This window comes from Esox lucius, chromosome 14, assembly GCF_011004845.1.
Source record: "Esox lucius isolate fEsoLuc1 chromosome 14, fEsoLuc1.pri, whole genome shotgun sequence".
NCBI lineage: Eukaryota > Metazoa > Chordata > Actinopteri > Esociformes > Esocidae > Esox > Esox lucius.
The window spans coordinates 20,651,231-20,772,450 of record NC_047582.1 but is presented as its reverse complement, the minus strand read 5'-3'; the positions used below and the strand labels follow the sequence as shown (position 1 = coordinate 20,772,450).

The following is a 121,220-nucleotide window of genomic DNA, read 5'->3' as shown; positions in this document are numbered from 1 at the left end:
AATAATAGGATAATACTTGTATAAAAATAAAGGGAAATCATTTGACAAAAATTATAGGTACACTTCTGAGAGAGGTAAAGGAACACACCACATTTAGGCTATATGTAGAACTCTAGTGGAGTGGCAAAATCTTCCAGTTAAATCCATTTTGATTTCATATTGTAACAATAAAATGTGGAAAGGTAAAAGGGGCTGAGTACTTTTGAGAACCATTGTACTTTTAACATATTTTGTACCAAACAACATGTAATGCTTTGTTTTATATTATAGGAAGTTGAAGTCCCCTGTTAGATTCTGTACATTTTTGATCCATGAACAAAATAAATGCGACCGGAAGTCAGGGGAGAGCCATCTTTATTCAGCATGAGGCTACGATTTTAACCTTCCATCTCTCTTATTTTTCTCTCCAATGATTACAAAGTGGACACAGTATTTATGCCCAGCACATCCCCTTCAATATCTGGCTGTCTTCCAATCACATACGTGTATTCTATATCCTAACCTCACATGGCCTAATAGTGTCCCCTCTTAAGTTTTTTGGCTCCACAGCTTATCAGGTTGTGTGGGGCCCCTCAGTAGTAGATACCAACTGCTTGTGATACGGTACCTCATATAGCACAAGATAACAAACCACTTCTTCTAACAAGAAAATAAAACTAAAATACATGCATATCATCAGGTAAAGACAGGTTTCCTCACAATGGTATGTGCCAACCTACGGTCCATGGGTCTATTCATAAAGTATGACAGTCAGATGGAAAACTCCTATCAGGAGGTATGGACAGGGTGTGTGGGACCCATCAGAAATGGGTCATCACATTTCCTACCTAGTGTCCTTCGTACAGAGAACATTAATACTCTCAGTCATTGTGTCTCAGCTACTTTTCATGCCTTTTCATGCCCAATATCTATCACCCCATTGAAGCAAAAAAACAGCACATACAAATAAATTCTTTCACACCTTTTATTTCTGCAGCGCCTTTCAAACCAAAAAGATACATCACACACAGACATTGAAATAGTGTGTATATTTTTACCACTTTACAAGCTTATGTACAACAGTCAGAGACATAGCTCTGACAACAGTCTAGAATTTATAATAGGGAAGGTTAGTATTTCGAATACCATTCTTTGGATCGTTGGGTGGGGAAATTGTGTCCATGCGTTGTTATACACATTTACAACCATAACTTAATTTACTATCTTTATTTACAAGTGATAGTAAGGTAATTATGCAAATCAGCAGTATTGTACAAACGTTCTGGTATACTGCAAAAGCATAAAAGCAAAACGGTTAACCTCAAGCTGTATGGCAAAATCTTTCTTTGAATGATTTTCATTATGCAAATGGATGTTTATCTTTAATGTCAATTAAGCATTTGAATGCACATCAAACATTTACTTCATGGGCCTTTTCAAACTGCCTTACATTTGTGTTTCTTATTCAGCAATAGGATGGATGATCAAAAGAAACTAGACAAAAAAAGTGGCACATTCGTAAAAAGGTCTAACATTGCCTACCAGCCACTTATTAAACATTTCCCACTTAATACCTACTGATCAGGAGGAATCAAACTGTGTGTCAAGAGGCATATTGAGATCATTAATCTGGAATGTCTCATAGAAACACTTCATTTAAAATTCTGAGTAAGAAAAAAACAGATCTTTTGCTGACTGGTGAAAGGAATAGGTAAATGTAAATCTATGGGCAAACCAAGATATTCAGAAAAACTCAATAGGACTGGCTTTTCAAAATCATTACACAAAACATTTGGTAGGATCCATATCTCAATATACAACAGTGTTGCAGGACTGTTCCAGTTTGCTTCCTGCAGTGAGGACATCTAAAAGTCATTCACACTTTCACAAACACAATTTCACATACAAATACAGGAAACACACAAGTGTCAATTAGTAGGTAGAAGTTGCTTATCAAACCCAGATTATGGTGCCATGTCAGATATTTTATCTATCTCCAAGTTGTTATTTTTTGGTGTACAATGTGGTCCTAGATCCGTGGTCTGTGAAGTATCCACCCACCTCAAACAAAATTATTTCCAGCACATAGAAATGTAACTACAGATCCACTTCAATTTGATAAACTCTACTGCGTTTTAAAATTCACCAAAAGGATGAGTCTTTATTTTGGATACTCTGAAAGTAAACCAGCACATACAACACAACGTCTTTTTCAGTATACAGTCTTTTTCATTTTTTTTTTCTTCCACAAGGCACCTTGCAATTTTTCATAGCTTATCAGATTTCCCTGTCAAGATTCAGACAACCATCACACTTCAACATCTGAATTAAAACCTAAAACAAAAACACCTAAACTACCATAAAAAAAACAGAAATAACAAAAAAACTCAAATCTATCCAAGTTATATGTACATGAAAAACAAAACATATTTTTCTCCTACATCTTATAAGTCAACCTCAATCTCTTTGTACAGTACTGATAAACACAGTGCAATAACATCAGTAATCAGTCCGGTCCGCCAAGAAGGGGGCTGGTACTCTACTGCCAATAACATTTACAAACAGCCCTACATTCAAATTGATTGTGACTGTCATATTCTAACTAAGAAGTTAGTAAGGGAATATATTCAAGTTAAAGTTAAATAAAGTTCAGCACAAACTCACTAGTTTGGTCAGAGATCAGGGCCAACATGTTTCATTTTCAACTTGAGACAAATTATTTAGTCTGATTGATCTCCCAAATTATATTCCTGGATGTTACAAACTTTAAAAAGTAATGTATTTCGATTACTAAAAAAAGCTGAATGGGGAATGAGCATTTCCAGCAGTTTTTTCCAACAAGGTTGCCATACCCAACTCATTGGTCAAAAAAACTGCTAAGCTATAACAATTTCCTCTCCATATGTAATATTCTGACCCGATAGCAGACATAAATACTCTCTACATTCTCCTCTTTGTGGTCCAATATACTAGGGACTAAAGCTGCAAATAGATTTGTGTTACGATTATCAATTCATTTTGGTTATTAAAATGGAATAAAATATTATTTTCAATATTTATACTTCTCAAAAAAGCATTCCACTGAAAAAGAGACAAAAAACAAAATCTTCTACAATGTTTAATCAAAATGGTGATATTAACTTTCCAATTCACCAATTTAGTTTGCTTCATTTGAGAAACAAAAACAAAAATATTTGTGGTTACTAAAGTGAATGATTTCTAAAAACAATTCCTCATAAGTTTGCATACCCTGTCAGAAATTGTGACAGAAATTGCATTGATTTAGAAAATATGACTGATCATGCAAAAAAAAACTGTCTTTTATGGATAGTGACCATATGAAGCCATTTATTATCACATAGTTGTTTGGCTCATTTTAAATCATAACGATAACAGAAATCACCCAAATGGCCCTGATCAAAAGTTTACATACCCTTGAATGTTTGGCCTTGTTATAGACACACAGGGTGACACACACAGGTTAAAATGGCAATTAAAGCTTAATTTCACACACCTGTGGCTTTTAAAAATTGCAATTAGTGTCTATGTATAAATAGTCAATTAGTTTGTTAGCTCTCACATGGATGCACTGAGCAGGTGAGATACTGAGCCATGGAGAGTAGAAAACTGTCAAAAGTCCCGCGTAACAAGGTAATGGAACTTAATAAAGATGGAAAATGATATAAAAAGATATCCAAAGCCTTGCAAATACCAAATATCAGTATGTTTCAATCACTTATTAAGAAGCGAAAAATTCAGGGATCTCTTAATACCAAGCCACGGTCAGGTAGACCAAAAAAGATTTCAGCCAAAACTGCCAGAAGAATTGTTCAGGATACAAAAAAAGCCACAGGTAACCTCAGGAGAAATACAGGCTGCTCTGGAAAAAGATGAATGGGCAGCTATACCACCTGCAAGAATTCAGGGCCTCACAGACAACTATTACAAAATACTGCATGCTGTCATTGATGCTAAAGGGGGCAATACACAGTATTGAGAACAAAGGGTATGCAGACTTTTTAACAGGGGTCATTTCATATTTTCTTTGTTGCCATGTTTTGTTTTATGATTGTGCGAATCTGTGATGACCTACAGTTGAATATGAATCCCATAAAAGAAAAGTGTTTTGACTGTTTACTCATGTTCTCTTTAAAAATGGCACATATATTACCAGTTCTCCAAGGGTATGCAAACGTTTGAGCACAACTGTATGTTTCCAGTAGATGGCTAGCCTGCTGATATACTAGGTCTAGAGTCCTAGAGGCAAGTTGCCCATTATAAATGTCCAGTGCTCACTAGATTACCTTAACCTGTAAGTGAATACTACGTTAAAGTGAAATGACATTGTAGGCAGGTCCAACAACTACGGGATGGAAGAAGAGATTTTACGCATACATGAAGGAAAGGCAAATCAAGGGAAATTCCTGTGTGCAAACTAATTTATGTTAGGCCCTTTTGAATTTTATAAAAATAATAGCTGGTCTTAAAATAGGCCTGTTAGATCAATGGTGTTCTGACATGAATTGGTGTAAAATCTCTTTTTTTCTATTCCCCTATAGGTGATGACTTCAATGAGTGGAGGAATTAAGAATGCATAGGTCTTTATTATATCCTATGCATTTGTTTTAGCTATACCTCTTATCTGCCATTATTCACCACTTTAAGTTAATCTTTCGCTTCAGCATAATGGCTACTGGCATAGCTGTTATACTCTCTAAGATACTATACAAAGTACTGGCATATGTTGTGGGGGATAACATATAGCATTGTAACAAATTATAGTGAACTTGAAGGGCATTGCCAACCGAAACCGATGACCACAACTCCATGTCTCTTTAAAGTCATTGACATTTTAAGTTGTTGTGCTGACGATGCACAATGGCCATTAGAATGGAACAGTATTGCTTTGGGGATATGGTGTGTTTGTGCGTGTGAGGCCTGTTTTAATTGTATTATGTTTGTTATATGTGTAAACCAATTCTCTGTAATTCAACTTTAAAGCATGGATAAAATGTTAACTACTATTCCATTGTTCCATTTCAATGAATATATTGGATCACTTAATTACTGATCATTTAATTATTAATTGTTCCCCGGACTGCAAGGGCAACATTTTCATTCTTAATAAATAGGATAATTCCATATGACTTTGATTACTTTCTGAATGCACATCTTTTGATCTAAAAAAAACCTTCAATGTTTGTCCATTATACAGTTAGTCAGGAATTATTATTATTTTTTACCTGAATATTTCATGTTCATTTATAGCCAACACCCAATTTTTGAAGTGAAGGCTGCTATATCCAAATCAAAAAGGGTGCAGTCAAAAAGTGACTGATTTCATACAGCACAATCCTATGGCAAACATATCATCAATAAAGTGTCACAGATAAATAAAGCAATATACTTATGTAACAGCAGGAAATTACATTAGACAGGGGTTGTAACTTCAAACTATCTATTTTCAACATACAATTATGTTTCCAAACACAGGCTTTTGGCCATAGAATTGGATTAATTGCTCTTAAACTCTTTCCCTGAAGACTCCTAAAATATTTATTTCCATGATTTTTCATGGAGAAGAAAAAGAGCAGAGACGGTTGATAAGATGGAGACAGCTGAAGTGAGATGAGGATAGCCAAACGCTCATTTCAAAGCAAGCCCTCTCACTGTATAATCTCACATCACCATTACCTCTGAGACAAAATAAAAAAGAGCAGAACTTTACTGATGCCCTGTGTGGAGATTGAAGTTGAGATTGACATTTTTGTATCGTGTGCAGGTCTATTCATAATTGCTTAATACTGAATCACTGACAGCATACAATGGAATATGTCTGGGACTCCAGAAGAATCCTCTTGCAGACTGCTTAGCTGTGATTACTCAGTAAAGCAACAGCTTCTGTGTATTTGGCTCCACAAAGAGCTGAAAAGCTAACACACTTAGTCTGAGCAGCGTGGTCTTGTTCGACACACAGAGGATTACGTTGTCACCTCATTACAAGCCCTTAATCTTTAACATCCGTCCAGCGTAGCAGGCCGTTTGTGTGCAGGTCAGGTTGATGGGGCACGGTGGTGTCCAGAATCACTGACATCATAGCACAGCACCATCCACAGTGCTGAGCCAAGTCTTCAAACGCAAAGCCCTGACTGCAGAGCTGTGAGGCGACGCTCAATGCATTCCTTACCTAAAGAAAGGGATAGGGGTTGAGCAGTATTAATCAACACATATAGTTAAAGTAACCATTTAGGCCGGTGTTTCCCAATCCTGGTCCTGGGGACCTAAAGGGGTGCAGGTTTTTGCCCTAGCACTCACACCTGATACAAATGAAAGACTTGATGACAGGTTGATCACGTCAATTAGGTGTGTGAGTGGTAGGGCAACATTTGAAACAGGTGTGTGTGTGCTGGGGCAAAAAGAAAAACAAGCCAGGACCAGGACCAGGATTGGGAAACTCTGCTCTAGGTAAATGGAAACATGTGCTGTGATATTGTTGCCAGTGTCAAATTACATTCCTGTAGTCACGGAAGGAAACAGGTTTTCTATGAAGATCTAGCGTGGGGTAAAGTGTGAGGGTTTTCTATGAAGATCTAGCGTGGGGGTAAAGTGTGAGGGTTTTCTATGAAGATCTAGCGTGGGGGTAAGTGTGTGGGTTTTCTATGAAGATCTAGCGTGGGGTAAAGTGTGAGGGTTTTCTATGAAGATCTAGCGTGGGGTAAAGTGTGAGGGTTTTCTATGAAGATCTAGCGTGGGGTAAAGTGTGAGGGTTTTCTATGAAGATCTAGCGTGGGGGTAAAGTGTGAGGGTTTTCTATGAAGATCTAGCGTGGGGGTAAGTGTGGGGGTTTTCTATGAAGATCTAGCGTGGGGGTAAGTGTGAGGGTTTTCTATGAAGATCTAGCGTGGGGTAAAGTGTGAGGGTTTTCTATGAAGATCTAGCGTGGGGGTAAGTGTGAGGGTTTTCTATGAAGATCTAGCGTGGGGGTAAGTGTGAGGGTTTTCTATGAAGATCTAGCGTGGGGGTAAGTGTGAGGGTTTTCTATGAAGATCTTGCGTGGGGGTAAGTGTGGGGGTTTCGGGGTCAGAGTTGAGAGGTCAGAAGTGCCTTACATTTGCTGACGCTGAGGATGTCGTCATTCTCGGTGAGGAGCAGGGACAGACCCTGCATCAGCAGCAGGGCCTTGTGATAGCGCTGCACTGACGCCTCTCCCTGGTGGAACATCTCGTCAAGCGCAGCGGACTGCACCTGGGGTGTGGGGGAGGGAGGGGGAGGGAGGGAGGCCGAGGGGCGTAACGGGGGTTAGTGGAAAACGTCAGAGGGCGCCTGCCATTGCAAAGGTTTTGTTATGTGTGAATACGGCATGGAATTCCATTTGGCAGTATGGCTGAATAAAAGGAGTATATAAATGGAGTCAGAGAAAAACACTTTAAGCGCTTCTTTCATTTGCAAAGTAATCAAATATGCAATCATCAGGTTTGGTTAACTACCATAGTCCAATTAGAGCCAGACATACCCAATATACATCTTAGTTACTTTGGCCCTTACCATCAGATATCTGTTGTCAGCACACACAATCTAGATGCACATCATGCCACCAGCAGAAGAAATTCAGTAAGAACGTGGTTGATACCCATCAGTCTGTTATAGGTCCTGTCTAAGACCTTGGGGGCTCCACCAAACCACAGAGCCACATCCAAATAAAAACAGTTTGAATAAACCATCCAGGAAGAACATCCAGGGATCTGCAGGCCATTAATCTCAGCTAAGATCAGTGTTTGTGACAAAAGTGGGATTAAAGTTGAGCAGTAGAAAACATTCCTGACTAATAACTTGACTGTTGGTCTCATAAGTTTGAAGTTCTGAAGCTGGTGATGTTACAATGACCAGAAACACACAAGCAGGTCAACATAAGAATAAAAGACATTTCAAGTTGTGGAATGGCTCGCCGAAGTCCACCCCCTAAACCCCATTAAGATATTGTGGCGGGATCTGAAACATGCAGTTCATGCTCAAAAACCACATTTCACGTTAATGAGCAGTGCTGCGTGGAAGATCGGGCCAAAACTCCTCCACAGACTTAGTCAGCAAGAGACTATTCAACTACAGGAAGCATCTTGATAGAAAATGTGGTGTAACCAGTTTTTGAGTCTAAGGGATAATGACTTTTTCATATGGGGTATTGCATAACTTTCTGTAATAAATTACTTTAAGAGTCCCTTTTATCTAATATTAGGTGTTGCTTCACAATCAGACCACATACAGTGTCAAAAATTATTCACACCCCCATAAGTGGATGTGGAGGATGAAGCCAGTGATCCTAAACATGTATTCATGGTAAAACAAGTCTACAACAAGCCCAGTAGAGAAGCTGGCAAGAAGATCAGTACCGTATAAAGTGTACCACAGTCAGGTTTTGCCTTTTATACTATGATAAATAAAATGACATCAATAGGGGGACCTGATCTTAGACCATCACTCCTATTCTGAGTTTGGTGTTGAATACAGGGTCTCCCTCACCATCTGTACAGTATGGCTGAACAGCAGCCTCTCAGCGGTGATTGTGTTGATGTGGTCCATTAGACGGTGCTTCCGGGAGAAAAAGCGCTCTAGCCTTGCGTTGAGGGAGCGGCAGGATGACACGCTGGACTTGTACAGCTCGTTCAGCCTCTTGACCACTAAACACAGTCACAGAGGAAATGGTGTTCACATTGGAAACAGAGCCTACGACTCGGATTCAGGATGAGAGCCTAGATCATCTACACATTGAGTTTGACATATCCTACTTAGGGCAGGGCGATAATGCCCGGAAGTAATAACTGCTCGCTCTCAATTTTCTTGTTTCTCTTAAAATGCCAAAAGAAGTAACAACCAATAAACAAAACCACTTTTTGACAAATGTGTGAAAAATCTACACCACACACAGGCTAAGAAAGACACATCTGCATGCATAATGGTGACTATCGTGTACACAAAGATTATAATTGTAAGCTTCCCACTGTATGGAAACACCATATATTTGCCAATATAGTTTGTCAATACATTCGTAAATATCTAAATGTATAGATATCTAAATGTATAGATATCTGTTACCAGTGGTGTGTGGACCGTGACTCCTCAAGGCACCAGCTTGTTTACTCAACTTAGCCCCTCTCTCACCCTCCCCATTCTACTCTGATCATACATCAGGAAGTGGAAGAAGGTCACTGTACTACTGTGAGGGCACAGTTTTTTTTTTGGGGGGGGGGGGGTTATTTCATCTTGACATTTCACTCTCATCCATTTTGAGATTGACTGGTGCTTTAGGTTACTTCTTGGGTAACTTAAATGGGGAAGGCTGTTCAGCATTGTGATTTGTGGATCCATTTTTACTTTGACCAAGGAGTGCTCTGCTAGGAAATTTGCTGACAGACAGAGAGATCTGTCTGTCAAACAGTTCTCTTTTGTCTTTAAAGTAACACTCAGGCAAAATAAAAATATGATAGATTAATACAATATAGACATTTGCATACCTCACAAAATAAATTCTAATTAATCGAGGTAACTTGAGTCAGCCCTAATCCTACTGGATACATATATTGTTAAATATATTAAATATTACCTTGTTTGACAGTAGCAGAGGGGTACAGTTTGCCCTGTTTTACGCGATCAATTGCTGTATGTAATGAAGAAGATAAAAGCTCTGCAGTCTTCATATACAAAACCAGCTGCTCTGCATAGCTGAGACACAAACATACCGGCAGATCAGATTAGCATTTGTCAGCAATTAGTCATTGCAAAGTTTCCCTGAAAGAAAGAAAAAAACTGAAACAAACTTGTTTCATTCACATTGTTAGCTGCAAGGATATAGTTGGTTCCTGACCTCCACTCTCTGCTGAGGGAGCTGATCTGGTCAGCCACTAGGCTCTGCTGCTGCAGCATGGAGGGCGGGGAGCTGTCACCCTGCTCAGCCCCGGTCCCCCGGAGCTCTGCCACCTCCATCAGACAGCGTGCAAAGTCCAGCGTGAAGCGCATGCTCTTTAGGGTCTCTGTGTGCTCTTGCTGTACTTAGACAGAGGCAGACAGAGAGATGGAAACAGAGAGCCAGACAGAGGGAGGGAGGGAGGGAGGGAGAATGAAAGAGAGAGGGAGACAGAGAGACAGAAAAAAGGTGAGAGACAGACAGGCACAAGCTCATTCACGTAAAATATATAAAAATAGCCCCAGCGGCTGGACATTCTGCATTAAAAACACAAAGACGAACAGACAAACATACATTACCATCACCTGTACCATCTCTCCTCCACTTACCTCCATCAGTGTCTCCTCTGGCAGCTCAGGGGCCAGGAAGGTGACAGGTCCCCCCATGTTGGCTGTAATGGGGTCTGTGAAACTGTAGCGTGGACTGGAGGGAACCTCAAAGCCGTCCAGATAGGGGCCTGTCTGATATCGACTTGTGAAGGATCCCACTGGGCTGATAGAGCTGGAGGAGCCTGCTACAGAAAGACAGGTGAAGAAGCTCAGGACAGGAATTGGAATAATGTCTGTATTAATAATGGTGTGTATTTTCCTGTTACTACAACATCAGCAGGCTGCTGGGCCAGTGGTCTCACCTGAGTATTGCCTGTTCCTAGAGGTCTGTGGCGGGGTGCAGCCGCTGGGCGGGGAGCCAACAGTAAACACCACATGGGCCGGGCTGGCTGAGCCTGCAGCTCCACCCCCAGGGGGCGCTAAAGCACAGACACACAGGCAAATTCAAAGATGATTCATTATAATAATAACGTACATGCAATGAAGCAAGACTTCCTTTTCCCTAGTAGTTTCTGCCGGGTTCTGCCTTTAACATCCTGTTAGAACAGTTCAACAACAGCAGTGGGAAATGGGAAACAGAGTATTTTGCTAAACTTTGAACATTTGGTCCAAAAAGCAATATCATGTTCTATTTTACGAAACATTGAGGCTATTGAGAAAATTGATCTGGCATTTAGGCTAATCGCAAATATTAATAAACACACCAAAATAACACACATAAATGTGAAATGAAGTGAACCAAGTTTATTTTATAGAGATGAATGTTTGAAAATGAAATTGGGAAGTTACTGAAAACGTCAAGGAAAATTATCATGTAGTAAAACAGTGTTGTAGAGGAAAACAAGACGTGTTCCTGAGAGTCATAACTTTCATTTGAGAAGTGAATGGAATGTATATTACATCAAAGGGTATAAATGCTAATACCCCTCAAAAGTCATATTGAAATCACTCTGTATGTGCCAACCTCTGAATTGCAGACATCAGTGGTGGTTTGAGAAAAGCTGTAATATACCCACCTGTAATATCTATGGCTCCTCTGTTAGAGCTGAGGTTGTCACTGCTGCCCCGCTCCCCCAGCGGCCCTCCAAATGCAGCCAAGAGCAGCATGTCAGACAGACGACCTGCACTCTGAGACCTGCCAAAGCCCCTCTTATCATCAGTGGTCATGTGGCTATATTGACCAGGTTGGCCAGTGGGGAGCTGTCCTCTATCCCTTTGGTCCGAGGCAGTCCTGCTGCCAGGTGGGGCCAGAACCAGGCCCTGCTGGGCCAAGAAGGTCACCAGGTTAGGGGAGCTGGGGGGTTTTGGGAACTCAAATGGCGGAATGGCCTGTGGACAGGACGTCAGTTTCAGAGGCAGGAATGAGTCAAGATATTAAGTCTAGAGCATGATTGGAAAGAATTCTAAATATTGTTGCAAAGTGCTCTACCATTCCAATAATTTTTTTTTAACAAAAACCCAATTAAATGAAAATGGCTTATTTATCACTAAAGAAATGTTTATGTTGACATTATGTATGGTTACCAACACAATAGTATATCTTTTTTATTCTCAAAAAAATATTTTTAACATTACAGCGGTCGGAGAATATTCTGAGATGTTGTTGGGGGTTGTCTATAATAATAAATAATACTCTTAATGTTTTTAAGCATTAGAATAAATTTCCCAGAAGATATTAAATCAAACACAGCAGTGGGGAATGGAACAGATTAGCATCTAATGAAAAAGAAAATCAAAGCTTCAAATCTTACAGTTATAATCAAATTAATATATTAAATGGTATGTGTATTTTATGCATCAGTAAGTGTTAAATGAAATATTTCACTAAGTAATTCATCGTTGACGTTGTATGTCTGAGTTGAACACTTGAAATGTATTGTGAAGATCAACAAAGGCCCTTAGAGATGTTTTGCATACAATTGTAATACCGTTATGATGATCATTTGGCAATTGTGGAACAAATCCCATTCAGGTAATGACACAATTCTCAGCATTATTCACCATACACCATCCTCCTGGGTGAGGTGGAAAAGGACTGGTCCTTCCAAATCCTAGTTCAAATCATATATAAAGACCTATGTAGAGCCACATAATACATTTTTGATACTTTTGGACAATATAGATATGATGACATGATGCAAAAAATACTGATACATGTCGGTCAACATGGATGGGACTTGAATTTGCTAGCATTTGAAAACAAAACGGCAGAAAACTAAACCAAAACATGGATTCTAGTCAAACCTTGCCCCATGGAGTGCTTACCGGGTAAGGACATGGTTACCATTTTTTTATTTGGGTGAGCCATCCCTTTAACACAATTTCAAAAACAAGTACTCACTCTAGAGGGGGATCCCAGGATGGTGGGAAGAGGGCTGCGCTGCATGAGCTCACTCAACCTGGGGGAGGAATGAAGGGGCCGCATAACCATCACGCCTGCCTGGTGGTTGGACCCCACTGGGTCCGAGTGCTGCTTCCTGATCTTCTGCCTGCTGCCACCGCTAGCGGCTTCCAAAAGACAGGGGGCGCTGTGGAGACGGGAGCCCAGGCCCAGCTGCTGAGCGGGAGGCTGCGTGTCAGGAAACTGGAGAGCTGGTAAGAGAATGGGTTGAGATGCTAGAAGATGAATAAAAAAAAACACAACACTCCAGAACAATTTGAAAATAACTTTAAAACTCCTGGACAACATGAATAAAACTTCAACACTCCTGGACAATATGAATAAAACTACAACACTCCTGGACAATATGAATAAAATTACAACACTCCTGGACAACATGAATAAAACTACAACACTCCTGGACAATATGAATAAAACTACAACACTCCTGGACAATATGAATAAAACTACAACACTCCTGGACAATATGAATAAAATGACAAGACCCCAGGACAATATGAATAAAATGACAAGACTCCAGGACAATATGAATAAAATTACAACACTCCTGGACAATATGAAAAAAACGAAAAGAGTCCAGGACAATATGAATAAAACAACAAAACTCCAGGACAATATGAATAAATCTACAAGACTCCAGGACAATATGAATAAATCTACAAAACTCCAGGACAATATTAATAAAACTACAACACTCCTGGACAATATGAATAAAATGACAAGACGCAAATTTACATTAAAAAGTTGAGGGACTATTCATACAACGATAGTTTCATCTTGACATTTGTGGCCAGATTGTTCGGGGACACATTTTCTTTAAGGCGTGCACAGGTTAAAATCTTGATTTCAGAACACTACCTCCCTGAAGTTCCATGGTCCACTTTCGTGACAGATATGCAAGTACTGAAGTCTAAATGCCTAGCTCAGTGAGTACTGGAGAGGAAGGACCGATGATGTATGAAGTCTGGTTCTACTCCATGTACGAACAGAACCAGGAAAAAAAAAGAAAAGTTGTTGGGAAGCAAATAACAACATCTCACATTGGCACCGAAACTATTCTATCACCAGCCACAGCACTTGTTTGACAGAGAGCGCCGTGTTAGTTACCAGGTACACAACATTGTGAGTGAGTTCATACACCTCTCAGGGGTCAGTGGTCTGGTCAAAATGCGGCGTACGCTTCACCTCACGGCACAGCGAGAGTAACTCGTTGCTAGTCAAATATTGTATTTACATTTTATGTTAATAATATTTAAATGAAATTGTCTTCTCTAAAAAGCAACTATATAAAAACACAAGCAGAGGGAAAAATACAGGAAAGGAAAACATCATGGCTTGATGGTTCCTTAGAGTTAGGTTTAAACCCCACTAATCTGGCCAACAGTAAGGGAATAGCTTTGGGCTAACAGAAAGCAATTTCCCAAAGCCCCTGACCAGTAACCAATAACAAATCACTAAAATAGTCAGCCCAAAAAATGTCAGGACAGACAGACAGGGAGTGTGGGAAATGACCTCACTTCCACCCAGCGACATTCCAATGGTCTAGATCTGTGGCCGCCGGGCCAGCCTGTCCTGGCAGCCCACGCAAGACCCAGGAGGAGACGACAGACCGAGAGGAGAAACAAGCATCAGACGAGGGAGTTAAGATTTTTATGGCAAATCAGTGCACACTGGCAGACATACTTTGTGGAGAGAGCTGGAAAGGTCTGGCACCTCCTGCAGAAGGCCGGCGAAGGCCTCCTGGGTGAGGAGGAAAAGGACCGGTCCTTCCAAATCCTAGGGAACTATTGCTGCTGCAGCGGGGCACTGGGGCTGAAAGCCTGGGATCAAAGTCATTTGCAAAATAACACAATATCACTGGTTATCTAGAAGCTTCTAATGTAAATACTGTGGCACACAGTAAGACTGAGCAGGATATGTTTATAAGCAGGTGTGGTGCAGGATGTAAACTAACCGTGGGGAGCCAGCCTGGCTAGGGGAATGGAGGTTCTGCTCCATGCGCTGGTAGTTTTGGACCTGAGTGGGAACTGGAATGGGCACTGACTGACCGTAGTTACCATAGTTACCACAGCTGCTAGCAGAGAACTCGCTGGGCCGACTGAAAGAATAGAGAGGGGAGTTAGCTACTTTCAACCATTTTCTGTCCGATCGGTAGTTACTGAAAAACAGTTAAATGCCGATAATGGGATTATAATGGCACAATTATTAAATGAAGAGAGTCCAAAGGCCAACCACCAAAGAAAATAAAACAATGTCGCCTCAAGTACAGAAAAATCCCAAAAAGCAAAAGTATGCCAGTGGGTAACAAAAGTAACAGTAACAGACATGGGAGCATCAGTAGATTGCTGGTGAAATTACTCACAATTCACAGCAGTTTCTGAAGCTTAATATCTCTTAGATTAAAACTAGCAAAAATTGTGAATCTGGATTTCTTTGTTTTGGTTGTAGTGAAAAGAGTTGTGCAATTGGGTTGGCTTCAAACGTCTGTTAACTCTGGACAGGATGAGTGACTGTGCATGTTTGGAGTCACAAAATTGTCAAGTTCATAACATTATCTACACACATGAAAAATTGTGCAGGTCCATGTACTGGGTCACAAAAAAAGACATGATGGGTGACCAGCGGACTACTACTGTGATTGCTGTGCTAGAGAGGGAGAGGATAATATCAGATTGACCTACACCATCTCCCTGAGATCAAGCCTCTAATGTCTCCCTGTCACACTAATCCTCTTACTCTAGAAGGGTATATACATCATTGTCGTGGGCTTCCGATCCACCATAAACACTGACTTACCCAGCTGCTAGGGTGAAGTATAGGTGAGGTACAATCTGTCTCAACACTAAGAATGAATTCCTTTCAAGTCAGAGAGTGTTCTGCTCTTACCTGAGGGGGCTGGGGGAGTCACTGCAGGAGGGGGAGTGGGGAGGGGTCTTGCCCTGACTGCCCAGCCCACCAGAAGCAAGCAGAGAGCTGGTGAGAAGGAGGAAACCACGGTTGAGTGACGATGTTTAGGAAGTGACCAAGCGAGTGAAAATAATGGGCCTTGGGGCAAGCGAGGCAGAAGTGCTAGTCAGGGTGCAAATCATTTTCCATCAACACAGTATGTAGATGCCCTGATCACAGCCAACTTGTTAAACTCACCCACTGTTCATCAGACTGTCGTGGAACACCTTCCCAGCTGGCCCCTCGCTGGGGAGCTCACCTGCGGACAAATCATGACATGAACACATCGTGGACGAAACCTCCGAATCACATCAAAAAGTGGACTACCCTGCTAGCGGACCCTTCGAGGTGTATTCTACGCACATAGAAGACTACAGGTGTTGTCAGTTCCTGGCACTGTGGCGTCATGGTGTCACGCACATCAAGAGCAGCCAGCGACATAAACAACATAACACACATCCAGCCCAAAAATGGGGGGTTTAAAAAAACTAATTGTGACACTGAAGTCCCTGCATCTTAAATCTACTACCATTTAACATATCCTGCATTTCTGTATTATTAATTCATTATTTTTTTAATAAAAACACTTTTTGGGGTTCTTTTACACTTACCATTTTTTTTTATTATTGCTTGAACAGTCATTTAGATAATAATTGGTTGTTATCTTTGCAAATATATCTTCTTATTTCGCGTGCAGCGATTGTTAGCTGAAATGCACATAGGGTGTACCAATGTTAAAGTAAGTTAAAGAGCCATTTTACCGGCTAAAGTTGGCATTGTTTTTAATTCTAATGCAGTTGATTTGAGGTGATGGCCCAAACATTATGTTAAGCAGGACATTCATACAAGACTAAAAGAACTGTGGGCTTTTTTGCTTGTGCAACTCTGGGTGTTCTGTCACCAACATGATTTGGCACTGCCCTGTGCGTCAATCTGAAAACTTAGAAAGGAGTCTTTAACAGCTTCATATAGTGGCTGAGGAATGAAGAAACACTTACTGGGGAAGTGTGCGGGCACCATGACAAAGTCATCTGTGTCACAGGAGGAGTTTTTGCTGCTGCAGCCACCTCCGGAGGAGTCCTTTAGGAGGAAGACAGGAGCATCTTGGGTAGGGGAAGCAAGGGTCTTGGTACGGAGCTGCTGTACCTCAGCCAGGGACTGCTGCAGAGAGAGACAGGAGAGAGGGATAGAGAGGAATGTGCACAGCACACAAGTATCTATACTGAAACATAATTCACCAGTTACTCAATGAGTTAGTTAATCAGTCACTCAGACAGTCACTCAAGCCAGACGGCTACTTCTGCAGACTTTTAATGGCTACAATAAAGTCTATATGACTTTGTGTGACAATTCCAGGGAGGTACCGGAAATGAAAGGAAAGTGATGTCACCGCCTTTCCCCTTGCATTTGATTTTGCTGGGGCCAAAACGTCCTGCTGAAGTTTCGGCCCTGCCTATCCAAACTCATACAAATTGTGAGAGCTGTTTGTCTGACAGGAAAGATAACTAGAAAAATGTTTGGTCTCCATTTACAAATGCGTGTGAAAAGCTAGCTTTGTCACCAGATTTTGTGTTGTTACACAAGGTCTAGCAGCGCGAGACCATTCACTCACTGGTGGGGAAGCCAGGTGTGAGGTGGAAGAGCTGCTACATGAGCTGGCTGAAGCAGAGCTGGGAAAGCACGTCATGGTCACAGCTGGGGTTACTGTATAAAATAAAATGGAAATAGAAATTACATTCACAAACAACATTATTATTGGCGCTGGATGTTTTAATTGGCAATGGAAGGACAGATTTTAAAAAAAATGTGTTACTAACTCTTCTTAATGGATGAGCTCGCCTCCAGAAAAGGATGATGGAAGAATTCCTCTGCAATGAGCAGAAGAAAAGAATGACACATTTGCAACACCGTCCATATAAAATAATTAGCACTGTATGAACACTGAATGTGGCTCCCCTCACCAAAGTCCATGCGGTCCTTGTGGTTGCGCTGCAGAAGACCCAGCAGCAGATGCCTCAGGTGAGAGGAGGTCTCTCTGGGAATGCTGGGAGGGACACAAGTCCAAAATAGTGTTTCCCCACAATCAGTTGATGTTAGGATTGTGGTGGGTGATGCATATCTTAAATCATATTTTAGAAGTAGTGTGTGACAGCATGATAACCAAACTTGCATGGAACATCTCCAGAACACAAGCACAGATAAAATGCAGCAATATTAGTTCATTAATATGGAAGAAACATTAAAGATAAAATGCATCATGCTAGCTGTAAACACACTCTTAAAACCAGTCAACACTTACTTTGGGCTGAGGTTCTTGTTTTTCTCATAAAATAGCCGGAGGTCCTGGGGACTGCTAGCCTTTGGGTAGACACACACACACACACAACAAATCAACCACACACAGTTTATACATGTACTCTAAAATGAAAAAAAAGGTACTGTAAAGAAAAAGCACAATCTTTAAAAATCCTATCTGAGTACCCTATGTACTTCAGTCCCAGAGGGAAGACACCTACATTGGTTTCTTAAATTAGACAGTAATGTTTTGATCTTCCTGGATAAATGATGTGGACAGAAGAGCTGATCTGTTTGGCCGCAATACCAATGCCACGCCACGCCACTTTTGAATATTATAACTGTAAAAATTTCAGTTTCTCTTTCACTCTGAATGACTCTTTTCTGCCTTATGTGGATTTATTTTAACACCATCCCTCTAATTAACCCTTTCAGTTGGGTTATCTGTATTCTGCGTATCACTTACCCATATATAACTAAGTATATGGTGCTAACCTGAAATGGAGCCTTCCCAGTCAGACACTGGAACAAGATGGTGCCAATGCTCCACAGGTCAGCCTTGGCATCATAGTTCTGAGACATGATGACCTCAGGTGCCTGATGGACGTGGGGAAAACATTTCATGACCCATGCACCTAATGGACAGATAAGGCCTGACTATAGGTGGAGTAGAAAGGTGTCATGCTCACCATGTACATAGGGGACCCACACAAAGTGGCAGCCATCATGTTGTTCTGAAGGTACCTGGCAAAGCCAAAGTCAGCTGGGAAGGTTGTTGAGGAAGGAACAGAGAGTGACAGAGCGAAAGAGAGAGGATGAACGACATAGGAGTGGAAATGACAGTTGTGCACTAAAGGGTACTCAGCCAGACAACTGGGTGGTCACAATGTTTGCACTGAGCTAAGAATTGAATGACCAGCTGGGCATGACTCCAGGAGAGGGTACTGTGGAGAGAGGACTTCACACCAAGTCACTGGTGACGGAGCTTTTTGAAACCAAACATTTTCTCTTAACAGACACAATGGAGATATTTAAATGATGTCAGTCAAATAGCACATGGCCACAGGGAACAGCAGATCGTGCTTTCAGAGTGAACGACGCAAACACACATGACATGTTTCAGAGTATGTGTGGTCTGGAAGCTGAGCAGGTTTCAACAGAGGCATGGGGATTAAATCACTGTTGTGACGCAGGCATTCTCCAGCCTCAACAAAGAAATACATTCCGTACTCAGAATAAATCGTCTTGAGAGGGATTAACATGAACAAGTTAACAGACAGTAAAAACTCCAGTGCTCCGTCTTATTAACACAATGGTTATCATCAGGTATTACATGGGAAATTCAATTTACTTTTGTGAAAAGAATGAACTTGCTTCTCTATAATCTAATTAATGACTACATGTGTACACACACACCTATCTTGATGCAGGTGTTGGTGGAGTGGGACTTGCGTCCTAATGGGTAGGAGAGCAGGATGTTTTGGGGTTTGAGGTCTCTGTGGATGATCCCCTTGGCCTGCAGCACCCTCATGGCCCCAGCTATCTGTTGCAAGAACACCCTGATAGTGTCCTCACTTAGGGTGCCCTTGGCTGGAGGAGAAATCGGGATGGGAAATGACTGCCGTCAATAATAATTGTTATTTGTAGTGCTTCAGAGAATCAAACCAAATGTAATGCATAACAGTTGTGTACCAGCCATGTTCCAGCCATGGTCCAGCCATGCTCTAGCCACGCTCTAGCCACGCACCAGACACGCACCAGCCATGCTCCAGCCAAGCACCAGACATGCACAAGCCATGCTCCAGTCATGGGATGTTCCAAAAACGTTCCTGCTTTGTTTACCACACTATATGCTACAGATGCCCAAAGGATAGAAAGCCTTGCAAGCAATTAACTGTCAAAAGATGAGCTTCCACCTACAGTGCAGATAGTCCGCCAGGTCACCACCATTGCAATACTAGAGAGATGAAACAAAATGATTGACTGTCAGATATTTTCTCTTCAGTGTAAAACCTAATTAAAGTCTCTGCTCTTCTACTATAGTTTTATTTGAGTCAAAAATAATAATAATTGAAACAGAAAGCTTACCTCCATTACCAGGTACACAGAACTGGCTGTTTCCTAGAGAGACAAACAAACCGAAGTTAGGGTGGTTGAGGTACCTGAGGAGTTAGCAAGGCAACTTATCACCCGACTTCAAACCTGAGGTAAAAACAGTAACATGAATGAAGCTCACCTTACACCTAAAAAAACATTCTCCGGGGGAGGTTAAATCTCACCTATAGATCTTCACAGATGTACAGTAGACATATCTGATTATCTGAGATCCAATTGGGTATGCGACTGGGTCGAATCCTACATAATGTACATGGCTCTCAGATCCTGATGTGTAACCAGCTTAGTGGCCACAGTTCTCCGCTGAGACAGTGTGAAATACTTACCAAAGCTAAATTTATAATATAAAAGAGGAAAGTTTCCTGATGAAACCAAGTAGCTTGTACAAATTGCAAATGCTATAAACAGCTTCACCACTTACATGAATGCCCCTCTCAGGCTGGTTTGAGCTCTTGTAAACTTGTATAGACCTATTGTTATTTTCCAGATCTCCATAGGAAATGTATGGCTACACAAACTAGGTGTAAATAACCAAGTGAAAATCAGAAATGTACCATAACTAGAATGCCCGCCAACAGTCTTTCAACTAGTAATTACAAGTGGGAAACCTATCTGTCATCACTGAGCCTCAACCTTTCCGACACAGCGAACCCTGCCGTAACCTACTAAGGTAAACAGAAAACTAAAACATAAAATGGCAGTTTAAAAATGTATATGTCAGTCTTTCGCCTGTCAAGCGGAGTAGAACAGTAAATGGGTTACAAAGCTGTGTAATTTTACAAGTAGTCTAAGAACACGCTTAGATTTTAGAGGATCGTCTGTATTAGAACTATTCATATATGGTATATAGTTCCACTTGGCTTACGCAGTCAATATTGGACCACCAGAGAGTTAAAAGACAGGGTTGTTGGGAAAAAAATTATGTTCCAGAGCACAAACATAAAATGTGTCATACCCCAAATTCCACCTACCTCAGTAGCTTAGCTACTGAAAACTGATAATTAAGACTAGGCAAAATGTTTTAAACAGCCAATGCAAACAAGAAAGTGCAGCCCATTTAAAAAAAAAAATCCCTCTACACATAGCAACAGATGATCCATCACTATCGAGCTAGGTCACTATTGACAGCCAATTAGAACTGGAGTATAGTCTTATCTCAGAGTAAACTGCAGTCAGCACTTCTGAAGTTGCCTTTTTGGCCATGTTAGATAGCAACTACTCAGCCATCTGGTTTCTACTGTGCTTTGGCAGGCATGCAGGGACAGAAATGCGTGTCTGCCTGATGTGGTTTTGGCTGACCAGGTTACAACAAGTTATGGCAACCATCTTATAACAGAAACCCAAAACGAAAAAGTGGTGTAAAAACATGTAGCCAGCAATCATTGCTCTCGAATGAGGAAAATTATTTAATGTAGCATACTCAATGATTTAACAACAAAATAAAATATACTATGACACAGGGCAAAATAGTACCAAATTAAATAGATTGACTGGCCAAACATACTGTGGTTATTTCACTGACCTACATAATAACAAGGTCATGAGAGCTACCAGTACCACATATGGATTGTTGGATATCAATGTAAAACCATGTAACAAAAAACATGGAGTCCCTCATAAATGATGCACTGTCACCTGGGCCAGTAAGTATACTTTTTTAAATGCCAGACCACACCCACATAAATGGAAGCCATTTGATTTACAACACTGTTTGAAAAAAAAGTTGGGACGCTGCGTAAAATGCAAATAAAAACAGAGTGCAAATCATTTTAACTCTATATTCAATAGAAAATATAAGACATAGACAACATATACAATTTTGAACTTAGAAATGCTATGGTTCCTTGAAAAATATTTTTTTATTTGCCCACTTTGAATTTCAAGCCAGTAATACGTTTCAAAAAGGTTTGGACAGAAGCAAAAAAAGACAGGAAAAGTTGTGTAATGCTAAAAAACTAAACTTAGTGGAACATCACACAACAAATTAGGTCAACTGACAAACAGGTCAGTAACATGACTGGGTATTAAAAGATAATTCCAGAGTGCATGGGTCTGTCAGAAGTGAGGTTGGGGAGGGGTTCACCACTCTGTGAAAGACAGGCAAATAGTGCAACAATTTAAGAAAAACGTTTCTCAACATAAAATTGCAAAGAGTTTGGGGTTCTCACCATCTATGGTACATAATATCATTTAAAGGCTTAGAGAATCGGGAGAAATCTCTCTATGCAAGGAACAAACCCGAAAAAAAACAATATTGGATGGCTGTGATCTTCGGGCCCTCAGACGGTACTGCATTAAAAACAGACACGATTCTGTAGTATAAATCACTGCATGGGCTCAGGAACACCATTGTCTGTGAACACAGTACTTTGCTGCATCCACAAATGCAAATTAAAACTCTATGCAAAGAAGAAACCATATATATAAACAAGATGTAGAAATCATTCGGCAGCTTCTGTGTTCTGTCCCATCATCAATAAACACAGTGACCCAGTGCCATTGGAAGCCATGCATGCCCATGCCATCACACTGCCTCCACTGTGTTTTACAGATGATGTGGTATACTTCAGACCATGAGCCGTTCCAAGCTTTTCCACAAAAAATTATTCCCATCATTCTGGTACAGGTTGATCTTAGTTTCATTTGTTCAAAGAATGCAGTTCTAGAACTGGGCTGGCTTTTTTTAATTAAAAAAAAAAGTCTAATTTGGCCTTTTTATTCTTGAGGCTTATGATTCTTTCCCATGGAAAGGATCCTACGATCATCCACCACTGTTGTCTACCATGGATGTCCAGGCCTTTTTGTGTTGCAGAACTCACCAGACTATTCTTTTTTCTCTCTGAATGAACCAAACTGTTGATTTGGCCACTCCTAATGTCCCTGCTATCTCTCGGATCTAGCCTTAAAATGGCCTATTTCACTTGCATCCAGAGCTCCTTTGACTGCATGCTGTGGGATTACAGCAACAGCTTCCAAAATGTGAATGCCACACCTGGAATCTACTCCAGACTTTTTCCCTGCTTCAATTTATGAAGAAATAACAAAGGAATAGCCCACATCTGTCCAGAAAACAGCTTTTGAGTCAATTGTCCAATTACTTTTGGTCCCATGAAAAAGAGGGGGCTACACATTAAAGAGCTGTAATTCCTAAACCTGTCCTCCAATTTGGATGTGAATACACTCAAATTAAAGTGGAGAGACTGTGTAACCTGAATATATTTAGGTAAACAGCCAAAATAACTAAACTTGTGTCAGTGTCCAATTATTTCCAGCCCCAACTGTACATATTCCCCCGCCCTGTCCATCTTCAATCTCTGCGGATGACTTTGAAAAGAAGGTTGGCGTCCATTAGCCACATTGTACCTACTGATGCCTCCCTCCCAGATACGCTAAACACATTATATGCTTGATTTGAGATTAACAACGCTGAGCCATTATGGAAAGCTCTTGCTGTTCCAGACCACCAAGTGCTCTCACTCTGACGTGAAGGACACACTGAAGAGTGAACATGACCGTATCCCCACTGACATCACTCCTACCATAATGAAGCGCTTCCAAAGGCTTTTCATGGATCACAACAAAGGAACTGAACCCAATACAATTTGCATATCGCAACCGTTCTGTGGAGCATGCCAGTTTTACGCTGCTTACACCTAGAGATCAGAAACACCAGTGAGAATGCTGTTCTCAGGCTCATAATCTTCTTTCCCACCGTCTACAGCCACCACCACTACTACTACTACTAACAATAATAAATGACAGAAAAAAACATGTCCCTTCTTATGGTGTTGCTGATATTTTATAATTCAATGCACTTTCACACATCAGACATGCTCAGTGGCATATAGCTGATTTTATTAAAACATACAGTGGCTTCAAAGACTCCAGACCCCATCATGTTCATCGCACTTCATTTACATAGGAATTCAAAACACCCCTAGCATAAATAGCTGATGTTGCCCCGCTTGGCTGAAATAATTTCATGTAGCCATTTCTTTTAACTATTAATCAGTCTCTTACATTGATTGGGAGGATTTGTTGCTCACTCTTGGTTACAGTAATTCCACAACTGCGACATGTTAAAGGGCTGTCTTGCATGCACTGTCTACTTCAAGTCCACAGCAATTCGATAGAATTGAGATCTGTATTTTGAGCCATTCTATTGTGGCTTTGTACGTGTGTGTTGGATCACTGTCCATTTTGCACGATCCATGCTCAGTTCAGCTTTTTGACCTGTAGATCCCTTGACGTTACTCTGGGGTTCCTTGAGACATTTGAGCACCTTTTGGCCAGCTCTTGGGCTGAATTTTGCAGGACAACCTTTCCTATCTGAATTGACAGTGGTCTGTAAATTTCTCCATTTGTAGATGTTCTGTCAGATATTAGAATGATGCTATTTCCAAATGCTTGGAAATGGCTTTGTAAGCCCACACAGATAACGGGAGATGGATTGATGTGTTACAACACACCTACAGACTCAGTCAAAACGTTCAACCCACCCTTTCAAATGAATGGACAAGTGTGTCCAAACTTTTGACTGGTACTGTGTAGGGTTAAACTAGACCAACTTTGTAATCTTTAAGGAAGGCAAGACCCTACCTTCCTCAGTTACGCTCTATTTCTTAACCACTTGCACCGATTTTGTTGAACTTGATTCTAATTCTAGACATTTTATGTTAAATTGCATTTCTGTTTAACTGCATTTTTTTTTTTTTTTTTGTGATTTGTTAAATTGGTTACCTTTATAAATGAATGTGGTTGGAATTTGGCTTAAATATCCATGTGTCCAAACATTTCCAGTTTCCAAAAAATAAGTTTCCAGTTGCGGTACTAACTTCAGCACATGACTGTAGTTAGTCTGGCCAACCAGATCTAGGAATAGATCCGGTTCCAAACTCCTTCCATTTCACAATGTTGGAGCCCACCGTACTCCAGGGAACTTTCATTGATTTGGAAATGTTTTAAAACCATCCCCAGACCTACATCTTGACACAATTTTCAGAGATCTACAGAGTTTCTTGGACTCCATGGCTTGGTTTTTGCTCTGACATACACTATAACACAATAAAATGTTGGTAAAATGGTCAAAAACTATTTCCAAAGCCAATGTCAACCAACCGATTTGATCAAAATAACTTTAGACCACTGTTCAATAAACCCAGCCCTAAAACAATTAAAAGGACTCAGACCAACTCCTTCGCTATCACTCAGAAAATGATTTACTTGACCCTAACCAGCCAGACCTCAAGACTCCAACCAGATGTGTGTTACAAAGGCTCTTCTCACTGCCACAGCTGACTGTTGTCTTCCTCCTAAATCCTACACCATCAGATCCTTCTCCACAAGGTGCTTCTCTCTTAAATGTACTCCTACATGACCGGCCGCTCCTATCAGGTGATGCGAAGAGTATCTGTCCGATCCATAGGCTCTCACTACAGATGTCCCCCAACTCTCTGGGGGACCTCAGACTACACATTGTCCCCATCAGCCTTGCTCATTCAAGTTAATGCTCAACAACATCTGTAGAATATGACATTAAATCACTCAGTAAAGCAAGAATAGCAAAGTTCCAATCAATTTGGGCTGATTGTGAAAACTAAAACCCTCTTTACAGAGTATCTAAAATAACTCTGCATCTGTTCTAGTATTCAGGATTTTCCATGCTTTTATGAGTATGACAAGTGTAAACAACAAGGATGTGTATTTCTGGTTAAATGTTGTCAAAATGCAAAACATTCAACATGTGTAGTATAAACACATACTGTGTTAGCATGGACCTTTAAATCTACAGAATATTTATCATATCAATATACACCGATCAGCCATAACATTATGACCACCTGCCTAATATTGTGTAGGTCCCCCTTTTGCCACCAAAACAGCCCTGACCCATCGAGATATGGACTCCACTAGACCTCTGAAGGTGCGCTGTGGTATATGGCACCAAGACGTTAGCAGCAGATCCTTTCATTCCTGTAAGTTGCGAGGTGGGGCCTCCATGGATCTGACCTGTTTTCCAGCACATCCCACAGATGCTCGACTGGATTGAGATCTGGGGAATTTGGAGGCTAAGTCAACAACTTGAACTAGTTGTTGTGTTCCTCAAACCATTCCTAAAAATGTTTTGCTTTCGTGGCAGGGCGCATTATCCTGCTGAAAGAGGCCAATGCCATCAGGGAATACCGTTGCCATGAAAGGGTGCACATGGTCTGCAATAATGCTCAGGTAGGAGGTACATGTCAAAGTAACATCCACATGAATGGCAGGACCCAAGGTTTCCCAGCAGAACATTGACCAAAGTATCACATTGCCTCCGCTAGCTTGCCTTCTTCCCATAATGCATCCTGGTAAGTGACGCACACACACACTCGGCAATCCATGTGAAGAAAATGTGATTCATCAGATCAGGCCACCTTCTTCCATTGCTCAATGGTCCATTTCTGATGCTCACTTGCCCATTATAGGTGCTTTAGGCAGTGGACAGGGGTCAACATGGACACCCTGACTGGTCTGTGGCTACGCAACCCCATACACAACAAACTGTGATGCACTGTGTGTTCTGACACCTTTCTATCAGTACCAGCATTAACTTTTTCAGCAATTTGAGCTACATTAGTTCGTCTGTTGGATCGGACCACAAGGGCCAGCCTTTGCTCCCCACGTGCATCAATGAGCTTTGGCCGCGCATGACCCTGTCGCTGGTTCACAGCTTGTCTTTTCCTTCCTTGGACGCCTTTTGATGGGTACTGACCACTGCAGACCAGGAACACCCCACAACGGCTACAGTTGAGATGTTCTGACCCAGTAGTCTAGCCATCACAATTTGGCCCTTGTCAAAGTCGCTCAGATCCTTATGCTTGCCCATTTTTCCTGTTTCTAACACATCAACTTTGAGGACAGAATGTTCACTCGCTGCCTACTATATCCCACCCACTGACAGGTGCCATGATAACAAGATTATCAGTGTTATTCATTTCACCTGTCAGTAGTCATAATGTTATGGCTAATCCGTGTATATAACATATATAACATATAACCCAATGCCCATTATGAAAACAGCTGACATTTGTCATAACCAAATTGAGGAATTAAACGTGGGGAAAGAAAATACACACTGTAAACTTTAAGTGAACAACAATTTAGATTCCCTTTTGGAAATCTAACACTGTTCACACTTGCAAATGTAAAGTACGTTTGGGATTTTGCTTAACAATACATACCTGAAAGTCATGTAATGCAACAATGTTCTCATGTTTTAGTTCCTGGGAAAAAGAAACACAAAATTGTATTTTCTGCAAATTAAAAACATGAGTGTGTAGCCTTAGAAATTATTACATCTACATTAACCTGGGGGCAGTACCTTGAGAATTTTTATTTCTTTCCCCAAAAGGGTCTGTGATTTCGCCAAGTTTTTCTTGTTTATGCATTTCACTGCCACCTCCCAGTCGTGTTTCTAAAGAAAAACAAATAATGAATTATATAAGAATAAAGGTAATGCACATTTTGCATATAGTTTTCTGGTTGCATATAACGCTGTTTAATTAATGATTATAGGGGAAATCTATGGAACATAAAGTGGTAAGGTAGGCTACTATAGCTATTCACAAAACAACTACATACAGTGGAATATTTAGGCTAGGCCTGGTTCCATTTTCCAATGCAGCAGAATCCTTCATCAGCATATTACAGACATGTCTCAACATGCCAGTGTGGTCAATGGTTAAGTTTGGACTATCCATTTATTTACCCTTTGAATAATTGTAATTATAAAACCTAATGTTTGCATAACGGATGCGTGTTAAAGGCCACATTGTATTGGCTGTCACAAACCCAGTCAAACTGTGATTTTTTTTTCAATGGCAATTATGGTTGTGCAATACATAAATTAGCTTTAGCTTCAAAGCTGCATCTGCAAATGGCTGTTGATAATTTTCATCCTTTACCCAGATGATACCGAATTTCAGCTGAGAGGCCTCTTAAGGTCGTATGACAACAACATAGAGACGATACTACAAAGGTGGAAGAAAATTACATTTTCTTCCACCTACATTTAACTAACTATTGTTAGATAAAGATAAAAAAATATATATATAATTCCTCACCTCTCTATTCCTGCCTTTGAACACCACTGCAAAAGCACCGTGTCCTATCAAGTCCTTCCTGCTGAACTCAAATTTCCCCACGGTCTCCATCGCTCCCGAACCTCCGCGTTTTATTTCAGGGCAAACTGAGAAACGTCGTAGGGTCGCAGATATCCTTTCTCTGATGTCCCTTTTTCATCCGTCAAGCCGTCACAATAGGAACGTTCACCCTGTCCTTCAAATGGCATGGGCTGCCTTCCTGATAAATAATTATTTTCATCTCTCATGTTAACTTACGAATGGAAAGGAGTCGACCTCCTTTCAACAATATACGACTCCCATGTCGGTAGTTGGCTAGCTTGCACAACTGACGCAGTGTTTACAAACAATGCCTGAAGTTTCGCTAGCTAGCACCAGCAAAAATATCCACCTTAAGAACAGAAGCCTCGGTTTTGTTTATATACAGAGTTAATCGTTGGCTCCATTGTTTCAAGCAATTCAATGCGTTGTCATTTCGACCAAGGTATGTCCATGTATTTATGCAAGCCGTATTTCGTAATAATTGCAGTGGGCTTGATTAATAGTTACTTTATTAAATTATTTCCAGTAGCGATGATGTCTCAACAAAACCTTCAGCTACACGCCAGGCAGTGTCGCGCAGGCGCAAGAAAATACAGCGATCAGTACGTAATAAGCGTACTGGAAAAAAATGGCCAACGTAAACTGTGCACTACTGAACGATAATTCATCGCTACTCGGCGTTTTAAACCACATCTCGCTACACCTACACATTGGAGCAAACACCCACAATAAAATATTGTGGAAACCTGTCGTTCAGTAAAATCAGTTTCACAGCGTTCAAACGAACTGAACGCACCCATGTTATCTTCATGTCAGGCCATGGGAGGCGTCATATACCAGTCTGCATGAAATGCGTTCAACACAACTCTGAACTTGCAAAAGAACGAGGTCAATTAATTAAGTCTTAAAAGAAAAGTGAACTGCATTGTAATAAAAAAAAAAAAAGTAAATAATTGTGGCTTATTGTGCTTCCAAACGTTGCATTGGTATATACATCTCTGTGGTGTACCAATGATTCCAATACACTTGTGTAAATGGTAGAGGCATCTGTGAAGGCACACATGGAGGGATGAGGGAAAGGGGTCATTTGGGATTATGTTTACATTTAAGGAAATCTGCTTCTTGTGAGCAACATTAAAGAAACACGTCCGGGTCACGAAAATTTAGAAATTCTCTACATAAAAGAGACCAACGTATTACTTCAAAACTGACATAAATTTAGTTTATTCATTGTTTAAGAAAATGTACCCCTCAAGACATTGACAACAATTCATATTTGATCATATTTAAGAGTTATTTCAATAAAAAGTGGGTATTAAAACACGTTCCAACTGCAAAATTCAGACAATGCCAATGACTGAATATGTAATACACATTGCCTCATAGCTCATAAACTATTGAATAATCCACAGAGAAAGCAATGTAGGAAATGTTCAGGAGAGTGTGTAGAGTAAGACAAACCTGCCTAATCATGGGGAATGGTGTATTACATCTAGCAAAACAATATTTTCCACACCCTCTTTTTCCACAATGTAACTCAATGGATATGAAATACATATTGACTCGCCGCAGTGAATGTATTGGAGGAAATGTTCAGGAGAGTCTGTAGAGTGATTATATGCACAAAAAGGGGGCACTGTGTATTTGCAATTGTTGCTGGCATTTTACTGAGCTCATACCATTGGCTACAATGTAACTCAATGGATATGAAATACATATTGCCCTGTACAAAAAAACCTCTTATATATGCTGCCATGAATTATGTATTTGTAGTCTTAATATTTTTTAACAAAACCACTGACTTAACTACAAATTATGTCATTTATGATTCAAAGTGATTTATACATCACTTGGCAGTTGCTTGCTGTTGTTTTGCTCATCTTGAGCCAGGCTAGTCAGTCACCATTCAACCATTATACATGGGACTTTTGATCCTCTCAAACATGATCATTGTGGAAGACAACGTTTTGGTTTTTAGTATGCAAAAAGCACTACATCCCTGGAAATGTTTGCTTGTCACCTATAAAATGGTTATTCCCAATGCTTGATTGTTATAAACCTCAGTAAGCTTCAGCTCTAAGGAAGACCCATTTAATCTGTCTGTTTTAGTGGTCCTTAGCTTGCGTACTGGGATTGGACGTCTAGACAGCAGGACTTGTGGAGTGCCTACACGGACACATTGCTTTTCTCAGACGCTGCTGAGATCTAGAAGCTGTTGAAGTTCAATAAATTGTTATAATTATTATTTTTGTTGTTATCTCAGTTGTACAGTATTCTCCTAAAATCCTCCAATAGAACATATATTGTGGTACCATGGCGCCTTGGGAGACTGTGATCCTGCGCATCATTGCATGTTCACGGTCACCTTAATGTTGAGTGGGTTACCTGCCAGTAGCATATTCTTGTCTGAATAACTAAGCAAAGCATGTCTTAGAACAGATGGTTGCTGCAGTGAAACTGAAAATGGCTGATTATATCTGTTTTTCTTCCTTGAATATAACACCAATTATTTATTACACTGATACAACTTGCATAACAGAAGCAATTCTGAGGTTAATATCAGTGAACTTGCACTGACCTTTGGAGATATATTCTTTCTTCAGATCCAAAACCAATTTGGGGTGCTCTTGGGTCCCTTGGATGCTACTCTGGTTTGCTTTTGGGCAGTTCATACTTTTATTGATGGAAGAGAAAAAGTGTGTAAGACTGAAGAGAGTGTGCTGAAATTGCAGTGGAAATTGAACTTATGCAGAGGACAAATTTGGAGTTGTAAACTCATGAACAATCTGAGAGCTCCACCTCCGATGTGAAGGTCACTGACATCATGATTTGATTGAATTCTTCTCCCAATGACGAGAATATGGAGCGCAGCAAAGTTATGATGTATAACATATCGACTATTTAAGGACTTATATGAGAAAATGTAATAGCATGGAAAAGGGATTTCCACCTTTATTGTAGGATCCTTTGTAATGACCCTCATTGGGAGGGATCACCTAAATAATGATCCTGATATGGACTACTTCAACATACGTATGTCCTCAATGGTGTTGCTCATGTTTTGAAAAGATGCAATAATCTCACAGTTACACAAACAAAACCTTGTTCCATTACTACAGTACGTACTGGCAAATTACGCCATAGTTACGGATTTAAATCTACAGAATATTTATCATATCAATATACACCGATCAGCCATAACATTATGACCACCTGCCTAATATTGTGTAGGTTCCCGTTTTGCCACCAAAACAGCCATGACCCATCAAGGCATGGACACCACTAGACATCTGAAGGTGTGCTGTGGTATATGGCACCAAGACGTTAGCTGCAGATCCTTTCATTCCTGTAAGTTGCGAGGTGGGGCCTCCATGGATCAGACCTGTTTGTCCAGCACATCCCACAGATGCTCAATTGGATTGAGATCTGGGGAATTTGGAGGCTAGCAACGCCTCTGTTCACATACCCATTGTAGGCACTTTCAGCAGAGGACAGGGGTCAACATGGGCACCCTGATTGGTCTGTGGCTACGCAACCCCATACACAACTGTGATGCACTGTGTGTTCTGACACCTTTCTATCAGTACCAGCATTAACTTTTGCAGCAATCTGAGCTACAGTAGCTCATCTGTTGGATCGGACCACACGGACCAGCCTTCACTCCTCACGTGCATCAATGAGCCTTGGCTGCCCATGACCCTGTCGCCAGTTCACCACTTTTCCTTCCTTGGACCACTTTTGATAGGTCCTGACCCCTGCAGATTGGGAACACCCCAAAAAGGCTGCAGTTTTGGAGATGCTCTGACCCAATCGTCCAGTCATCACAATTTGGCACTTGTCAATATCGCTCAGATCCTTACACTTGCCCATTTTTCTGCTTCTAACACATCAACTTTGAGGACAGAATGTTCACTTGCAGGCTAATATATCCCACCTACAGACAGGTGCCATGATAAAAAGATTATCAGTGTTATTCACTTCATCTGTCAGTGGTCATAGTGTTATGGCTGATCAATGTAAATGAATGTTTAACATATCAGAGTTGCGATGCTTTTGCCAGGGACTACACGCCATCACAGATTAAAAAGGCAAATCTAGCTGCATGATGCCAACTGATGCTTCCCTCCCAAATTAGATTAACATATTCTATGTTCATTTCAAGGAAAACAACACTGAGCCAGGAAAACTCTTGCTGCTCAAGACAACCCAAGTACCCTCGCTCTCTGAATCTGACATAAGACCGAACACACACAAAGTTGTCTTTTCAGATGGCACCTGATGGTTATAAAATCAGTTTGTGTACGTAATAGCGTCACAGACAAAATTAACCTGTACTGTCCTTGGCTGTCTTTAGTTTATATTTGATTCAAATAAGACCATCATTGTAATCTCAATACTATTGTTCAAAATCTAATTTCCTTTTTTTTTGCTACTGAATTTACATGTACAACAGAAATGCAAGTTGTGTTATTTAAATATTGGATTATAAACTGATTGCAAATCTGGATTGGAATAAGTACTAGTTATATCTGTTGTGGATATCTTCAACTCCACTCATTATTGAAATTAACCTAATGCATAACCTAAGCACAATTGTTGGGAACTTGAAGGGGGGTGTGCTTTAAAACCACGGTGCCACCTGATAACTAGTGGCACCAAAAGACAATAAGAAACTGGGAGAGAGCAGGATTGGTCGTGGTGAAGGACATTTGGACCTACCTGAGTTCTCCACAAGGAGATAGGCAGGAGAATGCAGAGGGCCCATGAATAGTATGACTGCTCATGATCACAAAGTAGACTTCTGCCTGATAGACAGAGTAAAAGGAACAGACTTGTCATGTCCAAAGAAATCAAGATGATTTGAGAAGGGAATTGAGATGAAGAAATATATATATATATATATATATATATATATATATATAAATTGGTACATCTCAAATCTCTGAAAAAACAAGTAACAGAGACAAACCACTTTAGCACTACATAAACACAATAGCACAAAGTGACCTGGACAGACTTGCCAACGAAAGGAAACAACAGAGACAGGAGGGAGAAAAGAGAGACCAATCATCCTGAAAGTGGCTGTAACGGTCCCACGCTTCGTGTTTTCTGTTTGTCCTTGGCTTGTCTTGTCCTTGTATGGTCCTTCCTGTTCTTGTTTCAGTTTATCAGTCTATTCCTTTAACCTGTGTTTAGCCCCCACCTGTTTCTGTTCTCCTCGTTAGCCTGTGTATTTAGTTCAGCCATGTTCTCCCAATCCAGGTCGGCCATTGTTCGTGTTTGCGTGTTATGAGTGTGTTTTGTAGTGCTTGGAACTCAGTTTTTGTTCACATTAAAAGACGCCTCAACCTCTGCTCCCGCCTCCGTCTCCCTCCTTGTGAGTCGTGACAGAATGACCGACCTCAAACAACAGAATCAGCAGGGCATAAAGGAGGAAAACGACGTCTGGAATAGTCACCTCCTTGAGTGCATACTCGGTACAATATGCTTCCGCCAGCTGGAGCTGGAAGCTCCCTTTACCGAGGTGCGTATGGAGCAGGCGATCTAGGAGGGGTGTGGCCCCCTCCGGATTACCGGGACCAAGGAGCTGCTGGCCCGGTATCCGTTCTGGCTGGAGAAGGACGTTTTCCCCCCGAGCCGCAAAGCCCAGCCAAAGAGGGTAGCACCTCAATGTAGGGCGAGGTGCCCGACACCTGGTCCGCGGTCCCCCCCGAACCGAGGCCTCCTCGGATTGTGGAGACCCAGAGGCCTCCCCAGGAATGTTTTGGGGCGGGGCTACAGGGGTGCCCGAGGGGGCTGTGCCAGCACCCCCTCTACATCCGGTGCCAGCTCCCAGGCGCCGGCTGTTCCCTGCGGCTGTCTCAGTGGCTGCCCAGGAGCCGAAGCCGCCAGCACCTCCCGCTGCCCAGTGGCCGCAACCGCCAGCACCTGTAACGGCCATGTTCTCCCAGTCCTTGTCAGTCATTGTTCGTGTGTGTGCATGTCATAAGTGTTTTGTAGTGCTTGGCACCTCAACCTCTGCGCCTGCCTCCGTCTCCCTCCTTGTGAGTCGTGACAGTGACAAAAGAGAGAGGGTCACTGACTTAAAGACAGAAGTAAAAGACAACAATTGCTGAGGAGGGAAGAAGAATTGAATATGAGGGAATCTATCACACATTTCAGAGAAAAAAGAAACCGAGATGAACCACTTGAGAGCCATCTGGTGATCACTACTGATGATAACTGGGAAAGATTTGAGACAGAGCGGGGAGAGATAAGACACAAATAGAAAAAAAGATGAGAAAGACAGCCTGGATAGGTACATTTAACAGCTTTCAAGATTCTGAAAGCGAGAAAATAGAAAACTAGACAAAGACCGGATCTGGAGGCAAGGCAGAGAGCAGTATGAGAGAAAGACGATAAGATAAAAAAGACGAAAGATAGAGATAAACAAAAACAAAAATAGAATGTGAGATTTTAGGAGAGAGGATTCCAAACAAAGAGCAAGTATGATGAACAAAAGTGCAATCCAGATGAAGACTAAAAGAACGGAGGAAGGAAGTCTAAACAGAGAGGGACATAATCCAGATAAAGGATATTAAACATATAGGAAGGGAAAGGAAAAGTGATAGCACGAAAAAAAGAGAACTTGTAAATACAATAGCAGAAATCCAGTCAAGTCAACAAGAGGAAAGATGTACCAAAGATCACTAAACAACAAATGGATGAAAAGAAGAAATCCAGAATATCAAGAAACGTACATTGTTGCCTACATTGTAGTTTAGTTAGTTTTGATACAAATGCACTAACATTGATACTGTTCCATTGTAACATAACGTTTTTAATGTCCGTCAGGTATCAACAGAAAAACAAGGCTGGAGCAAAATTGAGAGATTAAAGGTAGAAGGAGAATGGCATGAATGGGACCTGGCAAACACTTCAGAAATAATTGTTATGTAATCAGTGGGATGCCAGAAGAAAACCAACAATGCCCTGAAAGAGGAAAAAACTCAAACACACTGTCACAGAAATAACTCAAGTTGCATGGCAGAAAATATAGTTAAGGAATGCACAGTATTTCATTTGAGTTGCTTTAAGGCAGGGGTGTCAAATCGGTTCCACGGAGGGCAGGGTGTCTGCATGTTTTCGCTCTCACCTTGTGCTTGATTGGTTAATTAGGTCACTAATTAGTTAAGATCTTCCTTCACCTGGTTTTATTTGGTCTGAGTTGGGCACCATTTGAAAGGAAAAAACAAAAACCAGCATACATTTTATGATTCTTAAAATGCAAATTAATTACTTAAAAATCATACAATGTGATTTTCTGGATTTTTGTTTTAGATTCCGTCACTCACAGTTGAACAGTACATATGATAAAAATAACAGACTTCTACATGTTTTTAAGTGGGAAAATCGGCAGTGTATCAAATACTTGTTCTCCCAACTGCATGTATTAAATTCAAAAGTATTTTCAACACCAGGTGTCAGTGCAGGCCTTCTTAAGTGAGGTAAACAGACGTAGCGATGTAGATGGGCAACACTAGCGTAGTAGTACAAAGGGTTATTAGAGTAGTACAGATGGGTTATTAGAGTAGAACAAAGGGTTATTAGAGTAGTACAAAGGGTTATTAGAGTAGTACAGAGCATTATTAGAGTAGTACAGAGGGTTATTAGAGTAGTACAAAGGGTTATTAGAGTCGTGGCATAAATCAGACTGATAAACACTTTATGATATTGTATATGTCTACAGTATTGACATACAAATACAGTGGTAGGTCTGTTTTCACAACTAGAGTTTAATTGTCAGAATCTCCAATCTGTGCAGGTAGTGTAACCAGCCTTAAGAATTACAACACCCACTGCCGTTATTTCTATAAACATGCTACAATTTCTATAAACGTGACAGAAATAGAGTTTTGGGATTCGTCATTGTATTTCATGCTTTGGCATTGTATGTTTCCCATGGCTGGAAGGAATTATCAGAACATTTGTGGGTAATTGGGGGCGTTTCAACAACCAACTAACCATTGTGAACCCCACGAGCAGTGAGTCTGAGAAAAAGTGGTATTTGTCAATGATAATTTAAATGTGTGAAATGTAGTAAGATTGTTTGATAAATCCCACTTTGTGCATACGCCCTTTTAAATTCCATTTGCAAATACAAATTTAGGATTGGTTCTCATATTGATAAATGAAGTCCCAGAACTTCCCATAAAAGCTCAATGATGTTCAGATCTGGTGGAGAGGCCATGGAAGGCATTTGACATAACCCCATTGTCCATAAAACCACTTGAATTGGTTTAGCAGTGTGTATGGGGGCATTTGCCCCCTGGCATGTTGGAAGTTCCCAAGGGAGTAGTGCACATGGTCCTGTAAAATGAACAAATATGCAGAGCAATTATCGTACCCAATGACTCCCACAAGATGGCTGCCCATACCATTACAGATCCTCCAACACGTTTAACAGCTGGCAGCAGACATTGTGGGCTGAAAACATCCTTTGACTTTCTCCAAATTTAAACATATCCGGATGTAGGACATAGGATAAAAGATGACTCATCAGATTATGTTTGTTTTTTGCATTGCTCAGGATTCCAGATGTTGTACTCCTTACACAAAGTTATGCTCCTTACACCTTATTGTGTTGCCCTTGGATACAAGCGGTTTCTGAATGGCAACTGTGGTGGAAATTAAGGTTTACCAAGAGGAACTTTGAGGCAGGTAAGACAGAGACACAGCTGTCTTTGCACAATAGTAATTTATTAGATAAGGGCCACGCCTCAATATCTGAAGGAACTGACAGCCACAGTTCCCTTCCTGCCCTTGAACTTAAGCAGAACAGCAAGTGCTGGTGCTTGATAACAATCACTTCAGTTTAATAACAATCACTTGACCTTTCACAACACAGCAAGATAGCACCTGGTAATTTTCCACCCTGTCGGTACATGCGTACATAGTTGTAATAGTAGTACAGCAAATTTCCATAACACAACCTGACATGAATTCCAGTTTGTGAAGCTCACACATACAATTTCTGTTCAGAATGGGTAACAAAGGTGCAGATTCAATTCTGTGGTAATTTTCGAGGTTGAGCTTTTGGGACGCTGAGCAATTAAATATGTCGATACTTGTGCTGTCAGCAAATGTGTATAATCTAGCCTATGTGAATTCTGCTTATCATGTGGGTGCTTGAATGTGTTCTTCGTTATTAACAATGTTGCAAGCCCTTTGTTCACGAACAAACAGCTCAATCAATTGTTGAACGTAAGGAACCGAATTATGTCGGTGAAAGAGAGACGTTCACTTGGCTCGTTATTTCCTTTATTTTTAAGGTATTCACTAAAGATTGTATATCTCTGAGTTGGGAGAGCGCGTCTTTGTGTTAAATGAAATGGAGCGTGATACATTTTTTTCATCTATATCCTATTTCTGTTCAGTTTAATTTAATGTGTGCAAAGACTTGGCCTAGATGCTGTTCCGCCATCTTTTTCTATCAGAGGTTGGGCTTCAACTCAGACTCCACATCCTCTATTCCATCTACATCTGAGTTCCATATTCTACCTTCGAAGTTGATGATCATTCATCCATAAACCTTTTTGTAATATTCTGATTATTGCAAAGCGCTTTTGATAGTTATCAGAGTAGTTTATTTTCACCACCAGGGGTCAGTGCATATCTTCTAAAGTGAGGTCAACAAATCTAGAGAACTAGATGAAAAAATATGTAGTAGTAGAAAATCACTCAATCTGCCCAGTAGTAGCCTAAATTATAGCCACATTTCCCATAAAATGTTCACTGTAGTATTTCTGCTCATCAAACCCCATTCATGACAGGCTCAAAGACAGCAGCCTCCCTAGACTTCGCTTCGACGGGCAGATAGGCAGTAAAGGAGGTTGGGAAACTAATATCAAAGAGTCAGAGCACCTCAGCCAGCAAGGTTTTAACTCGTGCTGTTCCTATAGTATGGTTGGTGTTCAATATGTCATGCATTAATATAATAATAGTTATAGTGTCAAATGTAAGTACATCAGAAAGGGTAATTTGAGTAAAGTGACATAAATCGGACTGACAAATCCATTATGGTATTTTTATACCAGAATCTCCTATCAGTGCTGGTGGTGTAACCTGCCATAAGCATCACAACCCCACCTACTGATATTGCTATTAATGCACAGATGCTGCACTCCGTGAGGGTTGTCTTTGGTTTTGGATCTGGGGATTGTGAGACCCCAGGGATGATGGATTGGTTCTCACTGGCCCATCTGGAGGGTCCCCAGCTGTGACTTGGTTCAAAGCCTTGCAGTCTCAGTTCTGGCTGAGTGGAGGGATTGAGATCAGCTCACACAAAGGTTAAACACACATTCCATTGTAAAAAGTGATCAATTGAACTAACTCAGTATTTTTGTGGACACTCGTTACCACAAATAATTTGTGTAACTCAGAGTACTTCACTAAAAATACTTAAAATAATAAAGTGACATTGCCATGTTTATGACTTATCATTTTAAGTTACAACACTTAACTCTTGTGTGTTATGAACTATAATATTTGTTGGAAAAATAGAAATATGGATGCATGTCTAGTTAGATGATTAGTCCTCATCAGTTATTTATTTTGTATAAGTAGTTTATAGTAACTTTTTTTGTTTCGTAAGACAATCTGTCAGTTTTACCCACCATAGCAGGCATTATCTAGCATGCAACAATGCTAACTCCTCTAGCAGCAGCTGGAGTATGTGCTGCCGCAATATGTGCTGTATCAGTTTCTGTGCTGCATTTTACTTTCTTGATGGGAGACATGACTTTGTCCTATTGTTGAAAGTCAATTTCCCAAACGGTTTTGATATCCACTGATCTTGCCAACTAATCCTCATGGGAATGCAAACTGCTTAATACATTTTTTTAAATAAAGTTTGATGGAACACTGGTGGATCAAGGATGTGGGCCACAGGGGCAAGTCAGCCAACTACACAATGTGTTACATCGAATCAGAGATGTAGCATTAAGCTGATCATGTTTAAATGCTTTTGAAATTACATATACTTCTGCTAAAACATTGACCAACTTTATTAATGGGGATAGCTAATGTTAACTCGATGTATCAGTGCCGCAGGCTAACTTACTTTAGCTTAATTGCTGAGATGGTAGTTTTGGGGATGGAGAATGATAATTTAAGTAGCTAACGTCACTGTTTTGGAGTTATTGCTATTGCTATAGCTAGTTCACATTTTGCTGTGTGCATATTCTAGGAAACATTTGATAGCTGTGTCATTATACATTTTTCCCTGGCCTATAGATATTATTATGCTTTTGGCGCTGGTTAATGAACTCCAGAGTAGCGCTGATGCTTATCTCAATGCAAGTTAGATAACCGAGGCCAGTGTAAGTCAGGGTCAGAGCAACTCTCAATGTGTGTGTGTTTAGGCCTACTTCTTTTCACACATTTTTGAATAAACGCAGATGGTCCAGACATTTCAGAAACAAAAGGGAATGGTCTAGTTTCACCTCAAGATCGTCCATAGAAAACTGTAGGGGGCCAGGGGGAGAGCATTTATTGCTTGGTGGTACAGAGACAATCCCTGGATAAATAGTCATGATTGTAACTTTAGAGATCATAAAAAATCAGATCACCATTGTAATGCAATGTATGCATGGAAACAGCACAGAATTTGTGAACAAACCTTTCATCTATGCTCAGTTCCATTGACACAGTCATTATGGACAGTTTGTTAAACGTTCTAGCGAAATACATAAAAGCCTTGAACTAAAGAGTGGATGTACATTTTTAAAGGTGCATTCATTGAGTCTGTTGCGCTCTTTGTGACTGTTGTATCTAATCAAGCACGTTATTTTTCACGGGGACCCTATTTTGAGTTAATAAATGGATTTCTGCATTTTTAAGGTTGATTTGTGTTTACTCACTAATGTACATACACTCAGTAGCAATGCCTTATGTATGCACGACATTGTAGATTTGGGACCAAAATGTTGCTGTTTATAATTGTTAGTGCTAAGCGCAGGAAGCGCACGTCTTTCGAGGCAGTGGACTGAGCCACCATTTTCGCCAGTACCACTAACAATAATTACCAGCAACAGCTGTCCATTGGCCGTGGGGGGCTTGTCATTGTCCCACCGCATAGACGTAGTGCACTCCAGTTTGGTTGATCCAAAAACTACACTGCTCCGAACCTTGTGCCAAGCTTATTGCGTAATGCGCACGGCGCACTTCCGCTGAAGTGTCCGGGAAAGAGCAATCTCTGGTGCGTCATTATTCTACATCTAACGCAGCAGTCCACATGAGCGGGTGCGGCCTATACAATTTCGCGCGCCAAAACCGAGTGCGTGTGAGCATGTGCTATTTATAATGCCATTTAGCAGGTCGCGTGCTAAATAAAGAAAACTGAAAAATGTAAACTCTCCTTGGTAGTGATTCGTAAGTGATGGGAGAAGAGCAGACATGTGGGAGTATTTTCTATTAAATTGGGACACCCATGGAAGAGTGGAAGACGAACCGTCAAACCAGAAAATTCCTTCTCAACTCACCATTTTTTGGCGTCACCATTTTCTAAACGTTGGATATAGCTTGGCTACTAGATAAACAATGATAATGATTTATGGTGACAATCTACTAGCAAATATTTTGAAATATATTTGCGATTTTCATTATTTATTGACTATATTTGAGCCCAAAATAACAGTTTGCTTGTTAGTAATGATTAGCCTATTTCCATTGTGCTTAACTGACTTGTTAGTATTATTTAGGCCTATATGCAGCAATCGCGAGTTAGTCGAATATGACATTCCCATGCACCCACTACATCTTGATTAGGCGGATATAAACCGTATTATTAATTTGATCGAGTATCAATTTGAGTATCATTACTTTCAAAGGTTGAACAAATCAGATGGGTGTGACTTTGTGACCACTACATAAGCAGCCTTTCACAGAGTTGCTCTGGCTGCACTTAGCTTTGGTGGGCAACAGTCGATCAAATTGGATCCTGGTCTTGAAGGTTGCTACTTTAATAAATGCAGTCGATCGGCAATAATTAATTGCTTTCTCCCTTTCTGGATGCTTTATGTGGACCTGGCATTGTGCTGCTTGTTTCTTATGGAATAAGACAGACCCCCCCCCCCCCTTCTCCACAGCACAGGCTTCTAGGCCATACTCATTACTTGGCCAAATGAAAGGCTTGGTAACCACTGGGGCAGTCTTCCTGTCTGGGCCTGTCCGGGCCTGTGGGTTCTGCTGCATTCTGGGTGGCACCACCCAGCATTGCTACTATTTCATATCAGTTCTTTAGCACTGCTGAAGTGTGGCAGAGGAAAAATGTATGCTCTAAGCAGAAATGAATTAACTGCCTGTTTTTAAACTAACATTTTCTACGAAAAATAATAAATTCAGACTATTTTAGTTTGACTGCTGCTGCAGCCTCTGGGGTACAATACACACAGCACCTACTGCTGCTTTCCTCTACATGCTTTCTTCTTAATGCTGGAAAAGCTGGTTACCAAGACAACTGTTTTTTACTCCTCATGACATGCATTGTATTTGTGCGTGTCTATTTCCTGAGTATCCACTTCCTTAGTAGGTAACTCACATTTCTTTTTCCTTGAGTCAATAAGATCAACGGAATAAAAATTGTTCAAACGGAATAAAAATTGTTCAAACGGAATAAAAATTGTCCAAAGTCACTGAGTTACAAAGCATACCTGCATAATATGCATAATCCTGAGTCAATTGATCTTGAAGAAGGAACACATTCTTCATGTATTCCATGTTTCAGATCAAGTTGTGATCTCCAAGCCATCTTGTTCTACAGAGCACAACTTGATGGTCGTGGTTTGTTTTGACGTTAGGAAACAATAACCAGTCTGTACATGGGTAACATGGTTCCAAACAACAGAGTATAAAGTAACTGCCAGCCTGTGACTGCAGCTGTCGCGTTGTTCTCTACTCTTTGTTCCGCCTGGGCTCCTGCAGTGACAAAAAATCATTACACGACCCAGCACACACTCTGTCTTACTCCTCTTTATTTTCCTACAAAAAATATTCCACCTTAGAAAAGACGACTGAGAAATGTGAGTTTTTTTTTGCAAATGCCATATAACTTTTTACCTCAAATATATCTGTATATATAGACTGTAAGTAAATATACTGTATCTTAGCAACATGAATAAACCCATTTGTGTAGTGAGAGGCAGGTCTCTGGCGGATAGCTCTGTCCAGCCACAGCCTTGGTACACAGACAGCCTCCCATTCGTTGAGATGTCCCCTGGAGTAAAAAGGAGATTGGCCTCTCTGGGTGACTGTAAGATATCACTGACCAGACCAAGACATGCACATCCTAGGGCTTAACCACAATCCTTCTGTGTTTATTACAAAAATACATCCTAATAATCAATACTTACTCTGATAACGGCAGGCGGTGCTACTGTGTCTGAGCTAAAAAATAAATCAAAACAAGATACAGGTGCAAAAGTCCCAAAAGAACATGTGAGTGCAGTCAAGGAAGGACAGTCAAAGTCATTACATGAAGTGGTTTCCATTCCATCCAGATAACCCTGACATTAGAAAGACTGTGCGGTAGCAAGCTTCCAGTGAGAGGGAGTGTCCATCTGGCATGGCCAGACATTAACAGTGGAGCGTGTGAACAGAGACGGAAGCATTTGTCCAGCTAGCTCAGATGCTAGAAACGACACATGAAGTGTTCTGTGTTTGAAGATTTTTAAAGCACTTATAGTGATTGCAGGACAAGGCGATAGGGCACGCGGCATCCCAGTGTACCAATTCTCCAGCTAGACCGCTCATTCACAAAAGATTCTCTTTCATAAACTTGTTATTATTATCTTTACATTGATAAACTATTTCCGTTATTGTCATGTTTTCCCAATTCTACATTATTATATCCCATCCAGTATATATGTTTTAAATAACTGTCCAGTGAAAACCTCACTTTTAAAAGCAAAGAATTTAAGTTGGAACCCCCCCCCCCAAAAAAAACCCCACCAAAAAACTAAAACCTATATCTCAAACAAACTGTTACCTTTTTTTTTTCCTCATAGAGGATGTGGTCTAATCATGTAACTGTTTTAATGGCATTATACACCTACACCATTCTAACACATTAAAGCTGGTTTTAACATTTGTAATTACCAAAACAATTTCAGGGAAAGAAAATTATTTCATATTATGATTAATTACAGGTAATATTTCATAGAAATCGGGAAACATTGGGCAGTTATTTAAACATAAATATTTTGAAAACACATTGATCCATTAAGAAACATATTGTATAATAAATAACAAAACACAAAAAAAAAAAAAAATACCAATAAGGATATCAATTAGGATAATTATATAACAATAACAACAAATACATCCAGTCATCGTTTTGATTCAACGGTGTAGCTGGTCTGGCAGTACCCAGGCCAAAAGCCCTTTCAACCACTCCCTTGTTCTCTGGAGATCTGCTGCTGTACTTCCTATCACAGACTGAGGCTGCTCCCCTCTGCTTACATCATAGATTGATGTAGGACACTACAACAGAGAAAGTCAAGAGAAGCCCAAGCGGGGAGCGAGAGGATCGGGCTCCCAGGGGCGAGGCGGAGTCGGAGGTACAGGAGCACACCTCTCCCTCTTTGGCGTGGTCGGCGTGGTGTTGGCCATGCAGCCGCGTTTCGGCTGTGTTGTTGGTGTCTGTGGCCGGGGAGTCCGACTGCATCTCTGAACACAACAGCCAGTCCTTTCCTATGGACCTTGGGTACCCAGCCTCCACTTCCATATCACTGCCCACCACACGCCAGTATTCCTTCCCCTTGAAAAAGTATGAGCTGCCTGAAGAAGAGGAAGAACACAGCCACTACATGAGGACTAGGAGGGGACAGTGATGATGATTGCTATTTCTGTGGTAATACATCAGTGTCGCTTGATTCTGTCTTGCTGTTTTCCTGTGAGTCCCACGCTCTCTCTCCGCCAGCTATTGCTCCGCACAAAATAAACTCTCTTTCACATACTTCGTTTTTTGATTCCCTTCTCGCTGTCATTCTTCCTCTCTCCATTCCAATCCTGTCCCTATCTGTCTCCTGTCCCAATCTGTCTCCGTCCATCCTTCTTACCTCCATAAGTCTCTCTTACCTCTCTCCCACCCACCATAGCTCTCCTCCAACCCAGCACTATCTGGCATTCTCTCTATCCATCCCTGTCGCCACATCTCCCTCAACTGCTCCCTCATTTCCGGAGGTGATGAAATAGGCCTGCAGGGAGAGCACTTTGATGTGCTTCCAGTTGCCGAGCCTTCAGGTCTCTGTGTGTATGTGTGTGTGTTTCCACTCTGGTTGCTAAGGCAGTGTGGACTGTCACTTTTGCGCTTGGCCTGTGCTCATACACACGTCAAACAGCTCAGAGGAGGACTTCTACTGGTGGCACCGGTACAGAGGCCAGCACCTGATGGAGGAACAATCTCACTCAGCCACAGGAGCCACAACAGGGAAGAGGATCTATAAAACAGTTCCCGTGGAGACTGGGCATGCCCAGGCCGCGTGTTTCCACCATGCTCGTGCACCTCAGGTTGTTAAATGTGCCACTGAGAAAGGGTGTTGGATAACCTGCGACGACGCGCACGTGTCCGCTAAGCTATCATGCGTGTTCTGTGTAGCTACAAGTGACTGCCTGTTTGTTTGCTTGTAAGGGCTATTAAATGTGTGCTCTGGTGGGATCGGATCCATGTTCGCGTTCACCAATGTGTGAGACAATGAGTGTACTTTAATTACAGTTAGACTGGTCCTCCAGTGACTCAGAGGCAGGACTGAATAAGCAGCTCACTGCTGACAGGGTTGTGCACTGACTGGGACGCGATGCCCAAGCGGCCCTCCTCTCCATGTAGCCACACATGTACCAGCGTAGACGCATCCCAGCAGCAGGTGCTCGCTGCCAACACAACTCTACAAATAAAGCACAGGCTCAGCTCAACCCGTCCCTCTCCTCCCACTCCTTCCCAGGCCAGGCAGGCCCCATTCCCCCCAAAAACACTATATCTGCGTACCAAATGACACCCTACGCGCCCTAGCTAAAAGGAGTACACTGAACAGGACGCCATTGGGGACGCAACAATTTATCATTCTGAAACCACGCTATGGAGCAAAAATACTCAATATCAAATTACTTTCTTGCAGGCTAGGTTTGACATGAGTGATTTAGATTAGATTTGGGGCAGCTGTATAGCCCAGTGGTCAAAAGCAACTAAAGGTCGCTGGTTCTAATCCCAGAGCTGGCAAGGTGTTAAATCTGTCATTCTGTCCCAGAGCAAGGAAGTTAACCCAAATAGCTCTCAGGGTCATTACAAAAAAATAAAAATACCTGCCTAGTAAAATAAAAGTTTAAAACAATACCCTGCATCTCCAACAGGCCTGTGCTTTAGGCAGGCTTGAACAAGCTAGCGTATATGAAGTGAATATGTGTAAATGTGATGGTGTACGTTTAGCATGTTGATGCGCGTATGTATAATTCTCACCATCAGACCATCGCATAACGTCATCTAGTTGGGCTGGGACCCCCTTCCACAGTGTGCTGTCTTTGGGATATCCCAAATCCATACGCCTTAGATGGTCGTCATAGCGCCAGTAGTGGTTATCTTTGAAAAAGTAGGTCTTGTCATTGTGGAGCCACACAAAGGCGGCGTCCACGCCTTCCATTGGCAGACCAAAGTCACTGATTGGCCGAGGATAACCCTCTTCCACATTGGTGTCCTTGAATATCCAATACTGAAGTCCTGAGGAGACGTGACGCAGGAACATCAGTCAACAACAACTAACTGGATATTATGTTTATTTGAGTGTTTTGAGATGAAACTACAACTGACTTTGAAAAACAGACAGAAGAATGATACTTTTCACAGGTTTTACAGAAAGGCGTTGATGTACAGTGGGGCAAAAGAGTATTTAGTCAGCCACCAATTGTGCAAGGTCTCCCACTTAAAAAGATGAGAGAGGCCTGTAATTTTCATCATAGGTACACTTCAACTATGAGAGACAAAATGAGGGGAAAAAATCCAGAAAATCACATTGTAAGATTTTTTATGAATTCATTGGTAAATTCCTCTGTAAAATAAGTATTTGGTCACCTAAAAACAAGCAACATTTCTGGCTCTCACAGACCTGTAACTTCTTCTTTAAGAGGCTCCTCTGTCTTCCACTCGTTACCTGTATTAATGGCACCATTAATACAGGTAACGAGTGGAGGACAGAGGAGCCTCTTAAAGAAGAAGTTACAGGTCTGTGAGAGCCAGAAATCTTGCTTTTTTGTAGGTGACCAAATACTTATTTTACAGAGGAATTTACCAATAAATTCATAAAAATCTTACAATGTGATTTTCTAGATTTTCCCCCCTCATTTTGTCTCTCATAGTTGAAGTGTACCTATAATGAAAATTACAGGCCTCTCTCATCTTTTTGAGTGGGAGAACTTGCACAATTGGTGGCTGACTAAATACTTTTTTGCCCCAATGTATGCTTATTGTTGTGCTTTTGTTTTCTTGTTTGCATTTCTAAACACGTTGTCACTCATACAACCATAAAAACAACATTCAGTGTCCATATTACTGACATAACTTATTTTGAAAACTTACTTTACATTTCTTTGACCAGCTCTGACACATCAAAGGAATAGTCATAGTCTCCATATATGTAATTTTTAATTACATGGTAATGGAAAACTGTAATTTATGCAGTCATTATTTTTCAGGTTTTACAAGAGTATTCTGTAAATTATTTTGCCATGTTTTTTTGGTCTGATTCACCATGTAGTAGGTGCAATTTTGGAAACATTTGTCAAATCCGCTTGAAGTGCAAGTTATATCAAACATTGAATAATATGCTATAATGTGCGTACTCTTTACCTTGCAGCCAACCTACTCTCACCAGTCCTATGAAATTACAATACAATACTGTGTAATTTCATAAATGTTACAGTATTAAACAGTACTTGCTTTGATACCACATTTATATTACAGCAGGTGTACTGTAATATGAAAGAGGATTTTATGTGCCACAACCTGCCTTTAAAGTAAATGTCAAATTCACAGTAACACCTATACAGTATACAAAGATCCCATATTTTATAAAATAGTAAGTGCATTAGTTAACTAGTACATTAGCTAACTAGTACATTAGTTAACAACTCCACCACGACCAAGACTGTGTACCTTTGAAGAAGATAATCTTGTGGTCTCCAGGTCTCTCGTAGACAGCATCCACACTGTCCAGGTTGATGGGCAGGCCTCTCCAGAATCTGTGAATCTGTGCCGGATGCAGAGACACAAGGTGCTTCTCTCGTGTCAGACGCCAAAAGTACTTCCCTAGGAGTAGGAAAGTGAAAAGTGGAAAGAAAAGAGAAAGAGGAACTATCAAGTAAATGCTCAAGTGTTAAAATTAATACACATAGTATTGAGTGTGTATATGCGTGTTTGAAAGCATTCTGTGTTATGTGTTTATTTTTTTGTTTGTTAAAGCTGTCCAGAGCAAATAAGGCCTATTCACACTAAGATTTTTTGGTCAGCGAAAGACAAAGAAATGTCAGATGAGATAACTTTTAGTTGGTGGCCTGGACTTCAACAACACAGATAAGCTTTTGACAAGTAAGCTTTGGACATTGCAAAATCTGATGTCATCAGGAACAAAGAAACAGGAGGGTCCCTGGGATTTGGGAGTGTACAGCATGATTAGCATGCAATAAAATGCAAATTAATTACTTGAAAATCATACAATGTGATTTTCAGGATTTTTGTTTTAGATTCCGTCACTCACTGTTGAAGAGTATCTATGATAAAAATGACAGACTTCTACATGCTTTGTAAGTGGGAAAACCTACAAAATCGTCAGTGTATCAAATACTTGTTCTCCCCACTGTATGTCCAACCTCCCTGGGAAGTGATTCCATTAAAATGCTTTCGACAAAACGGGACAGAAGTGCCTTTTTCAATTTCAGTTTTGCTAGGCAGCAATGCCCTCTCCATACCATTGGGCTGTAGACATTACTGAGGGTCCTGGATATGTTTTGTTACAAACTGCATGTTGTTACTAACAGACTGTATACGTATAATTTTTTTTGCTTGGCTCAACACCTGAATTTTAAAATGCTTTTAATAATGGACAAACAAACATCAATGTCAATATTAAAATGTCTCTCTTATTTCCCAAATAATATCATACCTGGCAAAGATTTTTTTACTAATTTTGGACTCATCATGGCATGTTTGGATTTGACTGTTAAACCTAAGAAATGCTGCTCATTGGTCCACAAAAACTCAGCTAGATGTAAAATAGTAAGGTATGACTTTCACATAAACATTTCTTTTGAATAATGCAAAGGCGAGTGAAGAGGGAAATGTGAAGCTTATATTTTAGAAAGGGTAAGGAGAGGTTTGCATATGTATTGCGTCTATCTCTCAGGTCCTGTCTGGGGTGCCTCTAGGCATCTCTTTGTGCACTACTGTTTAATTATCCCCAATCAGAGGCAGCTGCTTCCTAACGCCTCTGATTGGGGATCCTATTTAAGTTGTCCTCTTTGTCCCTTAATTGTTGTTTTGAGTTGGCTGTCTCTTTGCGACACTTCAGTTTGCTGGCGTATGCGCCTTTTGTTGGTTGTCTGTTGTTTGGTTCCAGAAGAGAAACATTAAAAGGATGTCTGCCCTCTACCCCGTGCCTGTGTCCTGCCTCCTCAGGTGTGACCCTATCACCAAGTTCTGTCCGCTCAAAACGCTCACACTGAAAATGTAAAGATATTTAATTTCAAATGTCATACCTAGAACTCTTAATCAGTTAACGTGAATAGGCCCTAAGAGAAATGAGCCACAGAGCAAACATGCGGATGGCACAGGGCATACTGTAGCCAAGCACTCAGCCGACTGCGAAACAAGCAAACACAGAGTCAGATTCAGCCTAGCTCACAGTATCTGTGTTGGACTGCAGTAGTCTACTGGTGTCTGAGTTGGACACAGGACACAGACACTGTATTATCACATTTTAATCTGCAGCTGTATGAGTTAAAAACAGCATCTATGCTGTACAATACCATATGTAAAACTAGGAAATCACTTGAAGTTAATAGATAATATTTTGCAATATGTGGCCATGTAGCTGACTTCAATCCAACCATAAAGTTTTACAGTCACATTTTTCCAATTGATTGTGGTAGCCAAATGGGCCCCTTCAGGGTCTGTCTGGGGAGTGTGAAGTTGTGTGGAACTCTAAGAGACATGCTTGGCTGCCTTCTACATCGATCACAGGCAGCGCCAAATTCTGTTCTCTCTCCCTCTGGTCTCCCTTTGTACCTTTGAAAAAGAAAGCCTCCCCGCGAATATGGGCCACTGCATCAAAGTGACTGGTGCACCTGTCAGGGGAATCTCGCGCTGGCCTAAGAGAGGAAGAAAGAGAGAGAGTGAGAGAGAGAGAGACACATAGGTAGACAGATAGATGGAGAGATAGATGGGTTGAGAGGGGAGATGGGGGGGTGAGAGGAATGGGGAATTAACTGATGAAACAGACAGAATGCAGACCAAACCACTTCTATACCCCCAGTCAGATGCCAATCTAAATTAGGGTCTTCTCATCCTAAATATGTGTGGTGCTCTGTATTTATGTTTGTGTTATTATCTGTTTCGTGTGTCAATTAAAAGAAATGGCTAAATATCAGGGGAGATGGCAACTCCACACAGGGGGCCGAGGTTCTCCCACAAATTATCCTAGTGCAAATGACTGATTTTAAACGCCTGACGTGTTTAGGCTGCAAATGATTAGGCAATTACCACGACAGCGCTCCTTTTGTGCACTGTTACTAGCCTAGTTCCTTATTAACAAAGATCTCTATTCAGGCCCTAACAGAGGAGCTGGGCAGAGCTGACTTTATTGGTGATCTTTGACAGGCTAAATACACCTCCACGTATCATATTGCAAGATGGTATGTAAGACAATTAAGAAGGAAAAGCTACAGAGAGAGATAAATGACAAATTATCCACTTGCTATGACTGAAGTATGAGAATATAATATTTATTTGATGCTTCTATCCTTTTTGATCCAGGTTAGCCTTTGTTGTCATTAATCTAGTTCTGGCCTACACTTTCAATTCTACAGCACACAGGTGATCATCAAAGCAATTATTTTGATTCAGTTGCATCTAACTTGAGGACCTGCAGTAGAGGAGTATCTCCTTATAATGTATACTACACCAATTTCAAAGTTTCATGTTTCCACTTTGTGATAATAGCCTTGTTTCACAGATGTTTTGAGTGAGTAGAAGACTGAGTCCTCTGACAAGCTGTTCTGCTTCTTTTCACACTGCTTGCTTAACCAGGAAGTGTTCTCTGGCACTTATGTACTGAAGGAGAACAGAATCCCCAGCCAACTACTATGATCACAGGCATCCTGCATGGACCCATCCATCCAGAGACAATTTTCACTGAACTTTTAGGGCCCCAATGGCACTGTCTGTATGTTCTGATCAGGATTCAAACTTCTGGCTGCAATGATGCAGCTGTAGATCACTGTGTCGCAATGCCATTACATGTAATGGTATCGTATCATTACTCGTAATATTATTCTGGTTGAACATAGATGTGTAAAAATCATGTAACATTTGCTAAACTAATTGAAATGTTGAAGTGATGTTAGTAGCCTGGTCCAGTAAATAAATAATTTGTCACTGTATATGTTATCAGGGCCCCACCATTGTGGCTAATACTAACATATTGGCCTATGAGAAAAGCTGGCAGCTAGCAATTTCAGGCCAACTGTTGAAACCAATGCGTGTCAACAAACAAACAAAAGTGCTTTATAAGTATTCATAATCCCTCATTTACAGTTGTGCTCGTAAGTTTTATTTTATTTAAGGATAGTGATCATATGTAGCCATTTATTATTATTTGGCTCCTTTTTAAATCATAATGATAACAGAAATCACCCAAATGGCCCTGATCAAAAGTTTACATACCCTTGAATGTTTGGCCTTGTTACAGACACACAAGATGACACACACAGGTGAAAATGGCAATTAAAGGTGAATTTCCCACACCTGTGGCTTTTTAAATTGCAATTAGAACTGCGTAACAAGGTAGTGGAATTTTATAAAGATGGATAAGAATATAAAAAGATATCCAAAGCCTTGCAAATACCAGTCAGTACTGTTCAATAACTTATTAAGAAGTGGAAAATTCTGGGATCTCTTGATACCAAGCCAAGGTCAGGTAGACCAAGAAAGATTTCAGCCAAAACTGCCAGAAGAATTGTTCGGGAAACATAGGAAAACCAAAAGATGACCTCAGGAGAAATACAGGCTGCTCTGGAAAAAGGAGCACAATGTGTGTTTCAAGGAGCAAAATATGACGATACTTGAACAAAATGAGCTGCATGGTCGAGTTGCCAGAAAGAAGCCCTCACTGCGTCAATGCCACAAAAAAGCCAAGTTACAATATGCCTGACAACCACTTGACATAAGCGCTATGTTTGGAGAGGGGTCAACAAGGCCTAGAGTGAACAGAATACCCACTGTGAAGCATGGTGGTGGCTCACTGATGTTTTGGAGGTATGAGCTCTAAAGGCTCTGGGAATCTTGTGAAAATTGGTGGCAAGATAAATGCAGCATGTTATCAGAAAGTACTGGCAGACAATTTGCATTCTTCTGCACGAAAGCTGCACATGTGACGCTCTTGGACTTTCCAGCATGACAATGACCCTAAGCACAAGGCCAAGTTGACCCTCCAGTGGTTACAGCAGAAAAAGGTGAAGGTTCTGGAGTGGCCATCACAGTCTGCTGACCTTAATATCATCGAACCACTCTGGGGAGATCTCAAACGTGCGGTTCATGCAAGACGACCAAAGACTTTGCCTAACCTGGAGGCATTTTGCCAAGACGAATGGGCAGCTATACCACCTACAAGAATTCAGGGACTCATAGACCAATATTACACAAGACTGCATGCTGTCATTGATGCTAAAGGGGGCAATACACAGTATTAAGAACGAAGGGTATGCAGACTTTTGAACAGGGGTCAGCTCATGTTATTCTTTCTTGCCATGTTTTGTTTTTCGATTATGCCATTCTCTTATGAACTACAGTTAAATGTGAATCTCACAAGAAATAGAAGACGTGTTTCGCCTGCTCACTCATGTTTTCTTTACAAATGGTACACATATTTCCAATCCTCCAAGGGTATGCAAACCTTTGAGCACAACTGAATATTTGATTAGATATATTTTATTTGCCATCAATCTACACACAAAACCCTAAAAAGATAAAGTTCTTCCAGATTGGATTGGGATTGTCTATGAACTAAGATCTTAAAGCCTGCACAAAGTCGTTCAATGGGGTTCAAGTCTGGGCTGTAGCTGGGCCTCTCAAGGACATCCAGACTTGTCCCACTCCAGTGCTGTCTTGGCTGTGTGCTTTGGGTCTTTTTCATGCTAAAAGTATATTTTTTTCTCCTGTGTGCTCTGAATCAGGTTTTCTTCAAGGATTTCTCAGTGTTTTGCCTGATTCATCCTTCCCCGGCCATCTTTTTATAACCTTCCCTAGATCTATGCCACAACACAAGATATCTATGGAGTGTTACTTGGACCTCATGACTTGTTATTTTGCTGTGTCATGCACTGTGAAATGTGGGGCCTTATAAATCATGTCCAATCAATTGAAGTTGTAGAGACATTTCAGTGATGATGAAAGGATATAGTATGCATCTGAGCTCAATTTGGTGTCTGAATACTTATGTACACAAGATACACTTTATGGCCAAAAGTATGTGGACACCCGACCATCTTACCTACATGAGCTTCCAAAACCATGGGCATTAATATAACAGCTGCCAATATTCTGGGAAAGCTTTCCACAAGACTTTGTGCCCATTCAGCCAAAAGAGCATTTGTGAGGTCTGGAACTGATGTTGGACAAGAAGGCCTGGCTCGCAATCACTGTTCCAATTCATCCCAAATTTGTTCAGTGGGGTTGAGGTCAGGGCTCTGTGCAGGCCACTTGAGTTCCTCCACACCAACCTTGTTGAACTTCGTTGTCTTTATGGACTCCGATTTGTGCAGTCATGCTGGAACAGAAAAGGCCTTCCCCAAACTTTGGACACAAAGTTGGAAGCACATCAATAATGTCTTTGTATCCTGTAGCATTAAGGTTAGCCTTCAATGGAACTAAGGGGCCTTGCCCAAACCCTGAAACACAGCCCCAAACTTTATTCCCCCGCCACCAAATTTTACAGTAGGCACTATGATTAGGTAGCGTTCTCCTGGCATACCCAGATTCATCCATCAGACAGACAGATAGTAAAGCGTCAGACAGATTTCCACTGCTTCAGAGACCAATGGCGCCGTTTGGAATTGCACATGTTGATGTGTAGCTTGCGTACAGCTGCTCGGCCATGGAAACCCATTTTGTGAAGCTCCCAATGCACAATTCTTGTGCTGATGTTCCTTACAGAGGCAGTTTGGAACTCTGTGGTGAGTGAGGCAACAGATGACAAGCGATTTCTACGAGCTACATGCTTCAGCACTCGGTGGCCCCACTTGGTGAGTTTACATTGTCAACCACTTCGTGGCTGGGCTGTTGTTGCTCCTAGACTATACCACTTCACAATCATAGCACTTACAGTTGACCGGGGCAGATCTAGTAGGGCCAAAATGTCACAACCTGACTTGTGGCAAAGACAGCATCCTACGACAACACCATGTTTAAAGTCACTGAGCTCTTCAGTATGACCCATTGTAATGCCAATGTTTGTGTATGGAGATTTCATGGCTATGTGCTGGATTTTATGTACAGTGATTTTATGTACAGACAAAATAAGAAAAAAATATCCAGAAAATCTCATTGTAGGATTTTTATGAATTCATTGGTAAATTCCTCTGTAAAATAAGTATTTGGTCACCTTCAAACAAGCAAGATTTCTGGCTCTCACAGACCTGTAACTTCTTCTTTAAGAGACTCCTCTGTCCTCCACTCGTTACCTGTATTAATGACACCTGTTTGAACTTGTTATCAGTATAAAATACACCTGTCCACAACCTCAAACAGTCACACTCCAAACTCCACTATGGCCAAGACCAAAGAACTGTCAAAGGACTCCAGAAACAAAATTGTAGACCTGCACCATGCTGGGAAGACTGAATCTGCAATAGGTAAGCAGCTTGGTGTGAAGAAATCAACTGTGGGAGCAATTATAAGAAAATGGAAGACATACTGACCAAATACTTATTTTCCACCATAATTTACCAATACATCCATTAAAAATCCTACAATGTGATTTTCTGGAATTTTTTCTCATTTTGTCTCTCATAGTTGTGTATAAGTATATCTATGATGAATATTACAGGCCTCTCTCATCTTTTTAAGTGGGAGAACTTGTTCAATTGGTGGCTGACTAAATACTTTTTTTGCCCCACTGTACCTGTGTGCAAAAGGTGTATAATTAGTAGGTCAAATCACATACCTTTGGCCATACAGTTTTTTCAGATTTAAATTTTCAATACATTTGGCACACATTTCTAAAAACAAATGTTTGCTTTGTCTTTATGGTTTACTGTGTGGAAATGCCAAATAAATATATTTATTTGGCATGTGGTCTGAATACTTTTCTAAAGGGATCGTATGCATTACATTGAGGTCGAAGGCATCTCTGTGTGTGTGTGTGTGTGTGTGTGTGTGTGTTTTTTGTGTTTAACTTACTGGACTGTAGATCTGTTCTCTGGCAGGTCCAGTAGTACAGGTGAATCAGCTGTCTGGGAGGGGTCATCTGGCCGCACTGTATGAGACACTGAATCTCTCACCCCTGGAAAAGATGACAGAAATGTTTTCCATTTTGCTGTATTAGACACGAAACCCATTCACACATACAGGTGTTCAAACAGATGCTACCACCCCAGCATAATTCAACATGTTTTCTCACTCCCTCCCTAGGCCCTGTCTCTACCTCTCCTTGCTCTCTTTCACTGTCTTTCTTCACCCACTCTGTCCCTTGTCCTACCCAACCAGCTAACTCCAGTCTTTTCCCTCACCTTTCTTCCTTCCTTTCCGTCTCTCTCGTGATCGTCCCCCACCTCTCTCTTCATCTCTCTCCCTCGTTCTCTCCGCTGTGTGGCACACAGTGATAAGCAGGGCTTGTGCCACAGCGCTGACCAATTAAAACATCCGCTCCATCCCACTCAAATCTGCATGTTAATTAAATCAATACTCCTACAAATATAAACCAATCAATTCGGCATCCCGTGGCCTTGGTTTTCCTTCTCAGCGCCACCACGTCGTGCTGAGGAAAGGGCGGCAATATTCCACTAGGAATTAGGGGTAATTATAGGAGACATTTGCAGCGAGTGATTTGAGGGCTGGTGGTGGGTGTGAGAAGGGGGCAGCCTGCACCTGAAGATTTGACAGCTAATGTGCCTCCATGATTCCCTGTGCGTTATGTGTGCATAGAAGGGCTAGCTGGAGGCTGGTACATTGATGCGTGTCTACTGGGGTAGGTGTGGGGGTGTAGAAGATGAGTAGATAGGGAAGAGTTGTTCAGATGTGGAGGGAAGGATATGTAGGACTGAAATAGTGGCGGGGAGAGTGGAGAGGGCGACTGGAACATAACACACAGAGAGGGGGTGGAGAGAGAGAAGAGCGAGAGCGCCATGTGTAGATACAGTGCCTTCGGAAAGTGTTCAGCCCTCACTTTCTCCACATTTCGTTGTGTTAAAGCTTCATTTATCATTGATTATGTAAACTTTCCCCATCAATCTACATACTACCCTGTAACGGCAAAGCATAAACCCTAATGTAGAAATATGTGGCAAGTTATGTATTTATCACCGTAGGGATGGTATTAGCCAGGTGATGAGCACTATCTTGATTTTGCGAGATTGCAGCTCTTGGCCTTCAGGCCTACTAGTTCAATTTGGTCTCGCAGAGAATCATTTTCCTTATGGTCTCACAGTCCTACGGGCGGCATTTCATTTGACTTTACTAAGGACTGTCTTCGGTCTAGTCCGTCTGGGTGTAATATATGACGATGATGAGGGGAAAGGTCTGAATTCTTTCTGAAGACACTGTATACTGTAGATCAACGACTTTGGTTGCCTAGCAGGGAAAAGGGAAGCTGTTGGTTTATTGTTGGTATGTCGGACACTTTAGCAACATTTAGCCTGTGGTGCTGATGGGATTGAATGTACGTACCGTAGAGCTGCCAGACACGGACCTTGTCCTCATAAGGGAGGTTGTACTTCAGTGGGTCCCCCACAGGGCCCTGGTAGTATGGTCTCATGATGGACTCAATGGCTGACGTATGGGCCAGGCCAATAGCATGACCAAACTCATGCACTGCCACCGCAAACAAATCCATCCCATGAGATTCTGAGGAGAAAGAGAGAAACGAGATATTCCCCCATCTATCGGAACTATCATGTCATTAAAACGCCCCTTGCTGACAGACAGCAAAAAAAAAAAAACTTTTCAATTTTCTTTTAGAGTGTTAGACTGACCTATCACACCTCTTCTATTTTATTTGGATTGCATAGTGTTTCCCCTTACTTCTGAATTAATCTCCATATAGTTAGGGTGAAGAGAAGAAGCATAGAGGCACAGAGGCTTTTAAGGCTTTTAGACAGGTGGTGGAGAGAGATAGGTATGGAAATGCAGTCTGAGCCACATGCCGTCAGTCACAGATGAGCATGGAGGGACACCTCGGGCAGCTGCAGCAAGCTAAAAACACCTATCCTGCCCTTCTCAGCAGAATTTGCTTAAAAAAAAGATATAATGCTTGTCCAGCTCGGCTAAGCAGGACTTAAAGTTAAAAACCGTGGTTTAGAGATTTAGATTGCTGCTCCATCATTCACCAAACACTGTGTGGTGTGGGTTAGTGTGCCACATCTACTGTAGGTTCCCCAGGTGCTCGGTGTGGGGCTAGCCATAGATTAGCACAGGCTTGGCTGCATCTTGGTGTCACGCTCAAACAGACAGACCAGAGAGCTATTGACGGATCCACTCCTGGTGGGCGCAGTCATACCGCAGTCATTAACGTTCATAGGTTCAATACAAGCTCTCATCTATAGGAGCACAATGTGCTGAAATGGAACATTGTGGAGTGAGTGAAGAAGGGAGGCCATGGATCAGATGCTATCTAACTCTGATCAGGTTGTTGACAGCATGTTCCACTTTGTGAGGTCCAACGAAGAATTTTCTAACTAAATATTTATCAACCGCTACAAAAATATGTTCACATTCCCTGATACTGCAGGATTCTATTCCGGCTGTAGCCAACTGGCTCAATTACAGATCCTACATCTGTACGGTTGTTCTATTTAATTTAGCAGGAGAATGCAGGGTGGAAGAAGAAGGAAGAGGGGGAAAAGGAAGAGAGCATGAAGAAACAGAGGAAGAAGGATGAGAGGAAAAAGAGAGGGAGAAGGGGTGGATGGAAGTGACCACAGCGACATTCATTTTACAGTCACGGTGGTGCTCATCGCCGTGGTTAAACAGGCTGTGATTTGGCCGATGTTCTAGATTCAATTAAATGCTGTTTTGATGCTGGGATGGTTAGCAGCAGGGGGACAGAGAGGAGAGAGACAGGGAAGGCCAGATGGAGTCTGTCTGTCCCATCAGATGTGATGATGGGGACCCTCTCTAAAAGCAAGTCACAGCTGGCTAGGCCAGGGTCCTGCTGGGTAGGCTTCTGGAGGCCTGTGGAGGCTGATAGTAAAGGTTGTGTGTGATGAGAGGAATTATTCCTTTTTAGAGTACTCTTGAACTGACAACTAAAAGTTCTGGCATCTGGCACTCAAAATGCAAAGCAAATTCTCTAGAGTATAAACTAGTCCATTTTGTATATGGGTCTACGCTCTTCAGTGTCAAATGAACACAGTGTTTAGTTCTGACATTACACCTCATCAGGCCTTCAAATAGGGTTGCAATTCCTAGATATCCTGGTTGAAACATTCTGGATTTATTCCCTTCAGTTCCCAGGAATCCTCATCTTCCTACTGGAATTTCTAGAAAAGCCTGAGAATTATGGCATCAATCAGAATTTTAAAACCCTACTAAAAAGTCACATTATACTTGCTTGCAAAGTATAATGTGACTTATATACCTCCAGTCAGAATGACTGCCAGGGTAAGAGACTTTGTAAGGAGACCATAGCCATTTAGACTGAAACAATAATTTTAGTAAGGGATGCAAAGTATTCAAACTAACAAAACATTTTTTTAGAGCATATAGGGAATAATTATAATGAGGGGATGGTTTAGATGGGAATGTTAAAAAATGTACTCAATCATACTCGCACCATTCTTTTGACACCTTCAATCATCAAAGTGTAAAACCCTTGCAGATCGTGAGGTATGTCTTCAATAAAGGTCTTTGCTTTTTTCGCTGGTTTTGTGTTGCCCAGTGGAAAGTCAGCATTCATGTCTTGCTTATATTCAAGACAGGGTTTATTTGGTCATTTTTTTCCAAAAGGATGTTCCGCTGTTTTAAGATACCACGAAACAAGTATACAAGTGAGGAGGAATGTAAGGAAAATCAGGACATTTCTTGTAAATAATGTACCAACAGCACAAGCCAGCATCCTAACTGGAGGCCCTCAACCTTAGTTATAAACATCAATTGGTACTCTTTTGCACCACTGAGTGGCAATAATAATTTAAACTCCTGAATCAACAATATAAATGTTACACTTAAAAATCAACACTAGGTGACCAATTTGCTCTGAACTACCATCCTTTTGGAACTTAATAGAATAAGGGAACACAGTGGGATCCTTCAAATCCCTTTATATCCTGTGACTCAATTACCAAATAAATAGTGTCTAAACAGGGCAGCTGTTTCTCTGAGGTGATTGCAGAGATGAAACCAAATCACAATATTGCAAGCCTTAAGCAAGTCCCAACTACCAATTAATTATGGGAAAGTCTCAAGTAAATGTTCAAGTTAAGTCACAAGTCCCTAATTTGTGGTTTTCAGACCTCAAGTTAATGTTTAACACACTATTTTATTCATTATTTTTCCTACACTGCAAGCCAGTAAATTTGAGTTAATTACCTCACAGAACAGCTAGTGCAGCTCGCTCACACTGCTCAGTAATCATTTAAAGATTCCTCCTCTTAATGGGACTTCAAATGTCCGACAAACATTGAGGCTGTTGCAATTTATTTTGGATGTTACAAGCTGCAGAATCTTTCCCATGAACATATAGTCTTTGAAATTAAATTAACAATTTTTGGGGACAATTTGTTTTAATTTACCAAAGTAGCATTGAGAGCAGAAGTTTGGGACATCAACAAATATCAAATTAGAGTTTAGTTTTGTTGTTGTCCTGCAAGGAATCTAAAACTCTAACTACAATGAGATCAACTTGGGACATTTCAAAGTAGACCAAACGTTCCATCCCATGTAAACAAACTGAACTACCAGAATATGTTTTCAAACACGTCATACACACACATGGCTTCATAATAACTTTTACAGTTTAACAAGAAAGAGAAATTGTGTTTTTTTTCTGCACTGGCCTGGAATGATTAACGTGTGGAAGTTGAATGATTTTCAAATAAGTTCATTAGGCTTCATGTAGTTGATTCTAAATTCAATACTTTTTGAATTAGGTTGATTTCTACATCATGTTTCTATTCCGTTTTTCAATCCTGGGATGCTGTGCGAGGAGAGATGTGAAAATGAGATGGGGAAATCAAAACAGGTTTCCTGCATCATACAAGTCCATGTTAAGTCACAAGCAGATACTGAAATAAGTCCAAGTTGAGTAGCAAGTCACAAAATTCCAGGCCAGAGCAGGAAGACAATTTGACTTACTGAAGTCTTGATAATAATAATAATGGATGAGCAGTGGAGCAATCACTCCCTTATACCCTCTCTGTCTCTCTTTCACTCACGTTCACACAAACATGAACACAGTTATATGCATGAATTGAGGACAAATTTGGTAAAGTAATCAAAAAACCTACTTGCTTAATTAATCTTTTGTTTTGGCCACCATAATCAGTCAGCATTAGCAAGCAACCAGCAACGAGATAATTAATAAACGTAATCTGCCTGCTGTCAAAACAAAAACAGCCTTCCCCAAGCTCCAATTATGTGACCGGGACCCTGAGGGTCTGACCCGACCACCCCTCTGAATGTTTCCCCTGTCAATCAGCTAGCGGAGAGCAATACACTAGCCAACTTAAACGGAGCATTTAGCATTCTGCTAACGCTGCTGTTTCACAAATGCCCAGTTTGAAATCAGAGCTAATTACACACATTAGCAGATGGCCCTCAAAGGGGAGCGGGTTCTAAGGTCCTGCCAAGAACAATACAGTGTGTGATGTTTTCAGAGAATAGGCAAGGGGGGAGAGAAAAGAAGGGGTGTGAGGAAAAGCAATTACTCAAGTTCTTATTCCTATAATAAGTTCCATCTTTCTCTGAAGATTACGGCCCTGAAATCTGCTGAAATGCTTGTGTTCCATTGCTCTAAAGATTTTTTCTTGTTGGAAAGTTACGGGAATGACTTTGAACTAACTTTATTAACCCAAAGAACCAAAACTATATGCATGAAGTTGGGTTATCAGAAAAAAAAGATACATACATAATACTCGCTAAGGTAAGGCATTGGTGCAAATTTTACAAGAGGAGCTTCAAAGTTCACAGCCTAATGTGTGGAGGGACTGAGATCCAACAGACTGTGAAATTAGGATGAAATTAAAAGCTGTTCAATTAAATGGCTTCCACCAGAAAGTCAAGGCAAACATGAAAAGCAAACAAACAAAAAATAAATAAATAGATAAAAGACTAAATTCCTTGTTCAAATTTAAACGATGAAGTAGGAAGGAATTACGCCGGAAATCTAGATGGTGGTTTGGGGCGGTCTTCAGCTGCAGTAAAATTCATCATTTTATAGGGAAATACTGGAGCAAGATAACTCCTTTTGTGGATTGGAAAGAGTAAATCATAACTATCACCGTAATTATCCTTCACTTCCTTATCATCATCATTTATTCATTCACTGTGTCAATGATGTGAAATGACTTGGAGAAAGAATGGATTTTTTAAATCAATCTTTAGCCACTTCCACATCAGTGAATCCATTCCACCCATTCCAACACCCTCTCAGTTCACTCCCCTGACCCGGACCGCCTTCACGCTGCCACCCCCTGTGCTCCACCTCCTGTGGCACCCCGTGTAAGCAGCTGCTGCCTGACTGCCCAGCCTGGTCTGAACTTGATGGGATCCCTAATAGGAGAAGACTAAGGCACTGTCCAGGAGCATGCGGCACCTAGCCCACTGCCCGGCCGGCCCCATCACCAGGCCCACCAGCTGAGCCAGTCTGCATCACGCAGCCCCACTCCCTTCCAACCCCGCCTTCTGATCTCACAATGAGGTCTGGGTTCTTTGGATTGGCGAGGTAGGTCCTGTCAGTGAGGTCATATGGCCAGCATTTTGCCCATGTTACATGACCTTGCCAGAAGTGTTTACTTGTCTTTCAGTCTTAATCAAGGTATGCTATATGGGGTCTAAAGCTCTGGCCACCTTTGATTGGAAAATATTGCAACAATACAAGCAAATGCGTACAACCCTGTTTCTGTGTAAAGTGTAAAGAAAAACCGAATGCAATGATAACAAATCATGTAAACCCTATATTCAATAGAAAATTGTACAAAAACAACATATCAAATGTTGAAACTGAGAAATGTTATTGTTTCTTGAAATATATATGCCCACTTGGAATTTTATGCCAGCAACACGTTTCAAAAATGCTGGGACAGGGGCAACAAAAGACTGGAAAAGTTGCGTAATGCTAAAAAAATCCCTGGTGGAACATCTCACAACTAATTCGGTTAATTGGCAACAGGTCAGTAACATGACTGGGTATAAAAAGAGCATCCCAGAGAGGATGATTCTTTCAGATGTAACGATGGTGTGGGGTTCACCACTCTGTAAAAAACTGCATAGGCAAATAGCGCAACGATATAAGAAAAAGGTTTCTCAACATAAATTGCAAAGAGTTAGTGGATCTAGACATTCAGAGAAATTTCTGTACGCAAGGGACAAGGCCCTCAGACGGCACTGCATTAAAAACAGACATGATTCTTTAGTGGACATCACCTGGGTTCATGCATGGGCTCAGGAACTCTTCCGAAAACCATTGAACAAAGAACACAGTACGTCGCTGTATCCACAACTCTACCATGTGTTAGAGTACGTCTGACCCAGAACGCAGAGAAATCACACAGACCATGTAAGGTAGGTTAAAAAAAATAAGGTTTTAATGGAGAGCCAGGGTACTCCGAGAAAACTGTGTAGGCAGGTCCGAAGCTGGGGGAGAGCTGACGGCGAAGGCTGGGTGGTGAGGCCAGGAGCTAGTAGGCGCAGCAGAGGAAGGAGCAGGTAACGAACTGGCGCCGAAGAGGTGATCAGCCCGGGTTTAAATATTGCTGGAGTGAATCATGTGGATGAGGTGCAGCTGCGAAGAATGGCTCTGCAGTGAAGACTCTGCCACGCCCCCTTGCCCTACTGAACACACCCCCAGCACTCCAGGTGAAAAAACAAAATAGGGACCGAACCACCTGACTCAGGGCGGAGGGGAAGCAACCCGTAACACCATGCAAAGAAGAAACCATATATAAGCAAGATCCAGAAACGCTACCGCATTCTCTGGACCCAAGGTCATTTAAGATGGACTGAGGTGAAGTGGAAAACTGTCCTGTGGTCTGACAAATCAAAATGTGAAATTATTTTTGGGAATCATGGATGCCGCGTCCTCTGACCTAAAGAGGAGAGGTGAAGGGCCATCCAGCTTGTTATCAGCGCACAGTTCAGAAGCCAGCATCTGTGATGGTATGGGTCTGCATTAGTGCACATGGCATGGGTGACTTGCACATCTGTGAAAGCACCATTAATGCTGAACAATGTATACAGGTTTTGGAGCAACGTGCCATTGGAACACAGGACTGATGGTTGCTAATAATGGGCCTCTGTACACCTATGTAGATGTCGTTTCCAGCTACAATAGTCATTTCCAACATTAACAATGTCTACACTGTATCTAAGTGACTTTAATGTATAATTAGAGAGCATTATAATGCACCATGTATCAATAGAGCCAATCAGATACACATGTATTAGTATTGATCATCATTAGGACTGTGTACAATGTATTTCATGTAGAGTATGTGGGGCTGGTCTTGATATTGATATGGATTAATGACGGTCTAGTGGCCTCCGGGTGTTTGGGAGAACAAGGGCTTCAGACTGATACCACAGCCGTCAGTCTTGTATCAGTGATTGTCTGGTCTACCATTGATTGCCGGGCCATCTGTGTATGCACCTGTGGTACTGATGATGTAATGACGTGTGCAGAATAACCAGACTAAGTTAATATTCTTAACTGTGACATGATTGTGGTTTGTCTTTTTTGGCGTGAATTGATTCAGGCCCGTGGGGTCTTTCATAGTAAACTTTGCGCTCTGAGATTTCATTCAGCCGTCGTGTGTTTTACTTGATAAAACGCATCTTAACAGAGGGTGTGGTGAGGAAGATAAGGAACAGAGGAGAGACGTTCCCAATTTCCCACAATTTGGAACAGCGCATCCTAATCTCAAAGTGTAACAGCGGCGTGTAGACTGGATTCACAGACAAGTGGCAGGTAAACAAATTGGAATCACAGCGTACACCCATTTTCGATTGCTATTCTTTGAATATGCCATCTTCATTTAGTTTTAATCAACTGTGACAGATTGAGTATACTGTCATCATGAAGAAAAGCAGGACTGGTAAAATAATAGACCAAAGACAAAAATGAAGTTCAATAATGTATTGAAGGAGCTGCGTTTTCCATTTTCTCCCTTGAAATTGTGAACTAAATCTTCTGCTCTGGGACCGTACAAAACAAAGGTAGTCACCGTGAAAAGACACAAAACCAAGGCAACTCTGGCTAGTCCTATACAAGAAGAAGGTAGCGATAAAACAGACTAAAGTTAGCATAAGTAAAGCAAATAATACTGATCGATGAAAGGACAAACTACGGAGGCGACACTTCAAATGGTCACGCATCTGTTCTCCCCAATAACTCCAGTAGTTCCCCCATTTGAGTCCTCTTAGGTAGGGTGGAGACAAGACAATCACACAGGTGCATCTGTCACGTCCTGGCACTGCAGGCCTACTGTGCCCGTGACATCCAACGCCCTCCCTCCCTCATTTGGGGCACGGACACCTGTTTGTTGTTACTGCCCTCCCCTGTGATCCTCCCCACTGTCCCTATTTAAATTCCTTCTTCCCTAGCGTATCGGGTCATTGTTTTAAATTCCATTCCTTTTTGTTCCATTGTTCTGTTCCTGTCTTGTTTTAGTCGTTTTACGTCTTAGTTCTTTTAAATAAAAGTCCTTTGTTTTTCCTGTGCCGGTGGCCTGCTTCCTACAAGCAACATTACAGCACCTAATGATCTCTTCCCTACTCACCACTTGTTCTCTGGGTCCTCGAAGTCCCCAGATACTTTTGCCCCACACAACCTTTTTTCGACCATGTGTGAATCTGAAATTGGATTGGCTAGACTACTTCTTTACAGTGGAGCTTAGGCACAAGTCAAGCACTAAAAAAAGGTACTGGTACAGTGCTCTAGAAAATGTTAGCTCGGGTTAAGCTCTGTTTTAGTTTCAACAAAGGTGGGTATATCTCCCACTCTCCTATCCCACTTGAGAAAGAAAAACTTTCTAAAATGTTCTTTGCTCACACACCATCATTTTCCTCCTTCTATCGAAAGAAGGAAGGTGAGGTAAGGACATACCAAAAAAGCCATTACGTTGTCTAGACGATGGTAAGGGAGGGAATGGGCGGGGCACATTGAAGGAAGAGAAGGTACTGGGTTGCCGAGCAGCAGTTCCCAGACTTAATGATTAATATGAGTGTGTCTGGGAGCAGCTAGTTGGACTGAATGACCACGGCTGGAGAGGTAGGTCGCTGGAACACACACACACACACACACACACATGCACAAGCACGAATAGTCATGAACTTCATACAAAGGACTAGAATGAAGCAATTAACATTATACAACATAAAATACACTGTATATGACAACAGATGCTAGTCACAGAAGGCTCAATATACCACCAAGCACTCACCTGGAGATCTGAATGTCCAGGCCTCATCATCATCAAAGTGTGTGTCCCCTGCCGTGAACCTCTCACCAGGGAAGAAGGCATGGGCCACGGTGCCCCCTGGTCCATCAAAGGGGTATCCGTCGTTGTGGTCAGCCTTGGTAAAGTCGATCTGTATGTCTGCATCGTTGCCCGCTACTTCATGGAAGTTGAGGGGCGAAATGTCACTCCAGACTTTGAGGGCGTAGTACATGAGGGCTCGTACGGTGTCTCGGCCCAACAGGGAAGACTCTTTCGGGTACGTCCGTATCCTGGAGATCAGGAGAGAAGAGAAGAGACAAAGTGGAAGAATACGGAAAGAAGCAGAGGATGAGAGTGGAGTGGAAGTCGATGAAAGTAGCCGAAGAGGACGGGGAGAGGGGAAAAAGGAAGAGAGTGGGGAAGTTTAAACACAAGTACACCGGCAGAGCTGCATTCCCCGGTCAACAAAATGTTAGCGGATGGCAAAAGATTGTCTGTCCATGCTTGACTACGGGGCTTGTTTGCAGATACCCACTGATTGTATCCTCTTTTCCATTTCATGGCTTGGTGAGCCCTTGCAGTGAAAAACAGATTGACCACAGCGTCTGAAAAGCATAAACTTCTTTGAACTTAGTTGCAGACTTGCGGAGCGACGAGAGAGGGGAAAGACAGAAAATGAGCTGTCAGGAATGGCTTTCAAGGCACTCCCCTCACTTCCCTGTCTCTATCGCTCTCTCCTCTTGCTATCTCTGCCCTCCCTCTGCTGCGGCAGTAATAGGATTTGAATACACAGTGAGGCAGTCAGACATTCGTCCTCTCTCTACCCTTCCCTCTAAATCCTCTCTATTTCCTAGCCCTCTATCACTCACTCTCATCTGCGTGTGCGTTTGTTTGTCCAGACCCTACAGAGGGTTATTGGGAGGCCAGTGCCACTCACAACCCCTAATCTCTCTCCTATGAGGGCCATTTGACCACTGCATACAGATACACTGGAACACAGCACATTGATAGAAAATGTATTTACATTTCACCTGCTATCGCTTGAGCAACGCGAGGAGCCACACTTAACTAAGACCGGGCTAAAAGTGTACTATATTACAGACTGGGACTCTGAAAGACAATCTTTATTTAAAACCAAAACATGGTTATGTATGCGCTTGCTTTCCATGACTGCCAGGACATCTGGTGGTGCTTGTTCTTCCCAGAAATTCCCATTGGGCCACACTTGGTCTTTCCCAGCCATAAAAAAATAAACGTTTTACCAAGAGTTGGGGTTTGGCCCTGCTGGGCAGCTCAGGACAGGTAGGGGCGGGCACACCCTCTGACAGAAGCAGCTATCTAAATAATATGAACTTTACCCAATTAATAGCTGTAAGCAGAAATATCCTTATCCTCATGAAATTCCATTGTTTGCATAATAAATAAGTTAAATGTATTTTTCACTCATGTCATCCAATCAGGGGATTTGGCGGCAGGTGGATTTTCCTTGGAAAATCTGCTTTGCTCAGTTGGCAGCTCGAGGCAGGCTGGAGGTGGGCACACCCATTGACAACAGCAGCCGTTTGTATTCTCCTTTTGTTGTGTTGCTCCTGTGCTGTGATGCTGTCACGTTCATTGCCCATGTGTTGCCAGGCTGAACGTCTGTTTAAAAAAATAGACCAGGGCTATTACATTCTCCTGTACCAACCCCAGACTAAACACAATAGCATTATTACAGGTGATTAGGCTGCCGTAGCATAGCAACTAGGCTCACGTAGATACTCTTGGCCAAGGTCAGTAGCTGCTTGCTATGTAGATGGCAGCAGGAGTCCATACATAGTTCAGATGCTCAGCAGCTCTTAACGGCACTGGAGGTGAAGTCAGGGAGTGGGGGAAAGGTGGAGTGAGATGTGGTGGTGGTTGTGGGTTGGTAGTAATAACAGCCAAGGTCAGATGCAGTATTCCTAGCATCACAGATGAGCCCTGGAATCCCATGACACAGGCAGTGTTTGTGCCTGCTATCTGAGCAGGTACATGAAAAATACATTGATCATTGTCATTAAGGCTGCACAGGAATAGTATTAAGAAGGGAACATAATGGGCATGCTGAGCAAATGTCTTTACCCAGCAGTGCATTTTAGTCCATGCATTGTGTGCATGAGTAGCTATTGTTAGAAACCTTAACATGTGAATGTTGTGGAAAATAGATTCGTAAATGAACCTTGTCTGTCCATATTATAAATTTATGGGAACAAGTATCTTCTAAAATGTCAGTGGTTTTAAAAATACAGAGAAAACTTGGAACAACTTAAAATATTTGTCTAACCATGCAAAGATGTTCCTCACTTCAGCTGCCACGCATTTAGCATTTTCGACCATCTTTGCAAGACAAGATGTTGAAGGCAATATTGCCGGAAACAGGTTAGGTAAACAATCAACAGTGACTTTTTATAATAACTAAGCAGGAACCTAGTATGAAACTATTCTCATATTAATAATTCAACCAGTAGCTAGTGCAGGTGTTTCCAAGCTTTTTTGGCCCATGACCCCATTTTGATATCGCATACGTGGAACAAGGAGAGCTAATGTCTCTTACTGAGTGACTGACTGACTGACTGAGTGACTGACTGCCCCTTGTTAAATTGCGTAGTGGTTAAAGATGCAGACTCTCTCCCAGGGGACCTGTGTTTGAGCCTCAAGGCAGTCAAATCAAATTATGCATTAGGATTTGTTCAGGACAAACACAAACTTTGCTGGATACAGCCTTGAAACAACCTTCAGTAGCTACGTTATAGTAAGCCTAAAATAAAACTGTTCATGGTTATATTGTGGCTATTTCTGGTGGATTTCGAAGTACGCATCCGTGCATGCTTTTTGGGGTAATACAGGCTAGATCACAACACCTTTGGCAGTAAAAGAGGGGGGGTTTCCATGATTCTCTCGTCTTTTCACTTGATGAAAAAGTCAGTTATCATCACCTATATTGATTGTTATTGTAACAATGTCATTCACAAAGGAAAAACGAGCATTGTTGTACCATGAAATGAAATAGCTTTAGCTGTGTAAAGTTCATCTTCAGTCTTGCTAGCAATTGCTCAATTCTTATGACTATTCCAAGTAGCAAGTTCGTAGATACTAGTAGGCCTGTCACTAGCTAATAAGCTGTTAAAACGACCAGTTCATAGATGCTATTTGTGGTGGAAGTAAACAAAATAAAATACCTTCAGTCAGTTTAACACAATGCTTAAAGGTGTCTAGCAAAATATTCAAACTTGGCATGATGTTAATGCATGATGAAATTATCTAATGTTAATGCATGCATGCATGATGAAATTATCTAATGTCGAGATGCTATCCCTCAGCTTACATCTAGTGTCGTGGCGTATTGGTTGAAGACGCAGCCTCTCACATGGGCGTCACAGGTTCGAATCCAGTGAGGGCAAAAACATTAATCCCTTCCAATCATGGGCCAGCTGAACTAGGCATGCCTGGTTCCCTCTCTTGTTTATTTTTATGTTTTATCTTCTGTATTTGAGTTACGAATGTCAATCAGAATTTGTTTTAAACTGTTAGATACAAATATTTAAATAAAACAAAAAGCAAAGGCATTTTGGTTTGAAATCCATTAAAGAAGACCAGGCATTCCTTTTGTGTAATCTTCTGTATAGAAACTGACATTATGTTGAATGATGATGCTCTGTCTCCCAGTGTGATTTACTGCCTAGTGCTGTTCACCGTGTAGTAAGAGGTTTTCTACCAATCAAAATGTACATTTGTAAGAAGAAAACAGAAAACACTGAATTTAATACAACTGCTCACATAACCCCTTTTCTATGTAAAAATACATTTAAAAAACAGTTCATATCATGGTCTCGTTTTCACATCAGGCAAAACCCACATGGTCGAAACCCCTAATTTGAGAAAGTCTAGCTAGTGTTTGATAAACATATAATAAACCATATTAATATATTCATTCTTTGTAATATTCACATAGTTAAATTTCACGTTTACTGCAAATGTGCAATGAAAACATTAACAGCACAAATAAAACCTATTCTACATGGAAGGTATTTTGGGAAGTACAATTGAGGGTGAATAATAGATGATGGGACCTTGGGAGATTTAGACCGTAGAATTACTTCTATTTCTGTGGTTTCAAAACAGACAGTTAGGTAACCTTTCAGTGTTATAGACTGCTGTTTTCCCCAAAGGCCCTGTTCAGACTCTGACACTAGCCTGGATGAGTCACTTTGGACCCATTATGGAGTCACATCATTGTCAGTGATGACAGTGCAGGGCAACTGAAGGCGATCTGTGCGTGTGTCTGTTTTCTGTGACTACTGCACTGCCTTGTGGAGGACAAAGGTTATGAGACACAAAGGGATCACTGACCCTGAGCTCTGCTGGCTTGACATAAACAGTTTAGTTGAATTTGGGAAAAGGGAACACTCTACCCTCACAACACATGCCGGCGCACACACAACACACACAACACACACAACACACACAACACACACAACACACACAACACTCACGCTTTGCTCCACTGAACAAAATCTAAATGCTACTGCACACTCACCCCTACATAGGGAACACTGCAAACACGTTTGGAGTAAAATACAAAGGGTCTGATCAAAGCAGCTTAGTTCTTGCGTCATTTCCCCATCTTCCTCAATTAGCCTATGGCAGGATTTCTTAGCAATGAGTACCTTCATTCGGTGGAGGTTTTTCTTCAGGGCTGACCATTAGGCGTGTGGGTCCTGGGATTAGCAGTGGCTCTGATCTGAGCTGGATATACACTAAGCCCTGCCTGCCAGCCACTGCACAGACCCCAATACCAACTTAAATGTTGACTTTTAATTTGCAAGTCCAGTCACAGCTTCTGCACTGCCTCTCAAAGTCTGATTGCTCAGATTAAGAGGGGGGAAAGGAGCACGCTGAAACTAAGTCATTTTTCTCTTTCCCACTTAAATATCTCAGCAGGATCTACCTCCCTGTGACACCTTGGCTCAGACTGGAAATGAGCTGGCCCTTTCTTTCAACGGATTCGCACTCATGCACACACACATTTGCTCCACTGATTTGCTCACACACATGCACATGGGCACGTGTCCGTACATACACACACGCGCATGTTTTTCTATACTTGAGGGGACCCGAAGAATTACACCCTACATCTCCTATCCTATCACCTACAACATAAACGTAATCCTTTTTTGGTTTCCAAAATGCTACTGTACATCCATACATTTATCGCATTATTTATTTGTCCCCTGAAATGACACCTTCAAGTGAGTATTTCTGTACATCAGTCAGCTTGCAGGCCCCCAACCTACTACAAGGAGTTGCTAAATCGCAATTCTACAAGGAAGATTCTGCCTGCATTACCCTCCTCTCGCCCAGACAATACAAGGACTGCCACTTGGTGGGAGCCTGACAAAGGGTCCTAACACTGGCTTCATGCGTAAAGCCACTGTTAACCCTTTGTCAGGACTGATAAAGGGTTTTGCCTCTCCCCCTGTTACGGTGGCCTTCTCAGCAGGCAGTCCCAGCCCGGGTAATGGGGACAGCACAGGGGCAGTTGTGGAATTGATGTGATATACCTTTATTATTGGCATGACTCTCCTCGTCATTGGATCAGCCAGCTTCCTTACAATGCTCAGGTGATGTGTGTTTATTAGGCTATTTTGGTCTGCCCTTTTTTTCACACACCGAATCGACTGACTTACACTGTATCACTTGCCTGGAAACTACTGGAAATATCCAGCTCCACTGCACTCATTAAATATGCATTCTGGGTTCTTCAGCACACCAAATTTGTAACACATCATACACTTCGCCCCCACATAAAGAATTCCTTTTTGGTAAAACCTTATTCAACGTCATGTGTTATGCATTATATAGCATTATACATGTAATAATGTAGGTAAGCATTAAATACTATCTTAAAACCTCATGGACACTGTATGCCATATAATCATAATATAATACATCAGTTTTGTAAAGCAACATAGTGCTTCATGTTTGCTGGTGGAATTTTTTCCAAGGATCATACAGCGTTATAATGATCATCAGTGTGATTCATTTCTAATGTTTTTGACAGCGTGCAGCACATCATTCTTTACTGCATTATAATCTTTGTTATGGTGTGTTATAGCATACATATAAGCCACTATAGAGTACTGTAATATTTGATTGCTTTAGGTAAATGAAGAGACCACTGCACCTTTTTCTTTCCTTTACCCAAAAAGTTGAAAAGGAAGGTTTTGAGTGAGGAAGGGTTAAAATTTAGAGACCATTATATATATATATAATGAAGTAATAATGATGTGCTACTCAACAATCAAAATGAATCACACTGTTGATTACAATGTTGTATGATCCTGGAGAAACAACATCAATCATGAAGCACTGTGTTGCTGTACATTATGAATTGGTAAGTGTGTCAAATCTGTGACTGGTCCTGTGATTATGAGTGATTACGAGTATATTTATAATGCATTAAGAGTACTGGTATTCTGAATTATTAATCTTCATGAGTCTTTATGATTGTCTATAACTATGCTTATACTGCAATACTATATCACATTATGAGTATATATAATGCATTATGCATCACAGACATTCAATTAAGTGTGTAACCAACTTTTTTAACAGAAATGTTTTGGTTGTAACATATAAAAATGGGTGATGTAGAACACAAACAGACAGCATAGTAAACAGTTAAGAGATCTGCTTTGGCTCATCAACACGTAGAACAACTGGTTGAAATGATCCAACAACTCTGGAGTGAAAGGCAGACGATAATGTAATAAGGTAGGAAGGGTCATGCTGAAACAGTAACTGATGCTTAACATGAGTGTCTTTTTCCTCCACTGCTGCATGTTGACACCAGAAACACAGTCAGACAAACAGCCAGCCAGACCAGACAAACAGCCTGCCAGACAGCCAGACCAGACAAACAATAGAGAGAAGTGAATTAGAGCTGTAGAAATGCGGACACAGGAAGACACACGGAGGTGGCACTGCTCTCAACAGCTTTTTGTTTAGGTGATTAATATAGCCACTAATGAGCAGTAGGCTGTCTGCTGAGTCTGGGTAATAATGGGCTAAGAGACCAGCCCCTGGTCTCACCAGCCAATCAATTTTCATCCTTATGACTTTCAGGTCTGAAGTCGGCCCATTGTGGTATGTTATATATCACTATACTGACCAATAGCGGGTCTCATGACATCAAGACATTATTCTTGGATTTACCATGATCACTGTTCCACAATGTTGTTTCAAAGGACACACAGCTTATACTTTGACATCAAGCAAAAATGAACAAAACAATTTCAGGCCCCAGTTTGGGGGTGACAGTACAGCAGTGCTTGTGTATGTACTCACAGGAACAGATAAAGGCATGTAGCTGTCAGCAACATTAAAATCCATCTATCCAACTCATGAACACACTCTCACCCGTTAAACACAAACCAGCTTACAGAAGATCACTGTCCAATCTACCTCCTGCTCTTTCTGGTTCTGTTTCAGATCATGCTTAAATCTCCACAAAGGCAGGCCATATGTTCCTCTACTCCCCCTCTCTGTGCTTGGTTTGATGTACATCTGACCGATGTAGCGAGCTGCTGTCTACACACTGTTACAGACTCATACAGTATGCATACAATGCACTATTTACTTTCAATATATCAGCCACATGGTTCTTTCCATGACCCCTACCGTGACACTATGACCGCTTTAAACTAGCAAATCAATGGGCAATTAAAAGTGCAACCATCTATTACAATGGGCAGTGCAGTTATGGTTCCTGCCTCCGCATGAGGCCGCCCGGCCTGCGCACACTTCCAACAGCAGCTCGGCACAGAGGTCCACATGCAGGGTTTTCCAAGCAGGGGAGAAAGCAAGTATGCAATGTTTCAGCTAACTCCCAAAATCTCATCCTCTCACATCCAGCATACATGCTCAAAACCGTGTGCACCATTAGCCATGGATTACACTTCTGCAAGGGTAGGCAACCAGATTCAGTCACAGTCACATATCCGTCACAGGGGGCCAGAAAATCTTTATAACAATTCTGAAAGGTATTTGAGCCCAGCAAATTGACCAGAACGTAACATAAAAAGAGACTGAATATGATAACAACATTATTTTCCTACTTTGATTACATTTAGACACATCCACAATGTATTATAACGTGTAGAGACACAGGGAACGAACATGTTGCAGGTGTTCAGGGCCTTGGAGGGTGTTCTAATGAAATACTAAGGTGGTGAGGGGAATATCCGAATCAGATTAACTCCTCTCTAATGGTGGCTGCGTTGTCTCTGGGGAGGTCTACTCTTGTTCTCCTGGCTATCTGCTCCGGCTCTTGTGTTGTTAGGGCAGAGCAGTTTTAAGGGACATACTCCTATTCCTCTTGCATTTTCATAGGTTTCTCCCCCCAGCCTTCTCCACTGGTGTTTTTTATATTTCTTCTGGAAAGGTTCTGATGGGAGAAAGCTGTGTAGGCGCGGACTGGAAGGTCCCGGAAACATGCTTTCTCCTTTTGGGGGCGTTGGCGCGACGTTTACGTAGTGGGTGAGGGCATGTTCGTGCCACAGTGTGTTATTTAATTTGTCTGAATACTTGGGAACTATTTCTCCCTAACATTATTTTAGCTGAATTGATTGTGGTTTTTAAGAGTTTTTTGTATTGTAGAAATTAAAAGGTCACTGGAGGACAGGATTTGGTCGGTGGGCTGCCTGATCCCAAGCCCTTCTGTACTGTATGGTGAGCTGGTGTGTACAGTATATGTTCTCCATCATCCCTGCCTTAAGATGGTACTGTACCTCCAGGAGAGGTGTCTCTTGGTCCACTTGTTCTGCGGTGTCAGGGCTCGTCTCTTGCGGCCCACTGCCATCTCCGTATCAGACAGGTCCGGGAGGGAACATCTTGGTGTCTTCATCAAACCCAGGGTGGCTATATCTGCGTAGTGGAACAAAAACATTCAAATCCAAAGTTGTACACATTTATATACAGTCATAAATGTGCTTTTATTAAAACAAATATTTTTTTAATAGATTAAAAGCATTTAAATACACACAAACCTAGCTATACTAATGGGGACAAGGAAACAAGGTTACACTTTTTTTTAGAGTCCCATTTTCCATCTGTAGATGTTCTATTGTATCTTTAGATAATACTATACAATCTATAGTAATAATATCAACAAACATTCTATGTACACGATCTATTGATAAGGAACTGCTTGTTACAGTTAGGGTTGGGTTTAGAATAAGGTTTAGCGTGAGAGTTAAGTTTAGGATTAGGGTAAAGTTTAGGGTAATTGTTAGTTACACTGAACAAAATTATAAATGCAACACTTTTGTTTTTGTCACCATTGATCATGAGCTGAACTCAAAGATCTAAGACTTTCTCTATGTACACAAAAGGCCTATTTCTCTCAAATATTGTTCACACATCTGTCTAAATCTGTTTTAGTGAGCACTTCTCCTTTGCCGAGATCATCCATCCACCTCACAGGTGTGGCCTATCAAGATGTTGATTAGACAGCATGATTATTGCACAGGTGTGCCTTAGGCTGGCCACAATAAAAGGCCACTCTAAAATGTGCAGTTTCACGGTATTGGGCGGTGATCACCATTTGCCTCACACAGTGCAACACATCTCCTTCGCATAGAGTTGATCAGGTTGTTGATTGTGGCCTGTGGTATGTTGGTCCACTCCTCTTCAATGGCTGTGCGAAGTTGCTGGATATTGGCAGGACCTGGAACACGCTGTCGTATACGCCGGTCCAGAGCATCCCAAACATGCTCAATGGGTGACATGTCCGGTGAGTATGTTGGCCATGCAAGAACCAGGATGTTTTCAGCTTCCAGGAATTGTGTACAGATCCTTGCAACATGGGGCTGTGCATTATCATGTTGCAACATGAGGTGATAGTCGTGGATGAATGGCACAACAATGGGCCTCAGGATCTTGTCAGGTATCTCTGTGCATTCAAAATACCATCAATAAAATGCACCTGTGTTCGTTGTCCATAACACACGCCTGCCCATACTATAACCCCACCGCCACCATGGGTCACGCGATCCACAATGTTGACATCAGCAAACCGCTCACCCACACGACCCCATACACCCTGTCTGCCATCTGCCCTGTACAGTGAAAACCGGGATTCATCCGTGAAGAGAACACCTCTCCAAAGTGCCAGACGCCATCCAATGTGAGCATATGCCCACTCAAGTCGGTTATGACAACGAACTTCCGTCAGGTCGAGACCCCGATGAGGACAACGAGCATGCAGATGAGCTTCCCTGAGACGGTTTCTGACAGTTTGTGCAGAAATCCTTTAGTTATGCAAACCGATTGTTGCAGCAGCTGTCCGGGTGGCTGGTCTCAGACGATCTTGGAGGTGAAGATGCTGGATGTGGAGGTCCTGGGCTGGTGTGGTTACACGTGGTCTGCAGTTGTGAGGCCGGTTGGATGTACTGCCAAAATATCTGAAACGCCTTTGGAGACGGCTTATGGTAGAGAAATGAACATTCAATTCACGGGCAACAGCTCTGGTAGACATTCCTGCAGTCAGCATGCCAATTGCACGCTCCTTTAAAACCTGCAACATCTGTGGCCTTGTGTTGTGTGATGGAACTGCACATTTTAGAGTGGGCTTTTATTGTGGCCACCCGAAGGCACACCTGTGCAATAATCATGCTATCTAATCAGAATCTTGATATGCCACACCTGTGAGGTGGATGGATTATCTCGGCAAAGGAGAAGTGCTCACTAACAAAGATTTAGATAGATGTGTGAACAATATTTGAGAGAAATAGGCCTTTTGTGTACATAGAGAAAGTCTTAGATCTTTGAGATCAGCTCATGATAAATGGGGGCAAAAACCAAAGCGTTGCATTTATAATTTTGTTCAGTGTACATTTGGGACTCTCACATTTTCCACAGTTTGACTACATGCTTGCTGTTATTTATAGAATGAAACCTGAGAACACACACCTAGCACCCCAGTCTCTTCAAGTCCTCCGAACTTCTGCATGGCTTTGATGGCTTTGGTCAGCGCCTCCTTGGTCTGCAGCTGTCCAGTCACCGGGTCAGGGGGTGGGAGGTACCCAAACTTACTCAGCCAATCCTGGAAGAGACATCAGGAAATATCAAAGTCCATTCCAGTAATTCCTTCCGACTTTGTGCACAATGTGCACGTGCACAATATGCACGTGTGTATACATGCTGTTGGGTGTATATCAGAATGTGTAGGTGTATATGTGTATGCACACTATATGGTCAAAAGATTGTGAACCTCTACTAATTATTGAGTTCAGGGGTTTCAGCTACACACATTGCTCCAGCACATAACCATGAAATCTACATAGACAAACATTGTTAGTACAATGGGTCGTACCGAAGAGCTAAGTGACTTTAAACGTGGCACTATTATTGGATGCCCTCTTTGCCACAACTCAGTTTATAAATGTTCTGCCCTGCTAGATCTGCCCAGGTCAACTGTAAGTACTATGATTATGAAGTGAGAGCGTCAAAGTGCAACAACAGCCCAACGAAGTAGTAGACCACACAAACTCACAGGACGGTGCAGCCCAGTGCTGAAGCGTGTGGTGCGTACAGTAAATATCATCTATCATCTGTTGAATCATTCAGTTCCAAACTGCCTCTGGAAGCAACATCAGCACAAGAACTGTGCATCAGGAGCTTCACGAAATGGGTTTCCATGGCCAAGAAGCTGTATGCAAGGCTCACATTAACATGAGCAATGCCAAGCGTTGGCGGGAGTGGTGTATGCCACCACTGGACTCTGGAGCAGCGGGAATGTGTTCTCTGGAGTGATGAATCACGCATCACTATCTGGCAGTCTGATTGATGAATCTGGGTCTGGTGGATGCTTGGAAAACGCTACCTACTGGAATGCATAGTGCCTACTGTAAAGTTTGGTGGAGGAGTGATAATGGTCTGGGGCTGCTTTTCAGGGTTTGGGCAAGGCCCCGTAGTTCCAGTGAAGGATCATCTTAATGCTACAGGATACAAAGCCATTTTTGACAATTGAGTGCTTCCAACTTTGTGGCAACAGTTTGGGAAGGCCCTTTCCTGTTCCAGCATGACTGTGCCCATGTGCACAAAGCGGGACCCATAGAGACATGGTTTGATGAGGTTGGTGTGGAGTACAGGAAAGTGACCTGCACAGATCCCTGACCCCTACCCCACTGAACACCTTTAGGCATGAATTGGAAGGTGATTGCGAGTCAGGCCTCCCCCTCCAACATCAGTGCCTGACTTCACAAATGTTATTTTGGCTGAATGGGTACAGATTCCCACAGAGACACTCCAAAATCTTTTGGAAAGCCTTCCCAGATGAGTGGTGAGTATTATAGCTGGGGGGGTCAGGTTTCCCCATATATTTGGCTATAATGTGTATGTATGTATATGTGTGTAGGTGTACGTGTTGTGGAAGGTAGCTAAGAAGAGGTTACCAATGTCTAAACCCATTTACAACTCCTTATTTCTATGGCCAAGGTTGAATGTCCAGTAAGTGTTTGTGCATCTGTGTTTTTGTAATTCCCTCTGTGTGTGTGTGTGTGTGTGTGGTGTCCCTCTGTGTGTGTGTGTGTGTGTGTGTGTGTGGTGTGTGCTCCCAGTATATACACACTATTTGCACCTAGCACTGATGTCTACAGAAATAAAACTCCATGGACAGTTGATGTCTGGACACCTCTCTTACACATTCATTTCCAATTAAAAGGTTTCTTCTTTATCTCTGAGTATGCAGTCAGAGACGGTTGGTTTTAAGTTGGCTTTAGATCAGTGTTGAGTGAAAAATAATGACTTGGATCAATAGCCATGACCCTCCCCTAATATTGATAACCTTCCACAATTTCTATTAGCCAAATTGCTTTCTGCTTACACTGCAATCCCAGTCTATGGTTTTAGTAGTTTGCGACTGCATTTCCTCACAGGTGCAGAGCCATGGTCCAGTAATGTACACACCCAGCTCCATGCATTTATATATATACAGCACCTTTTTCTTTCTTTTCCTTTCGAGCATTAGTGCCAACCCATTCAGCTTTTGTCAAAACTTTTCTTTCAACGAGGAAGTTACATGGGTCAAAGCATGTGAAAACACACTGACTCACCTGACCACCTCAGACAGCTTTTTAGGTGCCCAGGCTGACTGAAGGAATTGCTAGATCATGTTGAGACGGGAAATCCCTGCTGACAATGCCTCCCCGCTGACAATGCCTCCCCGCTGAAACCTTGTCTGTGGTGGTCAGCTTGGTGCTATGAATGAGCTCCTTGAACTGTGGTGGCCACTTGCACGTTAATCAAGCCAATTCAATAACACACACTAATGAAAAAAACAATAATGTCCACTACACTAACCAGTGTCTGTGTATCTATGTACGTGTGCATCTGTTGCACACGCGTGTCTGCAAGTTTGTATGTTTGACATCTGAAATCCTGGAGTGTGAAGGCGTAAAGTGACATATCTGACAGTTTTGATTCTGTGAGTGAGGCGACTCTGAGCATTGTGTTTGCACCTTAGCAGTGCTGTCAAACCAAACCAGGGTAGACTGACTTCCTTCTTACTTAACACAGCAGCAAGCACTACCACATATGGACATTCATGCACAACCACTGGCCCAGAGCCTCAGTCTACAGATGATTTCTAAGCCAATCTAACACTTCCGATAGTTGCAAATGCTACTGGAGAACAAAGTGAAATGGAAAAGTTGACATCTAGTGTCTAGTGGCAGATTTTGAGAAGATGACATCAGCATTTCAGTCATAGGCCGACTGGAGAGCAGGGAGAAATGTAGAGATGTTTTTGGGTCATGGTGTTGTCGGGGGCAATCCTCCTGAGCTTGCAGATCCAGTGTCCACCAAAAGCCCAATCACTATCACAGAACAGCAAAAGAATCAATGGAATTTGGAAGAATAAAGTAGTTAGTGAACTTTAGATGCCTATGTATAACTCAAAACCTTTTCATATTGTACTCTAGTGTGGATAATCACTATGCTGCCTCTGATACTCCCAATTCCCATAAAAACAAAGATCCCTTTCAAATAAGAATTACAGGATTGTTTTATGTTTCCAAAAATAATTTGGTAATGTTTATTTGGTCTCCGTTTTTTACAGAAATGCCGGTGGTAATGCATTGCTTTTTGTACTAGGTTTATTTTTCGCTGGCGACAGGCAGAGCCGTGGAGGCAAGAGAAGGCAGCAGTGGACGGTCAAACGAAACGCCTGGGATTTCGCCCCACAGTTCCATGCTGACATGATCTGTGATCATCTGTGCTACATACCTAATTAAATATGTAAAGCAAATGTAAGCTAAGGGATCACATCTCTTACTCCAATGATTCCCAATTTGCTGGTGTCGAGTGAAGTTGAGGCCAAATATTGTGCGCGCTCACGTGGACGGCAGACACTGTGTCTCCTCGCCTCACTGGTGCTGGGGTGAGACAAGTCTACGTGAGTGCATACACAGAAATCAATTGAGGCGGCAGCTTAGCTGCTTGTCGGTGGGAAAGACCCCAGACATTTTGACATAAACTACTCAAATAATTTATCACTTTATACTGGTTGGTCTTAACCATTAACATACCTATTTATCAGCTGTGCTAGAACGAGTGCATAACGTTAATAACTTGTAATGTATTCGGCTATAAATGAAATGTAGCTATGTTTACAGTTTTATGTTAACTTTTGTAGTCATGCTTTCTGAAATAAAAAAATATAAATAGTTACTATATTATATGCTAAATAGTTACAGCCGCAAAGCACTTTAATAACTAGAAATAAGTTGTGTACATGAATAAAACTGTATTATTCAATTGTTTTGGGTAAACCTTTGCAGTAATTATGTTTTTTTGTAATAAGAAAGTATAACTTTATTGTTCCGTTATGGGCGGAGTGCCGATGCACGGAAGACAGACCATGATCCAGTGACAGCGTTGTGTGTGCTATCATTTTTGTGTCAATTTGGAGCTATTCTTTTCGGATGCAAGATAGAAGAAAAATGTGTACTGCCGGTAAACAGCCAGTTCGCACAGCTACAATTTTAGAATTGATTTCCGACTTTCCAAGTCCAGGAATGGCTACAGCAAGGCCGTGAAACTTAATTGAAACGTGTGATATTTGATTGGTTCACCACAGTCAGCGTTCTGCTCCAGGACTTCCAAGTCACTGCATGCGAGCGTAGTGGGTAAAAAATACAGCCGCTGAATTAGTGCTCCATTCATACTATGTAGAAGCGGATATAAATTACTAGGTCCACTGCAGGAAAAAAAGATTATTGCTTGGTTGCGGCGATTACCTTTGCGTACCTTTCATACGTAAAAAAGAATGCATGTAATTCCCAGCATGTTCAAAGTGGCGGCTTTTTGGCTGTGTGTGAGTAGGATATTTTAAGATAAAAATTGAGATAACAGTGCTCAGTACAGAAAAAACAGACCCTAAAGGACAACACGTCATCAGAGAGAGAAAAAACTAAATGGGTTTGTGGGATTGGTAAAGGGAGAATAAATGAGAGAAAGAGACTAAGAGGAAAGGAAATACAGAGTGCAGAGAAAGCAATGCAGCAGTGTGTGTGTGTGTGTGTGTACACTATAAATAGTATAGGGAAAGTACAGATGGAAGCAAGACTCTTTAATCAATGACCATTAACAAAACAGACTAAGGCCAGTTCTACACAAGACAGTGTCATACAGAAGCAATTGTCCAGACCCTCAGATGGAAAAAGAATCCCATCATTGGAGACAGTGATATCAGGATGGATATCACAATATGATATCATGGTCAGTTCATGTTTCCTGGTTATGTAGATGTACTATTAGGACCGAAACAGCGACAACCGACTCCTCTCATTACATCGCTGTCTCATGTTCACTATGGTGAGCTCCACTCCCTGCTGACACTATTTGTGTGTTGCCTGAGCATCCAGCTGTGTCTCTGTGGAGAGAGGGCTCACTGTCTAACTGTGTGTGTGTGTGTGTGTGTGTGTGTGTGTGTGTGTGTGTGCGTGTGCGTGTGTGTGTGTGTGTGTGTGTGTGCGTGTGAGAGAGACAGAGACAGACTTTGGGTTTCTATGTGTGTTGGTGACAGTGTATCTCCCTTTTTTTTCTATTTGTGTATGTGTAAGTTAGCATTCACCTAAAGAGCTGAACCAACTCATCTCCTAGACAGACTTACAGGAGAAATAATCAAAGTGCACAGTAAAGCTTTTCAAGATTTATATGGATATATATATTTATATATATATATATATATTTTTTTTACAGTGGTTGGTGAAGCGCTGCATGTCGAGTCATAGCACACAGCTCCTCTGAGGCATTGCCTTGGCATAGTTATCAGCTCCAGTGTGGGCTCTTTAATAAGCAGTGGGAGATGAGCTCTGTCTCACCCACAACATAACACCACACACACATGCCACTCTAGACGACATACATTGCAGGTCTTCACACATGCTTTAAGAACCATTCAAATGGTATTCCCAATGTCAGACACAAATCAATAACTGTTACTGAGATACTACAGTAACTTTATGTTTCCCACTGGTCCTGGGGATCCCAAGGCCCAACATTTGAATCTGGTGGGTGAGCGCTAGGGTATAAAGAAAAATGTGCACCACTTGGGGTCCCCAGGACTAATAATTAAAACATACTAGAAATGGGTGGTAAAGCCAGCTAGCTAACAAAAGAACAAAAGAGGCTTTGAAATAATGTCATTGTTGTTAATCAGCTTGATATTTCACAAAGAAATCAAATGAATCTAACCTTTAATTGAGTGAACATTATCCAAAGAAAAATAACAATGTAATCAACTAATAAATAAAAAAATTTAAGAAACATGTGTGGCAATCATTGGCACCTCTAAAAGATCTTATGAAACAATTGTATTCATTAATATTCCAACTACATTGTATAATTCCTCTAAGTCTTTGGAAACTTTTAAGTCGTCATCCATGACAACATGTTCTACTGGGACATAAATGTGAGACACACAAGCTAACTCCCTTAGTCATACATCAACATGGGAAAGACAAGCAAACACACAATTAAAATTAAACAGAAGGTTGTTCACCTTCAGAAATAAGTCAATGGCTCACTGCCAGAAAATACCCATATCCACTATTAAGGCCATAGTTAAGAAATACAAAACAATTGGAGCAGTGATTTAAACCGCCTGCATTTTTGTTTTGCCCTATGCACAGAAGGGTGATAAGGGTGGTTCAAGTGACAAAAAAATCTCTAACCATCATAGTTGGAGAATTGCAGAAATTGTTTACATCTTGGGGTCACCAAGTCTCCAAAACTATGATTAGATGACACCTCCATGCAAACAGATTATTTGGTGGGGTTGTCTTTGATTGGAACCAGATTCATTGAGGATGTCTAACATTTAGCTTTTTGAAATACCAGAAGTGGGTTTGGCGTAAAACGAGACATATTCATGCAGGAAAAATAACCTAATAAAAGCTCAGAAGTATGGTGCTGAATCTGTGATGTTTTGGAGAACTTTTGAGCAAGCCAAACCTTTTTCTTATACAATCTTATAAAATATCATTGGATACATAATATCATTAAAAGATTCTGAGAATCTAGACAAATCTCTGTGCGCAAGGGACAAGGCCGAAAACCAATATTGGATGGCCGTGATCTTTGGGCCCTCAGTCTTGCCTTCCATCATTCTGTTTTTCTGCCTGCCTGCTTTGTTCCTGCCGTTTTCTTGTTTTTCTACCCGCCTCAGTTTCATTATTAAACCTTTTTTGTTGTCCATTAACTCTGTGCCTGGCGTCCTGCTAAACCAAAATGTTACAATGGGGTTGTAAACAAGCTCTTAGAACTTATTTTGATTTTCACTGACAACGTGGCTAAAGGCATTATAAGGCAATACAAATGTCTGGTTACTATTGAGGTAGAAAATAGAAAATGTTTTGTGCAAGCATATCACGTTTGACAGCCTATAATATAATCTCCCTCTAAAAAGCTTGGAGGTTACTACAATTCTAAACAGTCACGATAGTATTGATAGGCTTATTCAACAATGAGACCAATGGCTGAGATCGTGAAAACAGGTAGTGGACTTTCACTGACTGATTGAAGAGCTTCGGCTTTTAGGAGAGGAATTTCGTAGCTACTTTTGCCTGGATCAAGGCCAATACAATCAACTGTTCCAGACAGTAGGACCACGGACCAAATGGACACCAACTAACATGATTTCATTTGTCAAGTTGAACACCTGGTCAATTGTATCCAGTAATAAATATGTAATTGATTTGTAGTGTTTAATACCGTCATTGAAATAAGGAACTAAACAATCTAAAGTTAATGGCTTGTAATAAAGGCCATGTTATGTAACCTGCTTTCACATTATTTATTGCGTTGAGTTTTCATGAGAAATGGGACCGATAGCAGGATGAAAAGTCAAGAAAGTCTAAAACCCATAATAGCTATGTTAGCAGGCTGCTAACTAGCCAATAATTGGTAGCCTACGTACTGTAGGTAGCTACTTGACACACAGTGTGTTCAGCGAAAATGATTCTCAGCTAAAATAATTCTTTTATTGTGGCCAGCCTAAGGCACACCTGTGCAATAATCATGCTATCTAATACAGATTTAGACAGATTTGTGAACAATATTTGAGAGAAATATTTTGTGTACATAGAGAAAGTCTTAGATCTTTGAGTTCAGCTCATGATAAATGTAGGCAAAAACAAAAGTGTTGCGTTTATAATTTTGTTCAGTGTATAAAAAGCAGCATGCAAAGTCTGTGGAGAATCAGTGTGTTCTGAGTAATTGTGTAGCTGCATAAAATGTTCTGCTAGCTTTCTGCTTTGACGCTGTAGGTGTGATCGAGGCATTAGACTGCCTTGCAGTGGCGAGGCCGTACGTGCATCGTGTAGTCTACATTTAGGAAGAGGTATTAGTGTAGCTCACGTGTCTTTATCCTTGGAATCTGTCATTGCATCTTAAAGGTGAAATTGATAAGTTCTTTCCTCTAACTACCTTTGATTTGGAAAAACAATCCCGCTTGTGGTACCATAATAACCGAGCAAATATACACATTTTGTATAGGTTTTTATATAGCTACGTTTCCTAGAACAGTGGTGCAGGACAGACGGAGCTTCCTATGTTTAGCCAAGGATCTAACTAGATAAGGAACTAACTAGCATGGCATTTTAGTTAGCCTTAGACAAAGTGTGGTTCAAAATGCTAATTTGTATAGCCTTTTTTGCTCAAGGAATAACAATAATTGAGCAAACAAATAGTTTTTGTATACTTTTCCCAGGCTACTGACTCCAGAGATATATTGGTAGCTTACTACTAGCAATAATTCCAGTAGCTAGCCTGCTACTAATGAATAGCTTACCTAGAGGGAAAATATGGTCAACAGCAGGGCCGGCCCTAAGCATAAGAAACATAAGAGGCTGCTTAGAGCCCCCGACTATGAGGGGGCCCCAGACTGCTAGTGAGCCCCAGACCACTGGAGGAGAGGGGGCCCCAAAATAAAATTTTGCTTAGGGCCCCCACTGGTCAACAGATTGATTTTCAGCTCAATAACAGCCTGTGTATTCATCCATCGCATGAAAGTGATGTCTGTATTTAAATTATTTCCAGAACTTTATCCCAATTTCTTTGAAAAAAAGTGGAGCACTAAATATTTTTTCCCCTAATACCCTTAATACCCCACCCACACAACAACAAACACATACATTTGTTCTTTTACTGTCCTTTTAGGGACCCCTAACGTTATTCCCACTCAGAACTATATTTTCCCTAACACTTTAACCATAATACATTTTTTTTGTCTATCCTTAATTTTAATCCAATCTGTAGTTGAAATATTTACCCTAAACATAGCAATTAATAGCCTTTACCCTCATAGGAACTGAAGAAAAATGTCCCTATGAGGTCACACCTGAGCTTGACTATACTTACTATCCCCTGACACAGACAATCCCATAAGGCATTACAGTCACAATCCTGTAATACTTCACTTAAAGATTTTGCCTTTTTTCAACATTGAAAGTACAAGAAAACAACAATTCCCCTTTCCTCTGTGTAAATCCCAAATCTCACCAGTCCCCAACACTAATCCTAATCGTCTAAAACATGCAGCAGAGCATGATAGTACTGACCGGAGAAAATGTAGGGAAAAAGAAATGCCTTTTGTTTCTTTCTGGTTTTCCTTCTCTATATCCCTTTATCCAGCTGCACATCTGCTGGGTGTATTATGTATATTGGCATGCTCTGATAAACAAGAGTGATGTCATAATTAGCTCGGCTCCACATGACATAAGGAGTGGAAAATTTCGAAGAAATTAGGAAATTGACAAAGTGCAGGTGGTGGAGTGATAGAGAAAGAGGGAGAGAAAAAGAGGAGAGGGTGTTAGAGGGAAAGGAAGAGATGGTGGTGGAGGGAGTGAGAAAGAAATGAAAAAAATATATAGGAGTATATTCAGAATACACAGTGACACCTATTTATGGGGCTCTGCATTCCAACACTTTTTGGATTTGAAATGATGCAGTACTATGATATTTAATCCAAATTGGATTACATTTTTACATAGTCCCCCCATTTTAGGGTGCCAAAGTTATTTTGACAGATTAACAATACAGTATAGTAAGTGGCCAAAGGTTTTCAAAACTAGAATTACCTCCATGCTAACATGCTTTTAGATGCCAGAATAATACATATACTCTCATCAAGACTAGTGAACATAAACCTGCTTAAATTTTTACTGAACTTCAGGCATTGACGTTTATGGGTTAATAAGAATAAAGCATGGTAAGGTGATGTCTAATTATAGTTTGGAAGTTTGGTGACCCCAGGATTCAAATAAATTCAGCAATTTTCCAACTGAAATCCATGAAGACTCTTGTACCTCTTGAACCATCCTCATTGTGCACAGGGGGCAAAAAACACTCTGAGCCTTTTTAAAGCAGGTTCATTACAGCTTTAGCTGATTTAAACATCGTAATTATTGTCAGAGGTAGGCACTGTCTGCGAGGATGGACAGGACGCAGGGGCAGAGGGAGGAGGTGGCGACAACAGGGGCTTATCAGACCACCGCTCTGAGGATGGCACCAGGGGGCCAGTGACTCGGGGTCACTCGGAAGGCTCCATAGCCCCCCCCTCCCCCCCAAAATGGGTGGTGGACGGCCGCGGAGCAGGCCGGCAGCGGGCTGCCGGACGATAACCTCCTTGCACGCTCAGGTCAACCAAGCCAGGAGATGCTTTACCTCCCCATGGCAGCCTCAAGTGGATCCCGATGTAGGTGCTGCTGCTCATGTAGCGCCCTGGACCCCTCTTTAGCAGGGCAGACAAAGTGGGCGTGGCCTCCAGACGACAGAGCGTTGACATGTCCGACTCGGAATGGTGTTGGAGGACGTCGACCAACGAGTGCTTGGTCCTCTCAACGTCTGTCACCCCCTCACAGTAGTCACCGGTGAGTACGGCCCAGACCTTCTCTGAAATCCCTGCTGCTTCTTTTAAATGCTCAATCAATTCTGTAATTCTTTAGGGATGGAGGCAAACGCAAGGTCGAAGAAGGAGCTTTAATGCTACACAAAGCAAAGCCATGCGCTATGCGCTGGAAATACAAAGACACCATGTTTTCACCAAACAATTAAATCAAGAAAAAGGAACATTTCCCCCCCAACCTTTGGGTACAAGCAGTAAATAAGTAGTAAATAAAAAAGATTTATGAAAAAAAAAAGGCACTTTAACTGTCATTTCAAATATTTTGTGATTCTTTTTCAGGGTAGTTAAATGGGTCCTGTAACTCTTTAACAAAATACAAAATGATCTGTGTAAAATGAATCTTAAAGCAACTGCATAGGTTAATTGTTAGTGCCTTGGAACAGCATGTATTAATTAAAGGTTTGATTTTGTTCATATCTCGAGTATAACATCAAACTGATAAACAACAGTGACACTTTTCACAGCTTATTCCGTAGGGCATTGTATGTCCTCCCATTTGTAATAACGACGTTTAGAAAGAAGAAGAGGGAGAAAATGTGGTCGTAGAGCCATGTATTCAGTTCTAGTAAATCTGTCCCCACAGATGTGGATTAGGAAACTGTCAGGATCACATAACACATGTAATCAAATGAGACTACAAGGGAGCACTCTCACGCTAAGGTCAGAGGTCAAAACGCACAAGCCTTCCCCTTTATTCCTCCTCCCTTCCATCCCGGTTTAAACTGTCAGCAGGTCCTACTCACCCAGATACCACAACCGCCACGAACAGTAAGATCTGTTCTTACTTCTTCTAATGACCTTCTCCATCCAACAATGCTTCTTTCTCTATGGCCCTCAGAGCCAGCTGCAAACCAGGGCCTCTCCATATTGCGTTATTGACAGGAAGTGAATCAGAAAGTCACACATAACACTTGACCCCTTTGGCTCTCACAGCTCCCTGACCCTCCACAGGGGTGGTGTCCAAATGGTGTTAACACGGTACTAGATCAGATACATTTAGAACAGATTCCTCCATGACATGAAGCCTAATGACATGCAAACAAATTAAAAACTGAGAGTGAACAGAAATGTTGATGGTGATGGAGTTATTAACGCATCCAAAAAGACACACACATACCAGACACAAATATCGCTGGGTCTCTTCAAAAACTTTGAGATTCTTTTCCATTACAGCCAGAAAGCCTCTTGTCGTTTGCCGAAGCAGTCAACCCCCCCCCCCCCTAACCCCCCCCCCCCCCCCACACACACACTTTTTGAATCAAATGCCCTGGAATATCAAAGAAACAATTTACTTTGCTTTCTTTGTCTATAATACACTGACAGAGATTCACAACACAGCGCTCTCGGCTTTGCTAACAAGAAGCAAAACATTGTTTGCCTTTGAGTTTAGTGAGGGACGAGCTAACCTGAGGAAATAGAAGAATGAAGCAATGAAGGAGAAAAAGAGTGGAAGAAGAGAGAGTAAAAAGAGCCAGTAGAGAGTGGAGGAGATGCTCCAGGGGTTTCAATGCCTATAACACACACCTTATACAACACCGATTTGCTGTGGATTTTGAGAGAGCAAAAATAATGAATCCCTGTGTTGATGCTATCTTGCGTCTTTGATACTTGTTGGTCTTATCTGAAACACAGTAGAATCACAGATGCTTATATACACAGAGGTCCAGACTTCTAAATTCCTTTACGTCACCAAACATTACTCAGCTCCCCTGACCAATATCCCATTCAAGACCATTGTATGTGAATATACAATGTACACAACCCTGAGGCACTGCAGAACAAATCAATTCCACCTATAAACATTTTGCCCATCATATAGACTAATGCTAGGAATACAGCTAAGAGATGATATTTCAAGGGTAAGTCCATGTTATAAGTCCCTATTTAGCACTGTCAACACTTCTATAAGCCCTGCTGTCCCTCCACTTGCCCAACATTGCAGTTTCATTGAATGAGAAGCAAATCATACTGTATCGATTTGTTTGTGTTACGATTAGCTGACTGGGATTTTTTTTATCATGGAACATTTCACTTTCTAGTCACACGAGTAACATTATAAATGTGTGCATTCGACAGAAATAATTCAGCACAACTCTAGTTTTGCAATCAACTGAAAAATGGTATGAACTCTCCCTCCCTCCGATGAACTGACCGTGACCATAAGATGCAGTCTTTGCTAGCTAGGTAGTATTGATTTGTTTTTGCAGAGATCTTTCTTCGAGTATCTGAAGCCCAAACAAGATGAGTGATGATTTTTCTGGTCCATGTGACTGACTGTCATGATGTTAGAAGCTCTATGAGGTGTTCTGACACACTAATCAAGTACACCTCTAAAGAAATACACTGTATCACAACGTACGTTTCACATTCAAAACAGATGACAAACTACTGAGTGGATGTAGTGATATGAAGAAAAATAATAAGCATGTACTGATTTAAGCTGTAACGGACCACTAGCTTGCCTAGTAAACCAACCCCTTAGTTATACCTACTGTGTCCCATTAATGAGCCTGCTTAATGACAAGGACGCTTTACCAACATCACCTCCTTTGTTCCTGCTCTCGTCCGGTCAACCTATGATGCCATTTGCCATCTACTTGGTGGCCATGCTATGCGTGCTAGAGGGGATGAGATGTTAGGATGTATGCAGTGCCACCACACTGACATGGTAAGAAGAGCCAAATTGTGTTTTACAACAGATACAGGCACTTTCAAGTGTGCAACGAATGACCCAGCATGTTAGGAACATTTCATTCTGACTGTCCGTGTCGTGGATGAGACAAAGATTGCAGTGACCTGATGAGTACACTGCTGCTTTGATAGAGTTACTTACTTCTGCATAGTGACTTCGATGATAGAGGAAACAAGTAAATCAACTTGTTGAAAAGGCCTCATGCTCCTGTCAAAGAAATCATTTTCCTGGAGGCAAATTTCACACTGCCCACTACTATTGAGCTTGCTACCCAAGTGGAAAGTAGCCAAGCACACATTTAGTCCATTCATTTAAGTTATTTATTTCACAATTATTTAACCAGATATGTCCGTTAAGAAGCATTTCTCAATGACAATCTGGCTAAAGGCACATGGTTGTAAGACGACAGCACAACACACAGAACCAAATAAATCATGTAAAAGGGTTATATAACTACAAATAAAAACACTGAAAACAAAGACAATAAACATAAAATTACAGCTATGAAGGTACAGTTTCAGGAACACACCAGTGTGCCAGACAACCAATTCACCACATTAATGTCAAAGATGACATTACTTCTGTGCAACAAAACTGTCACCTTCCCCGGTCAATTGAAAATCAATGTGTTCCTGTGTGTTTTACTAGTAGAGGTTACCATTTAGATATCTGCATATGTTTTGGTTTGCACAAACCAAACATAACAGTGATAACTGGCAGTTACACTTGTCCTCAGGAACAAGATGCAAATGTGTTCTTACCCATCGATTGTGCTTGTGCCTTCCATCAGGTCCTCCTTTATGTGGAGAGCCGGGACTTGTATGTTTTCATTCCCAACAAATGCCTTTTCAGATTATAGGTCCCCTATGATTTGGCATCAGACTCTACTGCTTTTCAAAAGCTTATATTAACCCTATTGTAACCCTATTCCCCAAATGCCCCTTCAACTGACTAAGCAAACACCTAACTTAGGCTTGATGTGCCCCATTGTTTAGCTTAGCAACATCCATAAAGTGTAAAGAAAGCTACAGAAAGTTGGAAAACCTATTCACCTAATCACACGTGGCTTGCTTGAAATACACATTTGGGTTGAAATTGTAATCATGTCATTTAACTGGCAGTGTAATACACTCTTCACTATATTACAGTTAATATCCAACTTTGACTTAAGGAATGTCTCATGTACTAGATATGTGGCTAATAAACTAGCTAGTAGCTGGTTGTGGTGGGCATATATCAGCTAGAACTAGGTAGCTAGGTGACATTCCAGACAGAAATACTAAGCAAAAATAATTATTTTGGTTAAATGAATGTATGTTACAGCACTCACTTTCCCCTGGGCAGTCTGTTGCATCTGTAGAACATTTTCAGGTTACATACCATCAATAACAATTATCTGGCCTGGGAATTGCATTAAATAGTCATTTTCCATTCCAATTTTAGATATATGCTGGTGATGAATACTGTATACCCCAGTACTACTACATCACTGCTCTGCCTCAATCAGACTTTTTTCTCACTTAAGTAATACATATGAGATGCTGTTATAAAACCAAAAGCTACTGCACAACTACTAATATAATCAACAAATCAAAGTAACCATGACATATCCACATACATACACATGGTAGATTATATGCATTATTTACAAATATCTCCACACTGTGGTGTTTCTATTGGCTATAAACTCAAACAGTTCTATCAGGACTAGAGGTGAGTAAATAATAAATAATTGCATTAATAAAACACAATTAATGCAACACTCGACCGTGGATGACGTTCAGGAGGTGTCTTACCTCATTATATTCAGATGCAGGGCTTGCGGGCATTCCTGTTATGTAGTTCTCCAGCTGAGCTCCTAGGATTCACACAACACATTTTCTCTGTTCTGTTGTAGTTCTGTTTAATGGGACCTGTGGGGTCTCACCTGGATGCCACTGAACCATGTCTGTCCCCGTGGGTTGACAACAGGGGGTTTGCTCATCCCTTTCTCACTCTGCTGATGCTTTGAAGCGGTATGTTTGTTGTGTTTCCTTGTCTGAGGGGTGTGTGTGACCTTCTGTCCAAAGCCACCTTCTGTCCAAAGTCAGAACCTTGGCAAAGGCTCTTATCCATTCTCAGATCATATGAATGTGGTCATTGAGATGTCCATGACCAATGTTCTTGTGTTATGCTACATACAGTATGTGCCCATATAGAGATCACAGTTTCAGGATTTAGCCCTATCCATGTACAGTGTCAGGGTTGACATCACATTACACGCATCATACAAAGACTTTTACCTCAAAATAGTGTCAGATCCAGAAAACCATAAATAGTACATATGCTTTATAGCTGTTACATTCATCATAACCAAGTTCTCCAGGTGACCAAAAGCCAAGACAGACACAGGATGATGCTTTATAAAACCAAACCAAAACACATTCGCATGTCAACAGAGTAAACAACAATCTTAATGATGTGTGAGAGAAAAGAGCAAAGTGGAAACAAGAGAGGAAAGAAAAGGGAGTGAAAGATGGAGCGACTGTTGCATTACATATTCAAGGTGCACAAACAAACAGGCCTGCGTCGATCAATACAATGGCACATCTTAGTATTCTACACAGACATACACATGCACCTCTGGAGGGTGATCAATCATCTCCCAGACAGAAACCATCCACCACTGAAGAGGAGACAGACACACACATCTTATATTTCTACCTATCAATACAGAACAAGACCCACAAAAGAACTGGAAAACACAATCATTTGCGGAACCAAAACTACTGAACGGTCTGCAGCTGTGTGGCTCATAATGGAGATCGCAATTATGCATTTTTAGAAGGGCGTGTAATGTGGATGTTTAAACAGGGCGCATAAGAAATTCTGATAACGTGGCCATTAAGTGTGCTCAGCCAGACGAAGGACCTAGATTACATCAGCATGTTTATGCACAGCACACTCAGGCCGTGCACCAAATGGAACCCTATTCCCTAGTCACACTAAAGGTGTATTGTGCACTATGGAGGGAACAGGGTGCCATTTGGTCGTCCATAATATGTGCACAGAGCAGAGGCATGCACTTTATATGAGATTTAAACAGAGACGGAGAACAGAAACAGTTGAGACTTACACACTTTATCATTCCAGTGGTTAATGTTGAGGGTTAGAGCCCACTGCCTTCTACCTCTGAACCGCAGCACTATGAGAGAGAGCTGAGTACCTTTGATAAATGACCTATTTCATATGACTGGCTTTGAGAGGATCGAAAAGGATGAGTAAACAAAGAAATGTCACACGCGGTGTGTGATGCCTCTGCCAAGTGCTATTTCTTATTTGCAGTAAGATAATACACTTCTGCTGCAGAGGATTTTGTCTTCATCCATTCCACCTTTATTGGAGCACAATTGTACAAGTGCACACAGAAAAGGTTACTGCACAGTTTCTATCGAGCATTATGTAGAGAACTCCTGATACAGGGATAGCAGCTTACAGCTCTTCTAGACCTAATAGAGGACACATAATCGTATTTGTTCATGTGACTGGAAAAAGGTAGGTTCACACTTCTGAGAGCTTATGCACATAAAGGTGTAGAAGTGTCCCATTTCTGGGGTACTTTAGTAAGTTAATACAATTCAGTCTGACAACAGTAGCCGCTATCTGGGTAAACAGGAGTGTCTGTTGAAAGCTGAGAGTCTTGCTGTCCAGCCTTCCAATCTTTGGTGTGACTCGCCATTATATAAATCTACCATTTTCTTATTACACATAATCTAATACATCATTAAATGGGGAAAATTTGGGTATAACTCCGAATGATTAAAAGACCTCCATATTTTACTATTGGATACAACCCCCTCTTGGAACATAAAACAACTCCCTAAAAAGAGCTAACATATTAATAAAAAGTGTTACAGTTTAGGAGTTCTATCATGTTTTTATGGAAGGGAGAGGGGAAGCTTATAGTAGCTGGTTAACTGACAGTCAGTAAAGTTCAGGTGTGCTGGCAGGAGAGCTACGGTGTCGAAGTGAGATCGTACTTAATTCATATACAGTGAAGAGGCTGTAAGAACACAAAACATCTCCATGACAGTGCACTCAACCTGAGAGTGAAGGTGTTTGGAGAGTGTTTCAGTGTATACTGCATGTATGTTCAATGTTCCTGATGGAAGCATTATGAAGCACAGAAAGTGTTTTATTACAGAATAGACTCTGAAATACGTGGTTCTTCAATGTGAATATTGTTTTGAAGAGTAGTGAAGAAACATTTTCTGGTTTCGGTGACTGGAAAAGGCAGCATAAAGTAGTTAAATACTAATGGATTTTAGCATTGTATTAATTGATAAGAGCTTATGGAGAAATTTTGCTTGTGGAATTCCACCTTCATTTTCAAGAGTTCTTTTTTTCTGGCTGATCAGAAAAGTAGGACAGGTGGGAGCTGGGACCAAACCCTCAACATCTGCAGTAAGATATATTTAATTAGATCTGTACAAACACAGCCACACTGTAAAAACATATTATTGGTGAACAGGAACATAGAATGAATGCATTAAATAAATGCACTAAAATTAATGCAAGTTGTTTCCTTTATTTGTTTCCTTACAAACTGTTACTCAAAATGTGTACTGCTGTGTACTGCTGCTGATGTACTGAGTGACCTCAAAATCTAGTTTTAATCTCCTTGTACTTTTTAGGTTGCCACATTTGTTTTACAGATTTGTAAGTAATAATTGTCAGATGTAATCATTTACAGAATGTAGTAAGCGTGTTTCAAGAAAGGTAATACTTTATTGTTCATATTACGCAGATTTTTGTTCCTTCAGGGGTAATGGATCCTGATGAATGGATATTAAAACTGTCAGGTACCTTTTATTGGTAACGGCAGATGAAGTATCCTGTTATGGTTACTATGGAATCTAAAGTTACAGCAGGTTGATGGAGCGCCAACCCAATGATGAAATACATTATATTAGATATTCATTTAATCCTGAGGTAAATAAAACTTCAAAGGGCCATCATTTTCCAACAGTGCTCCTAGTTCCTGTATAAGTGGTGCCATAAAAAACACGGAATGTTTCAAACACCTCAGAAAGATGTTTCAATATAATAATAAAAGTTAATGCTTTGTATCATTTAAGTTGGTGGCAGCTCAGTTGCCACCCGTGTTGATATTTGAAAGCACTTCCTTTTTTACAGTGTAGTGACATGCTTTCCCATATCCTGAGAAGTCTGAATCTCAGATAGACTGCCAGTTGGAGATCATACGGGCCAGACTGTACCACTGACCTACGGGGGGGCAATGCATTCACAGTTCGTGTGTATGTATGTGTCAGCATGGATCCGGTTGACACACTCTCATGGGCCACACTTGCGTCTGATCTCTCAACAGCATCTCAAGAAATCCCCTCAGGAAGTGAGCAGTGTGGAGTCGACACTAACCTTTCCGGACACACACAATCTGACAGCAATAACCGACACGTGCACGCTCGCTTGAAGGAGTGCACGTCAACACAGGGCACTGCACTTATCCTCTCAGGCCTGCGGTGCTGTCGGTCAATTTGGAGCTCGGTGAAGCAGGTATGTGTTCAACGGGGCATGTGTGTGAATGGGTTTTTGTCTGCGCGGGTCGACACCCTGAGTATCAAACAGCTTCACTGTAAACTGCTCTCATGCAGAGACCACAGTCAGGTTACAACAGCGGTCAGTCTGGTTTCATTTAATATCATTTCATGTGTTTCAGGATGTGTGAAATTTAGCAAGGGGTACAATGGATGGCATTGGTTGGTCTGAGGACGATGTTACCTGTGTGCCAGAGTCTAAAAGTGAGTCTGTGTGCATATGTGCACGCACATTAAAAGTGTGATTCTTAGGGTGCAATCCCCAGTGTCAGTGCAAAACAACTAGGCCCAAAGGATCAAAATGAATTGGATAAGTTAGTCTTTATTCCCTGCTTCGGCAGCTAATGTGACAGATAGAGATATAGCTCATATCTGTCCCTGATGAAGGACTAGGCGGCTGACAGAGATGGAGTGGGGGAAGAAAAAGAAAGGGGGAGGGTACAGGAGTGACAAGAACGTGGGTAGAGTGGAACAAACAAGAAATGATAGAGTGAATTTGAAAGGAGAGAGAGGATTCAAGCCATATTCATCACGGTCCCATCAGGTACAACATTGTCATGGGACCAATGGGAATCAGGCTCCACTGAACAGGCATGGTCACCCCTGATAAACACAGGACAGGTGATTCATTAACACCTTCAGACTGACGGAGAGGGAGATACTCAGACGGGAAGAGAGATGCAAGCAGAGAAAAAGGGGTCATCTATATGGCAGAACAGCAACCCGTTTACAGGAACAGTTGTCAACTCGTGATCTGCATTGGAAGGGTCATTGTGTGTGCGCTTGTGTGTGTGTGTGTGTGTGTGTGTGAGAGAGAGAGATTGTGTGTGAAGTAAGAGCGATGGGTCTGTTCTGGGGGCAGCTGTTCCTCTGTCACACTATTTATTCTGAAGGAGGCCGAACTGTAGGTAATGTGACAGTGATGGAGGCTGTGGCATGGCTAAAAACAGCATCTGATAAAGGGATGTCATCCATCCCATCAGTGCCCCTTTTCACAGTGATGAAGGAAGTGCCTATTCTTGGCCGCTAAACGGCATGCGCTACATTTTCACCCCATCACCCCTTGGCAAATATTTACAGTGAAAATACAGACCAAAACCCACATCAGAGGCTCTCAGTTAGTCAACTTTTTTTGTATGTGCTTATGAATTAAACCCCACAAGGGTAAGCATCCACAGTAAACAAAAGTCAACTCAAGTTAGAAAATAAACAAACACGGATGTCGGAGCCAATTTAGAGACACCCTATGACAGTTGTTTCATTTAACTGCCAAACTGGGTCCAAACCTTTTGAATCGTTTGATGTCAGATCTCTTTTGGACAGTGATCTGACGTGGCGCCACGCCAAGCCTACTAACAGAAGGATTTAATAAAGCTTGCCTGATGCCCTACTGTGATATTTCTCCCATATGTCACAGAGGAAAGAGAGACACGCACAGTCACACACAAGACTGACTGCCATCCACCAGAGACCTGCCAAGGAAAATCTGCATAGCTGTTAGACGCCATCAAGTGCCATGGAGAATTCCTAAGTCTGTGTGTGTGTGTGTGTGGACAGTATGCAATGTGTTTGTGTGCGTGTGTGTGCCAGGGAGAATGCAAATTCTGAAACTGTCGAAATGGGTGATTGGTTTGTGTTTGTCTGTGAGTTATTGCTGTGTGTAACACTATTAGCCAGTGTGAGTGGGACTGTTGCATTTGCATTTCTTTGTTCACTAAAAGGTCTGAGTGTTATTGTTACTATTTATATGAATGAGATTGAGACTCAGTATGTGAATGCAAATATGTGTGTGTGTGTGTGTCTATGTATAACTATGTGGGAGAGTATTTCAGTTAGAAATGTGATGTCTCATGAAAAGTGTTACTTGAGCACAACAAACGTTTGACTGCACCGTGTTTTGGCGTTCCGTCATGAATACCACGTGCCCGCCTGCTTTTACACTATGATTTGACTATTATATATTTCTAAACATTCCTTCATGGTTAAGCCAATATATTTCAGTTCCTGTAACAAAGTCAACCTTACAAATGAAAAAAAATGAAAATCACTGATCAATTTAATTAATCCAATCTGTGCCTTAACATAGCATATTGGCGCACAACAGCAACGTTTTGACAACTCAAGTCTTCAGGCAGCGACCAGCATCATGGAGACGGATTCAATCGTGCATACACTCAAACCCAAGTCCATCAATGCCACATTATAGATAAACATTCTAAGGCAGACAGTAAGGATGTTATCTTCACACATAAGGATGTTACAACCCATGGCTGCAACAAACTACATTAGACATAGTAGCAGTTTTCCCAGAAAAGGTAGGAAGTGGGACATTACAACAACACATGGAAGCAACATTTCAGAGTAGCCCTGGGCAGCAAAAAGTAGAGCACAGTTTGGTTGACAAGCCCTTACATGTGTTACCTGAATACAGGAATTGGGCCAGCTGCTTTCAGAGTGGGTGGAATACCAGGAGCCACTAGAATGACCAGGCCTGATATACTGCATTGCCTAGATAATGTACAGGATGTCTCGTTAATGAACATGACAGGAGGGCACAGAGCCACGACACGACACAGTGATGTCCTACAGAGAATCCCCATCAGCTGGACTTTTAGAGGCGAAGTACTGGCAGAGTAGGCAGAACTTAATGCTTCTTGTCTTGGTGGAGAATGAAGAGACATAGTGAGTAGCTACTATGTGACACCTCATAGACTGGATTGTTCCTAGAATGGTGTCAAAGTTCAAACTACACCAACATTCCCATGAATAAAATTGGTTATTTTGGACTCAACCAACCCAAATGCTACGGCATCACAGCACTGTACGTGTGTTGGTTTTTCAGTGTCTTTTATTCAGACATTAGTCTGTGAGATCCTCTCTCTTGGCTCATGCTGATTTACTTGTCATGTTCCTTGCTAGATGGTGATGAGGGATACCCATGCAGGGATTAGTAGCTAAGAAAGGGTGGACAGTTACACCCACCCCATGACAGGGCCTAGAGAGGGGTATCCATCGCACTAATGACTAATAACTGAAGTTGTTCCATCACTTCTCTCCCCGAATCCCCTGTCCCCATGGAGATGTGTCTGTGACATTAACTATTTGGTCATTCAGCAGATGGTCTTATCCAATGCAACTTAAAGGAGCAATTAGGGTTAAGTGTCTTGCTCAAGGGCAAAGACAGATCTTTTACCATCCGATTTGGGTGCCTGCCTCACTGTTGGGGTGGCTGAGAAATCCCAACCGTTTCCCCCCGGGCAAAAGCAGGGAGTCCAAGTGGATGGAAACATGAATGTAACATTAATGACAGCCCAGGAGCAGCAGTTGTGGTCTGTTTTTTTCCTGAGGTGACGTTCTTATTCTTCTCAGCTCAGATTTTAGTTCAGAACTGGATTTTATTTCACATCTTGAAACACACTGATATGGCAAATGTATTAGTCAGACATATTTACCGATCTTCCTTTTCTGAGTTACTGACAAAAACCTCTTCATGAAGGGTTAAACAGCATAATATCATTCAATCTTTTAACCACAATCCCCTGTTGCCACAAGATCAATGGCTTTGACCACTAACATGACAGTGTTGATGAGTTTTCCAAATGATACATATTCAATTGGTCTAAAAGAGACCAACCTGGGGCACCATGGCATGCAAAACAAACTCAGCAAATGCTTGAATACAGGCCAGCCATATTACCAGACCATAAACCTTGGTGGATTTCCAGATGCAATTTAGTTAATGCATTGACATAGCTAGCTAGCCGAGAAAAAATAATATGCAATTTGATCATGTGTGCTTGCACGTCCAAGTATAAATGGCACAAATGTTATTTCCCGACAGCTCAAATGCGTCTATCAACAGGTAACGTCGTTTGTTGTTGCTCACCCTCATCTGGAGATCTGAACCCACCTCTATATGTATTGGCAACTTGTGTCAGTCTTCAGTAGCAGGAATCACACAAGAAGTATGGTCTAGGACAGAATTACTTCAAAATAGGGGTAGGGTTAGGCCACTGGTGGGTCTCTATTGTTGACAGTGAATACACCAAAACTAATTAAACTGGGTCCCCTTATTCATGAACCTGGAAGAAAATCCCTGCCATAAAAGACAGGTAGGAACAGAGTCCTCTGTTCTTTCGGATGCAGAGATAATTAGATTTAAATGTCCAAGGCTGGACCTGAAAGGGGCAAGGCTAGCTTTGTTTACCTAAACAGGTCATGGAGTGTTGCATGTATGAACCTAAGAACAAAATAATGAACATATGATATGTACAGCAATAGAATTGAATTACCTTAGGAATCAAATATGAGGTCATGAACTACAGGCTCTAAACATGTCTCCTAGTCATTGGTTACTTTGAGTGTGATCGGATTTCCTATCTCATACTCTACAGAAACACCCCACTCTGACTTGCTTTAATGTGCAATAGTTTCAATCTTCTATAGCTCTGCCCATTACTCCTGGTTGATGTGCCAATAACGACCCATCAGATCAATGGCTGAAAAACTGTCTGAAAAACATAATAATGGCAATAGAAAAATAATGGAATGGATGATGTGGCCCATAACTTAATGAATGGCCAAACATTCAGGTCATATTGACTAGCTGGGTTATTAAATGCCAGTCTGCTTCCAGTTGCATCAGTATACATCTTCAAAGGGTTGTGTATCTGTGCCAAACCAGGGATGGAAAGAGGGGGGAGAATTGAGGTGGGGGGGTGTGTGGAAAATATAATAATAACAAGAAAGAAACAACAAGAAGGAAATGGCAAAGGGAGAATGAGAGTAAGATATTTCATCTCTTGCATCACAACATACTGCAACACAGTTTACATCAAACATGTAAATCAACTTACTGTAAAATCCACTGAAACACTACTAAAAAACTAAAAAAGTGGAAGAGAATTATCCAAAATGTGATTTATTTTGTAAATCTACCCAAAGAACATCAGATTTTGGATAATGATGGTAGATTTCTTTGTAAATCTACCATAATTGTTTTTATTTATTTAGAATTATCATCATTGGTTGATTGAGCCTGCTGTCTGATATTGGGCATGGATAGAACTGAATGGTTTGACGAGTATGAAAAGTATGTGAATCCTATGCTATGACTTTTGCATTCACCAGATCTCAACCCATTTGAACACCTATAGGAGATTTTGGATCACTCTCAAACACCATCATCAAAACTGCAAATGAGGGAATATGTTTTGGAAGAATGGTGTTTTGTAGAATTTATGCCAAGGTCCATTGAAGATGTTCTGGCGGCTTGTGTTGACCCAACACCTTAATGAGATCCTTTATGTTGGTTATTTCTTTAATTTGTCACCCATCTGTAGGTAAATAGAGCAGTGGTGAAATGTCACTTTTGAGGAAAAGCTCATCGTCAGCTTTGCTTCTGACTTGTGAGACTAACCATCCCTTTCCATATGAAGGGTAGAGCTCTTCAGCAGATCAATGGTCTTTGCTACAAAGCCAGTGAAAGGTACTGTATGTGAGCAGAGGAATTCCCAGAAGCCACAGGGGGCAAAGAGGCTAAAGCGTAAAGACAGAGAAAAGCCCATTTCTATCCGCACAGAAGTAAATTCATATTCTCTGTGCAGATACACATTTCCAGGGTGACTTACAATGTTGTTGTCTTACTCAGAGGCAGTAATCCATTTACTGAAAATCCAGTGTGAAGCCAGACTGAAGCCAGTGAGGTGAGGAGTCCAAATCAAGGGCACAGGGGGGGGCATTATCTTTTGTGGGCCCCATGCTGAGCTAACCAAGTCAACGCAAGGATCCTGCCTGTGTGGACTGCCAACCTCTACACCAATACCATTTAAAACTGACAATACCCCTTTCATATTTAGCATGAAACCTGAAAATGTTACCATGTTGTTATAGTCAACCAGTCAGAACAACTCTGTGCCTAAGAAGAGCTCTTGGCCATGTTATATAGGCCATATAACACATCCAATATAACAGATGCTGGAGATGGAGTCAAGTACAACTCCAGCATCTTTTCATTTGGTCTGTATCTCATGTATGTTCTTTGTGACCCGAACACCTCAAATTTACATTTGTCTGTCCAAAACACTTTTTCCCTCTGTCCAGTGTCTGTGTTCATTTTCCCATTTTAATGATGTTATTTTTGTTATTCAAATGTTATTCAAATTCAAATGTTTTTTTCAAAAACAAGGACATTTCTAAGTTACCCCAAACATTTGTATATGTTACAACCAAAACATTTCTGTTAAAAAAGTTGGTTACACACTTAACTGAATGTTGGTGATGCATAGTGCATTATATATACTCATAATCAACCAATCACATGGCAGTTGCTTCATTTCATTTAGGGGTGTGGTCCTGGTCAAGACAATCTCCTGAACTCCAAACTGAATGCCACAACACGCACAACCTTGAGGCGGATGGGCTACAACAGCAGAAGACCCCACCGGGTACCACTCATCTCCACTACAAATAGGAAAAAGAGACTACAATTTGCATGAGCTCACCAAAATTGGACAGTTGACTGGAAGAATGTTGCCTGGTCTGATGAGTCTCGATTTCTGTTGAGACATTCAGATGGTAGAGTCAGAATTTGGCGTAAACAGAATGAGAACATGGATCCATCATGCCTTGTTACCACTGTGCAGGCTGGTGGTGGTGTAATGGTGTGGGGGATGTTTTCTTGGCACACTTTAGGCCCCTTAAATGCTGCAGCCTACCTGAGCATTGTTTCTGACCATGTCCATCCCTTTATGACCACCATGTACCCATCGTCTGATGGCTACTTCCAGCAGGATAATGCAACATGTCACAAAGCTCGAATCATTTCAAATTGGTTTCTTCAACATGACAATGAGTTCACTGTACTGAAATGGCCCCCACAGTCACCAGATCTCAACCCAATAGAGCATCTTTGGGACTTGGTGGAACGGGAGCTTCGTGCCCTGGATGTGCATCCCACAAATCTCCATCAACTGCAAGATGCTATCCTATCAATATGGGCCAACATTTCTAAAGAATGCTTTCAGCACCTTGTTGAATCAACGCCACGTAGAATTAAGGCAGTTCTGAAGGCGAAAGGGGGTCATTGGAATTGCAACCATATACATACACAGTCCCCTTATTTCAAGGGCTCTGATGTAATTGGATAAATTAACACAAACACAAATAAAATGTTCATTTTTAATACTTTGAATCCTTTGCAGGAAATGCATGTTTGATTGGGTTGAGATCTGTTGATTGACTTGGCCATTGTCCATCTGTAAAGTGAAGCGCCGTCCAAACAACTTTACTGAATTTGTCTGAATCTGAGCAGACAATATATCCCTATACATTTCAGAATTAATCCGGCTGCTTCTGTCTTCTGTCACATCATCAACAAACACTAGTAGTCCCAGTGCCATTAGAAGCCATGCATGCCCATGCCATCACACTGCCTCCAACTTGTTTCACAGATGATGTGGTATGCTTCAGATTATGAACTGTTCCAAGACTTCTCCATACTTTAATCCTCCTATCAATCTGTCACTGGTTGATCTTGGTTGATCTCTGTTCCATAACTGGGCTGGCTTTTTTAGATGTTTTTTGACAAAGTCAAATTTGGCCTTTCTATTCTTGAGGCTTATGAATAGGATGCTCCCTGTGGTGAACCCTCTGTATTTGCTCTCATGAAGTCTTCTCTTTATGGTAGACTTGGTAATGAAATGCTTACCTCCTGGAGAGTGTTCTTCACTTGGCTGGATGTTGTGAAGGGGTTTTCCTTTTCCATGGAAAGGATCCTACAATAATCCACCACTGTTGTCTTCCATGGACGTCCAGGCCTTTTTTTATTGAAGAGCCCACCATTGCGTTCTTTTTTTCTCAGAAGGTACCAAACTGTTGATTTGGCCACTCGTAATGTCCCTGCTATCTCTCTGATGGATAATTTCTTCTGCAGCCTAAAGATGGCCTGTTTCTTTGAGAGCTCCTTTGACCGCATGTTGTGGGTTCAACAGCTCAACAGCTTCCAAATGCTAATTTCACAACTGGAATAAACTCCAGACCTTTTACCTGCTTAATCGAAGAAGAAATAATGAAGGAGTAGCCCACACCTGTCCATGAAACAGCTTTTGAGTCAATTGTCCAATTACTTGGTCCCTTGAAAAAGAGTGGGCTACATATTAATGAGCTATAATTCCTAAACCCTTCCTCCAATTTGGATGTGAATACCCTCAATTTATATCTGAGAGACTCCACTTTAAGCCCATCTTCATTATTTAATTGTAACTTGAATATATTTTGATGAACAGACCAAATAACAAAACTTGTGTCAGTGTCTAATTATTTCCGGAGCTAACTGTGTATATAGCTTCATATACAGCTCTGGAAAAATGTTAGAGACAACTCTTAATTTTTCTTAAATAAGCATCTCTACATGGCAGCCATTCCATTCCAGTGTCTGTTAAATTCCAACACAGGCACACCTCATTTTACTTAATGAAGGACTGATTAGATGATTACCTGAACCAAATCTAATTTAATGAGGAAAAGTATAAAAACCACTGCTGTGGTCATCACTATCCACTTGTAATGGGACCAGCTGGATGGCAAAAACAGTGCAAGTAGTAGCTCAAAGTAATTTGAATAAAAAAACAACTATTCAGCATGACAAAAGAGTTGAAAAGAAAAGCTTTGAGTGAGGAAAAGAAGGGTTCAAATCTGGCTTTACTGGCAGAGGGATACAGTGAGCGTCAGGTTGCTTCCATCCTGAAAATAAAATAAGGTCAGGCAACAGACACTGCGGACAACAAAGCTACAGACTGGCAGAGGGTGTAAAAGACGGTCCACTGACCGAGATGACCGTCAACTCATTTGAATGTCACTCAACAACTGTAGGATGACATCAAGTGACCTACAAAAAGAATGGCAAACAGCAGCTGGGGTTAAGTGCATGGCGAGGAAGGTTCGAAACAGGCTCCTAGGGGCAGGGCTGAAGTCAGGCAAAGCTAGAAAAAAGCCCTTCATCAATGAGAAGCAAGGAAGAGCCAGGCTGAAGTTTGCAAAAGCCCATGAGGATTGGACCATAGAGGAATGGAGTAAGGTAATCTCTGACCAGTCAAATTTTCAACTTTGCCCAACACATGTTTGTCTAATGGTTAGACAGAGACCTGGAGAGAAATTTGGTGGAGGATCGGTGATGATCTGGGGATGCTTCAGCAAGGGTGGAATCGGGCAGATTTGTCTTTGTGAAGGACACATGAATCAAGCCAAGTACGAGGTTATCCTGGAAGAACACCTGCTTCCTTCTGCTCTGACAATGTTCCCCAACCCTGAGAATAGTTTTTTCCAGCAGGACAATGCTCCATGCCACACAGCCAGGTCAATCAAGGTGTGGATGGAGGACCACCAGATCAAGACCCTGTCATGGCCAGCCCAATCTCCAGACCTGAACCCCATTGAAAACCTCTGGAATTTGATCAAGAGGAATATGGATGGTCACAAGGCATCATACAAAGCCAAGCTACTTCAATTTTTGTGCCATGAGTGGCATAAAGTCACCCAACAGCAATGTGACAGACTAGTGGAGAGCATGCCAAGACACATGAAAGCTTTGATTAAAAATCTGTGTTATTCCACCAAATATTCATTTCTGAACTCTTAAAACATTAGTATTTTGTTGCTGAAACTGAATATGATATATATTTTTTTTGCATTATTTGAAGTCTGAAAACAATGAATATTTTTTTGGTTATTTTAACCAGTATGATACAAATAAATACTCTAAATGAGCTGTATATAGCTTGGTTTAAAGTGTTTTGGAGTGTTTATAATATGCTTAGACACAATTTCATATTACATTAGCCAACGTTGAGCAATCAGTCAGGGAATTATAACCACCAATTTATTCTCTAAAGAAATTTACATTTTTACCGGATGTGTATATTGGCCCCAAATATCAGTTATTGGTCTCCTTGATCACTAATAATAGGTATCGGCATTGGCCCTATTGGTTGACCCCTACCAAAAATGCAATTACACTCCAATATGTGTGATTAAGATAATTTTCATCGCATAGTTATTACTCTTACCTAATAGTTCAGTACATTTCCATATCCTAATTGTATAATCTTTGTAAATTTAACTTCATTCCATAAGTGTATCTGATAAACACTAGCAGGCCTCAAAAAACAAGCGTCTAGCAACCCCAACCTGTTTATTTTTTCCATCTTCTTTCATAATGATCAACAGAGGAATGGAGTTGTCATGTGAACATTACATGGCAGGATTGAATCTGATTCTGCTCTACACATCAAACGCCTCTACTCCCCAAAATGACTTATCTGACACTCCTTGCATCTGAGGAAGATCTTCACTTAATGTTTTTTCTCTCCTCAGTCTTCTTAAGAACTGACGAATGCAAATGAGAGACAAACGGGTGGATCACCTGTGTGGCTCAGAACAACCTGGAAAATGAACAAACTAATTAAAGTCACTGGTTGTTGTCAACAGCATCTACGACAGGGTGATGTTTTACATTCATTTGGCTGGCATCCCCATAGTGGGAACTGACTGCTGTACTAACATTTTTGATTCTTTACATGTACTGTACGCATGCACTCCACCGACATCAAACCTAATAAATGCACCTACAACACGATTAGCACAAGATGTTGAAAAGACATAAAAAAGATGTGGAGAAGACGTGGAATATGTCTTTTTGTTAGAAAATAAGTATACATTTCATATATACTTTAGTTTATTCTTCTACAAATTATTGCAAGCAATCTAAAGTCTTGTTCACAGTTCATTTTTGCGCTGCATACAATTTTCTAAATCTGCATCTTTTCAGAGCAGCTAGTCTGTCAATAACCGGACGTTAGCAGTCTAGCTTCTTTCCAGGCTGGCTTGACTTGCTACAAATTTACAGAAACAATTTGAGAAAAAGTAACCTAATGAAATCTGTTTTGCAGTCTCCAAAAATGTATGTCATCTCTCGACAAGAGACCGGCTCTCATTCCATGCGCTACACCCTGTACACTTGTCCATCCAGTAATGGAACAATATTGCGTTAATGGGAAGTAATTTGCAATGACATATGTTGTAATGTGAACCATGCTTAAGAAGGGCTCAGTTGATATTTTGTGGTTTGCATAATGGTGCTTTAAGGTCATCCACAGCCAGCTTAGCCTCTGGGTTATTTTAAGATGTGTCAAGCAAGCCAGCGCAATACCAGATACCCCAGTATTTAGAATAGCTCCCTAGTCCTTTAGAAGGAAATGGTTTCCATTCCCTTGATCTGGGATGCGACGGGAAAAAAGGGGGAACCCCCCTGCAATAATAAAACCTGCAAGCACAGGAGTTTAGTTGGGGTTTTCTGTAGGGTTCCACTGGAGCGGAGCAACTTTGTTCGTAAAACCTTAGTTTACTGCTGATATCAATGTGAGCCAATGGTGGGAGAGAAGGGAGAGATTACATGGAGCTGTGTTTCAGGGAATAGTAATTCTCACTCTCTTGCCCACACAGTTTGATCCATTACTACTGTAAGTCATCTTTTACATTTATTTTTTAATTCCCTAGAACATTTATTTTAGTCCAATGCATACAATGGGTTGCATTAGGTCTTGCAAATGCAGCTTTCTAACAAGTGAAGTATTATTTCTCGGATCCACTTCTCTGATCCATTGCCTCATGGTGAATGTTAGAATATTATGGGTTATCCCAATTTAGTTTGTGTGATTTAAAGTGTGCTTTTGTGGCTGTTGAGAGTCTGGCTGTTTCAAAAGATAAAACTTCTTAATTTTGTTGTTTTGCACCTCACAAAATTATTAGTGTTTGATGCACAAAGGTTCAGAATATGCCTGTTTTCATGTTGATTGACAAAGTGAGGTCAAGGCAAAGCTGATGCAGCTACCAATAAAATGTCAGAATCCGCTAAACCTCTCAGACAGTGCCCTTGAGTCTTAAACCAAGAGCAAGTCTGACAATCTTCTGAAGAACCTACCGTCATCTCCATAAAAAACTAAACCATAGAAGGGATGACAGGTTGGATATAGAGACACAGGAGGGCAGTTTGTACTCCAACCTTCATTCTGACTGGGTATGGCTGTACTATATAACACATCCGATTGACTCTTTCTTCCTCCCAAACCCTCTTTCTCTGTATAGTAATATATTCTCTCCTGCACTGCAGTCACCTCCCACTAGACATTGTTCCAGAAATAATCTCCTTGCCCTGAATCTGAGCCCCCACGATGCTATGCAATGGTTTTGAGGTCACAGGGGTCCAAAGTGCATACTGAAAGTAGGACAGAGGTGCTGAAAGTGTACTTCGTGCCTCCAGGGGTGAGTGAAAAAGAGAAGGCAGACCATAATTATCATTATAATGCCACATCATCTTAACCTTTTCAAAGAACGTAAGCAGACGCACTCAAGTTTTTTTGTTTGGCGTGTGCTTTTTGTGCTCCTTTCTGAGCCAAACTAACTCCTACCCATTGCTGTCAATCAATTCCTCGACTCTTTCATCCCCCCTTGCCGATGCCTCTCTGGGTAATTAGAGGAGCCGAGGGTTGGTGAAGGAATGTATCTTATATTCAGAGTTCAAGAACAGACAAGCCATCCTGCAGAGGCAGAAGAGGACTGGCCATCCCTTGGAGCACAGCTCTACTCAAGGTTTCTTCCTAGGTTCCGAGCTTCCGCTGGAATTTTTCCTACCCATAGCGCCTCTAGACTGTGCAGAAGCACTTTGGGACAAATGCTGATGTAAAAAGGACTTAATAACACACCCCTAATTGATATCGATGGGACAGGGTGCGCTGAGAGCGAGTGATACAGCTGGACTTTTTGGTGCTAATTCAAGGGGTGGGATGAGTCCTAATGAGGGTGGCGATGCTGGCCTGCCTGTCTGGGCTGTGTGAGAACTTAATATTTTGGGGAAGGGGGGGTGGTATTCTACTCTCTTTTCTACTCCACTGGAGATTGGACCAGATGGTGCTCTCATTAAAGAAATTACAGAAAAATGAGATTCTCCGCTTTAGGACAGATACGGGCTAGTGAGGCTTGGTCGTTAACATACTGCAAACCTCCAAACAGAATGGGAATAAGCCATTAGCATTTCAAATTCACCAATTTCACTCATTTCAGACAGAACCATTTGAAACTGCTTCTTATAGATCTGTGACTACACTGACACGGTGAAAATAACTAATAGCAAAAGAGGTTGTTTTCTCTCTACTGCAGTTCTTTGTGAACTTAATGTAGGCAAATATACAGTACATCCTCTACAAGAATGGTTTTCAGGATTTTCTTTCCTCAACTGGACTATATGACAGCTGTAGTGATGGTTTGAGAGCTATGAGAGTGGTCCCCTAGGGACTTGGGCCTCAGTAGCAGCAGACTGAAAACCAAAGGAGGAGGAAGATATGATGAGTCGAAGGAATGTCATGCTGATTATAGCTTTTATGTTTCCATTTTGTAGACCCCCCCAATTGCTTGAATGGCGTGAAGTTAGATGTCAGACTGTGCATGTGACATACAATGACTTTTATCCAGACACCAAGAGAGCGTCTGTTGTGTGTCTGGTGGGCTGTCTGGTCAAGGGCTCCTCCAAGCTCCGGGTACATAATCACCGCTGAGTGAGTGATTAACCCACCCACCTGCCCCACGCAAAACTTATTTAAACCCAGTCAGACGCAGAAAGAGGTGCAATGGGGTGGCACTGCAGGAGACAGAAGTCTATCCATCTGTCTGTGTTTACCAATGACCTCCGTTAGCTCTGCGCACCTGAGCTTGCCCATGTGAGCCGGACACACCCACACGCGCACAGTACCCACATGACTCGCACCAGTTCACATCCACACACCACCAGCGTGCACACACACACACAAACACACACACACTGCATGTCTTTGTAATCACCTGATCACATCTCTGTTGTAAAGCTGTGTTGTGGACAGGCCGGCTTTGCAGATGTGTCCCCCTATCCAAGCCCTTTGACTCACTGCTGAGTGATACTGATAAGGTTTAGTTATAGGCCAACCTATTACCCGTTTTGCTTGGCATCTTCTGTGCTGACATATACCAGTAATGGTGCCAGCCAGGCCCTGGTCCACACAGTAATAGCCAGGCAATTAGTGTCCACTATGCAGAATGTCTCAGCTCCACAGAGACATGTTGTAGCTTTGTTTAATGTACAAGCTTACAGCACCTACACTACTCACTCAGCTCAATGAGGGACATGTGGAGGTCAGAGCATGACAAAGCCTTTGTGTGACCCTTCTATAAGGACCAAAGCTGAGGCAAGATAATATTCTGCCCTCCAACCTTGCAGCCTCCAGTTGCAGAATTAACTTTGAAAACATAGTGAGGGAAAGCTGCATAATGAGTGTTGTGGGCTTGCAATGGACAGGTATTTTGAGGGCAATGCTGAGTATTATTTTATCAAACTTCCTTCAATTTCTCACCACTCAAGCTTCACACAGGACATTTACACCAAACTAACATTCTCAATTGTGTTCTTTCATTATATTACAACTTCACTGAGATTAAGCTATGAATTTAAGGAATCTAATCCCAAAAAATGTTTTAATACATTTAGCATTTGACTAAATTTTTTTTTTTATCATGGCTTTCCAAATGAAAAGGTGGGAGTTAAACACAACACATTATCAACTTAAGGGTATGGTTGAGAATTCTGAAGGCATAAGTGAATACATGTATTCAACTTGTACACCTGGGTCTATTGCTGCAGATAATACAATCAACTACGTTTTTTATTATTCACGGACCATATTTGTCCGTAAAAAAATATAATAGTTCAGTGCATTTTTCAGCTAGTATGATATGTGTGAAAAAATCAACTGTTCTATGCTGTTTTTCCTAAAATAACATCGTAATATGACCAGGTAATTCAATCAAAATGGATTCCGGTAATGTGAATTTGCGGTAAAAATATATAAAAAATTTGCTTCAAGATTGAAAACTGGAGTTAAGACAATCACCCAAGCGCTTCAGTCATGATTCTGATTTGCGTCTTTAGAATTTAAAACCGTTCATTCATTGTACTGTGCGTAAAAATGGTCATCGTAAGTGATCTGCCATTAAATTTTTTATACAGTGTGCATGTTAAAAGTGATAAATAAATTGATTAATTTAATTTATAGGAGATAGATATTTAAAAGATTTAACAGTCTGCACAGAACCCTCCTAAGCAAGTTCATTTAAATTAGATTGACATAACGTAGCATATAACATAACCGTTGATATAGAGCAGTTCAATGGGACATAAAGGATGTTGCAATAATTAAGAATGCCCCACCATAATTTTTTTTTTTCAAAGCTAATCTGATTAAACGAATATTTTCATATGATATAGTAAACAAATGCTCCTGAGACACCAAGACACACGAACACGATTGTCTAATTACTCCATTCAAATTCAGTCTAGTAGCCTAATTATATATTTAAGCTAATAACCAGGCTACAAAACGAGGTTTCTTCACGACTGCCATTAGCATACCATGGAGGGACGTACCGGCATGATTTCTCAATGCTCCTGAATTTACAGGAGTTTGCCTACATTAACAAAGCTCAGCTGGATTTGCTGATGAAGAACTCCAAGTTAACTTATTTCCACTGCCTAATAAATGTAGTCCTATATGGATAAAAGTTCAGATAGCCAGCCCATATTACTCCAGACATTAAATGTATACCATGTTTCCACTGCAGTAGTCTAATTTCAAATGTAAAAGTGAATGAAAACTGTATCGGCACTTACCACCCCCATGTCCATCTGTTCCGCGGTCAGAGAGGGTGCCGCTCCAGCCTGAGATAAAAACAAAAACATGGGTAGCAGTAGCATCTCTGTGTAAATAATCCAAACACCCGCGGACTTCCACTTGCGAAAAAATCCGCTGCATCCACAAAATAGCCTAAATTACCGGCTATTTGTTGTGTACAACTCCCATGTAGCCACGGAATTGACAATAAGTCTACCTCACCGTTGCGCGGAGGCACATGAAACACATCACATAGAGACGAAATAGTCGATAAAAACCTATAGCCGAATTCAGCAGTTACTTTCCTCCAAGATCTGCGTCCAGGAAAAATCTTTCAGTTGTGTTGCTGTTCCTCAGTGGACCCATTAGGCCGACGATTATTTCCAAAAAAATATAGCCTAACTTCTGTTTCTCTGTATAAGAGTTTTGTAGGCTATTTTAGAAATGATGCTCCCAATGGGGCAAATAAAATGAATGCGTTCAATATTCCCTCTGCAGCACAGGCAAACGGAGGTAGGCTGCTCTGTGCATTGGAGACCGAGACTGACGCACGGTGAGATAGTGGAGAGGAATTTAACCAGTTGCAGGATGGGAGGAGGAATAGGCGCATTATTCAGACATGGATAGTATTGAATTCATGAGGTCCTTCAATTTTTTTCGATCTCGGTATCAGTGTTGTGCAACAGTGCACATTAGATAGATATGCACAGCCCCGTAACCATCTGTGACGTTACAAAATGGTACAGGGGATGTCCCCGAGGAAGTTCTTTCATGATCGCCTAAAATTGTGTGAGGTTCCTTTTGGTAGCAGCGATGTCCTTGAGGACCTTTTCAGTTTTTTTTTCTGGAGATAGTGTCATGGTCCCCTTGACGTTTGTATAGTACATGTTACTGACGCTCAAAAAGAAACTTTCTCTTGACCCTTCCCAAAACATACTATAAGACAGGGCACACGAACCCTAAGTGCCTAGTTTCATTAGACAATTCACCTGGATAAGCGTGTCAGCTAAATTAATAACATTTACAATGGGCCAAGCCAATTAACAACCTGATTGGTGAACGACTGATGTATTCATAACTCCTCATATGTTAATGAAAATGAAAATAAGTCTTCAATTTTGTATGTTTGTTCATAGAGAAAATATTGAACATATCCTAATCTGGCATTTGAACTCACTACCTTTTGGTGCAGTTCATTCCAAGCTTCCTGGTAAGCCACCATCTAAATTCCTAAATGTTTCACTTGTGAGTAAATCTCAGCTGTTTTAAAATGATACAGTGATATTTTTCAAAGACATGCATGATAATATTTAAAGAGAATAATATGCCCAATCAACATTAGAAAACTACTTAAAACCCAAGCTCTAATTGCTGAAATATGTCAATTAAATCAATAATGAGGGAATCAGATGAACAACTAAAATAGCACAACATCCCAAGAATGTTCTAAAAATGTTCTAGGGAACATATCCAAGACCCAGCGGGAACAAACTTTTTTTTTTTTACACACTAACTTACTCTGAGCTGGTATGGCAAAATAAAGAAATGGCACCATAACTAGATCCCTTAGGACCGGTCAATTTATGTCCTTAATGCAAGGGTGAAGGCTCTAAGAGCAAGGTGATGTCTTGGATACTAGTTCTGCATTCATCTCTCAATAACTGGGGAAATGTCACTTCAAGCGATCGTTGTTGCTCCGAATTAATATGGAGTGGGCGACAGTCATCAGCGAGGGGGATCAAGTGCCGCCCTGCACATGGATACATATACATGGTTCAGTCCCATTCCAGGCCCAGGTACAGAATGTGCTAAAATGGAATCAGGCAGATTTTCTCTTGGTTCACCATGCAAACCAGAGATAGAACATGAGGGAAAACGGAGTTGTAGCCAAACATGTACATAGATACAAATGCTGAGCCCCATTCAGTACTCCATAGTGCCATGTGTGTTTATTTAGAAAGGTGAGAGAAGATAAGGAGAGACTGAAAGGGAGGACTAGAAACTTGTAGGCTAAAGCATCAAAGTGTTATCTTGGGAATGTTGGATTATGAATATGCAGTGGAGTCGAAAGGTTTTCAGACCTCTTCACTTTTTCCACATTTTGTTCCACATTTACAAGTTACAGACTTACATAATGTTTTTTTTTTTATCAATCTGCATACAATACCCCATAATACCAAACAAAACAGGTTTTAACAAAAGTTATTAACAAAAAAAAATCACATTTAGGTAAGTATTTGGAGTACTCAAGCTCTGTAAGTTTGGATCAGGAACGTTGCTGCACAGCCATTGTCAGGTCTTTCCAGGCTCTGAATGGGCCACTCAAGGACATTTGAAGATATGGCTCTGGAGCAGGTTTTCATCAAGGATCTTTCTTGTACCGTTCCCTTGATCTTGACTAGTCTCCCAGTCCTTGGCACTGAAAAACATCCCCACAGCATTGTTGCCAACATCATGCTTCACCGTAGGGAAAGTATTGGGTAGGTGATGGTGTCCTTCAGATGTGATGCTTCGCATTCAGGCCAAAGAGTTCAATCTTGCTTTCATCTGACCATAGAGTTTTGTTTCTTCTGGTCTCAGAGCCCTATAGGTGCCCTTTTGCAAACACCTAGCAAACTGTCATCACAGAAAAAAGTCAATTTAATCCAATAAGGCTATAACGTAACAAAATGTTGATGAAGTTAAGGGGTCTGAATACTTTCCACATGCGCTGTAACATGGTTCTTTGAGAGAAGGAACAAGGCATACTAGTGGAGCGCACAATGTACACGCACAAACTTGAACAGAAATACAATCATGATTTTTACAGCCAAAAAGGTGTTGAGCCTGCTAGAAACACCACCTCCCTGGATATAAAACCAAGCTCAGAACTGACCACACTTCTGGGTCCCTCTTTACCACGATGTGGGTATATTGTAACTCATTCTCTCCATCAGGGAACCAAGGATGTATTCCTATTCCAAAGTTTCATTTCTCCCAGACCTTTGGTATAGCACACTGGAGGCGGGCCTAAGGCGGACCACACGAAGGAGCGCCTGGGCATGCCGGCAAACTCCTAGGGCTATTTGGAACACGTTGACTGCCTCCACACCCAGTCCTGCTGAATCGGCAACACCTGGTGTGCTTAGCTGACCGCAAGGCAAAAAATTAAGCCAATCCTTGGATGGTCCTCAGGATGCTGTTACATCAGTGGTTGAGTAAACAAGCCCACAGATGGGCAACTGTTGCCCCAAGAACATATAATGCCATGATAGGAACTGGTAAATATAAATAAAACAAAATTGCCTGTGTAATCAATATTCACATGTCCAATATTCATGGTGTAAAATCAGTTGGCACGGCAAAAACCGTAACGACTCTACATTTACAACATCTCATCAATCAATTCAGCCACCATTGTAACCCATGTGTGCACTGACACAGTGATGACTAAACATGGTTGAATAATGTGTCCTTTCATAGAAATCCAACATTAACTCAATTACACTGATTAACTTGTACTATTATATCTACATGTCTGGAAAAAAGTAAGAGACCACTGCATCTTTTTCTTTCCTTTCCAAAAAAGTCGAAAAGGAAGGTTTTGAGTGAGGAACAGAAGGGTTAAAATTAAGAGACCACTTTAAATTGAACGCTTCTGTTCCTCACTCCAAACATTCCGTTTCAACTTTTTTGGAAAGGAAAGAAAAAGGTGCAGTGGTCTCTTTTTTCCAGAGCTGTATATAAAGATAGCCTTGGTTGGATCCCAGACTTTTGCTTAAGGTCAGGTGAAACATGACAAGAACATGCCTTGCATTTTTATACCATCAGGAAACCAGGGAGTAGCTTTTGAGCACAGCTAGGCTTTTTGCAGATTTTCTATGCAATGTCAGTTGATTATGTTCCTGTTTTACCTATAGAAATCACAATGTATCAAGCATCTAGTGTTTGAGCATGAGTCATAATGATAGAGTTATTCAGAGTTTCCAAGCAAAGCAAAATTCCCTATCATCACATACTAATAATCGATTTAATTTGACCTTTTATTCATTTCATCTTTCAGTAAACAACGTATTTATTTTTTAGCAGATTAAATTCATAAATTAAATACACAAGGAAATGCTATGCCAATGCACTGAAAACAATTTTGACACACAAGCAGAAATGTGCAACATTGTTGCCGCTGGTGCACATACTGAATATTCTGTAGCACCACAATCTCTCCTGTGTCTTTCCCATATACAGTGGGGAGAACAAGTATTTGATACACTGCCAATTTTGCAGGTTTTCCTACTTACAAAGCATGTAGAGGTCTGTAATTTTTATCATAGTTACACTTCAAGTGTGAGAGACAGAATCTAAAACAAAAATCCTGAAAATCACATTGTATGATTTTTAAATAATTAATTTGCATTTTATTGCATGACATAAGTATTTGATCACCTACCAACCAGTAAGAATTCCGGCTCTCACAGACCTGTTCGTTTTTCTTTAAGAAGCCCTCCTGTTCTCCACTCATTACCTGTATTAACTGCACCGGTTTTAACTCGTTACCTGTATAAAAGACACCTGTCCACACACTCAATCAAACAGACTCCAACCTCTCCACAATGGCCAAGACCATAGAGCTGTGTTAGGACATCAGGGATAAAATTGTAGACCTGCACAAGGCTGGGATGGGCTACAGGACAATAGGCAAGCAGCTTGGTGAGAAGGCAACAGCTGTTGGCGCAATCATTAGAAAATGGAAGAAGTTCAAGATGACGGTCAATCTCCCTCGGTCTGGGGCTCCATGCAAGATCTCACCTCGTGGGGCATCAATGATCATGAGGAAGGTGAAGGATCAGCCCAGAACTACACGGTAGGACCTGGTCAATGACCTGAAGAGAGCTGGGACCACAGTCTCAAAGAAAACCATTAATAACACACTACGCCATCATGGATTAAAATCCTGCAGGGCACGCAAGGTCCCCCTGCTCAAGTCAGCGCATGTCCACGCCCATCTGAAGTTTGCCAACAACCATCTGGATGATCCAGAGGAGGAATGGGAGAAGGTCATGTGGTCTGATGAGACAAAAATAGAGCTTTTTGGTCTAAACTCCACTCGCCATGTTTGGAGGAAGAAGAAGGATGAGTATAACCCCAAGAACACCATCCCAACCGTGAAGCATGGAGGTGGAAACATCATTCTTTGAGGCTGCTTTTCTGCAAAGGGGACAGGACAACTGCACCGTATTGAGGGGAGGATGGATGGGGCCATGTATCGCGAGATCTTTGCCAACAACCTCCTTCCCTCAGTAAGAGCATTGAAGATGGGTCGTGGCTGGGTCTTCCAGCATGACAACAACCCGAAACACACAGCCAGGGCAACTGAGGAGTGGCTCCGTAAGAAGCATCTCAAGGTCCTGTAGTTGCCTAGCCAATCTCCAGACCTGAACCCAATAGAAAATCTTTGGAGGGAGCTGAAAGGCCCCATTGACCAGCGACAGCCCCGAAAACTGAAGGATCTGGAGAAGGTCTGTATGGAGGAGCGGCGCCAAAATCCCTGCTGCAGTGTGTGCAAACCTGGTCAAGAACTACAGGAAACGTTTGATGTCTGTAATTGCAAACAAAGGTTTCTGTACCAAATATTATGTTCTGCTTTCCTGATGTATCAAATACTTATAAATAAATTAATTACTTAAAAATCATACAATGTGATTTTCAGGATTTTTGTTTTAGATTCCGTCACTCACTGTTCATGGGTAGCTATGATAAAAATTACAGACTTCTACATGCTTTGTAAGTGGGAAAACCTGCAAAATCGGCAGTGTATCAAATATTTGTTCTCCCCACTGTATGTTCCACCATTAGTAAACCAAAGAAATAGGGCAAATATACAGTGACTGTCACGTCCTGGCTGTGCCCCTAGCCATCTCTGCGCTGGGCTCGGGGCATAGCCAGGACAGGACAGGAGGTGGCCTTTAGCCACCTCTACTCCTTTTTTTGGTTTCCCCAATTGGAGGCAGGTGTTAGTCATTGCCTCCAATTGGGGACCCTATTTAAGTTTAGTTTGTAGGCCCCAAGGCGTGGTTCATTTTGGTTTTGTTTGTCCTGTGTAAGGAATACCCACGTCACTGGTTGCTGCCTTTTTGTTTTGTTGGAGTCCTTCTTTCCTTTTCATTAAAACATGGATTACCCTTGTGACCTTCAGTCTGCGCCTCTGTCCTTTCCACCCCACGACCGTGACAGAATGAACCACCAAAAAAGGAACCGCAGACGCACGAGGAAGACCCGCCATGGCCACAGGGACAACTCCCTGTGGTTGTGGGAGAAGCCAGAGACGCCGGAGGAGGAAGCTCGGCGTCTCTGCGCTTATTCCGGCTACGCCCCTCCGGTACACCCGTTGAGAGGGGAGTATGCCTGGAGAGGCGATTGGGGGGCTGACTCCCTCTCCCCGGACGACGAGGATGTGGTGTATGGGAGAGTGGAGGAAGACCCCCCGGAGGCGCAAACCCGGAGGTCGCCCCAAGACTTTTTTGGGGGGGTGCTATGGGGCGTGGACCAGTGGGGTGATGTCAAGCCCCTCAGCCGGCAGGAGGAGGGGGTCGTCAAGGAGCTCCTACAGGAGATGCAGAGGACGGAGAGGACGGGCCGTAGGAGAGGAGGCCAGAGGAGGAAGCAGCAGCCCGTGCCTCCTACCAGCCACGGGTTGGATGGTACGAGTGGTCCCCTGTCCAGTCGGCGTGCCCCACTCCCTACTCCGCAGCCTACTACCACCCCGCGGCCTACCCCGCGGCCTACCCCGCGGCCTACCCCGCGGCCTACCCCGCGGCCTACCCCGCGGCGCCCTGCTTCCCCTGCTGCCCGGGAGCCGCAGCAAGCGCTGCCAGCGCCCCCCGCTGCCTGGGAGCCGCAGCCAGCGCCGCCAGCACCTCCCGCTGCCTGGGAGCCGCAGCCAGCGCCGCCAGCACCCCCTGCTGCTTGGGAGCCGCAGCCAGTGCCCCCCGCTGCTTGGGAGCCGCAGCCAGCGTCCCCCGCTGCCTGGGAGCCGCAGCCAGCGCCGCCAGCGCCCCCCTCTGCCTGGGAGCCGCAGCCAGCGCCGCCAGCACCCCCCGCTGCTTGGGAGCCGCAGCCAGCGCCCCCCGTTGCTTGGGAGCCGCAGCCAGCGTCCCCCGCTGCTTGGGAGCCGCAGCCAGCGCCCCCCGCTGCTTGGGAGCCGCAGCCAGCGTCCCCCGCTGCCTGGGAGCCGCAGCCAGCGCCCCCCGCTGCCTGGGAGCCGCAGCCAGCGTCCCCCGCTGCCTGGGAGCCGCAGCCAGCGCCCCCCGCTGCCTGGGAGCCGCAGCCAGCGCCCCCCGCTGCCTGGGAGCCGCAGCCAGCGCCCCCCGCTGCCCGGTGGCCGCAGCCGTCAGCTCCTCCCGCTGCCCAGTGGCCGCAGCCGCCAGCTCCTCCCGCTGCCCAGTGGCCGCAGCCGCCAGCTCCTCCCGCTGCCCAGTGGCCGCAGCCGCCAGCTCCTCCCGCTGCCCAGTGGCCTCAGCCGCCAGCTCCTCCCGCTGCCCAGTGGCCGCAGCCGCCAGCTCCTCCCGCTGCCCAGTGGCCGCAGCCGCCAGCTCCTCCCGCTGCCCAGTGGCCTCAGTCGCCAGCTCCTCCCGCTGCCCAGTGGCCTCAGCCGCCAGCTCCACCCGCTGCCCAGTGGCCTCAGCCGCCAGCTCCACCCGCTGCCCAGTGGCCTCAGCCGCCAGCTCCACCCGCTGCCCAGTGGCCTCAGCCGCCAGCTCCACCCGCTGCCCAGTGGCCTCAGCCGCCAGCTCCTCCCGCTGCCCTGTTTTCGCCGGCGCCAGGACCCGCCGTGGACTGGCCGCCGCCCGGGCCCGCGGATGACTGGCCGCCGCCGCCCGGGCCCGCGGATGACTGGCTGCCGCCGCCCGGGCCCGCGGATGACTGGCCGCCGCCGCCCGGGGCCGCGGATGACTGGCCGCCGCCGCCCGGGGCCGCGGATGACTGGCCGCCGCCGCCCGGGGCGCCGCCGCCCGGGCCCGCGGATGACTGGCCGCCGCCGCCCGGGCCCGCGGATGACTGGCCGCCGCCGCCCGGGCCCGCGGATGACTGGCCGCCGCCGCCCGGGCCCGCGGATGACTGGCCGCCGCCGCCCGAGCCAGCGGATGACTGGCCGCCGCCGCCCGGGGCCGTGGATGACTGGCCGCCGCCGCCCGAGCCAGCGGTTGACTGGCCGCCCGAGGCCGCGGATGACTGGCCGCCGCCGCCCGAGCCCGCGGTTGACTGGCCGCCTTGTCCCGCAGCGCCTTCACCTGCCCAGGAGCCCCTGCATCGTCCCACGGCGCCCTCGCCTGTCCCGGCCTCAGCGGCGCCCTCGCCTGTCCCGGCCTCAGCGGCGCCCTCGCCTGTCCCGGCTCTCCCTGTCCCTCCGCCGGCTCTCCCTGTCCCTCCGCCGGCTCTCCCTGACCCTCCGCCGGCTTCCCCGTCTCCGGCTCCTTCGCCGGCTCTCCCACAGGGTTCTGACCCTCCGCCGGCTCCCCCGGCTCCTGCTCCTCCACCGGCTCCTATTCCCCCGCAGGCTACCCCGTCTCCTGCTCCTCCGCCGGCTCCTGCTCCCCCGCCGGCCGTCAACCCTCCGCCGGCTCCCCCGGCTCCTGCTCCTCCGCCGGCTGCCGACCTGCCGCCGGCTCCTATTCCTCCGCCGGCTCCCCCGTCTCCTATTCCTCTGCCGGCTCCTGTTCCTCCACCGGCTCCCCTGTCTCCTATTCTTCCGCCGGTTCCCCCGGCTCCTACTCCTCCGCCGGCTCTCCCGCCGGCTCCGGACCCTCCGCCGGCTCCCCCGGCTCCTGCTCCTCCACCGGCTCCTATTCCCCCGCCGGCTCCCCCGTCTCCTATTCCTCTGCCTGCTCCTATTCCTCCGCCAGCTCCCCCGGCTCCTACTCCTCCGCCGGCTCTTCCGCCGGCTCCGGACCCTCCGCCGGCTCTTCCGCCGGCTCTTCCGCCGGCTCCGGACCCATCGCCGGCCCTTCCGCCGGCTCCGGACCCTCCGCCGGCTCCCCCGGCTCTTGCTCCTCCACCGGCTCCTGCTCCTCCGCCGGCACTTACTCCTCCGCCGGCTCTTCCGCCGGCTCCTGACCCTCCACCGGTTTCCCCGTCTCCTACTCCTCCGCCGGCTCTTCCGCAGGCTCCTGACCCTCCGCCGGCTCCCCCGTCTCCTATTCCTCCGCCGGCTCCCCCGGCTCCTACTCCTCCGCCGGCTCTTCCGCCGGCTCCGGACCCTCCGCCGGCTTCCCCGGCTCCTGCTCCTCCGCCGGCTCCTATTCCCCCGCCGGCTCCCCCGTCTCCTGCTCCTCCGCCGGCTCCTACTCCTCCGCCGGCTCTTTCGTCGGCTCCTGACCCTCCGCCGGTTTCCCCATCTCCTGCTCCTCCGCCGGCTCTTCCGCCGGCACCGGACCCTCCGCCGCCTCCCCCGGCTCCTGCTCCTCCGCCGGCTCCTATTCCCCCGCCGGCTCCCCCGTCTCCTGCTCCTCCGCCGGCTCTTCCGCCGGCTCCTGACCCTCCGCCGGTTTCCCCGTCTCCTATTCCTCCACCGGCTCCCCCGGCTCCTGCTCCTCCGCCGGCTGTCGACCCTCCGCCGGCTCCCCCGGCTCCTGCTCCTCCGCCGGCTGTCGACCCTCCGCCGGCTCTCCCGGCTCCTGCTCCTCCGCCGGCTGTCGACCCTCCGCCGGCTCCCCCGGCTCCTGCTCCTCCGCCGGCTGTCGACCCGCCGCCGGCTCTCCTGCCGGCTCCGGTCCCTCCGCCGGCTCTCCCGTCTCCTGACCCTCTGCCTCCCTGGCCTGTCCCTGCAGCTCCGCCTCCCCGGCCTGTGCCGGCGGCTCCGGGCGCTGAGCCTCCGCCGGTCCGGGTGTGGTCGTCCCGGTCTTGCGGTCGGGAGCCCGCACCTTTGGGGGGGGTACTGTCACGTCCTGGCTGTGCCCCTAGCCATCTCTGCGCTGGGCTCGGGGCATAGCCAGGACAGGACAGGAGGTGGCCTTTAGCCACCTCTACTCCTTTTTTTGGTTTCCCCAATTGGAGGCAGGTGTTAGTCATTGCCTCCAATTGGGGACCCTATTTAAGTTTAGTTTGTAGGCCCCAAGGCGTGGTTCATTTTGGTTTTGTTTGTCCTGTGTAAGGAATACCCACGTCACTGGTTGCTGCCTTTTTGTTTTGTTGGAGTCCTTCTTTCCTTTTCATTAAAACATGGATTACCCTTGTGACCTTCAGTCTGCGCCTCTGTCCTTTCCACCCCACGACCATGACAGTGACCTCCAGAATTATTGCCATAATCGATAAAGATGAGGAGAAAAGGCTATTAACAAATGTTATTTAATCTCCAAAATCAAAAAGAAAAATGTTCTCAAAAATATTTGTTACAATTATCACCATTGCATTTAGTACTTACAATTGTC

General features: G+C 42.4%; 2 protein-coding genes across 5 annotated transcripts; both read right to left on the bottom strand.

The window, feature by feature from the left end:
* Positions 1-4,097: 4,097 nt before the first annotated feature.
* Positions 4,098-28,797, bottom strand: ulk1b (unc-51 like autophagy activating kinase 1). Of its 4 annotated transcripts, none has more exons than XM_020053707.3 (26): positions 28,126-28,797; positions 27,384-27,476; positions 27,244-27,285; positions 19,997-20,029; positions 19,829-19,865; positions 19,325-19,498; positions 18,598-18,671; positions 18,404-18,505; positions 17,913-17,971; positions 17,575-17,657; positions 17,431-17,481; positions 17,226-17,317; positions 16,612-16,774; positions 15,812-15,872; positions 15,554-15,640; positions 14,622-14,765; positions 14,351-14,487; positions 12,608-12,858; positions 11,283-11,526; positions 10,569-10,685; positions 10,267-10,451; positions 9,839-10,017; positions 9,578-9,696; positions 8,497-8,654; positions 7,089-7,224; positions 4,098-6,166 (listed from the first exon to the last, which is right to left on the bottom strand). In XM_020053707.3, the coding sequence occupies exons 1-26, from the start codon at positions 28,213-28,215 to the stop codon at positions 6,111-6,113; spliced, it is 2,967 nt and encodes a 988-aa protein (XP_019909266.3). In that variant the 5' UTR covers positions 28,216-28,797; the 3' UTR covers positions 4,098-6,110. The 4 variants fall into 4 exon arrangements, with proteins under 4 accessions (XP_019909266.3, XP_012992540.4, XP_019909264.3 ...); XM_013137086.4 differs by having other exon boundaries at positions 11,283-11,595; positions 28,126-28,796; XM_020053705.3 differs by having other exon boundaries at positions 10,267-10,448; positions 11,283-11,595; positions 28,126-28,796.
* A 14,080-nt stretch (positions 28,798-42,877) lies between these two features.
* Positions 42,878-111,351, bottom strand: mmp17a (matrix metallopeptidase 17a). Its single transcript, XM_029124943.2, has 10 exons — positions 110,817-111,351; positions 76,282-76,414; positions 74,100-74,235; positions 65,293-65,579; positions 56,366-56,542; positions 54,881-54,983; positions 49,493-49,575; positions 47,366-47,518; positions 45,677-45,934; positions 42,878-44,001 (listed from the first exon to the last, which is right to left on the bottom strand). Exons 1-10 carry the CDS (start codon positions 110,898-110,900, stop codon positions 43,685-43,687), a joined length of 1,731 nt encoding a protein of 576 aa, XP_028980776.2. The 5' UTR covers positions 110,901-111,351; the 3' UTR covers positions 42,878-43,684.
* Between the last annotated feature and the right edge of the window lie 9,869 nt (positions 111,352-121,220).

Excerpts from the sequence above, each read along its gene's own strand:
- ulk1b (XM_013137086.4), bottom strand. The coding sequence starts at position 28,215 with ATGGAGACCGTGGGGAAATTTGAGTTCAGCAGGAAGGACTTGATAGGA. Across the intron at positions 27,286-27,383 it reads AAGAAATAAAAATTCTCAAG|GAACTAAAACATGAGAACAT; the intron begins GTACTGCCCCCA and ends TCTTTTTCCCAG. Across the intron at positions 14,488-14,621 it reads AGCCAGGCTGGCTCCCCACG|GCTTTCAGCCCCAGTGCCCC; the intron begins GTTAGTTTACAT and ends CTTTGATCCCAG.
- mmp17a (XM_029124943.2), bottom strand. The coding sequence starts at position 110,900 with ATGCTACTGCTACCCATGTTTTTGTTTTTATCTCAGGCTGGAGCGGCA. Across the intron at positions 76,415-110,816 it reads AACAGATGGACATGGGGGTG|GATTGGCTGAGTAAGTTTGG; the intron begins GTAAGTGCCGAT and ends TGTCTCTTCCAG. Across the intron at positions 49,576-54,880 it reads GAGAACAGATCTACAGTCCA|GCCAGCGCGAGATTCCCCTG; the intron begins GTAAGTTAAACA and ends TTCCTCTCTTAG.